A 142,942-nucleotide genomic window follows, 5' to 3' on the forward strand; every position below is an offset into this window, starting at 1 on the left:
CTCTGTAGAAGCTAATAAAATCTATCTATCTATCTATCTATCTCACTCACACTCAATTGCAACATTCATTAGTGAAGTTCTTGAACATTGAGAGTTGCTACTCACTTTTACATCTATGACGTGAAATGTAATATTTTTGGTCTCATGGGTCATATTTGACCTCTGTAGAAGATAATAAAATCTATCTATCTATCTATCTCACTCACACTCAATTGCAACATTCATTGGTGAAGTTCTTGAACATTGAGAGTTGCTACTCACTTTTACATCTATGACGTGAAATGTAATATTTTTGGTCTCATGGGTCATATTTGACCTCTGTAGAAGATAATAAAATCTATCTATCTATCTTTCTCACTCACACTCAATTGCAACATTTATTGGTGAAGTTCTTGAACATTGAGAGTTGCTACTCACTTTTACATCTATGACGTGAAATGTAATATTTTTGGTCTCATGGGTCATATATTGACCTCTTTAGAAGATAATAAAATATATCTATCTCACTCTCTCTATCTCTCACTCACTTCTCTTTTTTTCTCGTAAATAATGGCTTTCATTACGAAAGAAAAAACACCACCATGACTAACTTAAAACAAAGTATAGAACCCTTCTAAGGATCTATATACTACGACTATAAATTGGATCCCACCCTATACACCAATTCAAATGTCGAATATGATTATATGTGACCTTGTAGAGTTCTCTCTCTTCATGGTTGAGATTTCATGATTTTTCTATAGCTGTCAATTGTCTCTCTCACTCACTCGCTCTCTCTCTCTCTCTCTCTCTCTCTCTCTCTCTCTCTCTCTCTCTCTCTCTCTCTCTCTCTCTCTCTCTCACACACACACACACTAGTGAAAACACACAATTATCAATGAAATGTGTTTGGAAAACCCCACAATAGTACACCAATAATTGAGCGGTGTCCCCCTACACAAGTTGCGGAACATGCAAAATCGCCTATAGGCAAGTACTTTGGCCTCTCTCTCTCTCTCTCTCTCTCTCTCTCCACACACACACACACAAACAAACTTGATTTTTGGACTCTCTCCCTTCGAACAACATGTACTAAATTATCTACTTCTATTTGTTTGTTTATGGAATTCTTGAGTATAATCTTCCTTCATTGTCAATTGCATGGTTTAGAGAGTTGTTTGGTCTAGAAGACAATCTATTCGTCATTCTAGCATCAGCTATAAATCTCTGTAATAAATCTTTCACAAAATTTTATAGCACTGCGTGTATGATGTTGGGAATATGGATAGAGTGGCCTAATTGACATCATCACTAAGGGGCTTATATTATTGTTCATAAATGTATATTTTGTGACGGGGTTACATGATTAATATTCTTCCCTTTGGCTACCCATACATGCATCACATTTACCTCGTTTGCTTGGCTCTTTGATATAGGAAAACACCCAACCATTGTCATCCCATTTTGCTTAAAATGTAGACGTGGTGGGCATGTCTCTTCCTTCTCAACAACTCATTGGTTAAGCCTTCACAATGAGACATTTACATTTTCTATAAAAAACTAGAACAATATTTGAACGCAAATTGGTGGCTTTAGGATGGTTGTAAAAGCATAGAAAACTCACTACTACAAAACGAGGGCATACGAATGCAAAAACACATTGCTATGCTTGTTGCCTTTGTATTGTAATTGTGCAACACAATTAGCTATGTAGTTTGTGCGGTGTATAGTGGTGTGCATCACAAAGTGACATTATTGCATGTCACACAAGGACACCCTACAATGGCTTAAAAACACTGTCAATATTAAAGCCTCTCTCTCTCTCAAAACGAAATTAAGCCTTTTCATTGCTCTCAGACACCCTTTTGAACTTCAACTTCTGGTTGGGCAATAGGAAGTTAACCCCAACCGATCCGGAGCTTCCCTCACATTTTGTTAGTGAAGATGTGTGTCCTATGCCTCTTGGGTCCTTCAAACTGGGATAAACTCTACCCCCTTCATCCTTTGCTAGCTATCATTTGGCAAGGGAGCAACCATAGGCTTCACTTTTTTATCCATGATCTTATACTTCGTATGTGCTTCTACGTATTCTCCCTTCATCCCTCCACCCAGATTCTTCGATTTTGATATACATGTAAAATGGGTATCAATTTGTAGAAAAACCTAGATTCCAACACATTTGTTTTGGTTTGCTTTGGATAAGATCTTGATGCAAATCGTAGACAAATTTGTCAATTTGCAAATCACAGGCATTGGCTTCGGCTATCCTTGTTGTAGATAAAGGTTGGCTAAACGATTATGCTCTTCATATTGTCATAGTGTTTCCTTATTCGGCTATCCTTCCTGGTGCTGAACAGGTGGTCCGCCAAGCTTCCATTGCTCATGAATTGGTAGACCAGCATGGCCTCCCCTTTCTCGTAGCACCATCCTTTGAGCTCCACCATGCGTGGGTGCTGCAGCTTGAGGTGTTAATATTTTGTATATATGATAAAGCTTACCTTTATAGATAGATAGATAGATAGATAGATAGATTACCTTTACATCGATCTAGGCTATCTCAAAAACACATAACATTTTCTTGATGAGAGTAAACCATGACCTAGGGGTGGAGGTCGCATGTTATGTCGTGTGGGTTTACTTCTTCTTTTTGACGAAAAAGGCCAACCATGTTTTCTTTGAGCAAAACACCTTGTGAGTTCGTTATCTTCAAAAGCAGGTTTGTGAAATGTGTGTGCTTGAAGTGCATGTGCATAAATCTTGAAGCACATCTTATTGAAATGTGCGTACTAGAAGGAACTCATCATTGTGTTGTAAAGCATGTTCGTGGATGAGGAGAATGTTGCCTATCTGGACGTTAGAGGAGGAGAACTCTCAAGGTGGAGAAGGTTGGACGAGGAGAATGATCAAGGTTGAAACTGTTCGACAAAGAGAATGTTGGAAGTGGAGAAGTTTTGGACAAGGATAATCACATAGTGCTTGGAGAATTTTGAGCATGTCTTGAAATGCATGCTTTATAATTGTGTTTTGTTGAATTGTGTGTTCTATGACCACATGTTCTTGAGATGCATGTTCATTGAGAGATTGGTTGAGAATCATAATATACAAACATCTTTCTTTGAATGTCTTGGATTTGTGTGTTCGTCCTCACAATGGCTTGGGTTTAAATTTGATCATAATGTTGGCTATAGTTATGCATAAACGGGGCATAGAATCATAAACTAATCAATCATGATGAGACAAGGGGGAATATCACATATTATTGCAATTGAATCAATACAAAGAATATACAAACAAAAACTAAATAATGTGGACAACATCCACATATGTTTTCAAAGTGCGCTCACACATAATGTGTGGTTGAGCTTGACTTCTAAACACTTTAGAGCCTCCTAGATTATGGAAATCGACAATTCTACATGCTCACTTATAATCTATACAATTTTTTCATAACTAGCTTCAACTTCCCTTTTAACTAATAGAATTAGAATTTGATCCTAATTAGATAGATCATAATGAAAGGCTTTAGTACATGTGAAGTAGGCATCACAAACTTCTATTAACAATTCATTGGGAATCATTTGAAAATTGTGAAGCCCTTGACTAACTACCCTTGCTTACAATAATCAACATATCTTGAAGAGCTTTGAAACCAAACTTGCTATGGAAACCCTAAAGAAAGGTTTCAACTATATTGCATTCATTTGCTTTAGATTCCATTGTTTTCAAACTCACACAATACAAAAGAACCCAAATTTGGGAATCATATGTAAGGGAAAAGGATGAAAAAAGTTATAAATGTCTAGGAACAAAATAAAAGTGCACCAAAACCATGCTTGTTGCCTTCACCTAGAAAGTTGTTTAGTTGGTTGTACACTCATTGAGCATAAAATTAATGAAAAGAGCAAGGAAATGGCATCTCATTCTACAATCTCGTTCATCATCATGTTTTTATCTTTCCATAGCCCTACATTTTCTTGTTTTTTGGCTACTAAGATAAAGTTTCATTAATATTTCTCATAATTTTTTCTCTAAATTTGGTATGAGTGTTTACTCAACCAAGTCAACATAACTCCCTAAAGCTTTGCATCACATAAGAAACATTACAAAGGGTATTAAAAATGTATGCTTGGGATTGAAGAAATAGGATACAAAAGTGCATGTTGGAACATTCAATAGCTTCTTTTACGTCTCAAATTATTTGTTTCATGATAGTGTGAGATTGGAAACAATGGAATCTAAAGCATAAGTGCAAGCAATAATGACTTTCAAGCATTTGCACGATATGTAGACATGGAAAATGAAAGGGAACATTTACAAACAAAAAAGGAGTGAAAGAAATCACATGGAAGCTTAGCTAGTAATAGAGTTATTTTTACTTATATTGTCATCACCCAAGCATTATTAAGGTAAATCACTTTGCTTCACATAAGTAAAGTGATTTACCCAAGCATTATTAAGGTAAATCACATCTTAGAGACTTATATAGGAATAGGTAAATCACTTTGCTTCACATAATAGTAGTGTAAATATAAATAGGTAAATCACTCAGATTCACATAATAGTGGTGTAAATATACATGCTAAAGTGCTCATAATGCTTCTTAAGGAACTTAGCAATGAGGAGTTTGGTGCTTTATTCTTTGTCAATTTGTAAAAATTAGAGTGCAGAATTTTATTGATACAATACATGAGCATTTAATGCTAGCTTAGTTCCATGACATAAAAAGATTGCCACCCACACAATTAAGGAAAGGAATTGCATCTACATGGCATGCTACCATTAAAGAAAGAACTCTAAATAAGAGATAAGAACTTGCATAAGCATTTATGGAAAAAATAAGAAGAACTTGGATAAACAATAACAAGTTGTGGAGATTTGAAGTAACATAGACCCACTCAAGTTGTTCTTAGAGAGATCCAACAATTCCAAACTCTTCTCGTGTCTAGAACATGGGCACAAAGAAGCATGAACACCAAAATACAATAGTGAAGTATCCAAACCACAAAGCTCAACTATTTGCGAAATTGTTAACTCCAAGCAAACAAGGAGATTGCGATCCATAACTTTCTCTTACATTGGAATGGTTTCCCTAAGGATTTGGTAGACCGTGATCAATATCCTTGTTTGATAGTTCGATTGTTGACATGTTGTTATGAGAGCCGGACGAGTTGGCATAGTGGCTACTACTATAACTAGAGGTAGAGGTAGAGGTGGTAGAATTTATTTCATTATCACGAAGCCCGGGATGGTGAGGGATAAAAGCGCCAGGGTATGGAGGCCTTGTGGCCTCAAGGGGCACCACTAGCCCATGTTGTAGGGTATAGAGCACTTCTTGCATTTCTGGTCGTGCCTCGGGAGTGGGATGGCAACACTTGAGCGCGATATGTAGGACACACCTCCAAATTGTGTTGTTCACCTCACCATGACCTTCTAATCCACCGATCTCCATCTGCGGATCCAATGCCTCCATTAGCGCACCGCTCTCGTGCTTCGACCACACCCATTCGACGAGCACCCGCTTGTCCGTTATATCGGAACTTAAGTCGATGACCCGACGGCCGCATGCCACCTCTAGAGCGAGCACCCCGTAGCTATACACGTCCACTTTGTTGGTCGGCGTGCGTGTGAATATGACCTCGGGTGCGGTGTATCCGGGCGTGCCAGCGGCCGTCATGGTTTGGGTCACTTGGTTCTCGTCCTTGAGGAGGCGTAGCAGCCCGAAGTCGCCGAGCATGGCCGTGAAGTCGGACGTGAGAAGCACATTGGCGGCCTTCACGTCCCGGTGAACCGCACCCGCAGCATGCACATGGCTCAGAGCCTCTGCCACTCCCTTCAGGATCTCCACCCTCGTCCCGCTGCTCAAAACACCTGTGCCTTCCTTCCTGCTGCACAGGTGGTCTGCCAAGCTTCCATTGCTCATGAATTGGTAGACCAGCATGGCCTCCCCTTTCTCGTAGCACCATCCTTTGAGCTCCACCAGGTGTGGGTGCCGGAGCATGTTTATCATATTGATCTCCGAGAAGAACTCATCACTTTTCCTCAATGCCGCTTTGTTGAGCCGCTTCACCGCCACTTCTTCGTACACCATCGAACCTTTCTTGCCAGGCTGCTGCATGACTAATAATCTCCCCTTGTAGACGGTACTGAATCCGCCCCGCCCCACTCTGGCCTTGTCATGGAAGCCCTGCGTAGCCTTCCATAGCTGCTTGTATGTGTACCGTGGCATAGCCGCCGGGACGAGCACATCATTCGGAATGAGTGCAAGCTCCGTAATTCGATCATCATCCGTAGAACAGCAGCATCTTTTCCAATAAGCTAGTATTGCGGCGGCAACGGCTCCGACGATCGCTACGACAATAATGCTAGGAATGAGTATATTAGAAATCTTTGGAAAATTGAGCACACGGTTTTTGCTTGTGTTACTACTACTTCTAGACGCCAATGTATGTTGGGGGGTGCTAAGCGAGAAATTCCAGAAACGGACAGCACAGCCTAGGGAGGGACGGCCGCCTGTGGTTGCGGACAGGCCGACGAACAGTGGGGTATTTTGGAACACAGTGGAGAGGTCACGAGTCAAGTTGAGGAGGGGATCGAGGGGCCGAGATATGGTATCGGGTGTCATATTATTAATGTTGAGCATGCGGAGCTCGATGGATGTAGTGGCAGCATAGTAATCCACCCACACCATGAAAGAGGAGTTCTGGTAGAGATCGAGATCCGGATGCGGTGAGGACGCGCTGATATCGACTGTGGGATATGAGACGAAGCTATTGATGTCGAAGCCGGCGTGGCTGTTGTTGGTGTCAAACCCGGCCGCGAAGAAATGGTGCGATGGAGGGAAGAGGACCAAGGTCTGGTTCCGAAGAGTGTTATGAGGCGAGATAAAGAAGGCCATACCATCTCCTGCAGTGTTGGGCGAGGTAATGAATTGGAAGTGGAAGGCGGTGCTGAAGGAGGTGGTGCTGCCCCCCCATGGGAAGGCATCATCGTAGAGGAGCCAGCCCGGCTTTTGCAACGTCTGGTTCGGTTTCTGCTCGTTAGCGGGAGGGATGAGCCAGACGGTTCCATCAGGTTTCGGGTAATCGGCCATGTATCGTCTGACAAGTTTAGAGGGCAGAGTTTTGTCTGCTTGAGCATAGCTAAAACTAAAATCAGCGTCTACAGTGGTGGCATGAAAGGCAGCAGCAGCAGCATATAACAGAAGGAAGAGCATGATAGTGAGCATTGTAGCCATGGTCATTGGTCTGCAGCGGTAGCCACAGAGAGACAGGGAAATGGACAGAGACGGATAGAAAGAAAGAAAGAAAGAGATATTAATGTCTTCTACGATCCTGCTCTTAGTAGGAGTTCTTACCAATTAAGCTAAACCTTTACAAGCTCCTACTCTTAGTAAGAGTTCTTACCAATTAAGCTAAATCTATACAAGCTCCTACTCTTAGTAGGAGTTCTTACCAATTAAATAAAACTACACCAAGTCAAAGATGGTGACCATTTAGAATGCAATGTTTTCTTTCTTTGGAGAGGCTTCCAAATATTTTCAAAGCCCTTGCCAGTTGCGTCCAACCCACAAGGACAAAAAGACATTCACTTTTGAGTCAAAAGAAACTAACGCGTTCCCAATATACTAAAAAGGAGTCACTACTAAGACTTTACAAACATAGAGTAAATAATGTGGACATTCACGTATGTTTTTCGCTCACACATCATGTATCGTTGAGCTTGACATCTGAACACTTTCGAGCCTCATGGATTATGGAAATAGACAAGTCGACATGTTCACTTATAATCTAAATAATTTCTTCATAACTAACTTTCAACTTCCCTTTTTAACTAATAGAATTAGAATTTGATCCTACTTAGATAGATAATAGTGAGAGACTTTAGTACATATGAAATAGGCTTCACAAACTTCTATTAGCGATTGATTGGGAATTATTTGAAGATTGTGAAGCCCTTGACTACCCTTGCTTATGATAATCACCATATCTTGAAGAGCTTTGAAACAAAACTTGCTTTGGAAACCCTAAAGAAAGGTTTCACTTTATTGCGTTCGTTTGCTTTAGATTTCATTGTTTCCAAACTCACACTATCATCAAACAAATACTTGAAAGAAAAAGCAAAAGAACCCAAATTTGGGAATCATATGTAAGGGAAAAGAATGACAAAAATTATAAATATGTCGGAACAAAATAAAAGTGCACCAAAACCATGATTATTGCCTTAATGAAGGCAATAATCATTGTACACTCCTCTGTTCCCCGCCATTGAGCATAAAACCCTTAATGAAGAGAGTGTGAAAGTGGTATCTCACTTTACAGTGTCGTTCATCATCGCTACATTTTCTTGTTTTTTGGCTACTAAGATCAATTTTCATTAATATTGTGGTATCCCTTTGGTGCAAGCGCATGTCTTCATGTTGTGGTGTACATTTGTTCGTATGTGCCAGCTTTTTAGCACGCATGTAGCTAAGACAACCTAAATGGGTACTTTTGTATCAACTATCTATGGAGCAAAGAAGTAAGACGCAAGGTAAGCTAGCTTGGATTCTCTTTATAACATGTTCGCATTCACCAGTGGAAGGATCAGGATTATTCCGTTTGATTTCATGGCTTTTTTAACCATTTCACAAAACACATTGATTCCAGTATTACACGTTCTCAAAGATTCGATTGAAAAACTTAAAATTTACCCATTTCACTTAGGATTCCGGGCTCTTCTTGTGTTCAACACTTGGTTGCCTTGTGGCCAGAAGCACTCTTGTTATGTGTATGGAAACCATCATCTAGTAGAGAGCATTGTAATTCTTTATAAAAAGAGTTACTACTCTTGTGTCTTCTCGGTTATTATGTTGGCCAGGAAAGGAGAGATTGCCCTCTCAATTTAATCATTTATTTCGTTTGGGGATCAAAGAGGTGGGAGATATAGTTGAAGCTCCATTTCAAAGAATTTTGGAATTTCTTGAAGCACGACAATTATGGGTTTATTTGGCAACAATTACAAAATATTGCATTGATGCAAGGTCCCTTACCTCTACAAACAGGAGAACAATCATGGATTGATTGGTGTTTATGGGGTCAAATGTCGTTGTTACAAGTGACTACTAATATTTTGTATCATTGCTCTATTGAGTCCCTTGGATGGTTAGCATCTAAGGCTGAAGAAGAATGGAAAATACACAAATCTGATCATGCATGGTGGCAGATCTTACAACGTAGTTGGCATTCTAAATTGCCACTTGTAGCAAAGGTCTTCATTTGGAGCGTTTTGATTGGAGGATTGCCTTTCGGATTAGCTCTAAAGCATCGTGGACTAGCAACGACTAATTGCTTCTTTTGCACTGCTCAAATGGAAGATAGTACTCATCGATTTATACAATGTCTAATTGTTTTTCAAATTTGGAGCTACATTTCTCAAATTTGGCAAGTTTTATCACGATGTTATTTGATACCTAGACAATGGGTGTTTGCACAATTTACACAGGTTGACCCAAAATCAAAGATGGAGTTTGTTTTTCTATTTTTGAGATATTGGGGATTGCGTCATAATTGGAACATGTGCAACGTTGCGCTTTTGTATTCAATGGTAGACATGGAGTGAAAGCATATCTACGAAAGTTGAAGGGAGTACTAATGTGACAGTTTTCTTTATTGGAGGTGGAAATTCTTTCCTCAGTGGAGTGTTCGTCTTGCCTATTGGCAATTCAACATGTTCCACTACCCATGTAGCGTAGTTAGTGGGTGACCATACTCCATTGTCACACCCATTGTTCGTTGTGTTTTTCACACACATTTATTTATATAATTGTGTGTTTTCACCAAGAGAGAGAGAGAGAACAATTACACAGTTTCAGCAAGATGATGGTTGTAATGCAAATCCCTTCGAACTTATTTGAAAACTCATTTACACACTTTTATAGTTAGGAGAACTAAGCCTTAACTGCAATAGTTTGTTCACACTAGGAATACAACCTGGGTGGAGTAGGACTTTTAGTCCAACAAACACGGTATTGTATGTGAATCTAAATTAGTTATTGCCGAAATATGTACTATATAGAAAAGATGTAAGTTATATTAGATCTGAAACAGTAGGTCATGTAGTATGTTGTATGATATTGTAATTTTCAGATTAGAAACAGTGTACCGTATGGCACTGTAACTTCCATGTATTTCCTATATAAAGGGGGCATGTGTATTGTATAGAGGATGCTTAATATAGAGATATCTTCTGGTGATACATTGTCTATGTTTGTGTGTTGTATTTGAGTTTTAGATATTAAGAGTTATGTTGTCCATAGCCGATTCGACCATTATTAGTCGATCTATAGTTTATTCGATCATCTGTTCATTACCATTTCTCCGACCACTACCTTTGGTAAAGGTTATCTTGTGATAAGATATTTGACCCATGTTATTGAGAGGATAACACCCAAAACTCAGGCGACAAGGAGAACCCCACTCAATTGCCATCATGACTCTAACCAACTCCAAGGGGCCCATGTCCAATCTACCATGCACAATCAACAACTCAACCTTGACGACCGTGGTGGACACTAGAGCCTCGTTGACACTTCTTGCCTTCGATATGTAAGGACATCTAGGCTTCCCTGATCTAGAGACATGCAACAACATGTTCCATGGATTCAATGGATCCACCGGGTGTTGTCTCAAATTACTTCCTTGCAAAATTGAGACAAAGTACAACACACATACGATCAAGGCCCACATCCTTCTACCTAAGGTGTTCACACATCATGCCTCGGCCAAAATTGGTGTCATGCCAACAAATGTTTAATATCCCCAAGCATGAACCACATTCACTTCCCCACCCCCGTTGGCATAAGCATGGACCAATATGACTACCACACTACAATCGCAAGCTGTGTAGATGCCGAACCGCCTGTCCAAGATCCAAATAGAGTAAGCACACCACCCATAACGGGGGTAGATCATGTCAATATGCACTCCCAACTAAGCACCCTCTAGTCTCAGTTACAAGGCATTCCACCATTGACCATAACCGACTAGCGCTGACGAAATGGGCAAGTGGGTCAACATCCATGTCTGAACTATTGTGGAAGGCCCTCGAAGCAATCAATTAACACTATGGAGAGTGCATAAGACCCTTACGAGAGCACAAGGTTGGCATAAGGGTGACACAGGGTACCAAAACATTACCGCATCCCATCCCCAATTCCCATAGGAACGTTGAACACAACCTCCCAATGACCTCCACACCCCAACTTGACCCGCTCAGTTTCCAACCCCAACCACCTACCTCCAACCTAGAACGACGACTAAACACTCTACATTAGGGATATCTTCGGCATTGTTACTATTGGACGTGAAAAAGGCCAAAACACTAACTGGCAAGTTCCCTGCACCCTAATCGAGGCACAAGGTGGATACAAGAGCATTACTCAAATTTGGGTACCTTGGAACGGATGAATCCACCCCGCCCCAACGTCAAACCTAAAAACCCTTAACCCTTAACTAGTGTCCAATCCACCCTAAACCATCTCTCATGAGCCCTATTCATTCATGCACACATACTACTCCTTGTAAATACCCCCGACGCCCCACTCTCAGTTCCCACAATGCACCCAAGAGTGTGTACTCAATAAGTTGGGGAGGATGTTAAGCACTAGTCGTGAAGAAGAACGCATTAACAAAGGATATTGAACCTAGATGACATACAAAAAGGGGAGTAGAAGCATTAGAGCTTGGCGTTTCGATTTTGCTACTAGTCGTCCTCTGTCTCCATCAACAACAATCTCTTCTTTTGTCCCTTCATCTTCTACTTGTCTAAGAGAGTAAGCAAGATAGTGCGAGAGAGATATTAGGTACTAATCACATATATCATTAAGGTAGTTAGTAGCTCAAGTGTACTTGATGACTACCATTGCCTGGTTAGCCACCAAGAGGGTTTACATTGGTCCGGATCCAAGCAAACAACATCGACAAAAGGCTCAACTTCATCTATCTATAGAGGTGTATTCCATGAGGCGCAGGATCCTACACAGTGAACATTGTTAAAAACATAATCACATTTCTCTTTCCATATTATCCAAAGAGCCAACGACATAATAGTATGCCAAATAACCTGATTTTTAATTCTAAACCTTCGATTAGATGAAGGAAATGAGGTGAGAGAGAGGTGTCCATGGGAAAAGTGAAAGACATGAAAAGCATGCGTAGTTTCACACCTCATAGCATCTCCATGGAGGGCACCCCATAATATTGCACCCCAACAGAAAAATGTTTTCTCAACAATAAAAACATCTTACCCCAAAATTGCTAGATCATGGGACATAACTAAAACATATGTAAAACAGATTCAAAAGATGCATCACAATGCATTCAACAAGCATATTGCTCATGAATCAATAACCAACGAAAACAAATAACTTTTTTCAGCAACTACATTCTCTATAGCCATTTTCAAAACTTTACAAGTTGCAATTCATGCACAATATTCTCAGCCCAATGCTTCATGGTAGTCAGACATTTATACTTTCGTTGCAACAACAAATTTCTACCTAGCTTAAAATCAAATATTGAAAAAACTACAAATGTGTATTATTTCCACCAACATTCAGTTTTTTCCATTGATAACCAGCCAAATCCCAATCCCATTCAATAACTTCTTTTATGTCTCCAATTATTTGTTTAATGATAATGAGTTTGGAAACAATGGAATCTAAAGCAAATGAATGCAATAATGACTTTCAAGTATTAATTCAATATGGAGACATGGTAAATGAAAGAGATACACACACACGTGCGCGCGCGCACAAAGGTAAGCGAGAACATAATAATCTCTTTGAATAATCGCATGGAAGCTTAGCTAGTAATAGAGTTATTTTTACATATCTTGTCATTGCCCAAGCATTATTAAGGAATATGTATTTGACATCTTAGAGACTTATATAGGAATGGGTAAGTCACTCTCTTTCACATAATAATGGTGTAAATATACATGTTAAAGTGCTCATAATGATTCTTAAGGAACTTAACTATGAGGAGTTTCGTGTTTTATTCTTTCTCAATTGGAGAATTTTATTGATACAATGCATACGCCTTTAATGCTAGCCTAGTTCCATGACATAAAAAAGATTGCCGCCCACACAATTAAGGAAAGGAATTGCATTTACAAGGCATGCTACCATTAAGTAAATAAGAGATAAGAACTTGGATAAACAATGATGGGTTGTGGATATTTGGAGTATGAACCCACTCAATTTGTTCTCGGAGACATCCAACTATCCCAAACTCTCCTAGTGTCCTGGAACATGGGCACAAAGAAGCATTATGAACACCGACATACGATAGTGAAGTATCCGAACAACAAAGCTCAAATATTTGGATTTCGAACGAAATTGTCAGCTCTCCAAGCAGACAAGGAGATTATGGTCCATCCCCTTAAATTACAACGTTTATCCATTACTTTCTCTTGCATTAGAGCAGTTACCCTAGGGGGTTTGTAGATCGTGATACATATCCTTGTTTGATATACATCGAGTCTATCCATATATATATAGATATATGTATGTATGTATGTATGTATGTATGTATGTATGTATACGTGGTTATCTTGGTGCCATATTGTTACGAGAGAAGGACGAGCTGGCATAGTGGCTACTACTATAACTAGAGGTAGAGGTAGAGGTATTAGACTTTATTTCATTATCACGAATCCTGGGATGGTGAGGGATAAAAGCACCAGGGTATGCAGGCCTTGTGGCCTCAATGGGCACCACTAGCCCATGTTGTAGGGTATGGAGCACTTCTTGCATTTCTGGTCGTGCCTCGGGAGTGGGATGGCAACACTTGAGCGCGATATGTAGGATGCACCTCCAAATTGTGGTGTTCACCTCCCCATGACCTTCTAATCCACCAATCTCCATCTGTGGATCCAATGCCTCCATTAGCGTGCCGCTCTCTTGCTTCGACCACACCCATTCGACGAGCACCCGCTCATCCGTTATATCGGAACTTAAGTCGATGACCCGACGGCCGCATGCGACCTCTAGCGCTAGCACCCCGTAGCTATACACGTCCACTTTGTTTGTCGGCTTGCGTGTGAATATGACCTCGGGTGCGGTGTATCCAGGTGTGCCGGCGGCAGTCATGGTTTGGGTCACTTGGTTTTCGTCCTTGAGGAGGCGTAGCAACCCGAAGTCGCCGAGCATGGCCACGAAGTCGGACGTGAGCAGCACGTTGGCGGCCTTCACGTCCCGGTGGACTGCACCCGCAGCATGCACATGGCTCAGAGCCTCTGCCACTCCCTTCAGGATCTCTACCCTAGTTTCGCTACTCAAAACACCTGTGCCTTCCTTCCTGATGCACAGGTGGTCCGCCAAGCTTCCATTGCTCATGAATTGGTAGACCAGCATGGCCTCCCCTTTCTCGTAGCACCATCCTTTGAGCTCCACCAGGCGTGGGTGCTGCAGCTTGTTGATCATATTGATCTCCGAGAAGAACTCATCTATCTTCCTCAGCCCCTCTTTGTTCAGCCGCTTCACGGCCACATCTTCGTACACCATCGATTCACCTTTCTTGGTAGGCTGATTTAATAATAATCTGCCCTTGTAGACGGTGCTGAATCCACCGCGCCCCACTCTGGCCTTGTCGTGGAAGCCCTGCGTAGCATTCCATAGCTGCTTGTATGTGTACCGTGGAATAGCCGCCGGAACCAGCACATCATTAGGAATGAGTGCAAGCTCCGTAATTTGATCATCATCGCTAGAACAACAGCATCTTTTCCAATAAGCTATTATTGCCGTGGCAATGGCTACTAAAATCACTACGGCAAGAATGCTGGGAATGAATATATTACGCTTATTGTTGTTGTCAACTGCTTTAGAAGTCTGTGGAGGGTTGTTGCTTGTGTTACTACTTCCAGACTCCAATGTATGTGGAGGGGTGCTAAGAGTGAAATTCCAGGAGAAGATAGCACAGCCTAGGGAGTGTCCGCCGCCTGAGGGTGAGGACAGACCAACAAACAGTGCCCGGGAATCGTGAAACATGGTGTAGAGATCATGAGTCATGTTGAGGAGGGGATCGAGGGGCCGAGATATGGTATCGGGTGTCATATTATTAATGTTGACCATGCGGAGCTCGATGGATGTATTGGCAGCATAGTAATCCACCCACACCATGAAAGAAGAGTTCTGGTAGAGATCGAGATCCGGATGTAGTGAAGATGCGTTGAGATCGACTGTGACATCTGAGATGAGGCTATTGATGTCGAGGCCGGCATGGTTGTTGTTGGGATCATCCAGTAGAGTGTCCTGAAATGTGTCGAACTCGGCCGCGAAGAGATGGCGAGATGGATCGGTCACATTGTAGGTGTTATTGGGGGGGAGGCCCAGCATCATGCTCAAGGTCTGGTTCCGAATAGTGTTATGAGGCGAGATAAAGAAGGCCATACCATCTCCTGCTGTGTTGAGCGAGGTAATGAACTGGAACTCGAAGGCGGTGCTGAAGGAGATGGTGTTGGTCTCCCAGCGGAAGGCATCATCGTAGAGGAGCCAGCCCGGATTTTGGATCGTCTGGTTCGGTGGCTGCTCGTTGGGGGGAGGGGTGAGCCAGACGGTTCCATCAGGTTCCAAAGCGCCCGTGTATCGTCGGACAAGTTTAGGGGGCAGAGTTTTGTCCGCTTTAGCATAACTAAAACTAAAATCAGCGTCTACAGTGGTGGCATGAAAGACAGCAGCAGCATATAACAGAAGGAAGGGCAGGATAGTGAGCATTGCAGCCATGGTCATTGGGCAGCAGGACGAAAGAAGGAAAGAAATATTAACGTCTTCTAAGACCACATTAATTAGCCCAAGGGAATTTGAACCCTTAACGAATTAAAAATAGGAGAAGCTCTTACCAATTAAGATAAACGTTTCTCATTATTCATTATATCACATGTCACTTACAATAAGAATAGATGAGTAGACTAAGTCAATGATGGTGACCATTTACAATGCTTATGTTTTCTTGACCAAGTGGTGGGGGGGGGGGGGGGGGAGCTTGACCGGCACCAAATATTTTCAAAGCCCTTGCAAGTTGCGTCCAATCCACAAGAACAAAAAGACATTTACTTTCGAGTCAAAAGAAACTAACGTGTCCCCAATAAACTAAAAAAGAATCAATAGAGAGACCTTACGAACATACAGTAAATAATGTGGACATTCACATATGTTTTCTAAGTGCAGTCACACATCATGTATCGTTGAGCTTGACTTCTGAACACTTTAGAGCCTCATGGATTATGGAAATAGACAATTCCACACACTCACTTATAATCTAAATAATTTTTTCATAACTAACTTCAACTTCCCTTTTAACTAATAGAATTAGAATATGATCCTAGTCAGATAGATAATAGTGAGAAACTTTAGTACATATGAAATAGGCTTCACAAACCTCTTTCAGCAATTCATTGGGAATTATTTGAAAATTGTGAAGCCCTTCACTACCCTTGCTTACGATAATCTCATGCAAGGAATCCATTTCCTCTTGCATAATCACCATATCTTGAAGAGCTTTGAAACCATAAAGAAAGATTTCACTTTACTGCGTTTTTTTTCTTTAGATTTGACTGTTTCCAAACTCAAACTACCATCAAACAAATACTTAAAAGAAAAAGCAAAAGAACCCAAATTTCGGAAGCATATATAAGGGAAAAGGATGACAAAAGTTATAAATATGTAGGAACAAAATAAAAGTGCACCAAAACCATGATTGTTGCCTTCACCTAGGAAGCTCTTTAGTTGGTTGTACACTCCTGTTTTCCCGCCATTGAGCATAAACCCCTTAAATTTGCAAGTTGCAATTCATGCACATTATTCTCAGCCCAATGCTTCATGACAGTAGGACATTTATACTTTGATTGCAACAACAAATTTCTACCTAGCTTAACTGAATATTGGAAAAACTGCAAATGTGTACTATTCCCACCAACACTTGGTTTTTTCCATTGATAATCAGCTGGATCCCAATACCATTTAACAACTTCTTTTACGTCTCCAATTATTTGTTTGATTATAGTGAGTTTGGAAACAATGGAATCTAAAGCAAAAGAACACAATAATGACTTTCAAGTATTTGTCTAATATGTAGACACGAAAAGTGAAAGAGAACATTTATACAGACACACAAAAAAGGTGAAAGAGAACATAATAATGTCTTTGATACAATTTATGCATGAAGAATAATCACATGGAAGCTTAGCTAATAATAGAGTTACTTTTACATATCTTGTCATTACCCAAGCATTATTAAGCAATATGTATTCAACATCTTAGAGACTTATATAGGAATGGGTAAATCACTCTCTTTTACATAATAATGGTGTAAATATACATGTTGAAGTGCGCATAATGATTCTTAAGGAACTTAATAATGAGGAGTTTGGTGCTTTATTCTTTGTCAATTGGTAAAAGTTAGAGTGGAGAATTTTACTGATACAATGCATACGACTTTAATGTTAGCCTAGTTCCATGACATAAAAAGATTGCCACCAACACAATTAAGGAAAGGAATCACATTTACAATGCATGGTACCATTAAGTAAAGGATTGTAACTAAGAGATAAGAACTTGGATAAACAATGATAGGTTGTAGATATTTGGGGAGTATGGACCCACTCAAGTTGTATTTGGGGAGACCCAACAATTCCAAACTCTTTTCGTGTCCTCGAACATGGGCCGAAAGAAGCATGAACACAGAAATACAAACCACAAGCTCAACTATATGGATTTCGAGCAAAATTGTCAGCTTCGAGCAAACAAGGAGATCACGATCCATACCCTTTATAACATTTATCCATTACTTTCTCTTGCATCAGAGCAGTTGGAGCACTTACCCCACTTACCCTAAGGAGTTTGGAGACCGGGATCCGTGTCCTTGTTTGATATACAACGAGTTGATTTATATATATATATACACATGGTTAGCTTGTGGCCATATTGGTACGAGAGTTGGATGAGCTGGCATAGTGGCTACTACTATAATTAGAGGTAGAGGTAGAGGTAGTAGAATTTATTTCATTATCTCGCAGCCCGGGGTGATGAAGAACAAAAGCACCAGGGTAAGGAGGCCTTGTGGGCTCAAGGGGCACCACTAGCCCATGTTGTAGGGTATGGAGCACTTCTTGCATTTCGGGTCGTGATTCGGGATTGGGATGGCAACAATTGAGCGCAATATGTAGGATGCACTTCCAAATTGTGTTGTTCACCTCCCCACCCTCGAACCCACCGATCTCCATCCGTGGATCCAATGCCTTCATTAGCATGCCGCTCTCTTGCTTCGACCACACCCAATCGAGAAGCACCCGCTCCTCCGTTATATCGAAACTTGTCTCGATGACCCGGCGCCCACATGCCACCTCTAGGGCGAGCACGCCATAGCTATACACGTCCACTTTATTGGTTGGCGTGCGTGTGAACATGACCTCGGGTGCGGTGTATCCGGGCGTGCCGGCGGCGGTCATTGTTTGGGTCATGTGGTTGTCGTCCTTGAGGAGGCGTAGCAACCCGAAGTCGCCCAGCATGGCCGCAAAGTCGGACGTGAGCAGCACGTTGGCGGCCTTCACGTCCCGGTGCACCGCACCAGCAGCATGCAGATGGCTCAGAGCTTCTGCCACTCCCTTCAGGATCTCCACCCTCGTCTCACTTCTCAAGGAAGCTGTGTTGTCCTTCCTGGTGCTGAACAGGTGGTCCGCCAAGCTTCCATGGCTCATGAATTGGTAGACCAGCATGGCCTCCCCTTTCTCGTAGCACCATCCTTTGAGCTCCACCAGGCGTGGGTGCTTCAGCTTGTTGATCATATTGATCTCCGAGAAGAACTCATCGCTCTTCCTCAGCCCCTCTCTGTTCACCCGCTTCACCGCCACTTCTTCGTACACCATCGATTCACCTTTCTTGCCAGACTGCGGCGTTACTAATAATCTGCCCTTGTAGACGGTGCTGTATCCACCGCGCCCCACTCTGGCCTTGTCGTGGAAGCCCTGGGTAGCCTTCCATAGCTGCTTGTATGTGTACCTCGGCATAGCAGCCGGGACGAGCACATCATTCGGAATGAGCGCAAGCTCCATATTTCGATCCTCATCCGTAGAACAACAGCATCCTTTCCAATAAGCTATTATTCCGATGGCAATGGCTACTACGATCGTTACGGAAAGAATGCCAGGAATGAGTATAAGCTTAATGTCGTTGTTGCCTGATTTAGAAATCTGTGGAGGACTGGGCACATGGTTGTTGCTTGTGTTACTACTACTACTACTACTACTATTAGACTGCGATGGATCTTGGGGGGTGCTAAGCGTGAAATTCCAGAGACGGATAGCACAGCCTTGGGAGAGTGCGCCCGTGGATGCCGATATGCCGACGTACAGTGGCGGGGAATCTCGGAACACGGTGGACAGGTCACGAGTCAAGTCGAGGAGGGGATTGAGGGGCCGAGATTTTCCGGATGTCATATCAGTGTTGACCATGCGGAGCTCGATGGATGTAGTGGCAGCATAGTAATCCACCCACACCATGAAAGAAGAGTTGCTGTAGAGGTCGAGGTCCGGGCGGCCGGAAGAAGGCGTGAAATCGTAGGTGACATCCGAGAGGAGGCTATTGATGTCGAACCCCGTGTGGTTGTTGCTGGGGTCATCCAGTAGGGTATTGCGAAAGGTGTCGAACTCGACGGCGAAGAGATGGCGCGATGGATCGGTCACGTTGTAGGTGTCATTGGGGAGGAGGCCCATCATCATGCCCAAGCTGTGGTCCGGAACGTTGTTATGAGGCGAGATAAAGAAGGCCATGCCATCTCCTGCTCTGTTGAGCGAGGTAATGAATTGGAACTCGAAGGCGGTGCTGAAGGAGGTGGTGTTGGTCTCCCAAAGGAAGGCATTATCGTAGAGGAGCCAGCCCACCTGTAGGCGCATCTGGCTCGATTGCTGTTCGTTAGGGTTGGGGGTGAGCCAGACGGTTCCATCACTTTTCAAAGAGGCATTGCTCCGTAGGACAAGGTTAGAGGGCAGAGTTTTGTCTGCTTGAGCATAGCTAAACGTAAAATCAGCTTCAACAATGGTGCCATGGAAGGCAGGAGCATATAACAGAAGGAAGGGCAGGATAGTGAGCGCAGCAGCCATGGTCATTGGGCAGCAGCGCCAGCCTCGTACAGAGAGAGACAGGGAGAGGTACAGACAGAGAGAGAGAGAGAGAGAGAGAGAGAGAGACAAAAAGAGGCGGTGTCCTTCCCAAGACCAAGTCAAAGATGGTGACCATTTAGAATGCAAATTTTTCTTGACCAAAAGTGGTTGGGGAGGAAGGGCTTCACCGGCCTTCAATTATTTTGCAACTTGAGTCCATTCCACAAGGACAAAAAGACATTCGCCTCAAGAGTCAAAAGAAACTAACGCGTCCCCAATGTACTGGAAATTTCCGCACTATATGTAACCCACATCAGAATTGATCTTCCATCTGTCGGAAATGAAGTACATGCTCAAAAAATCAAGATATAACTTGAAAGTTGAGAAATATGACTTCAAATTGGATGCCAAGGTAGAGTCTAGAAGAATACAGAGGCTTTGCGGAAACCAATTGCCCTAGGACACGCACCACACTCATGTACCCTATCGTCATCGATCACAACTAGCGCAAAGGCTCTTTTGTTTTACTCTTGAGTATACAACGGAGGGAAAATGAGAATCATTCACTCTATATATCCCACTACCATCACAAATCACACATCGTATTACTTGTGGGATCTCTAAATTCACGTATTGAGTGGTTAAACTATGAATGACTTCTATAAAAGGCATCTACTTATTAAAAAACCAAAAGTGGGATAAGAACGCGATATAAAGGGGTTGTAAGTTGTAACTTTTGCAAATTGGAATCCCAACTTTTTGCAAACCTTTATGGGTATGAGAAAACCACGATGGTTGCTCAAATTGTTGGTATGTGGTAAAGTTAGTTTCATTTATTATTGAGCTACTAGATCGAGTTAAATTAGCATTTTAATATTAGTACGAGAGCACACACTAGAGAGTAAGCTTGGCTCGAATTAATTTGTTGCTAGTTTTTCATTTGAGGCAAGTCTTCAGGAAACTCCTAGAGTATTGGGTAGAGTTGCTCTTCAAGGTCAAATTGATATGTTGAAAGGGCTAAAGGAAAGCGTTATTTGTGGCAACATCGTTCCATCATAAGAAGGTATCATTTGCTCGAAACAAATGCTGAAATGGAGACTGATCAAAGTAATCTATCATTTGCTTGAAATGGAACAATTATAGCCACTCAATTGTTGATTTATCATAACGTACATGTTCAAGAGTCAAGATATACATTAGCTTGAGAAATAAGACTTCAAATTGGATGCCATGTGAAGAGTCTACAAGTACAAAGATGCTTGAGGAGCAAAATTCATACAATGAGCACCACTCATATACTCTATCCTTATCAATCAGAAGTACTGTGAAGGCTATTTTTATTTACTCTAAAGTGAAAAACAAAGAAAAAGTGCAAAATAATAGTGGGAACCCTAACAAACATGAGGGGTCAAGAATCAAAACGAGATGTTGAAATCATGTGATGTCTTTATCTTCACAATTTTATATCCCACTTACATCACAAATCTTGGTATGTGTTACTCATGGGATATCTATCTAAATTCACTTGTTGAGTGGGTAAACAACATAAAACCTTTTATATTGATAAGCGTGAATGAATAACATAAAAGGCATTCAATTATTGAAAAATCATAAATGGGATTTAGAAGGGTGAAATAAGGATAAGATATAAAAGAGTGTGTGCCACTTGGAGTCTTAACTTATTGAACATGTATGAGTATGAGTAAACCTATCGTCATGCGGTAAACTTAGTTTCCTTTCATTATCGAGATGCTCAATTGAGTCAAAATAGCCATCTTAATATTAGTTTGGCAACACAAACTAAAGAGCTACCTAGTCACTTAGGAAAAAATTGTTGATTTGGGACACTACAGAGTTGTCTTTAGCAAGTAGAGTAATAATACCTTCTCCTTTCATCTATGTTGTATATTGCATCCACATGTTTGTTGCAGATTCAAAAACTGGTTCGAAACTTTATTTGGATAGGAATAAGTAATAATGATGCTCGTGCAAAGCTAGCTTGGTCAACACTTACGACACAATTATTTGTTGGTGGTTTAGGGTTGGTAGACCCAGATAGTCAATGTAAGGATCTTTTGACAAAATTTGTTGTTAGGGCTATGTTGCCTGCGAAAGGTATATGGTCTGAGTTGCTTTTAAACCGATTGGTTGATATTAAACCGTCTACTGGTGGTTTTTGGAAACCATCTCTAAGATGGGCATTCTTGTCCAATTTTAAGACGAGACAAATACATGGCTTGAAAGATGGTTTTATGGTTGGCATTTGTAAAGCATGGGATGTTGTTAAGTTTTTTTTTTATTCGTTGATGCCCATCTTCGAATGAAGAATTGTTGCGGCAACCTTTGATTTGGAATTTTATTTTCTCTGATGAGGGGGTGTATTTCTTGGAAGTAGACCGCAGTTACAGTGGGCTATGTTGGGTAATGGTATAGTTGCCATTGTAGCCTCTTGGGGAAATTATGTTTGTCATCTTAATAATTCTCAGCTTCATGCTACAAGGTGTAGGGGTTTTAGAGCTATGTTTCATGCAATTCAGTTATCTTTAGGGGATTTTCTCTCTAATTGGTCACCTTCTTTTGTGCATGTTTGGTTTGGATACTTACTCCGGTTGGTGTTATGATAGGAGTCAAAGGAACAATGTCTCAAGGAGATTGTTATTATTTTGATGTATCTGAGGAAGGAAATATTATAATGGCAAATTGATGTGGAATCGTCAAATTGGCAAACGGCATTGCAACATCCGGTGAGAGTGATTGGTAAATCAGGTAAAAGGTGGATTTTAGATCCTCCTCCTTCTAATAGTATGTTATTTTGCCAACTATGGCTATTTAAAAAAAAGTTGTTGTTGGACGTGCATTGGGATCCATCAGATTATCTTTGGAAACATACAAATCCTTTGTCTCAAACAAAATTTATTTAGTTTTTTCAATATTCTGTGAAGTTGGGACGAAAGTTTCTTTTAAGTAAGAAATTGTATCCGCCATCCACTATGAAAGTGTGGTTGGCGAATGAGACCTCTTTAATGGATCCTTCTAAATATTGGAAGTGGTTATGGAGTATGTAGATTCCCAAGAAGATTGTACTTTTTCGCTTGTTATTGATCCATTATGCACTACTGGTTTGAGCCTAGGTACGACAACTAAATAGTAAGTCGTGTGGATTTGGTTGTGGATGTATGATGGAATCAATTAAGCATGTATTGTGGTCTTGTCCTAAAATTATGCAAGTGCTCTATGGTCTAGAATGTTCTAGCGTACTTTTTATTCGAGGACTTTCTAGAATACCCTATTCTGTTATAAATGTTGAATTCTGGTTGTTACTTATTCATACATTATGTGGTCACTGGTCAATACGAAAGTTTTACAGGCAATGTTGATGTCATTTTCAGGAAGCAAATGCAGTTTAACAGGTTATGGGATTCAATGCTCGTTTTTAGGGAAGATGGAGATCACATAATATGGACGTATATTGTTCCCATCATTTTGGGAAACAATGTCTACTAACTTTGTTTATGGATTCTATTGCTACAGATGTTGGTGTTATAGGTTACATTGCATACTCATTTGCAGTTTGGGAGGAGTAGACCATACAAATCTTGGAGATTTGGTGTACAAATATGTGTAGTTCTTGTATATAGGCATCGAATAGGATATGATGTGAGTACAATGGAGTCGGTTGGTATACTCGTTTATCCAACACAATTTTTGTATTTCTTATGATTTTATAATACCATGGCATATGTATCTCTTTAGGGGGGGGGGACTAAAGAGCTAGCTTGCCTGAAATAAATTTATTGCTAGTTTTCATGGGAGGTATAAAGAAGAATGCTATCCCTAGCAATACCTTTCCTATAGGAACAAATTCCGATTCTTCAATCGAAGGTGAAAAAAAACCGAGAAAAAGGAAACAAAGCAAGATGCTAAAAAGAAAACATTGCAGATGGATGCTTTGTGAGCGTTTCCTCGAAATCGCGTCTTCTTTAATGGGGCAGGTAAATTTTGTTCCAAAAGGAAACACGAGAAAGGTGATCGATGTCCCAGCTCGCATTTCTTGGACGAAACTTGAAAATGCGATTGATGGGCCATGGTGGGATGGATGTGGGCAAACGTGTGGCCCTCTGGCCGACCGGAATGTTCATAGTTTTGGACACCTGGGCGGGCGGGCGGACAGTCTCTCGGGGGTGGCTTCATGGTTTGGGAGGAAGGGAGTCATGGAGGAGGATGCTTGTGTGCAGAGTGTAGGTCTTGTGGGGCCCTGCCCTCCTCTTCCATTGGTGATGGTGATGTGCACCTGTGTTTGGGCAGCCCCATCCATCCATGTCTGCAGAGAAAGAACAACAGAAAGAGACAAAGAGCTTGGAATTTGGGAATATGCTGTTGCTGCTTTTCTCGTTTCTCCAGAGAGAGAGAGAGAGAGAGAGAGAGAGAGAGAGAGAGAGAGAGAAGATGGGTTCCTCTGATCGTAAATATATTTATCCATCTCTCCCCCATGATGATGATATGATCTGAGAAATGGGCGTTACTGTGGGCTCCTCTAATCTCAGCCAATAGAAGCAGAGAGCAGAGAGCAGAGTCACTAGGAGCAGAGCGGAGCAGAAGAGATCTGGGTGGCCATGAACCACCACCCTTCTCGGGCCTTTGTCAAGGATGTGAAGCGAGTTGTCGTGAAGGTGAGAGCTATGCTCCTCCCGTTTGTATAAATTCTACTGCATAAAATGTATGCCATCATCTGTCTGTACTTCTAACTCCAATCGTCGTTTTTTCTTTTTTGCGGTTGTCCATGACCTAATCTGGTGTATCCTTGTAGGTAGGGACTGCCGTTGTCACTCGCTCAGATGGAAGGCTTGCTGTTGGTAGAATTGGATCTCTTTGCGAACAGGTCTAATTCAGCTTTGGCCAGTACGAATCTACATCAAATTAAGGAAATGCCATATATTATGACGAGGAATTCAATATATTGCTATTGGTTGTGTCTAATGGCCTAGCAGGTCAAAGAATTGACAGGAAATGGTGTGGAGGTAATCTTGGTCACTTCTGGAGCTATTGGTGTTGGAAGACAAAAACTCCGCTATCAAAGGCTTATGAATAGCAGGTACACTACTGCAGACAATGTATATACATGCATATATATATATGTATGTGTATGTGTATATATATATAGATATATATAACAAAAAACTGTATATATATGTTTATGATCTCCCTTATATATTGGCAGCTTTGCAGACCTTCAGAAACCTCAAATTGAATTGGATGGAAAACCGTGTGCTGCTGTTGGGCAGAGTGGCCTAATGGCACTGTATGATAGTCTGTTGACTCAGGCAAGTAGTTTCAATACACAAGTAACTCATGGTTTGGTCAGGATTCTTTAGTTGTTTCATGTTAAGTGTCTTGAAAAACATGGGAACTAGTTGATCTGAGGCTAGGCCAGGCTAGGAAAAGCTTACAGTTGTGCCAACCAAAGACTCCTCATATTATGCGAGGGTTGATTGTAATGTTATTCACACTAATCTTGTTTTTGCTCCCTCCTAGATGTTTGCATGTATCACAGGTATTTATATTTATGATATCTGCCTAAAGAATATTGTATAAGTTTGCTTGCTTTGGCGTCTGATCTGCAAGGATGACAAGACTCTTTCATGACCCCACACTACCCATCCTATCTGGAAATTATGAGAAGATTGAGAATGTATGTATATTCTGTCATTACATTGGAACACAAAGTTTGTTAACCTTTGTTCTTGATAGTTTCTGTATAATGTTATAACTGGATTAGGGTGCCAAGAGACCAAAATTTATTCACAGACAAGGATTGTTAGATCATTTTTGATAATTGAGAAATAACATATTATAATGAAAGTTTGCTTCATTGTACTATAATACATTTCAGCTAAGATCTAGGATGGATCTCATGTATGCCTTTGTTTACATTTTTCCAGCTAGATATGCAGTCATCACAGATTCTCGTCACTGACCGCGATTTTAGCAATGCAGATTTTCGAGGTCAACTGTCAGAAACAGTGAATACTTTGTTAAGTCTGCGAGTTATCCCGGTCTTCAATGAGAATGATGCTATCAGCACTCGCAAAGCACCATATGAGGTTTCTTTGGCAGTTTCATATGAGGTTTATCTTTCTTTGATAAAACCAAACGTGGTTATCTTTTCACTAACTGTCATGGATTATTTCCTCCCAGGATTCCTCCGGAATATTTTGGGATAATGATAGTCTAGCTGGACTTCTGGCTGTGGAATTGGAAGCAGATCTCCTCGTTCTTCTAAGTGACGTCGAAGGACTTTATAATGGGCCACCAAATGAACCTGGCTCAAAACTCATTCACACGTACTTGCGGGATAAACATGTTGAAACTATAACTTTTGGAGCGAAATCGCGTGTTGGTCGAGGTGGCATGACTGCAAAAGTTGTTTCTGCTTGGACTACTGCAAGTGCTGGTGTACCTGTTATTATTACAAGGTAACCATCCCTATGGATTGCAAAAAGCATGATAAAATACAAATATGGATTTGGAACTCACCAGTATAGCGTGAGTAGATGAAGTGCTGCAGTTGAATGTTGGTGAAACATTTCAGTGCTCATAAAATAATATAGCTGCTGTGAGATATTGATTGTGAACGAATATAAACTCAAATAGGATCTCATTCTTGCTTTTAATTTCAGTGTACTACACTGTTCTATCATAAAGACATCACTGATTTAAGCTCTGAAATCATGGCATGAAAGTAGCAAACTTTGGTTTTGTGTTTCACCTGCCATTAATTTGAATTTTTTTGATAACATAATATTTTGAACCTCTTTCTTAGAAGTTAGGATTGTTCAAGTTAGTGCATCTATTCCCAGTTAATGGAAATTTTGCCCCAACATATGGCAAATTATTGCTCCTTGGCAGCAGACAACTTGTGCTTGTTACCTGGTATTTAATATAGGCTCTTGGAGAATCGTTTTGACTCCATAATAATGGATATAAAATGAGATCGTAATGGAGGACTTAATCAACCATTTATGCATCTGTGAAATGTGCCCCAAAAGTTCTTGGATATGGTTGCAGTTCCATGAGAAATTCTGATGAGTTCTTGTAATAGGTATGGCATCTAATGGGTATCCTTAGACCTTTGTAAGTTCTTATGAGGGTCTCAATTTCTTCTAACTAGTGTAAGAATAGGAAAAAGGTCATTAGAGTTGGGAGGGGCCTTGTTGTGATTGAATGGTTGCTTGACTAATCTGATGAAATATTTTACTGGAAAGAGATTTAAAATTTCAATCCTTACCATCTTAGAACATCCAACGCATTTGATTCAAATGTTCTCTTTGAAAAGTGGATTTGCCGCAGATGGTGTTTTGAAAGCTCTATCAGGGGAACACGTAGGAACATTGTTCCATAGGGATGCCCATCTATGGGATTTGAAGAAAACAGAGACTGCCCGAGAAATGGCCATTTCTGCAAGAAACGCTAGCCGGAAATTACAGGTCACGCTTCGTATATCTTAAAGGTGTTGCATAAATGATGTTCAGCTGTAAGTTTGAGTATTTATCGTTAATACTACAGAAACTTTCTTCGTTGGAACGAAGGAAATTGTTACTAGATGTGGCTGATGCATTAGAGACCAATGAAGAGATAATAAGGCATGAAAATGAGATAGATGTGCAAGCTGCCCGAGCAGCTGGATTATCAAAACCTTTGATAGAAAGACTGACAATTAAACCTGGAAAGGTAGTTTCTAGTTCATCATAATGGGGCTTGTTTGTGGATGTTCTTTCTCTAGAAGAAGCATATTTGTTCTTTATATGTTTCAATGAATTCATAATGGTAGTAGGTCACAAGTTTGGCAAGATCTGTAAGGTCTCTTGCAGATATGGAAGAACCAATTGGAAAGATACTGAAAAAAACACTGGTCAGTAGTCAGTTCTCTGCATATGGTTGAACGGTTCTTGATCGGTTAAGCATGCTTATATGATATGTTGGTTCCGGAATTTTAGGTTGCAGAGGGACTTGTGCTGGAAAAAACAACATCACCTTTGGGAGTTCTTCTAGTTATATTTGAATCACGTCCTGATGCTTTAATTCAGGTTATAAACGTTAACTTCTTTTTAAATGTCAAATTGATCTATTCTGAATGTAAGCCATGATGCAACATTCGACTCATCCATGCCAGCTGTGAAATTGAAATTGTATTTTTAGGTAAGAGTTCTACACGAAGATCAACATTCATAAATTGATCAATAAATATATTTTGCTTTTAACCAAAGGTTGTAATAAATATAGAACTCATCATGCAATGTCCTTGTCCTAAACTTTACAACAGGTTCCTTCTTTTAATCAAAATTGCTTACACTGTCTTACCTGTCTTACCTTCTTACACTGTATTGAGTTCTACTCTATCTTAATATAATGACAATAGCTCATTAATATAATTTCCTATGCCCAAAATTGACACAGGTTGATTCTTTTAGTTAAATTTACTTTCATCGTCTTATCCTGGTTTTTGCCATTTATATCGAGTTCTCCTCTATCTTATATTCACATTAATAATAAATTGTAAGTAAACTCCTCATGAACCAAAATGCAAAAGGATTTGAGTCGATCCGTCGTTTGTCATTCTTTATGGAAATCTGTCAGTTTCGTGATCAGAATCTGAAGTTTATCACTTTCATTATCAGGAACTGAATTCAATCACTTTTGTAATATAAAATTGAATATGAAACAATCATTTTATGTTCTTTGATTTCATGAAAATGAAACCCATTACGGGACTCATAAATTATGAATTGAGACATAGAAGTACTTTTTGTAAGTAAATGAAGATGACTATTGGATGTATGTCATATTGTTTGTGAATGCTAATTGAAAGATTGTTCATTTAATCACTTTCAGATTGCTGCTTTATCCATACGAAGTGGCAATGGCCTTCTGCTGAAAGGTGGAAAGGAAGCAGCTTGTTCAAATGCAATTTTGCATAAGGTAAGTACATGCAGATCTATCAATGTGTACCGGATTTGTGGTACAGAAGCATAAATTTTTTTGTTGCTGTCTATAGATTGTTACTGAAGCAATCTCAAATTCAGTTGGAAAAGATCTGATAGGTCTTATTACTTCCAGGGATGAGATTCCAGATCTCCTTAAGGTGAGGTCAGGGATGGAATTTAGTTGAGCTTATAATGATAGTTTTAAGTGACACCCTAGATTCTACTTGCAGTTGGATGATGTGATTGATTTAGTGATTCCAAGGGGGAGTAACAAACTGGTTTCACAAATCAAGGAGTCAACAAAAATTCCTGTTCTTGGTCATGCTGGTAATTATATAATTTGCCATCTTTAATCTTGTTGGAGCTTTTTACAAATTCGTCTGAGTTTAGGTTTTGCCTCCTTCACATGACTGGCATTTGAAATTTTGTTTAACTCATCTTAACTGGATGTCATGGATCCAGATGGCGTTTGCCATGTTTTTGTGGACAAAGATGCAGATATGAAGAAAGCCAAACGAATTATTGCAGATGCAAAATTGGACTACCCAGCTGCATGTAATGCAATGGTAAGTATGACTTCCGTTTACAATGTGGATACTCATTGGAAATGTTTACGTTGTACACATGTTTAAAATGTCATGAAGTTTTGGTTAAACATTCCTATGCAGGAAACACTGCTTGTCCATGAAGCTTTAGTCCAATCTGGGGCCATACAAGAGCTGGCATCCATGCTTCAGTCTAAGGGTATACTGACTTCTTTAGACAAAACTGAAATTTTTAAAGTGACCAAACAAGAAATTTATTTTACAGGCGTCGGTTTGTTTGGGGGACCAAGAGCATCAGAAATTTTAAAAATTCCAAGGGTTACTGATTTTCATCATGAATATAGTGCATCTGTTTGTTCCGTTGAAATTGTGGATGATGTATATGCTGCCATAGACCATATCCATCAGTATGGAAGGTATTGTGGGAGAGATTTTACAATAGAATATATCGTTAGCTATATTTGATAACTTTGCCATAATGCAGTGCACACACAGACTGCATCGTGACAGAAGACCTGACTACAGCAGAAGCGTTCTTATCCCAGTTAGATAGGTATACCCCTATTATAGAAAATATGATATTTTCTCTCTCGTTTTCTTCATGTCACTGAGAAGGTGTATGTGGTACAGTGCTGCAGTGTTTCATAATGCTAGTACTCGCTTTTGTGATGGGGCCCGATTTGGACTTGGAGCAGAGGTAAATTCAGTCTGGAACGTTAGTTTAAATCGGAAGGTTTTGAGTACAAGGTATGCGGCATAAAAATGTGCAGCATCATATATTTTAAGAATTCTTTTACATTGATCTGAAGGTTGGAATAAGTACAAGCCGAATTCATGCACGTGGACCTGTTGGAGTAGAAGGCCTCCTCACCACCAAGTGGTAATTTTTTACTCAATGTGCAACACATGCTCACTTAATAGCATACATAATTAATATCATGTGTACAGGCTTCTTCGAGGGGATGGACAAATTGTAGCTGAAGACAAAGGTGTTGTTTATGAGCATAGAAATCTTCTGATCAAAGGTAACATCAAAATTGAGAAAATGACAGAAGCTGCAAGCAATGCTGATGACACTAAAATGGACGGTATCAGTTCTTATAATGGCGAGAAAAAAGACCATTGTTAGGTGTGTGCTCTTCCATGATGAGTTGCCGGCAACTGGGAAAATATAGTACCAAAGACATGTATTCAGACCCAAGCCTATCTTGAAGCATAAAGCTAAACTTTATAAAGAATTTTGTAGGGGCAAACTGTTTTGCAGCATGGAATCAGTGAGTTCTTTTAAAAGAAAACCACTTTTAGACGTGTGCTTGTCTATGTTATCCTCAATTAGGAAAACATAGTGCTAAAGATGTATTAGGACCGAACTTGCTGGTGAAGCATGAAGCAAAAGTTTTATCAATAAATTTTTTGAAATGATGTTACATGTGAATCAAAAATAAAAATTTTATTCATAAAACTTTATATGTTACATAATATAAAAAAATTCAGTGAATTCCTTTGAACAGATTTCTAGACCCGAATATATGCATTCAGGTCTTCAAATAATGTGATTCTCAAAATTTTATCAGTGAATTCCTTTGAAGAGTTTTGTAGACCAGAATTGCATGCATTCAGGTCTACAAGCCATCTCGTTACCATTACATTTATATGTATGATTCTAACAGACATTGGAATGCTATGATAATATTGTCACAGTAAACGGGGGTTTGATTCTTCAGAGTATAGAATTTTGTTTCCCCCAACCCCCAACCCCAGGCAGAGAATTTGAAGTGAATCGCATGCACTCAAAGGTCTAAACACCTTCCTTATTCCTTTTGAAGTGAATTGCAATCAGTTGAGTTCCTCTCAGTGTTTCATCTATATTTCATTGATTATCATCAGCCAAGGAGAAATTCAACGGTCTTAATATGAGTTGTTAAACTTATGCTAAGTCACGTGCAGACATAAGGTCTAATCTCCTTACTTCCACTTTTTGACATTGCTTACTGTCTTGTCTCATCTCGTCCGTATTTCATTTGCTAATTTCTTTTGTAACGACCTACAATTACCCAAAATTACTATTAACATTGTTCACTGTCTCCTTGTCCGGTCTATATTTCATTTATTTATCAGCAAAGGACGTCAATTGCACACATGAAAAATTTAAGGAATTGCTAATTGAAGCCACGCATGACTTTAATTGCCAGATGAAGATGTGAACCTTAGTATTCTTTTGCATGCAAAAAAATACACGAAAACCCATGGGCAGTTTTGTAAACATAGAACATATTAATGCTGCATATGATTAATGCAATTATTGTTGAAAAGAAGAGAGCTTTCCTTTACTCACTGCTTGAGAGTATGATAGTAACTCATTCTTTTGCTAATCTTGCAATTGGTAATAGAAATACAGACTCATTCTTCCATATTGTGGATTATCGTAGTATTACCCTTTAGCATGTAAATACTTCTTAACTTTAATAACTGTATGTTAGAAATTACGATAAATTTCTTATTAAAATATACATTATATTAATATACAGGAGAAACAGACCACCACCTACCCAGGCAGCTCAAAAATAATCAGTTGAGTATCATAATATTACACTTTAGCATGTAAACTTTAATAACCGTATGTTAGAATTTTACGATAAATTTCTTATTAAAATATACATTATATTAATATACAGGAGAAACAGACCACCACCTAGCCAGGCAGCTCAAAAATAATCAGTTGAGTATCATAAGAGATCTTAATCTTCCGCACCATGTCATATCACAATCCCATTCTTCGCAAGGCTCATGATCTGTGTAACTAGCTGCACCTATTTTTTCAAGAAAAGCTCTAGCCTTCCATATATGCCCCAGGAGAACTTTGAGATACACCAAAATCATAAACAAAGGCAGCCTCCTTGTTTGCATTCTTTAAAGGTATCAAAATAGTATGCATGGCAATGATATTCAGCAAGTCAACATCAGCCTGATTAGGGTATAACATTCTCAACATTCCGGAAACCCTACGGAATATCCATCTCTATAAGCTTGCTTGATTTGAACGGGATTTGGAATAAGGAATGCCCCAGTTCTTGCATTTCCTGGAGGACAACCATTCTTATAAACCATTTAACAGTTTGATCCTACTTTGCAAAGCGAATCTAATGCTTCTGTGGCTGCATTCCTTTCAGCTTGTCGTTTATTTGTAGCTGGTTTCCCAATGAAATACTGACCCTGACACTTCACTCGAGCTTGGAACATGTTATTTTTAGGACCTTTCACTGTATATTTCGGTACCTCTTGCCCAGTCTGCTGAAACCAATTGTGAAGGACACTAACAGAATTATTGTTATTGCTGCTGTCACGTAGCTTCACTGTAACAGAAATATCTGGAAGTTTTGGAGAGCTGACAGAAACTGAGTTGACAGAGACAAAGGAACCCAAGTTTTGATCTCCATTCATTAATGTAGTTATCGCTCCAAGGAGATATTTCCCATCCTCATAAATATCTAGTTTTGGATTCTCTAACTGCACAATACAAAAAAACACCACATTACTCTCTCTCCCTCAAGTTGAGCAAACATCCCTCACTATAAGCAATGAAAAAGCGAAAAGGAACATAAGTAGATAAGATGGAAATGATGAACACTACTTTAGAAGAAGCAGCCAAAAGGAAAGTGCATGTACTACATGCCTGGGCGGTTGGTTGGGTTAAAAATGGAACCCACAAGGATATACCTAGAATCTCGGAAGAAAGATAAGGGCACCTGATGTTCCATTTGCTTTAGCATGGAGGATGGCAAGAGATGAGTCTAGAGCTGCAGTCTTGATAATCCACTTCATGGATACAAAAAAGAAAGTTTTCCTATCCAAGATAAAGACACTCAAGGATGACTATATATTTAGATGATGATCGCACTCCAACTCAAGAAGCACATCACACAAGAAACATACCAAGTGTGTTCAGCGCAAGAAAAGAAGGAAAAAGGGTTGTATATAGAGATGGTAGGGTCATTATTACAGAAAAGAGAACCACATGACGACCTATGGCCTATGAGACCTTACAAATGACTATGTCAGGTATTTTCAAAGATACCTTCGAGAAAATAGATATTGCTTTATAAGTAGATATAGATGAGATACCAAGAAGCACTGGAGGCACAGAAGAGTGGCTGTGTTGTACAAAAAGCAGCTCCATGATAGAGTGCATGTTGTGCATAAGGATGTTAATGTGAATCATACAATGGGATCTCAAGAACTACACATTGCAATTTGCTACTTTCCACCTGCCTACTCGAGGTTTATACCTCTTGGAGTATCATTATCTTAATATTTGCTACTATGGGGGATATAGTACTATTAGGAAACTTCAATGCACAAACAAAAGGATGAACACCGTTGATGCTATGTATGAGTAATGGCATAAGATGTTGGTCAAGTTTAAGATATGTGTGAGGTAATAGAATATGACAAACCCTTTTTAGCCTTGGGAACTGCACATGGATTCGGGATATATAATGGTTGGTTACGTTGGCCTAGATAAGATATTTTGACATGTTGGAACCCAAAAGGAGGTGCAAGCATAGTCGATTACCTGATGGCATCTCCATCTGTTATACCCAAAATAACAGTGTTCACTATCTCTAGTGGATCTATTAGCTTGGCAGCAGATCATATGTATCAACGCTTTGAGGTTAAGGATGGATGCATAAGGGCAAGTCAGCTGGCTAAATACCAATTTATTTGAGAGAGTTTGCGTATAGTTGTGGATTATTTAGTAATGGCATGTTAGAATTGGACATGTCCGAACACCTAGAAGTAGTTACACAAGGATTGTCAAAGGCATTGCACAAAGCATTGGTGCACCATAATATAATCCAGGCTGAGGTAGAAGCAGGCCCAATAATCATCAACCAACATGGAACAGCTTTGGGTACATCATCAGGCCCTCTTATATGGACATACGTCTATCTCATGCATTGCATAATGTGATGGGCCAGCTGTGAACTTTTTTATATCAATTAGAGATAGAGGTAGGCACATATGCATGAATACCTCCAAAAGAGAGAATTTGCCAATTGTGTCATCAGGGAAAAGAATCTTAAGATCCATGTGTTTTTCCACAAATACTTTTTCTTATGAAATAAGATGAAGATTCAATTGCATCTTCAAGCAACACTTTGGCCCACTATGCAGGGTACTCAGGATCAACATTACCTGGGTTGTCTAAGGACAGCAAAACAGCCACACAAGCTCATCAACGAAGCACAATCACATATTTTTTTAGCCCCATCATTGCTACAACTAAATCAAGGGCTGCACAAATGAGCTCCCAACCAAAACATTGCTAAGGGGTTACAATGGATCAAGCAATAGCAATTTTTCATGCATGTAGGCCCCAAGCTACTGGACAACAATCTCAACACCCTTGCCATCAATCAATAAAGGCCATTATCTCCCACCATCGCAGGTCCTTCCTCGCCTCAGAGACCTCTCCATTTTGGATTGACCTATGCTAGAGATCTTTTGAAAACAAAATTATAATATATGACTTAAGAATCTTACAAGTATAATGCCGAGATCCTTTAGTCACATCTTCAGACGGGACAAAATTTTAAGATGTGATCTCTTGTTTGGTCTTATAAGACATTCTACTGTCATGAAGTGCGTGTCACACATGGAGGAACAAAAAGATGGTTCAAAAGGATTGTTTTTACCAAGATAGGTGTAGAACCCACAAACTTTGAGACAGATTAAATCATTTTCACCAATAGTTCAAAACAATGTTTGAATAATTTTTATTTATTTATATATATCAAATTATGATTTATTATATTAAACCTCCTATCAAGAATTTTTGTGCCACATTGCTCTTTTATTCTTCCCAATGCAAAATTATTGTTTTGTTTTTCTCTCTTCCCTTCTTTCTTCTTCTTGTTTCTTTTTTTCATGCATAAACCAGCCAGAAATGGAGAGATTTGGGGGTTTGGGAGCATGCCTAGCAGGTATAACTATACAAATATTACAATATGCTGATAATATTGTGCTGATTTCTGACTCTCCAGAGGGACTACAAAGACATCTACAAATATTTTGTACGGACAAAGGTTTGTCAATACACATGGATAAAACTAAAGTGATGGTGTTTAACACCACTCAAGCATGGGTAACAAGGTCAGAACCGGAATTCTTCATGGGAGAGGAAAAGGTGGAATACACATGCTCCTACACATACCTAGGAGTAACATTTATAGGACCTAGGTTCTCCTTACGGGAGGCTGCTTGTGGCCAACTCTTCTCTATGGAGTATAAATGTGGGGATCAAGTCTTAACAAGAGAAACCATCGGAAAGATTTAGGGCAACATTTAGTGTCAATGATTGCCCGCATGATAAGGAGCAAAGCACCGGTTCCCCATGATATAATCCAGGCAGAGATGGGAGCAGCACCAAGACATTGTTCCGATCAGTGACATGTATCAAACATCTTTGGGAGCTCCCTAAACGAAGGTACCCAAGGTTGGCACTTATGTCATCAAGACAACTGGCTGAAAATGGAGACATTCATTGTTGGTATGCTGAAATGCAGCAATGGTTTGAGTCAAATGGCATGAGTATAAGTGCACTACCTCTGTTCCAATATAGCTGGGACTCTCCCCATCTAAATATGACCAAAGTGGAAAAGAATGGAGTGATCCCAACTGATATTATTAACTTGGAAAACAAGATAGCATGAATCAGCCCCAAAATATCACTTGGTACGAAGATGGCCCACTACAAGACACACTTCTTACACACATCAGAGGATGGATTCATCATCAAGCCACCTTATATTGCGCAGTTTGATAGGGTACAATGGTGCCTAGGACTTGTCTTGCTAGAACTCAAGAGACACAAGGAAAAGTTGTTGAAGGATAATAATACAACCACACCAGCTCATCCACAAAGAACAATCACAACTTTCTTTAGCCCCATCACCCCTACTAATGCTACAAGTCAATCAAGGGATACACAAATGTTCAAGCTTGCAAAAGATAAAAAATGGAAAATTTGTAGCAGTGTATCTATATCAAAGATGGTGAGGAGAAAGAAGAGGCAATATTATGAAATGCAAGAAAAGAGGAAAAAGGAAATTATTAAAGTCCAGCAAAAGTTAGCATGGAGACAACTCAACGGCAAAAAAGGAAGATATAATTGGCAGATTCGTTGATAAAGAGATGGAACAATATTTACATAAGTTGTATATGCATTATGAGATAATGCCTATGACATTGAGTATGGAAACACCATTCAATGCATGTGTGTTCATTGAAGACTTTAATAGAGTGGCAAAAAATATGTCAAATGGCAAGGCAATGGATGCAACTTTAATGGCAAGTGAGCGCTTGAAATGGACAAGATAGCAAACTCGCCATGGATGGCAATTATCATGGATCACGCTATCAAGTAAGGTTCAAACAAAATATAAGTACATACCTTTCTAGATAGGAGACCATCAAGCTCCTTTCGCATCATAAGAATGGTTTCAGAAAGATCTTTAGACATGTGAAATTCAAGCCCTCCATCTTGCATCACTAGATGACCACGCTGAGAATGAATAAGAAACGGGTTCAGTTAATGGAATGGCATATTGTAAGAATGCTTAGAATATATGTTTCCCACATGCACAAAACAAGATAAATAACTTTGTGAAGATGTTAAGATTTGTACAGACCTTATGTACAAGACTGAGCTTTCCACCAAACAGAAGCAGCATTGTATCTGAAATGGCTGTTGAATCCCTAATTATTACAGTCCCAGTCTTTACTTTCTCATTGAATACAAGCCAAGGACGAGGAATAGTTTTCATCTTGGAGAGCACAGAATTCTGCAGGAAATAGAAGTATCACATTAACCTCTTTATGTGTAGCTGAAGATCATCAAATTGAAAATTAAATAACATGGGCAGTTCTTACTTGATTCAGTAGCACCTCACCATCTTCAACTGTTTTGAAATGCATTGTTTTACTCTTTGCCTGGAGAGTCAGATGAGAACAAATTAAGGAATTGATAATGTGAAGTTAAAAACTCATGTTTAAAATATCAACATGCTTTGAGAGAAACTCATGACAAGTAAAAAGCTTACCAATACGGCTGCAACCCTAGGATACAGACCGGAGCAGATAACTCCACCTAAAAGCTCAAAACGGTTATAATCATTGTTCTCATTTGCTGTCCCATTCAAAAAACCAGACTCCCTAATGAGATCCTTGAACTGTCTACGAAGGGAATGAATTGCCTCTAAAGTTTGGGGAGAAAGAAAATTGTTCCAGCAATAGTCTACTGCAGTGCCCTCCTTCTTTGCATCCAGCCAGCCATCATAAGCGTGAACATATGCCATATGATCACTACAATCATGTACCCCAAACTCAAACCGTTTTTGGTCTGCCATCTATAACACAAAAAGTACTTAGAACAAATCACAGGAAGGAAAGAAATAATAGTGAAGTCTTTTAGTACTCAAATACTGAATCTTCATATCTATAATAATACAATTCTCCTTCTCAGGTCAACTAACATATTTTGAAAATCAGTATTCCTAGACATTATAATAGGAACAATATCCCATGCACTTGAATGATAAAAAAACAGCAGATATTAATTCCATCTGGCATAAAAAGCATTGCAACTTGATCTGACAGACCAAGATATTAAAGATTATGGAAATTAGTTGAAACTTTACAGCAACAAAAGGGATCATTTTAGCATAATAGACATTGTGAATTCAGGATGCACAGCCGTATCACAGATATTTTTTCTTCTTCTTTGCTGAAAGTAGGTGACCTATGCTTTAGTCTCTACGAGTTAGACGAGTTTCAATGAATATCAAAATGTACAGAATTCTAATGATTCATAAACAATTCGACTCAATTTACCCTTGGAAAAGAAATAGCCTGTTACAATATGATACGTACTTACAAATTATAAATCCTCAAACCTTTTATATAAGGAAAATTTTACTCCAAAGGGAAGTTTGTTCTTTATGTAAAACTTTAAGACTACTCAATAAATTAGAATTGGATTTGGTTTCGACTCATACTTAGCATTAGTATTATTTGTAATAGTGCACCGATTGGCTACATTTCTAGCCGAAATGAAAACCAGGTATGTCTTGGTTTAAAAACATGGAATCCCTTAAAAAGGGCCAGATGAAATGGTTGTGTATCAAATATATAACAAGATTTTTCAATTATATACAAAACAGTAAGATCCTCTCAAGGACATGATATATCTCCTGTCAGAGGACAAACATGGCTAGCACCACACAAGCCATCAGTACCAATCTGAGTCCAAAGCTTTCAAAGTGCAATGGCCTTCAGTACTGGCACCTTATCCATGATCATAAGTGAGCTTAACATTCAAGGGGTCAGTCCCAAGTTGAGATGCAACATAGAAAGCTATAACCGGTTGCCTATGTATTCTTGCAATCCTATCAATTCTGATTGAGCACCTTCTATGCCACATCTATCCCAGCCCACCTTTGTAAAAGAAAACTCTATAGGGAGATAAAATGATTGATCCCTTCAAGTCAGGCCCTACAAGTGATACATCTAATCTCCTAAGGTTGGACCCTTATATGAAAAGCCTATCCAAAATTCCATCCTCAGATCCTAGAAATATGTGAATATGCTCCACTTCAAATCCTCCAAGACCGTATGTTCTCTGTCAGCCTATTCATTGCCATCTCATGCAAGATTCTGGCACTAGAATTGTGACATGCTTTCCCATCATGTAACAAAACTCTTGGCTCTATCCAATTGCCAAAACAACATTATTTGAGGTCTCTTTCAAAATAGAAATTCCTGCAGTTTGATTAGATGGTATCCACACATCTCTGCCTAAAGGAGAACTGAAAACCTGACCAACCTTTGCAAGAGCAGACAATCCTTATTTTTGGTCTATTTTCATGATTGTTTCTAGACCTGCCACAGCTATATGTAATATAAACTACATGTGATCATCCATAAAAGAAAACCTCCAGAGTGCATAATGCCGAAAAGTAATAAAAAGGAACAAAGGCAAAGACAAAAAGTGTAAAATGGTCTGAACCGATTCAATCAAAGCAGTACACTGTCAGAATTTTGATGTAGGACATGTTTAAGAAAGAGACTTGTTCACCATTGAGAATTTTCAACAAATGTGGAGTATAAGTCTCTATGAGAATGAATCGTTTTGCAGTATCTGAGCACCGCCAGATCATGTTTCCTTATGCGCGATGAAAATTAGATTCTTCCTTTGTGTTGTGTTAATTTATAAACAATTTCTGAAGGCCTAATTTTCAGAAACAAGGTTACATGCGAAAAGAACCAAACCAGTTATGAATGTATTCAAGGCCTCGCTTGATACATGAGGGTATATGCAAAAAGAAGAAAACTAGTATGTGAATATCAATAGGATCATTCCAATAGCAAAGTAGACAGTTGAGAATCTTACATCCCTCTTATCGATGGGAGAGACAAACGGATCTTTGAGACTTAGACCTGCAGCAATGGTCAAAACTGGTTCTAGACAACCCAGAATGGACCCCATTACAAGCATTTTGCCAATGGTTGGTTCCATCGGAAGCATTGAGAGATGACGTCCTTCAAAAAATGGAAATATAAAACCTCAGAACAAATGCACAGAAGTTCAAAGAATAAAGAGACAAAGTAATAACTTAAGATACCCAAATGTGAGAGCTCCTCATTGTCATCCAATGCGCCAATAGTTTTAAGCAAATGAATAGAATTTCTTACCTGTAGAAGCATTAACACAAAATATTTGGACAATCCTAGGCAAAATATTTCTAGTTGAAAGAGGCAAAAAAGATACACACCGATAAAGGTTCAGGCGGTTGCATGGCCTTGGAGAGGAATTCTTCAATGCTCCCTAGATTCAAGCTTTTTATTTGCAAGCAGAGAGAATGAAGAGGAACTCTATGCAACTCTGGTAATTGATATTCAGCAAATGCATCAAACACAGCTTTGGGATAAATATGATAGGCCTCTCCGGGATGAACTCGACCAGCTCTACCCCGCCTCTACAAACAGCAGCAACAGATAAAATTGAAACCAAGCGCAGATTTTATCTACACATTAAAGGATTGTGTAAAATCTTCACGATGTCAGTCTATCATCGTTGACATGAAGAGTAGCAGATTGCGACTTGTTTACAAATTCATGCATCAATTTAAAAAGACTCTTGACACTATTTCCACAATGCACATATAAAAAAGTTGATGAGGTTTCATGCTGATTTATAATACATCATTCTAGGTTCTGAGTTCAGGAGCTTTAAACCCTAACTTACCAATTCTCAACCATCCTATCTCGAGGAGATATTCAAAGACAAGGATATTGACTACTCAAGAAATGAGCCACATCATGCCATTTAATGGCCAAAGTCTCCTATGTACACTGAGCCTGACCTATTATCAACCTATGCCTGGGATAGAAATTATTTGCATTCCATGTGGAGAATTTCAAATAAAAAGCAAGATACCGCTACTTCCCTCAAGAAATGAATCAGTGCCTGCCACTTGGTGGTGGTTGGGCCTTCGATGTTGAGCAAGCATGTGAGTGCATCCACTTTTCAATATACACCACAAGGTGATTCTGGAAAATTTACAGAAAATAATCTCTATTATACTACAGGCCACATATCACTTCTTCTGTTCCACATGCTGCATATTGAACCAAACCTCGTGGTCTCCCAACAATTGACATAGTCCTCTCAAATATGGTCTGATTTCCAAGTACTGTTATTGTAATGGAGATGCTAAAGTTGTCTATAAATTGTTCATATATGGGTCTTTATTTACTGGTCCATGCAATCAATTGACTCATGCAAGCTCCCATAATAGTAGTTGTCTCTCTTCGAACATGATAAATGTAATCCAGCATCCATGTATTAAAATTATGAATGATAATTATATTCCTAAAAGTTAAATGCTGCTTCAAATTGCCAGCAATTGTTCTGCCACAGATATTAACTTGTAAGAGCATCAAATTTTCAGAAGTAGCCACAATCTCGATTAAAAAGCAAAACCCTCTCACTAAAGAGGGTAAATGAGTCATTAGTGGCATCATCTGCTGTTCTTAATAATTTGTATCTTGTGAAGAACATAATATTAAACATAAAAGCAATTTCATATAGCAATCTCTACTATCTAGATCCCCAAAACCATGTTGTATATGTCCTAGGAAGGACTAAGAAATGGAAGCCAAATAATGGAATGTAGAAATATCTAATTCAGACAACTTTTGACAAGGACAAGCAGAACTCACTTGACGAGCTGAAGCCTTAGATATCCAGGTAGGTAAAAGACAAGGTGTGTTGTTCAAGGCATCATATGAGGTTTCTTTTGCTTTTCCACAATCGACCACAAAAACGACATCATTGATCGTGATACTTGTTTCTGCCATATTTGTTGCTAACACTATCTTACGGACATTCGGAGGAGGATGGTCAAATATCAATCTCTGCAACATAATTAAAAAGGCAAAATCAATCATCCTTAATCAATGAGATCATTCCAAAGAATAAGTGTGGCTAAAATACTTTGCATCCCTGTAGTTTTCATTAGTTCCCCCCTTGCCTCCATGTATAAGACAATGTAATAGACAGTCAACGATAAGGAGACATACCTGTTCTGCACTAGCCATACCCCCATGGCATGTTAAGACCAAAACCCTTCTTTTATCACCCAAAAAAGAATGTGACATAAGCTTCTCCTTGAGCGCGTTGATATCTTCCCACCCTGTCATGAACACAAGCACTGCACCAGGTCTCTCTTTGGTGCAGATATGGTAGAGCAGAGCTTCAACGAGGTTGAAACCTAAACTTTCAGGATCCCAGCGTGATAAAGAAAACCGTGTTTCATAACTGCAGCGGACAAAGCTTGCATCAACAAGTGCATCCTGCGCAGTTTAATGTTGACTTCATTAAAGCATAAAAAAGAAAATGTGGAAAACCTAAAAAAGACGAGGAAAATAAGAGAACCAAATCCAAACAATAGAGGGTGTGTAATAAGGGCTTCTCAGTACTTACTTCAACTAAGCTATTTAGAGAGGTTTTCCGCTTTCGATTGTTTATCTGCTTATGCATTTTCCAGGATTTTCCATGCCCGTAGTCATCAATTTGATTGAACTCAGTCAATCTATGACCAGTCAGTTCCAGAATATCCTCTAAGAAATGAGATCTAACTGGATAAGTGAAACCCTGAAATCACATTAAACAAGTAAGAAAATGTGTTTGTTGACAAATAATATTGACTTGACTTAAGAAAATCATCAAATCTGATATGGTTTAAAGAATCATTTGTAACACAACATTAAAGACTAAGGTGTCATTGCCATTTTCATTATGAATGGAAAAAAAGACCTTATTAATGTTTCCATAATCAAGTTTGTGATAATGAATGCAAAAAGCTATTATAAACAGACTGATGTGATGTGGGTGGTTAATATGCAACACAGATATGGAGCTTAATTGTATACTTTATCAATTAGTTGGGGTTAAATGTGAGCACTCTACTTCAAACATGTCATTTTGTTCTCTAGGTTTTTTTATAGATAGAAATATAATCAAGCGTCAGATCCTGCCCCTACTGCAATTTGGCTCATTAAGGTACACAAAACACATGTGGTGTTCAGCCTAATGACAGGCACTATGTGCACAAACAGTAAAATCGAGCTCATAAACATTGAAACTTCACTTAATTTCCATTCAAACAAGGTCATGATGGTCCCAACCCATGCATAATACAAGTCCTTGACGCTATTTTTATGACATATACTTTACAATTCTTGTTATGTACATTTTCATGGTTGGAAAGGTTGAAAAAGTGCATACCGGTATATGACAAGTAGGCGCAGAATCAAAGTACTTAGAAAATAACTCAGCATTTAGTGTTGCACTCATCAATATCAACCTGAGATCTGGACGTCGTGGTAGAATATCTTTAAGGACAATCAGTAAAAAATCTGCAGAAGACATTGGAGTTAATAAAGTGGATTTTTGACAAAAACATTCACAATTTTTTTGAGAATTTAATCTTTCCACTAACCTTCATTCATGCCTCTTTCATGAATCTCATCCACTATGACATGGGTAACTCCAGTTAGCATAGGATCCACCAGCAATCTTCTCAGTAGAATCCCTGTGGTACAAAAAAGTAGCCGTGTATCCCTGCCCCTAGTACCCTCTAATCTGACTTTGTAGCCAACCTGAGTTAAACCACAATGAGCCATGCACAAATCTATGCAAAATCATCACAACGATATATCCATAACTCCATCTTACCGATTCACCTAATGGCTCTCCTCTCTCCGAAGCTACTCTTTCTGAAACTGCCATAGCAGAGATCCTCCGTGGTTGTGTACAAATGATACTACAGGATCCTCCTCTACCAGCTTCAATTTCTGACTCCAAGATATACTGTGGAAGTTGTGTAGTCTTTCCACAGCCTGTCTCTCCTGAGACAACAAGCACCTAGACGTGACTAGCTGGTCAGTGCCTAGTAAATGAACTTGATGGAGAAAATATTTTAGTTCAAAGCATACCTGATTATTAGATATTGCTAAGAGTAAAGACTCCCGTTGTTTATATGCTGGAAGGTTAGCTCTTAATGCCATCATCTTCTGACCATCTGGAGAATCCTGTAAACAGCAGAGTGTTTCAAGCCATTATTACTTATGAGTTAGCTAATTTCTAGATTAGAAATGCATTAGATTTACCCGCCAAGCCTGCTGCTTCTCTTGAAGACTTTTGCTCCTTATCTGCAGGATATGTGGGGGCACAGGTAATCTCTCCAGAGAAAGATTAGCAGCCACTCCTATGGTTTCATTTAAGTGGGCTTTTTTTATCTCATTTCCATTTATCGAATTTGCATCCAAATGCTGCCCTAGAAGCCTGTCTACATCCCTGTGGATTGCAGGTGCTATCAAGACCTGGAAAGTACATTCACAGACTTGATACGCTTAATACTGACATTGAACCAAAGTTTCAACCCTAAATACTAAATGGAAGAGATTAACCTTTCTCACTGGACGTTTTTGGTCCAACTCTGCCCTGTAGTTAGCCAAAGGTACTTTACTGAATGCCACAACTTTTCCATACATTTGGCTGCAATGTCAAAGCTCCGAAATTAATTTCTGGTGTTATTTGATCATTTTGGAAATCTGCATAGAAATTATCTGTTATCCAATACCTGTGCAACCCAAATTGTTTGGCTAATTCAGACAGCCTTTTATAGTCCCTTCTATCTTTCTTTTCCATGGATAATATCTCTTCTTTGTTGGGATTCCTAAGAAATGCAATTAACCGTGTTCTCCACTCATCAACATTAGATACTGTCGATACCTGTACCAATAGCAAAAATTGACACTGTAACCAACTTTAAGAATTGTTCTTTACTTATGAGTTCCTATTTTACAATAAAATCTCCTTTGAGGTATAGGAAGTAGTGCTTGCTATTTTGGATATAAGAACGGAGTCTAGACACTCCTGCTCATACAGTATTACCTGTTGGTTGCTACACAGTTCACAAACTGTCTAGCATTGACCACTAATAATTTTCTTTGTGACAGAACCTGTCGCATATTTGCACCTCCAGCTCTATAGCATAGAGCCTCCTTGCAACTAAAACTAAGAATATATAACTTGTTATTCAACATGTTTGTCACTTGATACCTTGGAAACTTGGAAACCCCATTTCCTGTGGTGGCAACTATAATTCATGTAGTCAACAAATTTAGGATTTCCCTGTTGCCTGCTTGCTGATTTTCAGAATTCTGTTTTTTACTGATAGCAGAGTTTATAAGATTAAGATATTTCAACAATAAACTTTACAGCTATTTGATAACTCTTCAGGTTTTCATTCTTGACCATCCAGCAGTATATTAATCAGAAGCCTATGTAGGTGGCTGACTGAGTATTTGTATATTACGATCATAATAGGCAGACAGTGTCACTAGTATACCACATTAAATTGAGATGAGATTGTACAATTATGTCCACATAGCTTTAATCTTCTAAGAATCCTCATGATTTAATCATATTTCTCCATTAATATAAAGCAAAACTTACAAGGGCACTAGATGTTGGGACCAATCAATGTCTTGTTTCACAGTCTCTCAAACTCTCTGTCTCTATCAATCAATGAATATGATTCATATTTAATATTGTATATATAATGGTCTTGAAGTTTGTGGCGGCAAGGTTATGTTTGTTGAGAGCATTGTTGCTAGCACAAAATGAAAACACTGACATTTTTTGTCAAAAAACTATAAAAATATTAGGAGATTATAGTTTTGTAAGTTTAGCTTCACAGCCATCAGGTTTATACATTTGAATCTTCGAAAATTGCATGCACGATCTTATATAATGTACAAAGGCGGTGCCTTCACATTGTCCTTATTTATGGTTTGCAAATAATAGGCATGTTGTAATCTTTTCTATAGGAGTTTTGGACTGGAGAACAAACAGTATGTCTGTTCAATAAAATTTATATTTTACGATGATGATGAAAACATGTAAACAACATTATTGATCATCTAATGTGCCATACTACATTGCATTGTACCGCCACTCTTAGCGTCTACTTTTACTTCTATATACTTCTATATTGTGATTAAGATATAAGGGGGAATCTCTATATAATGAAAACCGCATTTAACATAAATGCTTGAATTCTACGTATGCACAACACAACGTTCGGTGAGTGAAAGAATGCGGCTTACTTTGTTCTTCCCACCCTCCTCTTCCGAGCTCTCGTCGTCTTCTTCCTCCTGTGCATAAGATACGGAATGACGGAACCTAGCCCCATAGCGCAAAAGAAGGCTTCTGTCCCTATAACTGAGGTCTGCTTCTTTGGATGAACTAGGATAGGCCAACGCCCGAGCAGAGCAGTGTGCCACGTATCGGCCAACCAAAGGAGGTAAATACGACACCTTCAACGGAGCAGCAATCTGTAGCCTAGGCGTCCTGGGGGAGCGAAAGCTGTCGAAGAGCCGGAGCCGGCCGTAGCTTAATTGGGATAGAGAGCCGCGCCCACAGTGGAGCGCTCTGCAAAGAAAAGAAGCAGAAGGATCGCATCAACAGACCTCTCTCTATCTCACTCACTCACATGCATATATATATATATATATATATGATCGGTCACAGACAGAGCAGAGCAAGGCTATGGCCAACTGCGATACTCACTCGGCGAGAGCTCTGCCGCAGGTGTCGGGCGTGAGGAGCACCATGGCTGCTGAGGGGGACGGCGGTGGCAGAGAGCGAGCGGCTAAGTTGGGGGCCCTCCTTCCTACTGAGCTTCCATGAGAGCTTGGAAAACACAGGGGAGGAGGAGGGGGTCGGACGTGGAAGCTCTCCGGAACACTAATATACATACATACATACATACATACATACATACATACATACATAATGAACCAAACAGGATCTCTCTCTCTCTCTCTCTCTCTCTCTCTCTCTCTCTCTCTAATTCTCTAGGTCAAAATCCCATCCTTTCCCCATATGTCTAACTACCGCCAAATATTTATGAGGGCAAGTGAGGGAATCGCGGAGAGGGACGGTGCAGGTCGCTAGATGAGGGCGCGTGTGATCTGCACCATCCAATGTGGATGAAGAAAAAGCGCGAAAAAGCACGCCATTCGAAGTTCTCTTTTTGGGGAGCCCGTCTCACTAAAGAAGGAGCCCGACTCATTAGTTTGTGATGAGTATAAAAACCCATATACCTGTCATTTTTGCTTGTTTTCAAACAGGAAGCCAGAGGTTTAGGGTTTAGGCATCTTCAGCGAGGCGCACCACCTGTTGTCCTAGTGTCTGCGAGCACCTGTTGTCCTGTTATCCAAAGGTATGTATCGCCAGACTTTGTGGAGGTTATACCTTCGAGTTTTGTGTTTGAAATCATATTTTCCTCGCAACTGGAATCCATATTATTATTGACCTCCATTGCATGCCAGAGTAAAAATCTTGATAAGATAATATGGAATCATATTTAGAAACTTGAAAGCTTAGGCCATCTGTATCTTACACTCGAGTTGGGTTGCACAAATTGGTGGTTTTTAAAGATGGCATGTGTTTTGTACAAATGGCTAGTCGGTCCAAGACCTTCATAGACTTTTATGCGGATTGGGGTGAAACAATACCCGATGAAGGGAGGTATGGCCTAAATCATTTCTCAACTATATATTGTGTATAAATAGTGATGTTTGTGTGCTAACTTGAATGATGGTTTAGGGTTTTTGTAAGAAAGGGTGCTAAGTGCCCCAGATCCAATGATATGGATGTTGAAAACATCATTACTGAAGACTCGAACATGGATACGAACCCCATACATGCAACGGGGCCAGATGTTGAAGCTATCAAACTAAATGGTGAGTTGATGTACTTTCTTGTAATCATTATTGAAGTAAGTATATGTTGGTTTTTTCTTATGCAAATGTCACACCATTGTTGTAGTGGACCCTATGTCCCTCTTCAAGTGTGGAAGAGACTCGACAGGTATCAAATGTCGCACATGTATCGTTGGAGATTCATGTAGAAAATAGGTACGATGGTTTCGCAAAAAAGTTGACATGGAGGCTCACTTACAAAAGGCACATGGCATCCGTGTAATACTGCCTCGGGGGCTAAAGATAGAAAAAGAAGAGCAATCAACCTCCATGAGGAGCACAACCACATCATTCTTCAACCAATACGAAAGACAACGATCAATAAAGCGTTTTTTGGATCCGGAGCTAAAGTACAATAGAAAAAAGTGGACCCTAGTAAATTGTCGTTCATTACATCATCTGACACAAATGAGGGTGCAGACATTGGGATTGTCTTTGTTGGTCCTGGGAAAATCACGAAAACATGGGATAACACAACAAGAAATAAGTTCACTAGGTATGTCGTTATGGTGGGGGCATGAGATCAATAATTAACTTCATGTTTTTTTGTAGTTACTAATCTGGCCTAATAAACAGGTTTCAGGTGGCTTGCTGACGACTAGATGTAGCGGTCTTTTTTACGGAGGTAGAACTATGTTCGTTGTGCAATATAGGGGAGATAACATCCGCATGAATGATGACCCTCTTCCACTTATGGATGGAGTACTCGCTACCCCCCGAGATCAACAAGCGGTTTCATATTGTGGATCCACTATGGGTACAACTAGAAGGCCAAAGTGATAGGTAGAAGACATACTCACTCGGGTCCTTGAACAAGAATATGTCTTCATTCCAATATTGCACTCATGGCATTGGGTGCTTTGGATAAAGATGCGACAGGCTCCTACAGGTCTCCATGCCAAGGTGAGGAGCCCAATTGTTTTTTGCAATCCACTAAATAATCATCTGACTGCTGGCATGAAGACATTGGGTGATTTGGTTGTACGACATATCTCTAGCACCACACACGACCATTGCATCATCAACAATGAGTGGTTCCATGTATTGCATATCCCACCCAACCTAATGGGACAGATTGTGGGTATTACGTGATGCAAACCATTCAAATGTTGGTCGAGGAGTTCATTCAAGGATTTGAGTTCGATCAATTTGTAAGTATTTATGAGAATTGAATTTGAGCATTTGTTTTTGTAAGGGCTTAGGTTGGTGGCATCTTGTGGTGTAGGGTAAGGAGCAATGGTTTGGATTCGAAGACGTGGAGCTCCTTCGGAAAATCATGGCAAAATGGTCACGAAGCACTCTAGGCTTAGGGTTATTTTAATCACTAGCATGTTGTACTTTGCAACATCAAACATATGATCTCGATGTACTATCTCATTTTGGTTGTACATGACTCAATGTGGACTCTATCTGAATCTCATTTTGTAATATCAAATCAATATTTGAATCTCATATTGGTTGTATATGACTCAATTTGATGAACATTCTGGTTGTGAGTCTTATTATTTGAATCTCATTCTAGCTGTATATGACTCAATTTGAATCTCATTCTGGTTAGTGTGTGACTCAATGTGAATCTTATTCAAAAGCAATGTACAATAATGCAATACTAGACAATGCAATATTAGTCAATAATGGAGAAGGTAGACAAAGCAATGTACAACAATGTTATAGGAGGGAGCCCGACTGATTAATGAGGAGGCCGACTCATTAATAATTAAGTGCCCGACTACGTGTAATGATGGCGTTTCAACGATCATACTAACGATTACACTAAATTGATTCATCAAATTCAGTAGCATACACTAAGAGGTAGACTCATTCACCAAGGGTTGAACTCATTCCCTTCCTTAACAGTCTATTAATCACTCGCACTCATTTCATTCACCCGCATTCTCAATCGTTCGCTAATAGCCCTAAACATTCTCGAACTAAATCATTAAATAAGAGCTTAAATAATCCACTCCATTCATGTGAATTATTTGAATTCATTCACTTCATTCATTCGCATAATCTCTCATATTCACCTCAATCACTGGCATTCTCGATCATATTGTATTTGCTATGGAGAGCACAATGCATCATTGTGTCTTCGCCATGTCAGAAGATGAATTGGAGGATACGCCATGGTCATCCAATGCATCGTTTGTATCAAAGGACGAATTGGAGTTTGGTAGAATGTTCAACTATGGACAGATTGACACTACCAATGTTGTGGGAAGACATTGGCAGTTTATCAAGTATACTGCCTTGAGAGGAAGAATAAACCGATCAATTACCAAACTTCTGCATGTCTTAATCGGGGACAATGAAACTGGCACTTGCATAGGAGGAACACTAATAGAGTGGTACAAGCAACAACAAGAAATATGTGAGAGTGGTCGGTTTGCACATTGTGCGAATTGTAGGTATCAAAGGTCTCAACTTAAAGAAGCGGAGAGAATATTGGAAAGGTATGTCGACGAGGCCCGATATTGGTTTAGAATCTTGAGCATGACGACTGCCACTCTATGGTATAATGTCTCACTCCAATGGTCATATTGTGATTGCCAAGACATTGTGAGTAAATGTAAGCATTTACTCGGTATCCGAATGATTATTGAGAGGCATATGCCACATTTATGTGGCTCATTGCCTTTTATAGATCACGCAACCCAAATGCGAATGGACCATAATACAGAAATAGAAGTGGAGGCAGAGGTAGAACGAGTCGAGGAGACAACCCCACAACATCCGAGATTGAATCATTCAAGTCCAAAATACAAACGGTCGTGAAAGCACTTCAATGTCTCGATCAAGGGTTCGGAACCTTCGACCGTGCAACTATTGTCGAAGGTATACAAACATTGGAAGATGTGGTTGGGAAGGTGTATCGCGTTGGTGCACCAAAATAAACCAATGAAGAAGATGGCAAATCAATAAGTCGCAACCAACAAATTGGTGCCAAAAGAAGTGCAACAATAGACATCTCGCAATAACTTATTGGCAGCTCCCCAAACACTTCCAAATCCCACTCCGGAAAACTACAAAGAGGTGCAAGTCGAGCTAGGAGGCGATTGTCAATATGTGACCATGAGAAGGTTCAGTGTTTGCATTGCGATGGCTTGACCTTGACTTCAAGGGACTCGAATGTTACATGTTGTAAAAATTGTGGTTGCATCTTGCAATCATCCCAACATGAGCCATAATCTTAATATGTAACGTGTATATTCATATTTCATTTTAGGGTTGTCAACATTTGATGTCTTAATATTTTATGTAAGACTTGTTATTTGAATCTTTAGGTTTTTTTGAGAAGTTTTATGATCATTTTCATGGCAAATATTTGTTGTACACTTACCATTTTTGGGAGTTTTTGATGTTTGTTTTTAAGTCGGGCTCCTTCCCTGAGTCGATTGGGCTCTTGATGATAGAGGTTGTCAAACAACGGGGCTCCTTTTGACAGAGTCGGGCTCCTGGTGACAGACATTGTCAACTTTTCATCCATCTTGGATGGTGGAGATTGAACATGCCATCAGCAGTGCAACCTGCACCGTCCCTCTCCGCGATTCCCTCACTTGCCCTCTTAAATATTTGGTAGTAGTTAGTCACGAGCATCCTATCCCAATGCCCCATGGTATCCCCACATGATACATCTAACAATCGGCAACGGTTCCCGAACCGCGAAACCGCGGCTTAACGGTTAAAAACGGTGTAGTTCAGGTTCACGGTTTTTTTAACGGTTCGGTTCAGTTTGGTTTCAATAGTTAGAATCCACGATTTAAACGGTTAAATGGTTTTTTTTTTTAATTTAAGAAAAATAAATTTTTTTGAAACAATCTTTTCATTTTCATGCCTTATTCTCACATTCTAGGAAAATCTTTAAATTTTAAATAATGAAATTTTTAAATTTTGACCTATGTTGAAAACCAAAACTGAACCATGAAACCGCGGTTTAATGGCTTAACGGTTTGAATATTTTGTAATGGTTCGGTTTAACGGTTTCGTGGTTCGGTTCAATTGCGTTCAAGTTTCAAATTTTTTTAACGGTTTGGTTTGGACCCTCTCGAACTGAACCGAGCTGTTGTCGATTGTTACTCACATCTCATATTGACCAAACATCTCCAATGCCCGCATGATCCATCGATTGGTTTGCCTGTGATTCATATCCACTCTTACGTCCCCGTCGTAACCATCAATCAATCGATTGCATGCGCAAAGCATTGATTATTAACTTGTATGGAACTCTAATTGGAGCCGAAAATAGAAGAGATGATCGATTGAACACATGATGCATGTGACATTGTGGTTAAAATATAAAAAAACAGGGCTTGGATGTAGTGGAAAATAAGATACTGCAACAATATTGTGCATAAAATTTGCGTCAGGAGGTTCAAAGATAATAAAAAGAGAAGCAATTATTCCTGAGTTTTTCGTTATTTCTCCGAACTTTGTAGGTCAACCAATGCCCTCCAATCAGAGGTTGGTTCTGGTCACACTCATTGGGGGAACAAACCATAAAGGTTCCCTTCTTTCAGTATTTAGTGAAACTTGGAAGGTCATTACTGATGTCGCGGAATGTAACGGAACCAGTAACTTAGAAACTTTGGACTAACTGGGGTGTTTCAACTTTGCATTTGAAAATGTACTGGAAAAATTGGTCATTCAAGGGACCCACTAAATTTATTCTCTTCAAATGGCTATTAGTGCATGCAACATTTCTGGTTGGCCATTCATTGAAAGGGAATGTAGCATCCAATCTTGGGCAATGTGGCTTTTGCTATGCAGCTCATGAGACTACCAAGCATGCCTTCTAGTCTTGTCCCTTGTCTTAGCAAGTACGGAATAAAGTTCTTTCTTTATTCCTAACGATCAATGTTGGTTGCTTGTTCTCATGGGGAGCGGCAATGTGGGGATTTTTACATTCCAACTTGATATTGTATAAGGTAGACAATGTTCACATTCTAGACTCCTCTTGTGCATATTATCTATCCATGACATGATGTTCACGAGGCCATGATGGTACACAATAGAAGATTGATATCATTTAGTCCATTTCAGCAACCTCGAAAGTAGGTCCGATGTGTCCATGTTTGGAAAACAGTGACTACAGTAACGTTATGGACATTATGGAAATGTAGATGTAATTGACTTTATGATGCAACATGTTAGAGCTAACTACTAATGTACGCATGAGATAAGGATATAAAAGATAGATAGATAGAAAGGAGAGAGAGAAAGAAGGGTGTCAATCCACCCGACCACCCCCGAGCGAAGGGATCGAAAACGGACTCGAGCCTCAATCAACATCTCATACCACCGTCGTGGCGTCGAGTCGTACCTGGTACTGGCACGCTCACTACAAAAGTTGACCCACCACAAGGACGGAGTCTCGACAAAGTCGATAAGGTATTCTATACATGTGGATAAAGTATGGTCATGCCCGTAACATAGCAAATCTTGGTCTCTCATATGTATTGCTCGAGATATGGGAGAAATTGGTGGCAGTAGTCCGTGGTCAGTAGGATAATATGCATGGTTCTCCAAAAAATGTTAATAAGAGAAGGAAGAAGCTTCTTCACTTGTGGAGAAAGTTGACCCTATTTGTAGTGTCAAATCAAGGGCCTCAATGGAACTATCAACTTCCATGGACCCTTGCTTGAATATCAATACACCATGGCAGTGTACCTCGTTAAGTTTCAACATCCCTTTATAAGTTCCTATATATGGCCTAACAATAACTATACATAAAACGTTGCAAGCCTCTGGGCAAATAACTTCAAGTTGTACCCTTCGGACATTTTTTCTTAATACTACTAAAGAAAATATTTCAAAAAAGAAGGAAAAAAACCAATGCCCTCCAATCAAATATTCAGAGCCTGCATTTTTTACCATGAAGTTCAAATATGGTGTTTTGATGTACTTCTTGTTTGTGTGGATAAACACCATTATATCCCTTTCATTTTGGTTAAGGGGGTAGATGGTCAAGGAGCTAATGGAAAACTCATGCATAAGTCAACCTTCGTCACTCTTCAAGCCATCGTTGTATTTATATTTACTTGTTTAATTGCACATGAACACACATCTACATTTTATCAACTTTGTACAATAATTGAACTTTGTGCATGTATAAAAACCTTTATTCTTTTCTTCCATTTGTGTCTTGGCATGCCTTTCTTTGCATCCCAATGGATCTTGATATCAATAAACTTGTGTAGTCTTAATTGTACATGGTTGTAAGGATAAATAGTATGCCCATATGATCTCTGATATATTGACTCTTAATGGCCTTAGTGAGCATCCCACTATTGTTTACCCTAACAACCTCGCACTTAATAGCAAATGCACTTGCAAGGGGGTATACTTAATAAATGGTTTTGATGAAAAGGCATTTGGTGTTCATGTTATGTATCGACTCAAGGTGGGTATTCTAAGTGCACGACTTTATGTCACTCGTCTTCATTGAGATTTTACACTAAAGTAACAACAACTAATGCAAGTTATTAACATGTGGCTAGATATCGAGAGAGATGGAGAAAGAGACACACACATGATGAGTTAGATGCTAAAGTGGGGGAAAAGTTGGATTTTATACTTCTCTTACATTTAAATGCTCTAGTCTTTCTCCTCTCGAGTAGTGGAAACACAATACCCTTTGTTAAGTTTTACACGTTCTCTCGTATCATGCCTTACGGTACGTGAATTATCATTTCACAAAGACGATGGGCGTTTAAAGGTCCCAGCTTCATTATGTGGTTTCATGGATGTTTTGTGCACAATAATGTCTATCCCAGTACATCATTGCATTTTAGGAATGCAAGGAAGCAATTTTGCTTGTTTAAGTAGTGAGAGATTTGGGCAGTCATGAATCTCAAAGAATTTACTATGATAGTATGTATATTGTTCGCATGGCACACAAATTGATGTTCAAGCAAACAATAAGCATATCATGATAACACGAGCATTGTCGTGTTATTGATTCCTTGTTTGTTGTGCATTGAGAGGGAGAAACCATTGTATGGGAGAACTTGCGCGTGGAGTATTGGGTTAATGCTGGTGAAATACAACCTTCGTTTTAGAAGGATTAGAAAAATCTTCCATAGGCTCTCATGTGCAATAACTTGGAGAGTATCGTTTTGAAATTTTATAAAGTAATACAAACATTGACAAAGGAGCTTAGTGGCTTGGTATATCTTGAACCTACAATTCTTTATGACCATCAATCTCAAGTGGAGAAGGCAAACTAGTAAATGATTAGTTGTATATGGATCTAACAAATAAATGTGAAAGATTGGGCAAGGCACAACGATAATGGAAGCTTGGCTTGTGTTTGTGGGACGAGTAGAGAAATATCATTGACAAAACCATACAACACCATTGACATAAAAAGAGAAGCTTACATACTTTTGCCACCACTCTCTAGCTTCGAGAAAAGGATGTTGAAGATATTATCGAAGATCATAGAACAAATTGCACCCTTCAAGCTCATATTCCAATCATATCACTAGTTGTAAGAGCTGATTGCTTGACATTCATAATCATATGCCACAACAATTTATTTGGAGCAACGATTTTCATACCTTCATCGAAGGTTTCAATCGAAAAAGTATGGGGTTTTCCCATGACTCATACAATTGATGGTCGTATTTGTTTTTGCAAATGGCTCAAAACAATTGAAACTTAATCACATTGTTTAGGTAAAAAACTTACATGATCGTAATAGTCATGACCATGTCTTTCTCTTCTCAGAACTTAGTTGACCATGATATGCCATTTCATTGCAAAATGAATGGATTGGATTATCCAATAATGTGTCATCAATATTCTCTGTTGTGATAAGAGTACATGATAATAATACATGCAAATGGTGGTTGATCTCAATCATAGATCATTGAGGAGAGGAGTCCTCAAAGAGACTTGGAGCACAAAGCCTACCGCTTACAATTAAACTTTAAGCATCTATCGTGTGTTCATCACTCATATTTTTATAGGCTACAAACCCTTAACAACAAGGTTCCCCATTTTGATATATACATTAAGGCCTTAAAACAATAAGATGATGACATGAACCTTTAGTCTATGATCATATACCATCGTTTGGTGTCAAATATGTTTGCTACACCCCATTTTTTCCATGTTCCCATTACGCATTGTGAAAATAGTAGATAATCATGACATTGAAATACCAATTTAGATTAGAATTTTTTATTTGAATTGCCATAGAGTTAGTTAGAATGGTACATTGGTGATGAGAAAGAACATGTTAATTGAAGTGATGCCAAGGAATTTAATTACTTTCATTGCCAGTGCCTTCTTCTATCAAACATTCGAGAATAATTAGATAAAACCCACATGCCATATGAACTTCTCAAGAATTAGGTGAGCTTGTCATGTACAATGGTAGAGCACATCGGCTTCATGCCGTGCCCACTCAACATAAAAATTTGAGTTATTTTGAAATCCCAAAGTGCATGAAAATATGACTTAGTTTTCACTGAATACATTAGAAAAGCAATAAGCTTAATAAAACTCATGTAAATTCTAGGGAATCAGGGGTTTTTTGAGCTTTGCCACAACAAACCTTGACTCTGAACTTGAATGAGAGATTAAAAAATCATGATAGCTTCTATTTTCTTCAAAACAAAACAAGTTAGAATCATGTTTTTGTCATGAGACCAAAATCTCTCATAGTTTCATGCTTACATAAGATAAAAGCACAATTGCGATACTCCAATCATATCAATGTTTACGATTGGGTTTATGAGAAGTCGGGCATGTTTAGCTAGAACCTCTCGCAAGGGGGGTCATATATGCTCGCAAACCAGCAATTTGGGTGACGGGTTACCGAGAGGGCTTGCGAATATTAATGCTTGACGAATCGAAGGGGGATCAATCAAAAATCCGAAGTGTGTCGTGTTGACCGAATGCTCAAGTGCTCGATCATTTTAAATGTTCAATCTAGAAGGTATGTAGGTAGGTCGATTGATCAAACTTCAACAATCATTTTCAATATTTCCAATGTACTTAGGTAGGTTAGGTCGATCGATCGAACATCGACAAACATTGGGTGCTCATGTGGTGAGTCGATTCTAACAAGTTTTTAAGCATCCTAACATTGATTCAAATTTATGGTGCGCAGAATTGATCGAGGTCCACACTACACTCGACCGATTGATGGATTAAGCATCGAATCAATTGGATTAAGCATCGAATCAATCGGATTAAGCATCGAATCAATCTCGCACACTCCCCTGATAATTAAGACTCCCGGGTAATTAATTAAGGCTCCCCAGGTAATTAAGACATTTGAGGAAAAGCTTAAGAAATGGGGGGGGGGAGGAAACAGTAGAGTGTATGTATGCTGATTGATGGTGATGCCGATGAATCAGAGATGGAGTAGAGAGTGATGGGATTTACGGAACGCGGATGACAGCAGGCAGGCGGGAAGCTGCTGCAGGATTTGCAGGGCAGCAGAAGCTGCTGTTTCGAAGAAGGTGAACATGGAGACGAAGACGATCAAGAAGAAGAAGAATAAGGTGGGATGGATCAGCTACGCTCTCTTCGCCATTTGCTCAGCGGTCGTACTCGCTGTTCTGCTCAGTAATCTGCTCTGGGTCTCCTCCTCCCCCTCCCCCCCCTTCCTCCTCCTCCTCCTCCTCCGCCTCTTCTTTGATCCTCCGTGGGAGAAATGCCATCCATGAGGTATGAGATCCATCCTCTCCTTTGTTTTTCTTTTCTTTTTGTGTACTTCAGAGGTTAGAGATAGATCTCACATCATCTCATCAGCTAATGATGCACGGCCGCCATCGTTGATATTGTGCAGGTATTGTCTCATGTACAATCTCATGAAGTATTGGACTGGGAAGAGATGGCCCCTGCCCCTGTGGATCGGTTAGATGGTGCAGGCGTTCAGATTGGTAGCCTCTTTTATGTTTTCGCTGGTTACCAGACCATCGATGAGGTACTCCCTCCCTGTCCCTCTGGAAATATTTCTTTCATTGAAATTTTTGAAGCTTTTCACAGTCCTCGTGAGTTACACACTCTGTTTTAAGAAATCAAAGGACCGATAGTTGGGCTAACCCTAGAATTTGTTCCCCTCATATGATGAGCTACATTCTCTCTTTCCCTGAAAAATCGAAGCTTTTGTCCTCTTCTTATCTCTAATCTACATACATCTATCCCTTCTTTTGCATCTTCATACTCTCTTGTACCCTGAATGGTCATCAACATACATTCCATAGTTTTGACAGTAATGCCGCTCAGGCTATGTTCCTTCCTTCTGTACGTTATGATATTGAATATATGACATGCCCTACATTAGAGCCCTATTAGAGAATCAAGGATATCCATCATTCGATTTTCAGTGATTTGTTCCATCTCTGTTTTGATGCTATACCAAGAGTCTCGAAGCTATGGAAAGGGTTGATAAGCACGTGCTTGATTACAGGCATTCCATTAGGTTGAACCAGTTTATCCACCCTAAGCTTAATTTTTGTTACATTTATTATAGTGCCTACTGAATAGAAATCTTGTTACCTCATTGTCTTGAATTTCTGGATTGCATTGACATTTCACACAATTCTTCTTCATATATAGTAACAATTAGTAAAAGAAGGCTTCTGCAACTCAACTGTGAATTGTCTCACTATGGAGCCTCAAACTTAATGGATTCTTTGAGCAGGGGGGCGTAAAAAGACCAAACAGTCCAGGTGAAAATGAACATATTTGTTAAGACTCTCAATGCAGTCGAGGATGTATTAGGTGACAATCCCCATATATTTGGTTGACAATTTTGTACTTACTTTTGAGATGCAGTATTGTGGCATCAAGTGTCTAGGGACCCTATTAGCTTTATCCTATTCTAAAGAGATGTCTATAGTTCATACCATAGTACGTAAAATTCATGTTCGTCTAGCATAACATTCATTTTCCTACGTTGGAAAACGAATGCGAATGTTATTCAAACATTCTTGTGTTTTTTTTTCCCTCAATTTTTAATGTTTTTTTTTTTCCATTTTTAGGCGTATTTACCTCATAATAAATAGTTAAACCAAAAGTCTGGTATTTATCATTCTTTGAGGGTGTTTTTCTTACGCGAATGATTGAAACATTCACGAATGCGAATGCACGTATGGTACATATGGTTCATACTCATTTTTTTGTAAAGTTCTAAAGTGAAGAAATTGATATCTTCACTAGTTGCAAGATGAGAACATTGATAATTGCAAGATGAGCTCATCATCAATAGAATTATGTCTTTGAACTATTTGATTTTTATGTTCATGCTTTCTAATGTTTAGTAGTTAAGTAATCCCTAGGTTTTGAACTTTCAATTGTGTTGAAATTTGATTCAATCAATATATAATATAGACCATAGTCATTTTTTGAAATTCCAATACATATACATACATACATACATACATACATATATATATATTCCAACTTATAAATCCAATCCAACTTTGAGATGATTTACCATACGCATTTAATTGAATCATTCTCGAATGCAAATGCACGTATGGTACATATGGTTCATTCTATGGTTCTATGTATAAAATGTCTGGGTGGCAGTCAAGGTAGTGTTAGTTTTAGTGCAAGTAAAATGTCAGAAACCAGAAAAAAATGAAATCAACATTTTCTTTATGTGCACAATGCTGAGTATGATGAGGTTTGCTGTGGCAGGTTCATTCTCATGTGGATATATACAATCTTTCTGATAATACGTGGGGTGGTCGGTTCAATATGCCTCATGACATGGCCCACTCACACCTAGGAATGGTCACTGATGGCCGCTACATCTACATTATTTCAGGACAATATGGACCTCAATGTAGAGGACCGACCTCAAAAAATTTTGTGCTTGATACACACACACAGTCATGGTCTGATTTGCCATCTCTTCCGTTTCCAAGGTTTGGAGTAAATTGTAATGGTGTAATCGTCATATCCATGCTATGAGTTAAGCATCTGCCTTCACTTAGCTTTATTATGCTTATTTGTAGATATGCTCCAGCTACACAGCTTTGGAGAGGTCGACTACATGTCATGGGTGGCAGTAAAGAAGATCGATGGGACCCAGGATTGGAACATTGGAGCCTTGCTGTGAGTGAAGGGAAAGCCTTAGAAACAACATGGAAGCCAGAGATCCCCATTCCACGGGGCGGTCCCCATAGGTTGGTATATTCATATATCAGTTTCATTCAGCAGTATTGTTGGATATGATTTGTGCCTATGATTAAGGTTTTGCTTATATGTAGGGCTTGTGTGGTTTTTGATGATCGCCTCTATGTGCTTGGCGGACAGGAAGGTGATTTTAAAGCAAAACCAGGTTCTCCTATTTTCAAATGTAGCAGGCAGCGTGAGGTAAGAAATTCCTTGCAGATCACTCTTTTATATTTTCTTATTCTAAGTTGTTCCCTGGAATGTCATTTCGTGCTCTGATTTGACAGGTGATTCATGGCGATGTTTATATGTTGGAGGGGAATGCCAAGTCATGGAAAGTCTTACCCTCGATGCCCAAACCAGACTCTCATATTGAGTTTGCATGGGCTGTGGTAAACCATTCTGTGATCATTCTCGGAGGCACAACTACACCAATGCCAGGGAGTAAACGGATGGTCTTAGTGGGTGATGTGTTTGAATTCAACTTTAAGACACTGGTAATTCACACCTCACTCTTATGCATTCTTTGATGTTTGAGGAACATGTAAGATTCTTATACATATGTTATGTTATTGACAGAAGTGGAGAATCATTGGCCAGATGCCGTATCGTGTCAAGACAACCCTGGTGGCACTGTATGATGGGTGGCTTTATTTCACATCTGGTCAAAGGGATAAGGGCCCCGAAGATCCTAGCCCAAAAAAGGTTATTCGAAGAACATGGAGAACTAAATTAAATTTTACTTTGATTGATTCTTGAGTTTTTCAGCATGTGGTTTATTTTATTGCTGATGTTATCACGTTGATATGCTTCTCTTTATCATTCTTTATTTGCTTGGGCTCTCTGATTCTTGAAAAATTTGCATTGAGAGACTTGCTCTCAGCGATGGAGGGGCTGGGATGGCATAGGTTGAATTATGTGGTCCTCAAGAGCTCCACTGATCTTATTATAAAAATAAGCAGTATATAATGTGATCAAAATTTAAAGAACAAAATAGTCAAAATCTTGGGCTTCTGTAAAAGATGCAACATACTGCTTTTTTCAAGATTGAGTCTATTGTTTCCACTCAATTTTGTTTATCTGGGTCAATTCCTTCAATCTGTAATGAAGTTTAAGCGCACTTATGTTTGGGTTTTGCGTATCAAATAGTAAAATCTCGGGCTTCTGTAAACGGTGCAACATGCTGTATTTTTCAAGGTTGAGTCTATTGTTTCTACTCAATTTTGTTCATCTCGTAAACTTGTTCAATCTCTAATTGGTTTAAGTGCACTTACGTTTGGGTTTTGCTTATACATATACCACACACCCAGTCAGCTTGGCAATAACAACGCCCATGAATGCACTTGTATTTATATTAGCTGTTCTTGTTCTTGCTCCCATTGATGGGCCCTCCGTATGAATTTAAATGTTTAAAATAGAAGAGCATTTGCAACCGAGCCTGGGCCAATTGAAAATAGAAAGTGGATCTTTGACTTCAAAATTGGAGTGGTGTCAAATATTAATGACTGTTACAAAATGAGAGGCTGAATTATGCACCAGTCGTATCAATGTTGTAACATGCAATTGAACAAGCGAACATTACCAAATTACCCAATAAACTAACATAAAAACCTTTCACAGATTTATGAGTTCTATTGAATTAAAGATTCAGTTCCGTTCATGTAACATTTTGAAGATTTATCTTAAAAAATGTGTTAAATTAAGGATGCCCACTTCCTAGGTGTCTTACACGGTTCATTGCATAATCTCATTCATAGCTTTTGAAGATTTATACTTAAATTTGTTGAATTAAGGACATGAATTTCACTTACTAAAGTTTTCCCCACTTCATTGCATAATCTCATTCACATAATAACCTTTTGAAGATGTATACTCAAATTTGTCAAATTTAAAGATCTGAATCACTTTCTCGGAAGTTCCCCACTTCATTGCATATGTCATATACTCATGTCCAGATTTGGATACTCAAATTTGCTGTAATCAGATGACAGTTATATTATCCCACATGCAATTCTTGTATTACCTTTCAGGCATTACAGGGCTACACTACCAGTAGCAAGATTGCTATACTTGCATATTTGACGGTTCTGGTATGATGATCATAAATTTATGATGATTCTCTAGAAATTCTCTATAAAATAGAATTACATATTTCAGCTGTGGCATTCTTACAATGTGGAAATCACTAAGTTTTATTAGGCATAACAGGGGATAGGTCTAACTGTTTAGCAAGATTCTTTCCCTGCATCATCTTACTAGCTGGCCCCAAGATGAAGAGTTGAGGCAGCCACGTGACAATCTCATAAGCAAATATTCTGTAGAAGAGGAAGGTTAGGTACCACCCAGGAACGATCACATATCGCCTCCTCTGTACAGCCCCCTCCACAATTGCCATGGCTGCTATTTCCGGGGAGATCATAGGCCACCATTTTGGAATATGCCCCTAATATCCCATACATCATGTACAATAGGTGCTGCTTATTATTCACAAACATTAGGAAAAGAATATTGACAAGAAATTATATTACCGGAGGCTCTCTCTCGGTCATCTCTGTATGGACAAAGCCAGGGAAAGCTATAGTTATGCTGATGTTCTTCTTTCCCCAATAGTTTTCAACTCGGAGTGTATCATAGAAGCTAGTAATTGCACCTTTTGCTGCCTATAGTCAATGAGAAATTGATGAATCAAAGGATTGAGGAGGCAGGGTTTGATTGTTAAGAATATACTGCACATAGAGACAGATCTATATTGCTCATGTGGCTTATGAACCACCAGACAAAACAAAATTTATGAGAACCCTATAAAACCAAATTTCTGATGGAGTGAATTTGTATAACTGTGGGGAGAACTGCTGCTGGTACAGAAAAGATCACTCAAAACACTACGAACTTGAGAGCAATTAGTTTTATTTATCATTTTCTACTTACACTGTAGAGTGTAATGTAAGGATAAGGCATGTATGCAGCCACCGAGGATGTAACAACAATCTGTCCTCGAGTCTGATGGAGGTGTTCGAGTGCATACAATGTTGTATATATGTTGCCCCAAAAGTCCACATCCTAAATCCAGACAAAGAATAGTAATTAAGCTACAATATACACATGATTTTGTTGATACATACTAACATATTACACATGCAATATTGTAGAAGATTTAAGGCTTTTACCATCACATGGGCACAGTCCGCCATATTTTTGGAGTCCTCGAACAATCCACTGTTCGTTGTGCCAGCATTGTTGACAAGAATGTCCACTATTTAATACAATATATATATATATATATATTGTATTGTTAATGAAGAATGTCTATTTAAGTATTGCATGCGGATTAATTATGAATTGTAAGGCTATGTATGAATGCATGAACATAAGACTTCAGTCTCTGCTATCAAACACTCATTTATATGCATGAACATAGGGCATGTACGTATGCATGCATGTGCATAGACATATGCGAATGTGTTGTATGTGTAAGATAACATATATGCATATGCCAATGATATAAACACATTATTATGATGTATGTATGATGACATACATGTATTAAATGACAATGATATATACACCCGACATTCAAAATTTCAAGTATTTCAATCAAATTTCTATGACCCCATTGAAAAAAAAATGGAATTTGGTAAGTACGGCGGCCGAAAGTCTCGATTGTGAAATTGACCATCTGCTTGCAATTCTCCTCACTTGTGACATCTGATGGGAAAATGGCCACTCCCTTGGCTCCATAATCTTGGCACTCTTTCAACACCTGCCGCAGACGCTGCTCACGCCGTGCCACCAACACCAGCTTGGCTCCACGCCTCGCATACTCGATCGCAATTTGCTAGAATAATAATTGAATTATTGTTTACATACCAAATACCTCATTGATTCCATTAAATCCTCATATGTGTGAGTGGTAATAATGTGAAATATCAGGTAGGTTCAATTCTCTATTATTACGAGCCTGGGGTTGAAGGATGAAAAAATGATGCATAGATAAGTAATCAAATCATCTTGATCCTCTATTTCTAGCCCCTCTATTCCTACCCCCCAGTTAAAGAATGACAAATGATGCACAGATAAGTAATCAAATCATCTTGATCCTCAATTTCCTAAAGAATGACAAATGATGCATAGATAAGTAATCAAATCATCTTGATCCTCAATTTCTAGCTGGGGTTTCGAGGATGTCAAAATGATGCATACATACGTAATCAAATTATCTCGATCCTCCATTTCTAGCCGATGATGCATAGATAAGTAATCGAATCATCTTTATGCTCTATTTCTAGCCGGGGTTTCGAGGATGCCAAAATGATGCATGCAATATAGATAAGAAAGAAATTGAGACAGCTCAATGAACTCCATTAACAGAGTTACGGATTTCCGAGGATGTCAAATCGATGCAATTACATAAAAATGAATGTACGAATTTTGTAAAGATTTTTACCTGGCCTATCCCTGATGTGGCACCGGTGACAAGGACAACTTTGTTAGGGACGATAACAGGGCCCGAGGGTTGCACGAAGAGAAGGCGCAAGCGCCGCAACACGCCATCTACGGTGAATACGGCGCAGGGGAGGAAGAGGAGGGCAGCAGCAGAGAAGAGGTATCCCAGCAACATCATAATGCCTTACGCTACCTGATGATGATGATGGCCGCATTGGCTGCCTGGTGAGTGTGAGGAAGAGCAACAGAGGAGTATGGCTGTACATAGATAGGTGGGCATCATGCAGGAGAAACTGAGAGAGGTCACCATTATCTCTTTGCATGATAGGTACTACCATGACACGTACCCCTCACCCCCCCCACCCCCCAAAACCCCAAAGCAGACTCTAGCCTCCATTCTACACACATATATTCCAATTTCTAATGGCAGGTAGCCATGTCTATTGATTACACAATCTTTTTCAAAGAAACTCGGAGACACATGCGCGAAGCGAAGCTGGGCGATGACTCCACCACATAACTTAGAAATATATCGAGGCGAGAGAAGTATATGTGAGAGCCTGTAGAAAGATCCATACATAGAGTCAGTCGGTCATCTTTTCGAATGTTAGGAAATACCAACCTCAATCTGTGCTTCCTAATGATAGCTCCCAATAACTTAGAAATTTATATCGAGGCGAGAGAAGTATACGTGAGAGCATATAGACAGATCGATACATAGAGTCGCTCGGTTATCTTTGCGACTGTTAGGAAATACCAACCTCAATCTTGGACTCTGTCTAGATTCCAGCTTTATTATTATTATTATTACTCTTCGAGCATGTTGTCTCTATAAATGTTAGAGATATAGGAAGATGCAAAGTAGCTAGAGATACTCGGGTGCAAAACTTCAAAGGATACATCCATTGACCCCTCTTATAAAATCGGGGAGGAACAATCAAGGTGGTGATGCCCCATGAATAAGATACAATATCTCTACCCAAAGCACCAAGCTAAGAAACTTAACAGATCAATCATTTTCACTCTTGGTATATGTATTGACAATGTGGCCTCTGGATTTGAATTGGTGGCGCCAAAGAAACCATGGAGTCACTCAATGACAAAAAGATTTGCATGAGGGTGGCATTGAGTAATGGATGTTGCTTAGCAATTCAAGATTCGATTCTATTCAATGCAAAAAGCGTTTCTCTAGTGGACCAAGCATTTGGTGGTACTTTTAATAAATAGACAAATTTCAAGTTGGACATTTGCTTGCTATTTGATGCTTGATTGTTTTCCTTAAACACACTTGTTAAACCATTTGGGTTATTAAGTCACAAATGTGGGTACTATTAACTTCCCACATTTATGGTTTTGGTATGATTGGAATATACAGAAAGGACTCCTATTAGTTTTCTCCATGGAATATAATAACTTGTTTCAGTATCAAACAATAAATTGATATAGTTTCTGGAGATTTACCTTCATATAATCTAGGCTTATGACACCTCAGAGGGTTCACGTTATTGTCACGGTCATTACTATAGAAGAAAGGTTTGAGTGAGGGTTTGCAATTTTTTTCCATTTAACCTATGAACTATGTATACTGTTATGAAAATTAAGGAACATCTCCAAATGCTTTTTATAAGTGACATTAAAGATTCAATACAATTACAATATCTATAGATTCCATTAACACTTCCATTTGCGACAATCTCTCTAATAAACACTCCAAAGTCGAAAGTGATCGGAAGTCATGTGCCTTGGCCTTCTTCATTGTGTGTGTGTGTATGGTATGGTCAATCTCCTCATGTGTCACATCTCAGTCTTTGGAGCAGTCGCGTATACCTACATACAATCAAAGAACAGGTCAAAGCTAGAGAATCATTGCATCAAAGGGCGGTTTATTGGATATGGAGACCCTGATTCCCCATCAAGAAGTGTGCAATCCCTAATATATTATCGTTACTCAATACCATTCTGTATGATTTAAAGCTGAAACAGGAGATAAATATACAGATCAATTTACATCCCCCAACATTGAAGATACAAAGCAGACTAGCATCATACATCAGAACCAGATATAACAAACAGTGCATTGTCAATACCATTCCATATGATTTTAGGCTGAAACAGGAGATAAATATACAGATCAATTTACATTCCCCAACATTGGTAGTGACAAAGCAGCCTAGCATCATACATCATAAGCATATATCACAAACAGTACATTGGTTTATGTCAATAACAAAGAGAGTTAATTATCTCAAGGCTATTTTTAACAATGGTAATTAGTCTACCCCCAATCTATTTTTGGAAGAGACCAAACAGCTTTATCTAATGGAGGTCTCAATGAAGGCGGCAAATTAAAGAAAGTGGGTGCTGGGGCCTCATAGCTGGTACCTGACAACAATACACATTTCATAATTAGGCAATACAATATGCATCAAAACACTAATATCATCAAAAATACATTTCATAATTTGTTAAAATGGAAGTCCAACAACATAAATGAAAGCTGTTCCTCTGGAAATAACCCTTGGTGGTAATCCCTCCCAATGTAGAACAAAACAGCAAAAATAAATATATAGATGTGTATATATAATACAAACACATGTGCTGTCTGTCATGTAAATGCAAATACAAATCTATTGCATGTTTTGGAACATCGAAGCATCCCCATAAACTTCAAATGATTGATGCTTTGCTTGGCATCTTGTTCTTTATTCCAGCACACAAATTTCTTAGAATTGACCACATCATACTAGCATGTCTTCATTAAAAGAAAAAATCACATATTTATTCAATGAACTGAGAGGTTGCATATTCCTAAAACAGTTGGAATTTTTTTTATGTTAATCTATTTACAAATTTAAGACATTCAATTTCAATCCCACGTCGAAGAAATTATATTTCCCTCCTGAAAAATGCATTGCATACCAGTAGGCGGTTGGTTTTTTGAAGCTGCAAAATGCTGATATCTGCACCGGTTGCCGAAACTGCAGAAGCCCTGCAAAGTCCCTTTTCTAGTTCAAATCTTTGTAGGAGAACCAAATTCATGAATGTTAATCTTCCACAACATTTGATTTGTAGATTGAATCATATTGCATAAAAACCCTCGGGCTACAAAAATCTATCAATAGGTCGTGGCTAGCTAGAGAAATGGAAGTCCATTGAAAATTCAAGCATTTCACTTGCCCTTAAAGCTAGGATTTCATTAACTGCATCTGGTGGGGATTAGACACAAAACATACTTACCGTTCTCATGAATTGTGAACACATCCTTGGCCCTGAAGCCTGGAACGGCTGTGGATCTATGATGCAGAAGAAGCCATAAATCTGTTATCTTTTGTATGATAGAGAAAAAGATGGAAAAATGGAAAAAGAAAAACCAGCAAAAAGGATATTTTATCAGCTTGGCATACACAGTATGGAGCTTCTCAACAATGTAAAAGCTCCATTTTTTTGTTGTTGTTATTGTCTTGTCCGAGAGAGTGGAAAAAAAGCAAGAGCAGGAAATCCGAATATAAAAGAAGGAAAGAAGGAAGGGGCAATACCATGGATGAAAGAATCGAACCATGCTTTCTTGGCACGCTGGTGCATGGATCCCTGCAGGTGCCGGCGGCGGGCGACTGGGGTGTCCTGGAACTGCTTGTCGCAGTAATCGCAGTAGTACTTAGGGAGCGGCATGGCAAAAACAGACAAAACCACATACAGACACGATTGTATGTATATGATCTAATCAGCCCTTTCAGATGCTGCAGTCTCCCCCTACTCCTTCCTTTTTCTTCTTCTTCCTCTGTTCCCCTGTTCCCCTGCTCCTTCTACAGAATTCATGTTAAAGAAGACTTAGTACGTAAATATACTCGAATGCACTGGCACACATTCGAATGCAAAAAACGAATAAACAAGAATGCGTATGTTACCAAACCATTCTTATGTTTTTTTTTTAATTACACTTTTTACCTTTTCTTACCTTAAAAAAAATAAAATTACCATATAATAAACAATGAATACAAAAGTATGGTATTTACCTTACTTCGAGGGTGTTTACCATACTCGAATGATTGAAACATTCTCGATTGCCCATATGGTACGTATTGTTCATACTATGCGTGACTACGCCATACGTCTCTCTCTCCCTAGACCAAAGCATTGGGGGGGGGGGGGAGGTGAGTATCGGGGTCGGGGACACGATGATGGGCACCCTCAAACTTGGTAACATGAAGCTAAGTGAAGCATATACATAACATTGATGGCTACATTATAAAATTTGGATGGTCCTGCACTAGAAGCAATATTGGGCGTGCAAGAGTGGTTTTGTATTTATCATGAGGACCTGCAAAATTGCATATGAGTATGTTAAGTGGCATGTTGTTACATTCCTCATAGAGAGAATCCAACTGCTATAGTTTGTATGAGCTAAATCATGACGATCCTTTCTTTGAAGTATGTGTTGACATTCTTACATAGAAGAAGATTGGAAAAGCGCTGCTTATGTCATATTTTAATGCTAGAGTTCTCAAAATGTGGAAGTCGATGATAATGCAATGGTGTCACATTTGGTGCATGACTCAAAAGATTGTACTATGATGATTATGGTAGACTTCTTATACACATGCTTAAATGCACAAACTTGCATATTCTCAATTGTACCCATGCGTTTTTTATGACAAATGTTTTGACATGTCTTCTAGCTTCTAGGGGAGGAAGTGTAGTTGATTATGTATTGGTGAAAGAATGCGATGCATCCATAGTGAATGTATTGGCCCATTGTCACTTGACTCATACAACAAGCTTATACTTACACGTTACATTAAAAAACTCGCTCTTTGACTAATGCTTTAAGAGTATAAAAATAAAAAAGGTACATTGTGAGACCTTGCTATGAAAAAGCTAATCTATATGCAAATGAGGTTGAGGGTTTTGTCATGAACTCTTCCTTAGTAAAGATGTGAAAACAAATTGGGAGCAATTGAAGGGTAGGGTATGAATATTTTAGTGCACGTGCGTTGGACGTTAGATACTTTCCCATGCAATACTTGGTTTGATGAAGAATGCAAGGCTCATTTAAAAATGTTCAAGCTCACTTCTTCTTTGAATAGGGCAACCTCACTTGATACATGTTAAAACATATCTATTTGTTCTCCATTCGCACCATTACTTCAATATACCATAATTCACATTCTCTTTTATGTGAGTAGGGTTATTTGAGCATAGGTGAGGAGAATCATTAAGTATGCATTTTTTCCATAAACAATTGTGAGAGACTCAAAGTACCATACTTTAATACAATGTCTTGCAGTCATCCACACTCGAGTTTACTTTTGATACATTGACAATCTTGTTAATTCTTATGTACACAATCCTCTCACAATCACAATCTCTCGATTGTAACATTTGTGAAAATAAAATCTTGGACATTATAAGTTACTATTCATTTTCACACATAATGTAAAAATGATTCGCTTTTGGACCCATAGGCCATATTTAACCTTTAAGGACAAAAATAAAATCTAACTATCTACTTATTTACCTCTCCAACACACACCTCAAAATTAAATCTACATTTCTACCGAATGTGCCAATTTACAAGAAGCAATTGTTGAAATATATGATAGATGTACTATACAAAACAACTTTAATGTAAACGACTTTCATTATATAGTGGTGTAAAACCTTCAAGGAAGGTGACAAAAGCAAAAATATTAACTACAAGATTTAAATGTGCTGAGATGATGCATGCATCAATTGTAGGGTTTGAACCTGTTTGTTCAAACCGGCAATTTGATGGCATTTAGTCAACCAAACCAAGAATTTACATACCAATATGTTATTGCTTTACAAAATGATGTATTGCAACCTTTTATATGTACATAATATTGGCGATATACATAATATCATGAGATATCACTAACTTGCACAAGCTAATGCAAGATCAACAAATGGCATTGCTTGCATGAATGCCATATGACGATCATGCATGGGTCCAAGGATGCTATATAATGTGGTGATTTCATCATTGTGGAACCATTCTGGTTCAAAGCTAGTCTTCAACATATTCTTGTTCTTCTCGCTAATATAATTATGTTCTCCTCTTCTTTTCTTCTTTTCTTGTATGATTCTATCTTGTTTTGGGTTATAGCCTTGATATATTCTCTTGTAACCCTCTGTGTCAACTAATCGTGCTCGTAAATTAGCAAATCATAGACATTGTTTGTTTTTACTAAGTGAGACACCTATTTCCTACAAATGTCCAATCAACTTTCAAGTCTAGGCTCAAGGAAATCTACATTTTGGCATTATAAAGTTGCCCCCCGGAAATGTACAACAATGGAGAAGTTAAAATTTGGGTTCCCACGCAATAACATTTTGATACATTGGCAACATTGATGCTTCTCAAGGGGGTTGAATTATGGGGTGGTAGGACCCTCACTTGACATCAAGATATCCAAGGGTGTTTTCTTATGAAGTCTCTCAAGTCAATCTACAAATGCCTTACATACTCTACTCCTTGAGCCTAGATCACTTCCCATTGAGAACATTGAGTTCAAAAGACACCCCCATATCAACATCTAGGATTATATGAGAAGCAAGTAAAAATATTCAAAGACACACAAAATAGAACTTTTGGATTCCAAAATAAATACAGATATGATGAAATAATTTTGCAAATGAGATGCATCACACTTGATTCATGGGGCATCAATATACTCTAAGAAGGTGGTTTTTCCCCAACACATATGAATCACAACATGAGAATCATGTGGAGGCTCACATTGCATACATTATATTGCATGTGTTGCACTGAATTACGAAACCATCTTCTTCTTTGAATAGGGAATCTCACTCATCGATATATGCTAAAGCCAATTTCGTGATCAATGATCCACACCATAGCCTAAATACAACTTTGGTCACATTCGATTTGTCGTGAGATGGATCATTCGGCATAGGTGAGGAGACTCATTAACTATGTATATTTTGCTCTAAAGAAGTGTCAAAGTACCATACATCAATATAATATGTTGCATTCATCTACATTCATGTTTGCTTCCATACATTGCTAATTTGGTCAAGTCCATAAACACATTCCTCTCACAATATGAACACTTGACGGTGATATTTATTAGTGAAATTCTTAGACATCGAGAGTCCTTACTCAATTCCATGCATACTATGTAGAAATTATTCACTTTTGGACCCATAGGCCAGGTTTGACCTTAAAATCTATGTACCTAATATCAATCTATCTCAAACACAAGTATAAATTAAATGGCATATCTATCAAAGGCTCCAATTGACCATACACGAACATTAGAATATATTATAGGTGTACTACTCCGAACAATTATAGAATGGAACTTATGTAAGTCCATCGTTTCTTTTTCGTATTTTGACGTCATCTTCAACATCAAGCAATGCTAAACAAAGCTTATCCATGGAAAAGGATTTACTATTCTTCTTTCCCACTTTTGGTACCTTAAGCTAAGGCAATCCTCGAGTATACAATTGGTCCTTATTTCAAACGATTCCTCAGTTTCGTTGTCGACGATGAGAATGAGGATTGCATCGATGATGGAGAGGTGGCAACATCGAAGAATATGGTTTGATAGACATGCTACTTTTTCACATACATGGGTTCCAAAAGATTAACTAGAGAATGAGGATTGCATCGATGATGGAGAGGTGGCAATATCGAAGAATATGGTTTGATAGACATGCTACTTTTTCACATACATGGGTTCCAAAAGATTAACTACAAGGCAAGGAGTTTCTGAATATTGCAATCCTAAAGTATACAATTGGTCCTTATTTCCAACGATTCCTCAATTGCGTTGTCAACAAAGAGAATGAGGATTGCATCGATGATGGAGAGGTGACAATATTGAAGAATATGGTTTGGTAGGCATGCTTTTTCGTCACATACATGGGTTCCAAAAGATTAACTACAAGTCATGTGTTGGTGGTGGTGGTATTAACCAAAACCTTCATTGTATAGTGTGGGGTAAAACCTTTAAGAAAGGTGACAACAGGAGATGTATCCAAAAGATAGCGACGAATTTAATATTACAGTCGTTTGTGCCAAAAACGAAGCAAAGCAGAAAAACGTCGGCTGCAGGGTTCGAACCTGCGCGGGCGAACCCAACAGATTTCAAGTCTGTCGCCTTAACCACTCGGCCAAACCGACGAATTTGATACTCGTCTTCGCTAAACTAAATTTATACGCATTTATGTTTGGATTTATCACTGTGACTACGTTAGTACGTTCAGCTCTGTTTTTCTGGCAGCAGATGGTGGTGGTGATGATGATAATGCGAGTAACAGAGAATGCTTAGGCCTGTTTCTGGCTTGATGTTACAGCCATGTTTGTTGAATTTGACAGCTATTTTACAAAACTGCAAGCAAGAGACAAACCTCCCAAAAACACTAAATTTGCATGCGTACATGAAGAGAAATAATGGGAATAACAGAGAATGCTTAGGCCTGTTTCTGGCTTGATGTTACAGCCATATTTGTTGACTTTGACAGCTATTTTACAAAAGGGCAATCAAGAGACAAACCTCCCAAAAACACTAAATTTGCATGTGTACATGAAAAGAAATGGTTTAAACACACATATTGCATTACTTTCTGATTACGCCAACCCTACTGCTGCTGATACCACTATCACCATGGATCGTATCAAAGGTTTGATTAGATCTGGTGAGCGTCAGAAAGCTCTCAACATGTACAAGAATTGTAGGGAACAGCGGAATTCGCCCTGTTCTCTCAATCCACACATTTTTGGAAGTTTGTTGAAATGTTGTGCAAAGATGGGGGATTTGGAAACAGGTATTTGGTTACATTCTGATATTGTCGAACGAGGGATCCTAGAACATGATGTCTTTCTTGGTAGTGCTGTGGTTGACATGTATGCAAAATGTGGTTCGATCATGAAATCACAAGAAGTGTTTGATATGCTTACACTTCGTGATGTTGTCTGCTGGACAGCTCTCATTCGAGGTTATATAGAAGAAAATCTTATGGTGCAAGCTCTGTGTTGTTTTGAAGCAATGTGTTATGAAGGAATTTCTCCTGATGACATCACTTTTGCTTGTGCTCTTAGAGCTTGTGGAAGCATTGGATCAGCCAGAAAAGGACGCGAAATGCATGCCCAATTGATGAAACAAGGATTGGAAAAAGATATGTTTGTCGGGAACACTTTAATTGATGTATATGCCAAATGTGGTGCCTTTTCAGATGCCCAATATGTGTTTCGAGGAATTCCAACTCATGATGTGGTCTCATGGAATGCAATTATTGCCGGATATGCTGAAAATGGGTGTGGTGAGGAAGCTCTATATTGTTTTAGCAAAATGCAACGTCATGGTATATCACCACAAGCATTTACTTATGTGAGTTGTATTAAAGCTTGCACTAGTATAGGCATAGTAAGCATTGCTGAAGAAATACATTCGGAAGTTCGGCGAAAAGGCTTAGAAGAAAACCTCTTTGTTGGGTGTGCTCTGGTTGACATGTATGCCAAATTAGGCTTTCTTGAAAGAGCACAAGATGTGTTCGATATGCTTCCAGAGCGGAATGTGGTCTCTTGGACGGCTCTAATTGCAGCATATGTGGAGCATGGGCAGTTTGATACATCAATGAAGTGTTTCGAAACAATGCAATATGAGGGCATCACTGCAGTTTCGGCTACTTTCCTCAACACATTGAAAGCATGTGGTGCAATGGGGGTAATAGGCAATGGTTGGAAATCACATGCTGATATTACTAAGCTGGGTTTAGAGAAAAACCTTATTGTTGGTAGCTCATTAGTTGATATGTATACTAAGCATGCCTCTCTTCAAGAAGCACAAGAAGTCTTTGACAATCTTCCAATGCAAGATGTAGTTTCATGGACCACCCTCATCGCAGGATATGCCCAACTTGGCAAAAGCGAACATGTTTTCCATATGTTCAATAGAATGGTGAGAGACGGTTTAAAGCCAAATATCGTGACATTCGATAACATTCTTTCTGCATGCAATCATGCAGGTCTTGTGGAGAAGGGACAAATGTATTTTGAATGCATGAGCAAAGATTATGGTATCATACCATCTAATGACCACCTGATATGTGTGGCAGATCTTTTCAGTCGATCAGGTGACATTGGGAATGTGGTTGTGACGATAAGAAAGATGCCATTTCACCCTAGCACACCAGTGTTGCATACTCTGATGGTATCCTGTCAAAAATGGGGTAACGTGAATTTTGCAAGGCAAACGTTTGATCATTTATTGGCTTTAGATGATAAAGATGCATCAGCTTATGTGTCTCTATCTAACATATATGCAGACACCTGCATTCATGAAGGATATAAATGAGAGAAATCCAAATGTAAAGAGAAGTAGATCTTGATACCATAAGAATTTGTTACATAAAACATTTATTATTTTATCATAGCTTTACTTCAGACATTGTGAAAGTTTTATAGTTCACAGCACCCTAAAAAATATAACCTATTTTGTTTTGGTTACTATCAATCAGCCTTTGGTATTCTTTCACTGAATACTGAGGCACTTGAGCAGTTTCAGATGTATGTTGCATTCAATTGGTATACATTCATTGGATGATGAGGCAATTGAGCACTTTCAGGAATATGTTGCAGTTGGTTCACTGATAGATATAACTCATGCATTGGTTGATAAGATCATTGAGTACTTAGAACCTGAAAAAACATGACCATATTTCGTCAGAAGTCTAGGTGATACCGATTGATAATCTCTTTCAAATAGGAGGCAACAGATGGTCAGCCACTGCCAATTTTTTGCTGGAAATACAAATGGGGAAAATATGAATGGAGCAAAGGAATTCATGTGTAAACTATAAGGCACACATTGGTTGATAAGATCATTGAGTAATTTGAACCTGAAAAAACACAACCATATTTCATCAGAAGTCCAGATGCAACCGATTGATAATCTCTTTCAAATAGGGGGCAACAGATGGTCAGTTACTGCCAATTCTTTGCTGGAAATGCAAATAGGGGGGGACTATGAATGGAGCAAAGGCATTCAGATGTAAGCCATAAGTCAAGGTGTCGCTTCCACTCCAACAAAGAAAAATAGCATGCATGCTATTGATGTAGTACACATACTACATGTCTATCAACCAGAATGATGATTTTTCCGTACAACAATGAAAGAAAATCACACTTCTGTTGTAATATATAGTATAATACAATATAATATATTATGTGTCCATGGGTGCTGCTCGACAGTCTGTCATAACATAATATACTATAGATAGATAGCATGCATTTGAATGACCAAGTTTACATGCACATTATACCATGGTGTGAGTGTGTCCACAGGTGCTGCTCTACGTTTCACTGTGGCATATATATATATATATATATATATATATAGAGAGAGAGAGAGAGAGAGAGAGAGAGGGAGATCATATATTATATGCATGCATTGAAATGCACATAATAAGATGTTAGCAGATGAAGAGCTACCCATAGGTGCTGCTCTACATTTTGTGGTATATATATATATATTGAGAGAGAGAGAGAGAGAGAGAGATCATATATTATATGCATGCATTGAAATGCACATAATAAGATGTTAGCAGATGAAGAGCTACCCATGGGTGCTGCTCTACGTTTTAAGGTAACATATAAAGATGGATATAGATTGCCATGAAAACTTGGTCATTCAAATATGTATGCATTTGAATTACAAAGTTTATGAACACAATCGCATAGTAGCAGATAAAGTCACAAAGTTTCCTTCTCTCAGCTGTGTTTTATCACTTAAAAGTCCAGGGCCCAAAATAACCAATACAACATGTAGCAGACCACCATGATAAACCATTAACAATAATCCATTTGCATATAGTTAGTTGAAATTTGAGATCTCTTGAAGTGCTTGTGCATCTCATGAACTATATACAAGCTCTTTCTAAGAAAGATTAACTAAATTTCATGTTTGTGCATTAGTATATGGGACTAAAGCCCATGACAATTCCATAGTAGCTCATACAGACATGCCAAAATGCCACTCAGATAGAAACAAAGGGTTCAGGTAAGCAACAAAGTATACTTCTTCGTAAAAACGAAGAGGTAAACCATTTGACAAAAAGTACCCACCAGAAAACTCTTTACTAAATGGTCAAAAAGGAACTTTTAAAGAAGGCGCGTCGTGGGAATCTTGCATACAGGGGGGGGGGGGGGGGGGGGCATGCTCATGCTTCTTATGAAGAGGTATATCAACTTTTTATGATTTACAACTCATCTGGAGCAAATGAGCATGTTTGATCTTCAGCTGGCAAAGTTTGGGAAAAGATTGTATCACAGGAAAAAATGGAAAAAGAAGAGGATGGGGGACCAGATTCAGTTATTCCTGTTATTTGAACCATGAAATCAGGTGAAGCAAAGAAGCTCTCCGGCTTCTTGTTAGATGTGCTACCGTCACAAGATAACATAAAACCATCCAATTTGTTAGTAGAACACCCTCGGCTTCCTCGACTGATCTCTGAAAAATGGTCACCCCAAATATCATAGAGAAAAACATCATTCATAGTATCTCTATGGTTAATCCTTACATCCAACGCATTTTCACTATTGCTGGTCTTTTCGAGAGCTCCTAAAAGTTGCTTCTCATTTACATTCTTTGCCAGTCTGCTTCCTGGCGCTCGGGCATCTGGTGCAACAAGTGAGGTTGAAACAAGAGAAGAACTTAACAAGGTAGGATCTTCAAGAACAGGAAATTTCCCATCAAGCAATTGGGGTCTCCACTGGGTGCTTCGCCCCCCCTGTGGAAATGTGGCCGATGGTAGTAAAACAGGCTTCTTTACTGAGGGATTATTACTCTTTACCACTTCGAGTGGATTAGGCATCTTTTCTATCTGATCAACCTCTGGCTTTGATGCAGCTCTCCGAGCAACAGTAGCCCAATTCTCACTGGTATTAAAAATGCCCATTTTATCATTTCTATTTCCCTTGTCTACCATCCGAGAACCAGTTACTTTAGTATCTGTTGCTTGTGGCACCTTTAAGGGATGCTTTGCATTAGCCTTGGAGGTTAAACAATGTAAATGGTAAATTCTATCTTTATTGAAGGGCGCATAAACATGATGTGCATGTACATCGAGCTGTGAGAGTGGCTCGTTATTACGCAACCGAGCAAAAGAATTCCTGAATTCTTGACCCCTGCTATTATGAAATGTTGTTGCTTTACCCGTATTTGAGGATGGATTGCACTGAGAGAAGGGACCATTACCACGGTATGGAACAGGAGTTGCGGGTGAAGCAGGGGAGGAAGGAGATGAGCTGCCACTTATACTATCCCTCTCCGATTCCCTCTTCAAATCAATGATATTGCTTCGATGTTTCCTTCTTTTTCGTCTTTCTTTCTTCTCTTTAACTCGAATATCACATGGGTCACAAGCATCGGATGTTTTGATCGATAGTGACTTCTCTACGATATCATCTGGTCTTAAAGGAGGATCCAAATTAAAAGCATTATCCTCTTCCAAATTTCCCACACATGCAGCGGCACTCAAATTAGATGATGCATCACTAGCAATTGAGCTGAATATGCCTTCAATCCTTTCCACAGGCGTAGAGAAGGACTTCATGACATTGTCAATCAGAATATCACAGTGACTAGAATCTACAGATTTAGATTTCAATTCACAATTTTCTGCTATTTGGACCCTCACATTTAACATTGTATCCTGAGAATCAAGAAATCTCCTGAAGACGTTGCCAAGGCTTGCAACAATCCTCGCCAGTATAACAGAAAAACACTGTTTATAAGGTTGATTCTTTAGGGTAGAAAGCCCATTGCTCTGATCATCCAGAATTTTCTCTTTGTTAATAATATTCTCATCAGCTTTTAAAGCATCACTCTTTGAATAAACAGACTGAAGAAAAACAGTATAACTACATGAAAACCACAACCTAAAATCCATGGCAAGTTGTCTATCTTGTTTCATTGTTTTTGTCAGCATTGCCAATACCAGAAGAGCAGTTACTAGAGAAACTTTCCCAAGCAGTTTCCTCAACCTGTAGAATGACGATGGCTTGCAACCAACGTCTTGACGAATTCCTTCACAATGCAAGCACCCTGTTGATCCTCTGAAAGGATATGAAATGACAAGGCTATAAATCTCTAAGCCATATTTACCACAGTTTATAAATCCCATTTGTTTTACTGAGCCAAGACATATGTTCCCCTGGAGCCTGAAGTGCTCAAAATTCTCATCAGCAAGGTTTACTACTTGTGGACATGTTAAGAATGCATGGACCTGTAAATGCTGCTCAGGATTAGTTTCACATTCATTTTCTCCTTCTATTAGCATTTGCGAACCAGAAAGGATGAAGTCTATCATTGGAGATAGTTCACTCTTTTCAGCACCAGATTCTCCAAAAGAAACATTGACGCTCAAAATACAGGGACTGTCCTTACGAAGATTCAATGTCATAATATCATTTACCAATATCTTTTCCTGTATTACAAATGACACCAAAATCAGCATCCAAGTACAGGCAATGATCATGAAAACGTGAATTAACCATCCTATGGTCAAAATACTATATAGCATGCTAAATATTGTAGCATGAAATCAAACATCATCTCATGCTTAGCAAAATGTTCTTGTAAAGTTAGCACAGTGAAAACTACAGTATGAACCAAATAAAAGGAAACCACTTATATTTTTTTGACATGATACACGTGCAGCTTAGAGAATCCATGAGCATCATCAAACATTTTAATTGGAAAACAGATATAGTAAACCAGGAGAATACCAATTGCAAAAAAATAAAAGTTAATGATTGCATTTCAAGGAGTAGAAATGTGAGAAGGTAGGATATGACATAAGAATAAGGTTTCAGAAAAGAAAGGCTTCATAAACACAACAACAATCTATTCGAGGAATAGACAGAAGTATTATTTGGTTATACTTCATAATCCTTTACCTAAATAGCTTTACCTATAGTCTCTTATTCCTCTTTTCATCCCCCCTCCCTTTCTTTATCTCCAGCAGGATGGGACTACCATGAAATCTTTATCATGGAAAGCTACAGTGAATTTTCGTCATTTTCCTTGCATTACGTGAAATTTTCAAAGAAGAGAAGTTTAACCACCTAAAACTAGTTATTGGAGTACGCAGCAAATATCCTTATAAAACCATTTACCAAGATCCTAAATTATTATCCACATAAATTTAAGAAGCTTCATAGAACCCCCTGCACATAACCTAGCTAAGAGGGTCTTTTGATTGTAGATTTAGAACTGCATATTGAGACAAGACAATGAATGGGCTAAGCAAATGCAAAATCAAGTTAATAATTTAAAAATGATGTCCTCTTTATCACATAGATGTTCATTGTTAAAGAAATGGATACAATTTATCGTAAATGCCACTGTTCTTGGCTTGCAAATTGCCTGAAATATACATAAGAAATACCTGAGAATGCTTCTTGCCTAATTGTTTCAGCATTAAAACTTGCTTACATGGGGAGTATATGCAGCATTTTAAAGAGGAAAGAACTAATTGCCCAGCCTACCAACCAGGAAATCGAGAAAATGGATTGAAGTTTTGGAGAAACAGGCACAGCACATTCAATAGAGAACATTTCAACTCCAGAAGACAGAAATTTAACAAGCATATTCAGGTTTCCCAGAAACTGCGTGCCCATACTATCTTGTACCATCCATGTTATATCAGCACCCATGTAAATGGCCGTTTGCATACACTTTTAAAGAAAACCCATATTGGCAAATCAAAACCTACTATAAACAAAATCATTTGTGATCTTCCCATGGGTGTACCATTACTACGCAAGAGAACTCATAATATGGTCCTAAATTTTCGAATGAAGATACAATACCAACAGTAAAACGCACAACTTACTATAAAAAGCAGAAGATTATCTTTGTAACAATATAGGATCAAAGCAAAAAAGATAAAGTACCAGACTCTATCCATTTAACATGCCAACAACAAGACAGTTTACTCACTGTCCATTGAGATGATCCTAGTTGGAAACACTTCTGGAACAGGAGACTGCTGCATAAATATTCTCCAAAAGCTTTAAACTGTTTCGGGGCTTCCGAGCCCACCCTTCTGCACAAGTTCACTTTGAAATGCTTTTCCACTTCACTGAAGCTTGAATCCACACTTGGGTTGACAGAACTCGGAGGAACTGGCGTCCTTCCACACACTTTGGAGGAGGAGGAAGAAGATATAATATGCTTAGATTCTATCCAACCAAATGTTTCCTTTGTCAAAGTTGGCCCATTTAAGGGATTATTACATTGTGTTACTTCCATCTTCAGCTCTTGCTTAGAAATTTCAGTCCAAGGTTGCACCTTGTAGATGAAAAGCATGCCTTCTGCATCCCCTGCAGATACGCAAGACATATTACGGGTAGCCCATATAATATTTTACCTGCTTCTATAAAGGCCATGATTAGAAATAGTCCATATAGGTATTCATATGCGTTCAGTCGTTCCTTTGAGGTTAGTCAACATTTGCAGACTGTGTGAGCTAAGATAAGTTTAATATTTGACAAACTGGGACTAACAGTAGCAAAAACCAATTCCGTACCTGTAGTCACATTCCATTTGGTCGATGAACAAGCTTGAAAACATAAGCATTCTGATGCTTCTTCACTAGAATCAAGTCCATGTGCACAAACTCTTCCTTTTTCCACACAATTCCAGCTTGTTTGTATAGAAAGGGGAAGGAATTCAGAAGCATGGCAAGAGCACACATCACTGGAACCATTGAGTAGCACTCTGTTAGATTGGTCTTCCTCCTCCTGGTGGTTCTGGTTCTTGAGCTGCAAACTGGGTTCCGTACAAAAACCCAGTATTCCCATGCCGTCTTCTTCATATGGAAGAAAGGCCACTTGTGCGAATATGCTATTGTGTCCGGAAGCACGGGCATGGGGCATGCAGAGGGTAAGCAGGAGAAGCCATGGGAGGAGGAGCTGGAAGAACAGCTGCCATCCACAAGGGGCTTGTGGGCAATACCAACAAGCTGTTGTTGTCCTAGTAGACGTAGTACAAAGGAAGAGAGAAGAAAACGAAAACATAAACAAGAATATACAGAAGAGTTGCCCAATTTCCTTCAATATGTGCATAAAAAAGAAAGGAGGTAAACAGATGAACAGAGCTTCGACCTAGCTTTTTCACAGAGAGAGAGAGAGAGAGAGAGAGAAAGGAAACAGGAAGTATTGTGATGAAAAAGGGAAGGTATACCATATTGGGCGCTGGTCTCGTCTATTTCTGCGATGAGAAGGTGGGGGGCAATCGTTCCGTGTCGGCGAAGCAAGCATCGCCATAGCCATCGCTAAGGCTGTGAAGAGGAGAGGGGAAGAGGGAGGTGAAGAAGGTGAAGGAGAAGGAGAAGAAGAAGGGGGAAGGGGAGAGAGCATTACTGCAGAGGCCATAGCCAGGGAGCAGAGTAGAAAGAGACAGAGAGATGAAATGGGCGCCTTTCTATCTCGCTATTGGGGGAGAGAGAGAGAGAGAGAGAGAGAGAGAGAGAGAGAGAGAGGCCTAAACCCCTCTTTCTCTCTCTGCTCCATCTTAGCTTTGAATGCTGCTTTCTTCTCCCTTTCTCTTCTCCAACTTGAAAGCCAAAATTAGTTGAGAGAGAGAGAGAGTGTGTGTGTGTGTGTGTGTGTGTGTGTGTGTGTGTGTCTCTCTCTCTCTCTCTCTCTCTCTCTCTCATCGACGCCCACTCATTTTTAACCCTACCTATTTCAAGGTTCATATATGTATGTATGTATGTATGTATGTGTGTATGCCCAAGGAGACTAACTGCCCAACTATGCCGCCCGAACCCATGGGGATGATGGGCTCTGCCCTGGCGCATGCCCGTGCTCGAGACGGAAAAAGAGATAACTTGCTTGTCTCCACGAAACCAATACCCCCATCCGGTTCAGGTTGCGCCCCCAATCAATGTCTACGACTTCATTGCTCATATGACATTGCGATGAAATCGATTTTCCGGACATGCAGCAAATATATATATATATATATAAGAAAAATAGACGCATGCATAACTATACATGCCCTCTTTGTCCCGTCAATAGCGGAGTAACATCGAGGATGGTAAGAGATCAACCAGATACATCTATTGGAGAAATCTTGTGGGTTAAGGACATGTGTCACCTCAACTGTGGATTTTGACAAATATGAGACAGAAAGGGCAACGCCCCCCCCCCCCCAAATCAATTGTCGTGACAACAAAAGTGAACAGATTATACATTAGGATAGCTGCCCCATTGCATATGAGTGGTCATGGGGGCATATGCTCCACATGCATCGACTCAATGGAATTAGTAATACCCTAAGAGCCAATGTGTATAGTTTTATAAGGGTCGATGTATGATCGCTCGAGGCTAATGCCAAGACAAGCTAATATTAGAGGATTTAATAAAACAAAACAAAATCTCAGTCTATGTATGGGTATCTATTTGGCATTGCACTCTCTTCTCGCTAGCAAAAGGATAATTTATATGCGCCAACGTTGAATTTTAAGCAATTTGGAGACAATAAAATATATATATGTAGAACAATCGACCCCCATTGGGAGCAATAGTAATGGGACAAAAGCACATTGGATTTCAGCTAGTAGGATGTATTTATATGGAAATTTGTGAGGCTCTAGTTTAATATAGCCACATGATTAACACAAAGAGGCGAGAGATTAAACTGTTCACCAAGCCAAATATCATTGAGCTTTGGGCCATCAATTGGCTTGAGACTCTTTCATGTCCCATTTTACGAGAAAGAAGTGTGATGATGCCCTTGCTACAAGTGTAGTGTACAAAAGCATAGGTAGCTCTTCATAAAACTCCATGCCCATTGTCAATATCCAAACAATGGCTTTCGTGCGATTGATCACAAACTAATGGGCCTATCTCTAGCCATAATGACTTATTTAATCAACAATTACAAGCTAGGGCATAGATTTAATCCCCGTGGATTCTTGCAATAATCAAAATATTGGTGTATTTTGATGATTCCATATTTTATTTTAACCATGAGGAGACAAAACAATTTTACCTACATGGCAAAATCCCATAAATTATGAGAAATGTCAAGGCTTTACTCACATGTAGCAAAATGATGTCACAATAGATAAACTAGAGGAGAAAAGCATCTCAATCTAATTGTTTTATTGGTTGCCTCTTGTCTCTTCCGGGCCCGACCTTTTGAGTGAACCATATTAGTGTCCATTCTTTACCCATCGAAATTTCAACTCCTCTTCTTATAAATCCTTTTGGTCTATTGCGCTCTCTATTATTATTAAAATGTTGTCCTTAGTAGCCTTTTTAGATAACAAGGTAGGTTGCATAGATTACCCATCTTCATAGCACCCTCATATATGATTGTTGGAATGCTTATATGTGTAGAATCATGTCATAACTTTGGTGTGTCTACTCAAAGTAATTACTTAAACTATCCTCAATGTGCATTGGGGTTTATATCATGATAACTAGGCATACGGGGTTTGGAAGAAAACCATGTCCCATGGCTCATATACATATATATATTATAAGATGTTTGCACACAAATTTGAGCCTTTATTATTTAGACCTATTACTCCCTCTTTTATTCTTTCAAATTTTTATATGATAAGATTACATCATGGTTCACAAATAATACGAGACATAAGTTATTGAAAAGAAAATAAAGAAGATAATCCAATTATGTCTTGGTATCCAATATTGTTACATGTCAAACCCCCAAATATTGCTGAATTTCTCGAATGGATCGTACTAAGTATGACATTCCATCTCCTAGATGTGAAAAGATACAATCATTGCACCATCACCACATAGATCAGGTTGTTGACATTGAACGAAAGTGTGAGTCTACATGAAAAAATCATATGAGTTGAATCATCAAGACCAAGAAATGATGTATTCTATTATGGTTTCGATGACTCAAATTTTCAAAAGGTGAAGGTTTAGTAGTATTGGGATGGGTCAGACATTGTAGTAAGAAATTGCAAGTGTCAAAGATATAAAGGAAGCTTATGCCCAATATAACAACAATTGTCTCAATTTTGACCATTGGATGCTACTACTACGAAGTACATGAAAAATGGAGTCACGTCTTTGAGCTAGTTGAACAAGGGTATAATGGTCTAACACAAAACGAACACTAGAAAGGATTTCCTAGGGAAATTGTAGGGGACATGAAACGATCATTTTGGAGTCTATCAATGATCGATGTGAAATAAGTAACATTGTGATAACAATCGTTTTAGTGCATGGCTCAATGTAGCACCACTATCTCGATACAAAACCTTCTCTTACACTTTGCTCGCACCCTACCCTCTCCTTTTTAACTCTTATAATACATACTCATTCTACAACTTTAAACTTTCTAGCAATGTGTAAAAAAATACATGGGTTGTAAACTTACAATATAAGCAAGTCTTGGCTTTAGTATAAAGTGGAGAGCTAGAATGAAAACATCAAAGAAATTTTAATGCCATTCATTCAAGCTAGAATGTATACGATGAAAAAGCTCTTAGGTAGATGCAATCTTTTGGTACATCTCAGCATCATTGTGCTAAAACACACACATAATAACCTTGTTTGAGCCTATGAGATGATTGTAATTGTTATATAGTTTTTGTTGCCTCATTTTACAATGATGGTTTATGTTAGTTCAAGAGGTCACATTTGCAATATGATGACCGGTATAACATAATATCGTCACGTCTTGTGGTATTAACATCAATCAATATAGTTCCATACATACTACTCATGTACATGTGTCTATATATTTATAATATTTCTATTGGCATATACATTCAATTAACCTCTGTCTAAGGATTGCTCTATTGTCTTGGAGATTTGTCAAAGAAGAATTGGATATGTCTAATGTTCATCATGCATGTTGTTTTTATGTTACTTAAAGCTCTTGTAAAATCAACAAATATGATTATAAAATGTCGTAGATGGTTCTAAAATCAAATGGATGCTACATTCATAATACATATGTGTATGACTATAAAACGGGGGAAAAAAAGTGCAATATTGAATCATATATCTAACTATCATTTTATGTAGTGACGAGCTTGCGACATAACACATGAAATAAATACAATAAATAATTCACTACCGTTACAATGTTTTATTATCATTATCCTTACATAAGATTTCTTAAGTCTATAAAGTGGTGATAAAACATAGCATAATGTTGGTGTTACATAAACATACTAACAAATATGTATATTCTACAACCAAACAATCATATCATACATGTGTGTTGTCATGTTAGAATAACTTGATGGACATAACATACAAAGGTTTGACCTTTAGATCATGGTTCATACAATATTTTATAACAAGAACAAATGCATATAATCCTCGGTATAGACTATAAAATATATGTGACAATCCATGACTTGCATTGCATGTGAAACCATCTCGTGCATGCTTGTTTTTGAAGTTGGGGTTAAAGGGATTTATGCATCATAAAGGTGCCAATGCTTGGAAAACCTCATGATATGTTCACTACCTCCTTATTAAGTATGGTTGGAAGCCTCACAACTTGATGTTGACGACGACTAATCATTAGAAGGTTGGTTGTGCTTGGATGCCCCCTTTTGTGCTCTACAATATTGATGAATGTTCATTGACAACTCAAACTTTAATGCATGGGTGACACGGAGGTAACATACAATGATGAATTTGGTTGAAAGGCCACAATATGCTCACTTATTCCTCAAGGAATCTTCTAAAAAACTCCACACTTTGATTCCATAGTATATATTAATATCCAATCTCAAACTATAAAAGTATTCTATGAACATGTTACAATTTACAAAGTTTGATGAAGTTTAGGTTACATTACGAAAATATTAAATAAATTATGTTGTGCTAATTTGAAAATAAATCCTCATAAACACTTATTTATTTTTTGTTTTTAGCGCATTGATGTATTCAATGTTCATTAATGAGACTGTCTTTCCACCGTCATGGTCTCCTACAATAATAGTTGCAATACATACATGTTATTGGGTAGTTCCATAACATACCGAGGTGAAGGTAAGGTTTGATTTGATTTGATTTGGATTCGCCTAGATGAAAGAGTTTGCTAATGAAGTTGAATGCAATTGTCATTGTAGGAAGAGGCATACAATGAAGGATCAGAAATTTAACTCTAAGAAACGTAGACCTATTAAACTATGAAAGTATGGCAACATTTTGATTCATGAAATTCCTCAACTCTATCAACTTCACATATTAGCCGATGATTGCAAAATACTAGTCAATGATTACAAATTTTCAAACTCTCCTAAGGCTAATTGGAAGGATGGGCACAATCATGGGATGCCCAATCACATGAGTCAAATACCTCAATCTCATGGAGAGTTCGTACCACATCTCTCTTGACGAATCCTATTGTGGACATGATTTTGGCAAATTGTGTTGATTTAAACATAACTATGATCATGCTAATTAATATCATGTAATAACATTCAATGATTCATTGGCCATAATCTGCTCATACATATGTTCATGTGCGATGCAATGATATATATAAAATCACACACATTTTATTATGTTTGCCTTTGGATACCAAGGACCCCTATATTTTATTCTTAGTCAATTTGTTGGTTTTGTTCAATGAGGATTGAAACTTGTCTCTTCGTTTCAAAATTCAAACAACTTTTTTTATTTTTCTTGAACATTACATAGTCTAAAAAGTTGGACAATGACAACTCTCTAATTTTGTGCATGATGTAAGAGAATGAGACATTCATAAATAAATAAATCAATCAATGTGTAAGTAGAACTATAAAAAATTGAGGTTTACCTTGCAATGTCGTTTGCAAGATTTATTTACTGTCATTAAAAACAAGTTTTGAACATACACCACAAATTAAATGTTGTAATGAACAAGCCATTGCATTCTAAATCTTAATGTTGTCTCTCCTCTTGGAGAAACACCTTCGATTACTCCTCTGAGTAATTGGGTCAAGGAATCGTGATCGCATAGGAGATTAAGGTAGAGTCGAGTAGGGCCGAACCGTTTCACGATAACTGGCTACAACCAATTTGCACTTCACGTCTTATAGGTTAAATAACATAATCAAGAATAGGATTTAGATGAGACAGACATAGAAATGACCCAATAGTACATGTATTGCTTACGGAATAGAAAATATTACAAGGGGGTTAATACAAATTGATTATAAATCGACAACTTTATCTCTCTCTCTCTCTCTCTCTCTCCCCTTAGTACAAATCTTCTAGTCTAAAATCAATCACTCTGGCTCGTAATAAGATATTTTCGGTCTCCCTTCTGTTTCTTAACGATTTATATAGCCTACACACTTCAACTATTTCCTCTTGATTCTTGACCTTTATTCACGGCTGCTTGCCTTTCGGTTTACCTTCCTCGGATGCCAGTGCTCGCCTTGGTTCTCCTTTTTATACTCGACCTACTCTTCCCTTTCCACACTTTACTTTTAAGATTCTTTTCACACCTCATGCCTTTTGTCCCACGGATAACACTTAATACAAGACAATGGACTTTACGTGTCATCCAATGGACTATAGGGGCTCCAACAAATTATTTATTATGAGTTGATGACATTACCTTATTAAAATTCAAAGGTATAAACTCGTTCTCTTTAACAATAATGGATTCAAGTTCTTAGGCAATTGATTTGGACTTCATGACATATATAAAAAAACCTCTTCACAATTCTAGTTTCATATATATGACCAACACTTCAAACAAATCTTTAGTTTTGGTTCCTGCATGCAGATGATTCTCCTTACACAAGGTAACATGTTTGTAGGGCTCATAATAGTTTGATTAATGATGAAGGAATAGTTAATAAGGATGTCATATTCTTGTGATGAGGGATAAATGTACACTCGATAGTTACAAGCATGGGTCATCCTTGGGCTAAATGTTATGCTCATCTAAAGAACTCACTATATTGGTTTAAGAGTAGGCAACCATTTTCAATTCAAATAGCAAAAACTACAATGTTGCCCTCTAGACAAGGGTTCTAAGGTAATGTTCTATGTGAACAACAAAAAACTATATCATCGCCGTTAAAAGGTAATGCAAATAAAAAAGGAGCCCAATATAAATAATATTTCATGTAAAACATTCAAGTTGATATATAGATAATAGCTTGAAATCATCCGTACATAATAAATACTTTACTACAAGGACAATTTTTTCAAGTTTTTTTTTTCTTGGCAATATGCAGGCGAATTTAGGCTTCAACTAAACAAGACACATTAATCATAGCAATGAAGTTCCTCCCCCCCGCCCCCCCAAAACAAAAGAAAAAGAAAACACTACTTCACATTAGTTAGCAAATAGAATACAACAGAGTTTACCCGAATCCACGGTGGGATCAACATATACAACTTGGAGGAACAACTCCAAAACTATCAAACAAAAACAACAAAAACTCACCCGACCCTTAACTCCAATAAAACTGAAATAAACCCAAATTTACCCCGACTCTACATCTCCCAACTAACTCTTTTCTAGCAACATTATCCGGGTAACATGATTATACTAACCCACTTTTGCTTCAGCTATACATACATAATTACAACCCCATGTACAATATTCGGAGCCATCGGTAGAAACAAACACCTAGGTGTTGGGGACAAGGTCGTCAATGCGGAAGTGCAAGCAACATTCGTGATGAAGAAGAACCTGTGTATGAGAATGAAGACAAGATAGAGATAGATAGATAGATAGATAGATAGATAGATAGAGAGAGAGAGAGAGAGAGAGAGAGAGAGAGAGAGAGAGAGAGAGAGAGAGAGAGAGAGAGAGAGAGAGATAGGCACAAACAAATGTTATATTCCAATAGCAACAGTTACAAAGAATGACAACCAACAACAACCTTAACTAAAGGTTACAAAGTCACTTTATATAGCGACTATCTTAGGGAAACTGCCCTTTATGCTATTTACAAAAATAGCCCAAACTTGGGTTGTCCGAAGGGACAATATGAATACGGCCATTATACACTCGTATTCGACACTCCCCCGTAATGGGTGTATACATGGGTTATCTAAAAAATTACAGGTATATGCAAGGTTTATTGGACAGATCGGTTTTGTTAGAGTCGGTAAGATCCGAAGACAAAAGACCGAACCGGTCGGGTCGGAAGAGCTGAAGCCGATCCTCAAAGAACCGATGTCGGTGGTCCGAAACCATCCCGTGCTATGTGTCTGACTTTAACCAGACTGATTTTTCGTTACGCCCATCTGGTGCCGAAGGAACCGGAAACGATCCGCCGAAAGACACTTGGTCATTCCATTTGTGACATTATCGGTTGTGGATATCTTCTCTAGACCGATTTTCCCTGAAATGACGCAGTCCCGAACAACGTGATATCAAACGTCGATATGCTTGGAGGTGTTGTGGTGAACTGGATTTTTTGACAAAGCAACAACACCCTGACTGTCGTTGTAGACAACTGGAGCCGAGTCGAAGTTGACTTGTTGAAACGTGTGCGCCAACCGACCAAGCCATAAAGCTTCTTTTGCCGTGTCGGATGCAACTACATATTCCGCTTCGGTCGTTGAGGTGGCTGTGCACACCTAAAGTTTCGACTTCCACGAGATTGCTCCATTGCCGAATTTGAAACAATATCCGGTTGTTGATTTCCGACCGTCCACGCAGTCGGCGAAGTCCAAGTTGGTGTAACCGACTACGCTTGAGGTTGAGTTTGGGCCAAAAAGAATGTCGTGGTCTTTTGTGCCAACTAGATATTTGAACACATGGTTGACTGCGTTCCAGTGCGATCAGCCTGGGTTATGCATGAATTTGTTGACGACTCCTATGACGTGAGAAATATCAGGCCGTGTCGCGACCATCACGTACATAAGGGAGCCGACTGCCGGTGCATACGGTAACGACTTCATATCTTCCCCCTCCGGACCGGATGTCGGGCAGTCTCGCTGAGACAACCGAAGGTTAATGGGGAGTAGGGTCGAAGCTGACTTGGTCGAGTGCATGTTGAAGCGTTCCAAGACACGTATGATGTAGTCAGTTTGAGACAAGAAAAGTTGTCGTTTATCGCGATGCCGACTAATCTTCATACCAAGTATGTGTCTTGTCGGACCGAGTTCCTTCATGGCAAACTTCAACTGCAGTTTCCGAACGAGTTCGGTGAGCTCTCCGGCATGTCAGCCGGAGAGTAGCATGTCGTCCACGTAAATGATGAGGAAGACGAGAGACCCTTCTTGAGCTGTTTTGGTGAAGAGACAGTGGTCCTCATTGCTCTTGGAGAAGCCGACCAACTAGATGAAGTCGTTGAACTTTTTGTACCACTATTGGGGTGATTGTTTCAGGCCGTATAAACTCTTCCTGAGTCGGCAGACTAGATGTTCTTGGCCGGATGCCACAAAGCCTTTCGGTTGCTCCATATAGATTTCCTCTTGTAGGTCATCGTGGAGGAATGCCGTTTTTACATCTAGCTGAATCAACTCCAAGTTGTCGGCAGCCACGACGCCGAGCATGAAACGAAGGGTTGTCATTTTCACCACTGGTGAAAAGATTTCGTCGAAGTCGACGCCATGTTCTTGTTGAAATCCCTTCGCAACTAGTCTGGCCTTGTACTTTGGGTTGGTCGAGTTAGACGTCTCTTTTAGTCGATAGACCCACTTGCACGGAAGAGCACGCCGATTCTCCGGTAATTCGACCAAGTCCCAAGTCTTGTTTGCGCGAATGGAGTGCATTTCTGACTCCATTGCCAAATGCCAGGTGGCTGAGTCGGCAGATGCCGATGCTTCTTCGTAAGACGTCGGTTCGTCAACATCAGTAAAGAAAATTCCGGGAGAATACCTTTCCGGAGGTTGCGACAGTCTCTCGGATCTTCGAGGTATGACTGGACTAGTCGCACCGAGTATAGATGTCGAATGGTCGGAAGCTGAGTCACTCAACTATGCTGAATCGGTGGATTCAGTGCAGGAGGTGTCGGTTACCCGTGAAACCAATCTCGTGTTGTGGGTTGGGCCTTCATGAAGGGTTGGCACTTCAGAGAATATTACCCTTTGGACTTCAATAGGCCTTTCGACCGTTTTATGCATAGCCGACTCGTTGAACACGACGTCTAAACTTCGGACGATTTGTTTGTGCTTGGGGTCCCAGAGTCGGTATCCGATCTCGTCGTCAGGTCCATATCCAAGGAAAACACATTTCCTTGATCTTGGTTCGAGTTTCCGGCGGTCATCTTTCAGTATGAGGGCATACGCCTCGCAACCAAAGATCCTCAGCTTGTCATAATTCGGCTTACTGCCGGTCCATGTTTCCTGAGGTATTTTAAGTCCTAGAGGTCTACTTGGCGACATATTTATGATGTGTACTGCCGTAAGTAGAGCCTCCGCCCAGAAGCCATCCAACAGTCCAGAATGTTGGAGCATGGATACTATGCGTTCTTGAATCGTCTGATGCATGCGTTCAACAATTCAGTTTTGCTCCAGACTATAGGGTGCCATATATTCACGTCGAATGCCGTGTTCCCGGGACATTTCAGTTTCCGACCGATCTAATTTTCGACCATTGCAAGCCATTCGGAGAAGATTGAGAACACCCGATCTTTGGTTCTGATGGGGTAAGCCCACACCTTTCGAGTCGAGTCGGCAATAAAACTGACGAAGTACGAAGCACCGCCGAGAGACTGATGTGGCATCGGGCCACAAACTTCCAAGTGGATTTAATTGAGGGGACTCGATTCTCTTGGTGTTGATGTCAGGTGTGATGTGGCTACCTGTTTGCCGTACTGGCAATGCTCGCAGAATTGGTGATCCGAGAAGGAGAGTTTGGGGATGTAACCGGCTCTGGATAGGTGCGTTATGCCGGCCTTGCTGAGGTGTCCAAGTCGTCCGTGCCATAACGATGACATGGGGATATCAACCAAAAATAGGTCACCCTCTTTGAGTGTGACATATAACGGGTACAAGGAATGAACCTTTGGTCCTCGAGCAAGCAGGAGGTTCCCTTTGTGGAGTGTCCACCCTCCTGATGAGAATCCAACACAGATGCCGACTTCGTCAAGCTGTCCGATTGAGATCAAGGGACTTGAGAGCTCAGGAACATGTCAAACGTTGTGTAGTACGAGTGTAGAGCCACTTGGAAGGTTGAGCTCTACGGTGCCGATTCCGATTATAGCACAGTGTTGCGAGTTTCTGACTCGAACTGAGTTGGAGTGCCGGTCCGAGTATTGCCCAAACTGAGATCAGTGAGGTGTCACATGATACGATGTGCCCGAGTCCAGGAGCCATGTGCTCAATTCCTTAGTCGTAAGCAGAACTTCTGATTCGACTGGGTTCTCTATGGACAATATGTTCAGGTCTGTCGTCAAAATTTCGGCTGAAGAGCCGACGTAGTTAAGCTCCTCATGCCGGCTACTCTTCTGATCCACTCTCTGAGCTTTGTCAGTTTTTGCTTTGAGTGCCCAATATTCGGCTTTGATGTGTCCCAGTTTCTTACAGTAGTTGCAGATTTGGTTGTCCCAGGACTTGCTCCGGCTTCGCTGATTGTTCGACGGTCGGGAAGAGCTTCTTCCCTGGTTGTTCGATCGGTCGGTCGAACCTTGTACTACGAGCTTCATCTGCTGAGTCTTTGGCGAAAGACTTTCTCCGAGCTGCTTCAGTCAGTATTGCGCTCATGACTTCAGAGTACTTAACAGCAACTGCTGAAGCATTGCACACGGTTGTAACGAACGTTTCCCATGAAGAGGGGAGACTGCTCATGAGTATCATTGCTCTGAGTTCATCCTCGATTGCCGTCCCCTGAGACGAGATTTGGGAGCTTATGCTTTCATGCTCGTTGAGGTGTGCCTGAACCGAATCAGATTCTTTCATCCGCAAGTTGTAGAGGCGCCGGATCAGATACATCTTCGTTGCAGCGACCTTCTTTTCATAAGTTTCTGACAATGTTTTCCATAGTTCAAAAGCTGTCGAGCACGATTGCACTGTGAAGTACACTGACTCTGATAAGTGCATTCGAATCGTGGCACGGACGATTCTGTCCAGCTTTAGCCATTCGTTTGCCTTGTATGCTTCTCGAGGATTTTCATTCTCAATCGGGTCTATCTGACCCTTGACTATGAGATAGTCCTGCATTTGTTCCTTCCAAAAGTTGAAGTTCGAACCGTCGAACCTCCTTAGACTCATCTCCGATGAGCTGGATGTTGATGCCATCTGCTTTGGTTTCGGTTGGTAAGACCCGGTTCGGAGTTGACTACGAACCTTAGTGGGGTGCAGCCGGTCGGCTCACCCGATATCATTCTAGTCAGTTTTGAACCCGAGTCGGTTTGGTTTCGGATACTTGTTGCTAAACTTGCTTGGAGTGACTCCTATAACTTGAGGGACAAACCGGTTGGTCTTCCCGAATGTTGCCAAATCGGAGTGAGCCTGATTAGCTTCCAATTGTATGCCGAATATTGATTACAAGAAACCGATGGCCGATTCTGCTTCGGGTGACTGCAACGATGAGAGGGACGGATCCAACTGATCCTCTCGAATGTCGATAAGCCAAATGAAGCACGAATTTGGTTGTTGCCAGGAGACCAATCTGTAGCGGGTGGTTATAGCAAGCGAGTGAATAACGTCCAGTGACCTATTCGGATGCCGTTTAACCGAATGAAGCACGATTGGGTCGGGTGTTGCACAGGGAGCTCGCCTCAAGTGGTTACAATCACAAGAACAGAGTACAACCGGTTAGCTTACTCCAATTAGTGATTTAACACAATGAGATGCAAAACTTCTTGTTTGTTTTCTCTCTTATCTGTTCTTCAAGAAGTTACAAAAACAGAATGTTGCCAGGAGACCAATCTGTAGCGGGTGGTTATAGCAAGCGAGTGAATAACGTCCGGTGACCTATTCGGATGTCGTTTAACCGAATGAAGCATGATTGGGTCGGGTGTTGCACAGGGAGCTCGCCTCAAGTGGTTACAATCACAAGAATAGAGTAAAACCGGTTAGCTTACTCCAATTAGTGATTTAACACAATGAGATGCAAAACTTCTTGTTTGTCTTCTCTCTTATCTGTTCTTCAAGAAGTTACAAAAACAGAATGTTGTGGTGTACGATGACGGCCGACAACGGGTTGAAGAACCTCCAACGCTCTGATACCAAATGTTGGGGACAAGGCCGTCAATGTGGAAGTGCAAGCAACATTCGTGATGAAGAAGAACCTGTATATGAGAATGAAGACAAGATAGACAGAGAGAGAGAGAGAGAGAGATAGGCACAAACAAATGTTATATTCCAATAGCAACAATTACAAAGAATGACAACCAACAACAACCTTAACTAAAGGTTACAAAGTCACTTTATATAGTGACTATCTTAGGGCAACTGCCCTTTATGCTATTTACAAAAATAGCCCAAACTTGGGCTGTCCGAAGGGACAGTGTGAATACGGCCATTATACACTCGTATTTGACACTAGGTGCATGGTAATTCCACTTAGGCCTCGACGAAGATTTGAACATCATGGGAGAACCACTCCACTTCAACAAGAACTTTGACCTTGCCCTTTCTGCTTCTTCCAATTCCCCCTGAATTGAATCATACTGACTGTGCAACCAAGCCACAAGCTCAAACCAGATATTTAACATCACCTCCCCGCATGAGAGCTTTTGTTGCTGAAAAACAGACTTACAATGCTTGATCCAGATGTGCCAGACTGTTAAACACGCCACCATAAGCCAAATCTTCTCAAAAAATTCAGAATTTGTGCCCGGTCTCACCCCATCATATTGGAACACGCTACCACTCTGCACTATAAATCCATGCCCTTGTGGGTTTAACTGGTCACCCCAAATTTCCCCTTTTAGAGATAGTCCTTGTATGGAGCCCCACACAATGTTCCCTTTCACACCACAGGCTGCCACGATTCGAAGGCTTCTACTCCAAATGCTAATTGCCTCTGTACAATTCCAAAAACAGTGAGAGATTGATTCCAAAGCATGTCCACATAACTTATAGCCAACCTCCCCACCATGGGAACTCAACCACTCGCCTACAAGTACCTTCTTGTGGCTAAGAAGCCACAACCAAGCCTTAATTTTTTCTGGTGTATCCAATGCTCATAATCTCCTCCAAAATGACTTTTGATCATCGTTTGAAATACCTTTATACTTCAAACTATTCCAAATCATTACAACACCCATTGTTTTGGAGCCAATGATTTGTTTTCCTAGCTTCATATTGTACACAAAAAACTTTTTCAAGTTGTTTGTTCCTGGTGTCTGCCACCATACCTCCAATGGATCCCACCCCAAATCATATAAGGGATTGTTATCGAAAAGCCATATTTTACAATCATGATCAAGTGTCTTAGGGTCTGGGTTCAATTACCACCTCCTACCCTCCAACATTGTCACCCGCATTGCCAACCACATGCCATCATTTGTCAAAGAACTTAGGTTACCCCACAAACGTTCCTTGTTAGTTGAGCACCTACCACAGATAATTTGTGCATCATCCTCACCTACAAACTAGCCTCTCCCGCTTTCAACGTACCTAATCCATCAACAACCTCATCTATCAGTTGGGTCACCTTCTCTAGTCTTCCAGCAAACCTACAACTAACAACCTAACCCTCCCGCCTCTTCATGCTGAAGACCTCCCAATCGTGTACTGACCTAATCTTGTACCCTAGCATCCTCCTCAAGGCAAGTACTTTTGATGTCCAAGCATCATACCATTTTCACTTCTAATCCTAGGTTTCCAAAACAACGGTTGTCGTAGCCATTCAACAATGTTTTCGGTTGCATTAAGACCAAGCCTTCTCTTAAACTTGACCATGCCTTCATTATGGCGCGAACCACCTTATCCTCCACACTAACCGGTTCTTTCAACTTTAGAGCTGGATTGAACAACCACCATGTATTTGCCTCCCAAGGACCACCATTCCTGGGACACCAAAGGTCAACTCTGTTCCTAAGGAGCACCTTCCACTATTCTGATACGGGTTACAGACTTCGCACCAGAAGCTTACCAAATAGAGCCTTACTTTGGTGAACCGGATCCACCAGTCCAAGTCCAAGTCCTCCCTGATTCTTCGCCTTAATTAAACAACCCCGCGCCACTTTAGTTGACGTCATCTCATTGTCTCTACCCGACTACAAGAACCCTCTCACCATTGCCTTAATATTGTTTATGCAGGCTTTGTCTAACATCCAACATGCCATTGAATGTCACATGGTGGCGAGCAAAATATAGTTCACCACAACCACCCTACCAACAAGGGAAAACTTTACTGATGCCCATAACCGAAGTTGTTTTCTAATTTTGTCTTTCACCTGCTCAAGCTGCTGATTTTTAGGTGTCTCAACTCCTAGGTCAAAAAGCCCAAATGCTTAACAGTCATGGCATTGGGGACCCATTGAAAATCAACGTTAGGACACCATAACGGTCGTGGGTTTGAACTTACCCAGAATCCTTTACTTTTGTTCTAGTTAATTTTCCCCCCTGACGCTTTGCAAAACAACTCAATCCATCCTTCAACCTTTTGTAAATTAGCATCACTGACTTGCAAGTAAAGCATAGTGTCATCTGCATACTCAGAGTCTGGCAAATCCTTGCTCCCATGTGGAACATCTAAACCCCTTATTCTTACATCCGATTTGTTCAAAAAGAAAGAGAATGCCTCTGTAATAAAAAAGAAGAAGCTAGGGGGCTAGTTGGCACCCTTGTCTAACAGATCTACGTAATGGAATCGACGAGCCACGATGCTCTGTCACTAACACCCTACTCGAACTTCTTTTGTAAAGGGACAACCCAACCGATCTCCATTTTAAAGGTAATGCCAACCTTTCCACGACTTTATCTAAAAAAGGCCATTGAACTCTGTCATATGCCTTCTCAAAGTCTAGCAGGAGACATGCAATGTGCTGATTGGTTTTCTATGCCAAGGCAATCGCCTCCCAAAATGTCAATACATTATCAATTATGCATATGTTTTCCATGAACGTAAGTGTTTGCGGAAGCGTAAAACAGAGAACAACACAGAGAGAGAGAACAACAGAGAGAGAGAGAGAGAGAGAGAGAGAGAGAGAGAGAGAGAGAGAGAGAGAGAGAGAGAGAGAGAGAGAGAGAGAGAGCAGAACGCAATTTCAAAATTATATCAAAACTCTGTATACACACTGTGCTAAGTAGCACTATTTATACAAGTCCTCTTGGGACTGACAGAAGTACCATGTACTTCAATGCTCACACGAGCATTTGACACTTACTACGAGACTATAGCTACCTAGTAGTCTATCCTATACTAGGCTTCCGATTGGACTTCCGGTTACGGATTGCACCCGGCCTCCACTGCTTGCCGGTTCGGTTGCTCACCGTCATACCGATCCGTTTCGCCCGATCCGTCTCGCTTACCGGCTCCGGCTTATTCAGCCGATCCGGCTCCGGTTGAGCTTGCCGCTCAACACTCCCCCTCAAGCTCAACCTGAGGTGGGGTCGTAGTGTCAACCTCTGTGGCAGTCGGTTCTTCCAACCGACTTCTCCTGGCGTCACTCCACCTTGCTCACGCTCCTCGTCCGGTCCGGTCCCATTTGCCACGATCCCTGTGGTTCTGCACGCCTCGACCCTCTCGGTCGGCATGTCTGCTCAATAGGCCCATCTCAGCACTCACGTTGCTGTGACTCCGGCGCTTGCCGATCCGTCGGTTCTCCCACGATGGCATTGACTTCTGTTGTGTCCGTGTCCCCTTGGCCTTCAGTCGATCCGACTCATCCGGATCCATCTGTTGATTCGAGTCAGCCGTCTCTGACTCTTTCCAGCTCTTGTCCGAATCGGTACACTCCGATTCGACTTCCGGCTTCAGGCCTCTCACCACATTGGACCACTTCCGAGTCTTGGCCTTCTCCATGCTTCCCTCGGCTTCTTCAGCCGATGAACCGAAATCGAATTCTTCATTTGACTTTGTATCATGGTCAGTACCGTTGTGATGACCTCCGCACAACATGCACTTCTCTTCCTGAGTGCACAACTCTTCTTCACAACCGCTTGCTCCGACCTGTTCGGATGTGTCGACTTCCTTCGTCGACTCAGCTTCCTTCATCTTCTCGTCTCCTCTTCTTCCGGCTCTCCTCTTACCGACGGGTTCAACAGTTCTTTTTTGGCCTTTGCCAGTTTCGATAGAGACTTTGCCCTTGCTTCTCCCCCTCAAGTGCGGCACGTCGAGATGCTGAATACCAAGCATGTCGGTAAAGTGCTGCAACTTGTCCGATCCTAGCGGCTTGGTGAAGATGTCGGCAACTTGCCGATCCGTATGAACATACTGTAGGTCAACTTCACCGCTCAGGACCCGCTCACGCATGAAGTGGTAGTGCACCTCGATGTGCTTTGTGCGAGCATGGAACACAGGGTTCCTGGCGAGTTGCAGGCTGCTCATGTTATCGCAGTAAATCGGGATCGGGGTCGGTACCTCGATCCGCAAGTCTCGCAACAGTCGCCGAAGCCAGATGGCTTCACAAGTGGCAACGGTAGTGGCCCGGTACTCAGCCTCAGTGCTTGACAAAGCCATTGTAGGCTGCTTCTTGCTGCTCCACGCAACGACCGCGCTACCTATGGAGAACATGTATCCGGAAGTGGAACGACGATCAGACGCATCGCCGGCCCAGTCAGCATCTGTGTAACCGACAAGCTCTTCGGGTATACCTCGCTGGTATAGCAGTCCCCGGTCCTTAGTGCCGCTGACATACCGTAATATTTGTTGCGCGCACTGAAGGTGCTCCACGGTCGGCTTCTGCATGAACTGGCTTACCATGCCGACCGGATAGCTGATGTTGGGTCGGGTGATGGTTAAGTAGATCAGGCTTCCGACAACCTGTCGGAACCGTTTCTCATTGCAGGCCGGTCCGGAGTTGGGACAGAGCTTCTGGTTCCGGTCCAGGGGTGTGGAGACAGGTCGGCAATTCGTCATGCCGAACTTATACAGCATATTCAACACGTAATGTCGTTGTGAGAGCAATATGCTGTCGGGAGTCCGGATCACTTCGATCCCAAGAAAATAATGAAGGTCCCCCAGGTCCTTCATTTCGAATGCATCCGACAACAGGGACTTGATGCGGTTGATTTTGGGAAGACCCGGTCCGGTGATGACTAAATCATCCACATACAAGAGTATACATATCGGACCGTCAGAGCCTTGCCAGATGAACAACGAAGAGTCCGACTTAGAGATAGCAAACCCCAGCTTACGCAACCGGTGCATGATCTTCGTGTTCCAAGCTCGGGGGGCTTGCTTCAAGCCGTAAAGCGACTTCTTCAGTTGGCATACCGCCGACTTGTTCATCTCCGAGTGAAATCCGGGGGGCTGAGTCATAAAGACTTCCTCTTCAAGCTCTCCTTGAAGGAAGGCATTCTTCACATCCATCTAGTGAAGATGCCACCCCCTTGTCGCAGCAACCGCCAGTACCACACGAACCGTCGTCATCTTCGCCACAGGAGCGAAGGTCTCGTCGTAGTCGATTCCGTGGGTCTGCGCGTATCCCTTCGCCACTAACCGGGCTTTGTACCGGTTAACAGAACCGTCAACGTTGTACTTGACCTTGTACACCCACTTGCATCCGATCGGTTTACAGTGACGGGGAGGATCAACTAGGTCCCAAGTTTCGTTGGCATCGAGTGCCCGCATTTCTTCGTCCATAGCGGCACGCCAATTTGCGTCCTTTGCCGCTTCTGCGTAGCTCTCTGGCTCACGCACTTCTGTCACCTTAGTCATGTACGCATAATGATGCGCCATGTATTCATTGTACCCGTACCGCACGACGAGATCCTTCTGACGGGTTGATCGGCGCAACGCACCGTCACCTGATTTGAGGCCCTTCTTGGCCAGTTCGGTCTTCGTTGCCGAAGATCTGCCTTTCTCCTTTTCGGAGTCGGATACGCACCGATCCGACTCATCGTTGCCGGTTTCGAATTCCGGCATCTTCCTCTTCCCCTTCTCTTTGCGCGTGAACCGTTTCCTCGGTTCCTTGCGCGGGGAGAGCACGACAGAGTCTCCACCACTTGCCGTCTCTTCATCCGACCGGTCCAACCGACTCAGTCGCTCGTTCGGTCCACTCAACCGTAACGAATCCGGACTCTCATCTTGAGTCCCAACTTCATCATCCTCTGCCAGGGCTGATTCAGGCTCACTGGCCTGATCTTCTGGCATTGGACCGGGATCGGAAGTCGGAGTCGGTACGGAGTACCAGGATGCCGATTCATCGAACTCGACATCCCGGCTAACTCGGACTTCCTTCGTCCGGGGGTTATAGCACTTATACCCCTTTTACTCTTGAGCATAGTTGACTAGGATGCATTTTTCCGATTTTGCATCCAGCTTTCTCCGCTTTTGATCCAGCACATACACATACGCTATGCTGCCGAATATCCGAAGGTGTCTTAAGTTCGGCTTGCGCCCGAAATACAGCTCATGAGCTGACACCTTGTCACCGATGCGGTTTTGTATGTAGACGACCGTCTGGACCGCCTCCGCCCAGTAGAACCGGGGCATGCTCTTTTCCTCCAACATTGCCCTTGCCGCTTCGACGAGTGTCCGGTTCTTCCTTTCGGCCACACCGTTTTGCTCCGGTGTGTATCTGCAGCTGAACTCTCGCCGAATTCCCTTCTGCTGCAGATAACTAGTGAATTGGCCGGAAAAATATTCCTTTCCACCATCCGACCGAAGGCATTTGATCTTCCTCTCTGATTCCCGTTCCACCATCTTCTGGAGGCTCCGGAAACAGTCGAAGACTTCGCTCTTCCGCTCAATGAGGTAGATCCAAGTATGCTGAGTATAGTCGTCGATGAAGGAGACGAAGTATCGGCTCCCGCCAAGGCTTACACTTTGTGCCGGTCCCCACACATCCGAATGGATGAGATCGAGCTTGTTACGGCTCCGGTTCCGTTCGGTGGGGAATGGAAGGCGGTGTTGCTTCCCAAGTTGGCAGGCTTCACAAATTTCGGCTCTCCGGCCGCTGAACTTTGGCAAACCGAAAACGACTTGTTTCGTTTGCAGATCTTGAAGCTTCCAGTAGTTGACGTGGCCTATCCGCTTGTGCCACAGGTCGATGTTCGACTCGACCTTCTGTCGTTTCGCGAACAGAGCGGTGCCAAAGTCATTGGTGTCGAGGATAAACATCCTCCCGTCTCTGCGCCCTTGCGCAATGACTTCGCCCTCATCCTCAATGAAGCACCCGAGGTGCGTAAACCACACCTGCATCCCCTGGTCGACAATATGATTGACGGACACTAGGTTCTTCGTGATCGTCGGAACGTGTAATACGTTCATCAGCTTCCCTTTCTGTCCGACGTGGCTTAGAGGGACTTCTCTGACGTGCACGATTGGGTGAGGAGTGTCGTCTCCGGTTTCGACTACTCTTGGTTGATCCGGTTTCTCCAGAAAGGAGAACCACTCTTTGTGGCTCCTCATGTGGTTCGACGCGCCGGAATCAACATACCACACTTCCTCTGTTTTGGAAGTGGTCTTCTTCATAGAGTTTGCCTTGTGATTCATCACCAAGGCTGGCCCCTTACCGGCCTTTCCGGTTCCAGATCCTTCTGATCCGTTTGCGTAGTGCGAGTTTTGCCGGCCATCCTTACCGGTCTTGCCGGATCCGGATTTGTCCGAATCGGCACGCTTTCTCCAACACTCGCTTTCCCTGTGGCCTTTTTTGCCACAATACCAGCATTCTGTAGCAGATTTGTCTTGCCGGCCTCCGGCACCGCCTTGACTCCCCCTGTTTGTGGAAGTCCCGGAACTGCTGTCGACACGTTCATAGTGCCTCCGTTCCTGCTCTTGCCGGCCGCCTCCATTGCGTGCTGACCCACCTCTTCCACCACGCCCACAGAACCGATCCGTTCCCGTGTACAACATTCGGCTGTCCAGGGATGCACTGGTAGATGCACCGACGTGGTTCTCCTCTACAAGGAGCATCGATTGTAAGTCGAAGAATGAGGGGGTATTCTCCCTTGTACACACCGCAGTCCGGAACGCTCTGAACTTGGATGCCAGGCCTCTGAGACATACCTGCACCATCTCGTCTTCCTCTACGGTAACATTGATAGAGGTTAGCAAGTCGCAGATCTCCTTTATCCGGCCCGTGTAGTCTGCCACAGACATGTTCTTCTGTCGAACATTACTCAACTCCTGCCTGAGTTGCATCTTCCGGGCAGTGGTGCTTGCGGCGAAAACCTTTTTCAGGTTCCCCCAAGCATCCTTCGGTGTCTTGGCATCACGGATGTGGCTAAGCAGTTGATCGCCGACACTAGACGCGAAGCAGTACATCACCCTGCTTGCCGCCTGTTCCCATACCGGGAAGTCCTTGTGTGCCGAGTCTGGCGCCACATCATTCGCTGTTGTGAAGATTTTCGGCAATAGTGTGAAAATCCCATAAAACGTACGAAATCGAGTATGAATCACGTAATACAATAATTGTGAAGATAACATTTTTAATATCTAAGTACAAAATGATGGAGGTTTCGAATGCACTTTATTACACGAGAAATGGACAACTAAATGTCAAGATATGAGGGTATAAAGTTTGTGAAAAGAAAAGAGAAAATTATGAGATATCCCACATAGGCACGACAAATACGGCTCTCATCATATATAAGGTGGAGCAAAAGATATTATCTTTGTGTTTATGTGTGGAGCATAGAGAGTTCAAGGTAACTTGAACTAAGAGTGGAGGTGGCTAGCTACTCGTAAAGGGTTTTGGCCAAACAAAACCGGACCGGCGATGGAGCCGGTGATTCGACGGCGGCATCCGGCATCGGTATCCGGCGAGGCACCGGTAACCGACGGCATCCGGCGGCGGCACCGGTATCCAGCGTCGGCATCCGGCGAGGCACCGGTATCCGACGACTAGATAAATAAATATATAAATATATATACATATTTACATATACAAGGAGGGCAAGTATAGATTCGAACCTTGCACCTCCAAGTTAGGAGTCAATTGGCTTACCATTAAGCCATGCTATTTAGTTAAAATTATATTTCTATCATTGTACTTTTACATGTAAATTCTCATACATGAGAGCTAAAATGAGTGACCACATGTAATACTTAAGCGCCAAATGGCAAACATGCAATTTATGCATGTCTTGTACCCTCACATGCATCATATGCATGAGAGCATCTATAAAAGAGGGAAGGGGGAGGAGAAAAAACACGGTTTTTTTTATGAAAATTAAGAGGAAGAAATTCGTTATCAAATTGATCGTGTAATCTCAACTTCTCTCTTTCCCAATCTATCTTAAGTACTTTCTCGCCAAAGCTTGTATCGACTCTAAATCCTTCTGGTCCAGAACCCCGGTGGTTCCGCCTCACGATCCGCGCGTAGTGACGGATCTTCACGACATAATTAAGTGGTGAACCCGACGTGAAAGAGGCGGTAGGAAGGATCAAGTCGAGATTAATACTTGGAGATGGCGTCCTCAAGCAACCAAGCAGGAGAGCTCGAAAGGATGATGCTAATCGTCGAGCAAATGATGAGATCTCGGGACAACGACGCGAGCGTGGAGAAGGCTGTCGATCGTGTCGTAGAGCTCGAGGGCCAATTCGATGGAAGGAACGTTACGAAGTTCCTTGATGCATATAGAAGGGAGATGAATTAGAGGGACGTGTCCGAGGCACGTCAAATCGCAAGCTTCAAGAGAGTTGTCGCCAACAACATCCAAAGACGCGTCATCGAGCTTCAAGAAGGTAAGACAACATGGTCCGAGTTCGAGAAAACGATACTAGCGGAGTTCGTGATTGAAGACTCAACGAGGATGACTCGACATGCCCTGATGAAGTGGATAGAGAAGAAGAATAAGAAGATGAGCGTCTCGAGGGTGTACGACGAATTCGACTAGATGTTTAGTCGTCTCTCCAATACGGACCAAGTGTTGCTTGAAGAGGACAAGACTTTGTACTTCTTGAAGGCCGTGGACATAAAGGATAGACGGGAGTTGGGGACTCTTCTCGAAGATGATACCCAAGCAAATGGGCTCGTAGCGGACTGGATCGCGGTGAAGCGGGCATGCAATAGGCTCGACAAGCGTCGCCAATGGGTTGATGACACCGACTTGACGGGACCGACTACCACGGAGAAAGCAAGACCGCCGAAAGTAGCTGAGCCGCCAAGACAAAGTAACGTGGAAGAAAAGAAGATTGATGACAACATCATTGAAGAGCTAGCGAAGAAGTTCGAGAAGGTCACTCTAGCCAACATGAATCGTCGGGGCCCTAAAGGAAAAGAACCCTTTAGATGCGTGTGGTGCGATAGCATGGACCACATGAGAAGGGATTGTACGAGCCTTCGAGAGGCGATTCGACAAAATATTGTATACATAGAGGACAACATGATCTGCTCAAGCGAGACTAGAAGACCTCTACGGGTGAATTTCGGAAGAGGAGGAATGAAGAAATCTATGGAGGATGCCGATGCGACTCATGTGGATGCGATGCACTATGCTGCGTCGGCTGGAATAAGAGTCGGGAAAGACAAGACTGAAGCTGCTAGAGCGGGAGCAAAGTTTTGGACTTCCGTTCTCGAATATGAGAAGAAGGGAAAAATCACATCGAACGAGGTAGAGCTTGCGGACCGAAGCGTGCAAAGCATAACCGGGTGGTCGGATCCGGTGGACGACAACACCATACTCGCAGAGGTGATGTGCGACAACCACGAGGTGTTCGTCGAAGAAAAGAGAAAGAGAATAGAAGAGCAAGGCCCATCTAAAAGACATGAAACAAGGAACGTGAAAAAGAAGGACGATGCGGAGACGAGTCGACCTTTACAATCGGAGGAACGAGAATCAAGCCAAAAAGGGGAGCCGAGCATACGAGTTGAAGAAACAGTGCGGCCCGTGAAGGTTGGTGTCGAAGACCCCGCTCGGAGGACAAGGACTATAGCTACCTATAAGCTAAGGTCGGACATAGAGCAGACGACGGACCTAAAGAAGATTCTCGAAGAACGAGTTCTTGATAGCCACGTAACTTTGTCCTTGAGGGAATTGCTTGGCATTACGAAGAAGGAGTTCCATGACACGATCGTGGACCTTGTAAAGAGAAAGAGACAACAATCGGACGAGGAAGAAGAGAAGCCGCAAAAAGCAAAAACGAATGCCATAACGATGGCAAGAGACGAAATCGATGAAGATATGGTGGACAACCACTACACTCGACCTCATTGGGCACGAGCGACAACGGAGACGCCGGTGAAGATCGGGGAGAAGAAAGAGACCGTCGTAGCCTTGATCGACCACGGCTCGGAGATCAACCTCATGTCAACCGACTTCTACAAAAAGGGAAGATGGCAAATCAATACAAACCACGGATGGAAGATTCGCGCGGCAACAAAGTCTACGGAGGACTTGTACGGAGCTTGTCCCATTGTCAAAGTCACGATCGGGGATGTGGAGATGGATCAACATTTCTTCGTACAAGAATCGGCGTCGCATCCTGTCATCCTAGGGCAACCTTATATCACATCATCTCGGATGGAGACCAAAGTGTTCGATAATGGAGCAGCCTTCGCATGAATAAAGAATCTTGACAACCAAAGATCGGTCCAATTCCTAACAGTGCGAGCCAATCATGAAAGGAATCGAGATAGTCTCGGAGGCGAATCCTCGGATTTTTAGAGCGGACTATTGAAGCATGGGGCACAAATAGTCCGAGCAATCACAAGACCCCACAAGAAAGAAGAGCGCGTGGATTGCAAGGAGAAGCAACATGTGTCACACCTAGTGGCGCATGTAAACTAGTACTACCCGACAAGAAGCACAAGCACCGGATACAAGAATTCGAGAAGATGCTGAAAGAAGAGAACATAATAGAAGAAGGGGAGTTCGTGACTCATATTATGGAAGAAGCCTCATTTAACGACACCATCGGCGAAATCGAGGACGTCGTGGACTTGAGCTATCTTCACAACCAATGCGTGATTTCGGTTAACTTTGTCAACATGTACGCTATCATCGATGAATACCGTCGTGGCATCTCGATGAAGGAAGCTGACATCAACACGAAATATAAAACGGTGGATAAGAAGATCAAGCCAGTTGCGGTTCCGCTACCGGAAGATAGTTGGCAAAAGATGAAGGAAGTCGCTAACGATCCAAGCTTAAGAGATCCGAAGAAGATAGGTCATGACTTCACCAAAGAGACGAAGGGGAAGCTACGAGTTGGAAAGGAGGATTTCCTTCTCCTTGAAGAGGAGCGATTGTTTCGCGATATGCTTGAGAGACATGGGAAGGCTTTCGCATTCTTCCCACGAGAAATTGGATGCGCCGACCCAAAGGTTATAGAGCCAATGGTGATCTTCACGGTGCCTCATGTGCCTTGGAATTTGAAACTGATACCGGTTCCGAGAGCACACCTTCCGAAGCTGATCGAGCTCTTAAAGGAGAAGGTGAGTATGGGAATTCTAGAACCGTCGAATGCTCCTTATTCCAATAGGTGGTTCATGGTGCCGAAGAAGAATGGATCATTGCGATTCATCCAAGATCTTCAACCCGTCAACAAGGTGACAATTCGAAATGCCGGAATCGGTCCGAGCATGGACGAATTTGCCGAAGCGTTTGCGGGCCGGTCCATCTACTCCATTGGCGATCACTACTCCGGATATGACCAATTCCAATTGGTGATCGACAGTCGGGACATTACAACCATGAGGACTCCGATCGGGCTTGTGCGGATGTGTACCTTACCCCAAGGCGCAACGAACTCGGTGGCTCATATGGTGAATGCCATGAATAAAGTCTTGAAGGATTGCATTCCGGACATCACGATGCCATTCTTGGATGATATTCCGATAAAAGGATGTTCGGATGAGGAGAAAGATGAATCGAAAGATAAGGAAGGTTGTAGAAAGTTCGTTGCGGATCATATGAAAGATTGCGAGAAGGTGCTTCAAAGGCTCGAAGATACGAATTTGACATTTTCGGGAGAAAAATCCGCATTCGGGCAACCAGAGATCTTGGTGGTAGGTCACTTGTGTGGAGCATACGGCCGGAAGCCCTCTCCATCCAAAGTGAACGCAATCCAAGACATGAAAGAAGAATGCGAAAACCAAACGGAGGTTCGAAGGTTCCTTGGAGCGTGCGCGTTTTATCATATATGGATTCCTCACTACGCTCATGTCGCCGAACCGTTATATGGACTACTAAAGAAAAGAATAAAGTTCGAATGGCGAGATGAGCACACAGAGGCGATGCGAAGGTTAAAGAAACTGCTTCTTGAAGCTCCGACACTAAGGAAGGCCGACTATGCCGAAGGGAAACCAATTTACGTGACCGTAGATACGAGCCCAACCGGAATCGGGTGGGTCAGCAATCAAGAAGGTGAAGATAATGCGCGATATGCCGTCCGGTTCGGAGCAAAGGTTCTCAGCGAACGACAACAAAGATATGCCCAAGTCAAGCGGGAACTTTGGGGTATTGTGTCGGCAGTGAAGACGGACAAAGATTACCTGATCGGGTCAGAAGTGATAATAGAGACAGATTGTCTCCCAATTCTCGGAATGGTCTCGGGATGTGCGACCCCAGATCTTGCTATGCTAAGGTGGATCGCCTACATCAAGTCTTTAAACCCAGAGATCCGTCACATCGCAGGGAAGAAGAACGCCATGGCTGACATGCTGTTGAGGGCAAGATTTTCAAATGGAAGTAACATGGTTTCGGAAGATGAAGATGTCGCCCTCAACTTCTTGAAGATGGCTCGATTGTCGGCAGAAGACCAGGACACGCAAACCCTCCACGCCTTCAACGAGAACGAGTACGAAGGAGAATGGTTACTCATCGGTAGATTCCTAAGAACATTGACGACAGATGCTTCGTTGACAAAGGAGGAGGCCCTACGAATCCGAAAGAAAGCTTATCGATACTTCTTGAAGGGAGGATTCCTTTGGCGACACCCAAAAAGAAGGACAGGAATACCACGTCGAGTGGTGGTAAATAAAGAAGAGCAAGAGACGCTGATGACCGAATTCCACGAGAGTGCTTGGGCAGGTCATAGAGGAACATGGGCAACGTTCGAAAAATTGAAGGAGAAGTACTGGTGGCCAAGCATGTACAAAGATGTACTCCATTTCGTGTCGACATGTGAAACTTGCCAAATATATTCAAATATACGTCATCGTGATGAGTTAAAGCTGACATACCCACTCACCATTCACTTCAAATGGATGGTGGATCTGGTCTCGATGCCAATGGGAGTGGGACAAATGAAGTACTTAGCGCTCGCAAGGGAAGACTTGACAAATCAAGTGGAAGGACGAGCCTTGACAAATAAGACGACTTCAGCCGTTTGTAAATTTTTACTTGAAGATGTTGTTTGCCGATATGGATGTGTAGGGAAGATAGTGGCCGACCGAGGGGAGTTGGACGCGCACGAAGCGACGGAGCTCTTCGAAAGACTAGGCGTGAAGCTCTCCCTCACGACTGCCTACAATCCGGAAGCAAATGGGAAGATCGAGCGAGGGCATGGACCTATCGTTAAAGCCATCGTACGGGCATGCAACGGTCGAGTCGGGAATTGGCCACGACTATTACCCTATGCCTTGTGGGCCGATAGAACGACACATAGCTCGGTGACAGGGTATATGCCGACGGAGCTTATGTATGGACAAAAGCCGATTATGCCCATCGAAAGGACGATCGCCTCATGGGTAGCGATACCGTGGGAGAACGAGATGAGCCGAGAAGAGTTATTAGCGGCGCGGATAAGGCAACTTGAAAGAAGACCTGAAGATTTAGAAAAAGCGCGAAAGATGATGAAGGCAGCCCGAGTAAAGAACAAAGTTCGGTTCGACAACACGCATCGACTTCGTCCCAAGAAGATTGAAGAAGGGGAAGTTCGCAAGAAGATGGTTCGGGCCGTATGTAGTGACAAGTGCCAACGATAATGCCACATACCACCTTGCGGAACTAGACGGATCAAGGTTGGCCGTACCCATTGCGGGAAAAAGAGTAAAGCTTTTCAAGAAAAGACAAGACAAGGATCCTGACCTCGATTACCTCGACGATGAACATAATAGGCCGGATGAAAATGAAGACATGGAGGAATCTAATTGATCATCGTAGCCGAAATCTCACTTCTTCTCTTCTTGGCACGTACCGGAGGACGTGCGGTTTGGTGGGGGTGGATGTCGTGAAGATTTTCGGCAATAGTGTGAAAATCCCATAAAACGTACGAAATCGAGTATGAATCACGTAATACAATAATTGTGAAGATAACATTTTTAATATCTAAGTACAAAATGATGGAGGTTTCGAATGCACTTTATTACACGAGAAATGGACAACTAAATGTCAAGATATGAGGGTATAAAGTTTGTGAAAAGAAAAGAGAAAATTATGAGATATCCCACATAGGCACGACAAATACGGCTCTCATCATATATAAGGTGGAGCAAAAGATATTATCTTTGTGTTTATGTGTGGAGCATAGAGAGTTCAAGGTAACTTGAACTAAGAGTGGAGGTGGCTAGCTACTCGTAAAGGGTTTTGGCCAAACAAAACCGGACCGGCGATGGAGCCGGTGATTCGACGGCGGCATCCGGCATCGGTATCCGGCGAGGCACCGGTAACCGACGGCATCCGGCGGCGGCACCGGTATCCGGCGTCGGCATCCGGCGAGGCACCGGTATCCGACGACTAGATAAATAAATATATAAATATATATACATATTTACATATACAAGGAGGGCAAGTATAGATTCGAACCTTGCACCTCCAAGTTAGGAGTCAATTGGCTTACCATTAAGCCATGCTATTTAGTTAAAATTATATTTCTATCATTGTACTTTTACATGTAAATTCTCATACATGAGAGCTAAAATGAGTGACCACATGTAATACTTAAGCGCCAAATGGCAAACATGCAATTTATGCATGTCTTGTACCCTCACATGCATCATATGCATGAGAGCATCTATAAAAGAGGGAAGGGGGAGGAGAAAAAACACGGTTTTTTTTATGAAAATTAAGAGGAAGAAATTCGTTATCAAATTGATCGTGTAATCTCAACTTCTCTCTTTCCCAATCTATCTTAAGTACTTTCTCGCCAAAGCTTGTATCGACTATAAATCCTTCTGGTCCGCCTCACGATCCGCGTGTAGTGACGGATCTTCACGACATCGCTCCTTCGACATAACTCCAGTACCCGTGTCCAAGCAGGTACTGGTGCATCTTGTAAGACCAGGATGCGTAGTTGCTCTTGTCGAGCTTCTCCACCGGGAGCGACGTAGCCATGCCTCTATCCATGTCTTCTACTGTGTCTGTTCTCGACCTGTTAGGGTTTTCTTCTCAAGTGTAAATGTCTGCAGCAGAGGTTCTCAACCCTCGCGCTCTGATACCATGTGAACGTAAGTGTTTGCGGAAGCGTAAAACAGAGAACAACACAGAGAGAGAGAGGAGAGAGAGAGAGAGCAGAACGCAATTTCAAAATTATATCAAAACTCTGTATACACACTGTGCTAAGTAGCACTATTTATACAAGTCCTCTTGGGATTGACAGAAGTACCATGTACTTCAATGCTCACACGAGCATTTGACACTTACTACGAGACTATAGCTACCTAGTAGTCTATCCTATACTAGGCTTCCGATTGGACTTTCGGTTACGGATTGCACCCGGCCTCCACTACTTGCCGGTTCGGTTGCTCACCGTCATACCGATCCGTTTCGCCCGATCCGTCTCGCTTACCGGCTCCGGCTTATTCAGTCGATCCGGCTCCGGTTGAGCTTGCCGCTCAACAAACATGGATTAGTTCCTATAGGTAGGGTTTTACCCTCTTGGCCAATATATTGGCAAATATCTTATATATTGTGTTGAGCAACGTGATCGGTCTCCATTACCTTGCATAAGTTATTACACCTTGTACCTTAGGAATTAGAAATATCACCCTCTCTTGAAATTGCCAGGTAAGCACCCAACATCCCATGCCTCTTTTAGCCCATCAACCAAATCAGCCTTGATCACGTCCCAGAATTTTTCGAAAAAATGTCTTGATAGTCTATTGGAGCCTGGACAGGACGTTCTACAAATACTTGCCAAAGCATTAGCCACCTCCTCTTCCAAGAGAGGCCTCACAATATTAGCTTGTGCCGCATCTGAAATTCTATGCTGCATTCCCTCTAGCACATATTCTATCAGAGCAGGTTGGTCGGGGATACTGTAGCTATCTGAAAGCAACTCATGATAGTGTGAGGTGACCGCCTCCAAGATCTTCGAAACGTCCTCCGACATAGAGCCATCTTCCTTAACCAGCTTCGGATTGTAGTTACAGTTTGTTCTAGGCTTTTTATGCATGAAAAATTGTTTATTCACCTTATCCCCATTTTTGCTCCACCATGCCGCCGAACTCCTAAATAGCATCGTACTTCTGGACGTAATAAAATGCTGCAACGTTTCTCTGGCAGCCTCAAGGTCTGCCATGGACCATTGGCACTGGGGATCTTTCTGTAATAGCCTTTGGGCAGCCACCATTGATCTCCTTAAAACACATTTCTTCCTCCTTAGACCTCACAATTCTACTTTTTGTCGCCCTGTGGAGATAAGTTGAAGTTTCGATAATCTTCCTCGAAGTTTATCAATTGCGCCACACCCAACCGAATTGCTTTCCCATATGCTCCTTATGTTCCTATTCACCTCCACATCCTCAAAAAGTTTTTTGTTGATCCTAACATTACAGTCCCTTGCTGGCCTCCTTTGTGTTTCTAGCGTTATCTTCACCGACATATGATCAAAGTAGGCTGAACTTGTAATGATTTCAACATTGGTTCCAAATTTTTCTAGTTCCAAACAGTTGATGCATATCTTGTTTATGTGAGACATGCAAAAGTCATTCATACTGCAACTTGCTCTCGAAAAGCTTAGCGAACTTCACGGCTTTTTTATTACATGCTAGGCATCTTTCACCCCCATTCGACCCATTAGCAAATCCCATGCAACTAGCTCAACCCCTTGTACCACCATTTGCATAGCTCCCCCGTTGATGTATATCCTGTCTATGCGAGACATGCAAAAGCCATTCATACTGCAACTTGCTCTCGAAAAGCTTAGCGAACATCGTGGCTTTTTTATTACATGCCAGACATCTTTCACCCTCATTCGACCCATTAGCAAATCCCATGCAACTAGCTCAGCCCCTTGTACCACCATTTGCATAGATATTCTTACTCATGGTCATCAAGTTCTCCATCTCTCTATCTCATCAAGTTCTCCATCTCTTTATCTTCCAATTGTTCATTCGTGACAACTAGTGTCCAAGCATTTACATTAGCCTTCTCCTTCTTTGCCCCATTGAAGGTGTTCTGATCTTTCACCCTTATATTCTTTTGCCTAACAACCTGCCCTTTGTCCTTTCCCACCCTCACATTACCGTTGATCTTCCTAGGGCATTCCTTAGCAATGTGGCCCTTCTTTTTACAATAAAAACATTGGCCAGGTAAGCCCTCGTATTCCACCGCTAGATTTATTAGTCCCACTTCCACATCATGAACCCTGATTATAGGGGGGAGTTTGGACGAACATTGCACAATCACTCTAATCTTAGGGTAGTCCTTGATTCTATCTACCATCGTTGCCTTTGAGGGACAAATTATGCCAATCTTATCCCCAATCTTTGGTATCAAGGGGTATAACTGTCGAGGAAGATTTGGGAATATCATAGAAATCACCCAAGGGTTACCAAGTTTCTTGTCTTCCTCCATATCATTGAAGTTAGCATGTCACTCCAACAAAAGAGCTCTTCCATATTTGAGCTCTACAAAATTCATATCCACAATCCGCGATACATCACCCCCCTCGACCACTTCAACATGGAAGAAATTTCGACCCATATTGTGCACATTTAGTATTTGCAAAACCCTATCCAGAAGAGCTACTTGTAGCATGTCACGAACCATACCTCTATTAGGTCTACCACCAAGTAGCTTACAAATGAATGAGCATTTCCTTAATCTTTCAATCTCCGCATTCAAAATTTTACTTTCATCATTGGACAAAAAAACCTCTGGTAACTCAGATCTCTCTTTCCAGTCCCTATCCTTATCATGACCCCCTCTCGGGCATGCATTATGCGCCTAACCACATTCTTGCAAAATATTTTCTACTTGCAACATGTCCTTTGTGGAGTCCAACTTCACAACACCATCCAACCCCTGTGACGATCCACCTACCTGCCCCCCCGGCCTCCCCTCACTCATCACTTGCCATAATGCATGGCTGGAATTATCCCACCCAGTTGTTTGCTTCCCAACCTCTTTATTCCAAACCTCTGACACTCCCCACACTCTTGAATCCTCCAAGCATTCAACGGTGAAGACCGTTGCAATCTTGCTGCTGAGAGGAGCCCTATCATCCTCTTCCATCCAGCCCACCTTGTCTGATAGAATGATTGATTCCTTACATATCCCCCTATCTCCACCAATAATGTGTTGCCCTATTTCTTTCAGCATCTCATCTACTTTCCTACGCCCCCCATTTGCCACCTGATTCTTCTCCCTATCCCTATTCCTACCTTGCAATGTGTACCTCGATTCCATCGACCTCATGGTGCGCACCCTTGCCGCTGTTACCTTAATTGTAATCGTTGATGCTTTAACTCCCATTGTTGGATCCTTTGCCCACATGTTCCTGTATTCCATCGACCTCATGGTGCGCACCCTTGCCGATGTTACCTTAATTGCAATCGTTGATGCTTTAACTCCCACTGTTGGATCCTTTGCCCACCTGATTCTTCTCCCTATCCCTATTCCTACTTTGCAATGTGTACCTCGATTCCATCGACCTCATGGTGCGCACCCTTGCCGCTGTTACCTTAATTGCAATCGTTGATGCTTTAACTCCCATTGTTGGATCCTTTGCCCACATGTTCCTGTATCCCTATGTACCCTACTCCTACCCTACACCCTAATGGACGAGACATACCTGGTGCTTGAGGAGGAGGGGAGCTTCGTCTTGATTGTCTGCGTTCGGAGCAATCTCTGCAACCCTAAACCCTGTGCCGTCATCTCTACTTAGGAAAGCTATTAGTAAATATGTTTATGTTCATAGCAATGAAGTTTGGGTGCATCATGTAAAGGAAGTGTATGGGAGGGGTACAATATTCCATCTAAGTTTCTTTGTACAAAAGGAGATCTTAAGGCTCATTTAATCTTTAAAACCAGTCGCTCCAAGAGAGTAACAAACTCATTAGAGAATCATTACATAAATAAGCCAAAAAGAAAAGAAACTACAATCCATACTAGAGTCGCCATTTGGCAAACATTAAAAATTGTACAACATTCATGTCAACATTTTTCCAAAATGAGATAAAGATTTACAACGGGGTTAATTTCACAATACTTTAATGATAATATATGCAAAGTCCATTTATCAAACAATCCACATATGTTTATAAAATATATTAATGAGATTGTAAACTTGGTGATACATAGTTCACACTAATACAACAAGGCTTGGTGAATTTAGATATTCAAATGAACCATCACATTGAATTCTTGTTGCGATGTCAACATGAGTACGAAAAGATCCACGAGTTTCATATAATTGGTATTTTTAAGACATTATCTAAATTAATTTAACTTTTTCTTTGATAGCTCAATACTAGAGCAATAGGACCTTAGTCGATTGATTATAGGTTCTCGTCATATCTAGGGAGATTTTTCTTCAGAGGAATCAAGAGTTTTAGATGATGGAGATTATGATGTCTTCTCTGTCAAGAGAACTAAATTCATGTTAGTGTAAGAAACTTATAGGGATAATTGTGTTTGGAAGCTTCATGCTCAATATTTCATCACAGGGTCTCTTTGAAACCCAAGGGCTTTATGCGTCATACATGGTTGATTGTACCCTAGAAATATTCCATGTGCTTTCTACTTCCTCATGGAATCTTGTTAGAATCTCATATTCAAGTCAAAGGAGCTATCTTGGGGAAATGTTTTAGAAAATAAACTGAAGTATTTTTAGGCTTGACGGTTTTGTGTCAATATGGCAACTTGCTCTCAAAATGGTGATCATGTTTTGGCAAGTGACCACTTGGTTGGTCATTATAAAAAAATTATATCTCTTTCTCTTTTTGAAATGCAAGCATCTTATATATAATAGGAGCAACCTAACCCTCCATTAAATACAAATTCTCTTATTGTCAAGTGCCTTAGAGCATGTCCAGGTGGTGCATTACAAAGGCCTTGTACTAGTTATAAAAATGTGGTGATTGTTTGTTTAACTGTGGGTTTTCATGACCCATATTGTGCCCTTGACACGTTGGATATTGTAAAGAATCGTGAGTGACGTAGGTGATGTTGTGTAGCGGAAGTAGAATGTGTGTGTGTGTGTGTGTACGTAACAATCGGCAACGGTTTGAGGGGGTCAAAACTAAACCGTTAAATCTTTTTGAAACCCAAACCGGATCGAACCACGAAACCGTTAAACCGAACCATTAAAAGTTTTTCAAAATGTTAAGCCATTAAACCGGTAAAACCGTGGTTTTGTGGTTCGGTTTTGGTTTTCAGCTTAGGTCAAAATTTTAAATTTAAAAATTTAAAAATTAAAACATTTCATTATTTAAATTTTCAAAATTTTAAAGATTTTCCTAAAATGTGAGAATAAGGCATGAAAATGAAAAGATTGTTTAAAAAATTGTTAATTTTTATAAAAAGTTTTAATTAAAAAAAACAAAACAAACCGTTAAACTGTTTAAACCGTGGTTTCTAACTATTGAAACCGAACTGAAATGTTAAAATAACCCGAACCAAACCGTTTAAACTGTTAAGCTGCAATTTTGCGGTTCGGTTCGGTTCAAACCGAACCGTTGCAGATTGTTATGTGTACGTATGACAACCATAGAGAGAGAGAGAGAGAGAGGATTCTGATGTAACTTTGTCCTCAGAACTCCGTTTTTTATGATTTGTGGCTCGTTGCGAAGCTCGTTCAAAGGGCTTTCCAAGGATTATTTGGATGTTATGTTTCGTTATCGTTACAAGAAGCTACAAGCAAAAGTGTCATCTTCTTAGGTTAGTTCTCTCAATCTCTATTAGGATGGCTGACACAACAACAGGAAGTGAGTTGACGATTGTTGATGGATGTGGTAGTGATGATGGTTATGAAAATTACAAGAGGCAAAAGTGTATTGATTCTACAAAACATAAGAAAACATCATATGTTGCTATTCTTGGTGGGAAAGATGTTATTGGAGATGATTATGATATTGACAGTCGTCGTGATTTTGTTAAGTCTTTGCTTTCCGATTTTATGGAAAAAAATGAGAAAGATGCTAAAGATTGTGTGGAGGAGGATGTTGTCGAGGTGGTGATGGAAACCAACTCTATGTTAGCAACTTTTGATAGGTTCTATGATCGTGGTGTTATTTTATATTTCACTAGCAAACTTCCTTTGGTATCATGGATTAAGCAGTGGTTGAATTCATTCATAATGCCTAATTGTGTTGAGGATGTGTATGTGGGTCCAAGAGGTTTCTATGATGTAGTTTTTTGATCGTCAGAACACTGTACGACTTTGATGGCAAAGGTACCAATCTTTTTTGATAGAAGATTAGTGCATGTGATGAAATGGGTTCCAGTGGTGGATTATAAAGATTTATTAAAACAACAATGTCCAATTTGGGTGACCGTTGATTGTAGTAACTCATTCTTTTGGGATTTACTACTAGGATTGATGTCCCAAATTGGTAAAGTTTTGGTTGCTCCTCATGTTAATTAGTTGAACAAATGTAGATTTTGTATGTTATGGGATACAAGTTGTAAACTTCCAGGATGGTTGAGTATCGATACATCTCGATTTGGTCGATTTCGTTTTAAGCTTCAATGGGAAACTTCTGCAGGACATTGTTTTAAATGTGGTAAATTGGGGCATTTTATGGTTGAATGCCAATATCATGGTGAACTATCCCCAGAAAATAATGTCAAAGGGAAAAATAAGGAAGATGTTGAGAAGGATATTGTCTCAATGGTTGATATGGTCAGGGATGAGGGAACATCTCATGGGTTAGAGCGAGATCCTAAAGTTCATGGTCATGTTAGAGGTGTTGGGGAGGTGAATGGAGTATGTAATAATGATGGCCCAAATGTTGAAGATGGAGAGTGGCATGAATTGAAGCATAAGATAAATGGGAAGGGTGTTGCCATACAAAGGGAATCAAAAAATACTTATGGTACGACATTACCAAAAGATAATTTGAGATTGAAGGAGGGGTTTAAGAAAAACCCTTTGCAAAAACAAGTGCGAAATCAGAGATTGTCCAACAAATTACAATTCGATTCTTCAGGAAGGGTGGTACGACCTCAATTAAATCAAGGACTTCGTTCTTGTGGAGCTAGACAACAAAACCCTAATATTGGAGGAGGGGATGTAGTACACACAAATCCTTATGCAGCTCTTGAACAAGTAGTTAGTACATTCATGAATACACTTGCTCATAAAGAGCAAGTTCTTACCAAAGGTGTTAAATGAAAGTGGTATCATGGAATGTGAGAGGGGCATCTTCTCCTCATAAGAAATATATATTATGGAAAACTTTATTTGATAAAGATTGGGATGTTTTATGTGCAGTTGAACATAAGTGTCATGATTTAGCAGGATCTGTGTTACATTTGCGTGGATATTCCGCATATTATGCAGGATAATTATCACATCATTACTCAGGGGTTGTCATGATTATTCGTGATTATTTTTGTCCACATATAGTCTATAATGATCCATATGGGCGTTTTTTGGTGATGGAAGTCAAGTATTTTGAGGATTTGATATGGTTGGTAGGAATCTATGCACCCAATAATGCTAATCAACGCATTGAGTTATGGTCTTCAATGTATCCACGGTTATTAGTGGGATGTGTTGGTTTGTTAATGGGTGATTTTAATATGTGTGTTGATGCTTCAGAATCTACTTCACGATTCTCATTGATGGATTCTCCTGAGCAAGCAGTTTGGGACAAATTGGCATTAGAGGTTTTGAATTTGGATGTATGGAAATGGTTGCATCAAGATGAGGTTGGGTTTACATTTCAGTCTATGCAATACAAGGAAACATGGAGTAGGTTAGATAGAATGTATGTTATACATGATGAGTCCTTTTTGCCAAAGATGCTTAATATGTCAATTATGCAAGAGGTTGTGACATCAGATCATTTTCCCATATGTTTTGAGTTTAATAAACATGGGGTAGATATGTACAAAACATTGTTTGACCAAGTTCCTTTGAGGTTTAATTCTTCTTTATTATTACATTCTTTATTTGATGCCTATATGCAACAAAGTTTTGGCATGTTTTCAGAACAAGTTATTTCAAAAGGATGGCATGCATGGGATACAACAGTACAAAACATCAATGATATTCATCGTATGTATGGTATGACTAATGCTAAAAGACGTAAGAAATTGATTGATAAGTTTTCATATATTCTTACGCGGTGCAATATACTATTGATGAATAATCCACATGATGAAGGGCTTTTGGATGTTCAAGTTCAAGTACATGATATTGTGAAGAATTTATCTTGTCAAAGTTATCAACAGAAAAGACTACGTCAATTAAAGGAGGGATTTATAAATAATCAATCACAATCTCATATGTTTTTTTAAGGATTAAGACCACTATATGCTCGTTCAAATGTGGTATAAATTAAGATAGGGGATGACATTGTTGTAGACCCAATCAAGGTTATTGAATTATGTATTACTTATTTTAAGAATTTGATTGGGCCAGAGTTGATTATTAATGAGGATGTCTTGAAAGCACGACAAGAGTTTTATAATGTAATTGGGAGTGCCGTGAATACAAATATTTGTCAAGAATTAGATGTTGATTTTGAAGAAGCTGAGGTGGAAAAGGTATTGTTACACCTTTCAAATGGTAAAAGCCCTGGCTGAGATGGTGTTACAAATGAAGTTTTTAAGAAGTATGCTAGCATGCTTAAGAGTCCATTCACACAAATGTTTCAATAATGTTGGGATTCTGGTTTCATGCCTGAGAGCTGGAAGGTGGGCTTAATCAAATTGATACCAAAGGTACCATCTACGGAGTCATTTCATCAATGGAGGCCTATTTCATTGATGGGAGGATTGTACAAAGTGTTTGCAAAGATATTATCCAACAGACTTAACAATTTCTTACCTCAACTTATTCATCCATCTCAATATGGTTTTATTACAGGTAGAAATATATTGCATAATGTTTTGAATGTTTAAATGGCGATTGATTACGCTTGACATACACATCACGAAATGGTTATGGTGAAATTAGATTTGGAAAAAGCATATGATCATGTTAATTGGTCTTTCCTCTCAAGTGTGATGTATAATATGGGGTTTGGTCTCGTATGTGTTGACTTATCTTTTTTCTAGGGAAAAATGCAACCTCCCGTGTGATGCTTAGTGGCGGAGTCACTCCGAAAGTGTTTCTTACTAGATCCGTGCGGCAAGGATGTCCACTAAGCCCATTGTTATTTGCTATTGTTACACTGTTCCTTTGTTAGTAATGTTGTCAAATCTTGCGGCCAGTGGTGATATTGTGGGTTTGCATCTTCCTTCTGGTGGACAATTGGTGGCACAAGCATTGGTAGATGATTCTTTTATGTTTTTACAAGCCTCAAAAGAAAATCTTAAAAGGAGTATGCAAGTTTGGGATCAATTTGCTTTGGCTTCAGGGTTGTATATAAATTGGAGGAAGTCTTGCCTTATTTCTTGTACAGAGAGTGATTTGGAATGTTTGGGATGGCGAGGGTCAGTGATTACACGAGGTTCAATTTATCGACATTTGGGTTATCCATTGGGCAATGATGTTACAAATGTTCAATTGATTGGATTGGATTGGTAGTAAATTGAGGGACAAATTTATGTATTGGAAGTCTCAATTATGGTCCTTTCATGTACGACTCAAAGTGGTGCAATGTATCTTGATACCCATGTTATTATATTTTTTGCCTTTACTTCCTTGGACTAAGAAGGCATTACAAAGCATGTTACAACCTATTCGGTTCATGTTGTGGTGCAAGGGAGAAATGATGGGAGTTACATGGATTTCATGGGACCATTTGGCTACTCCTAAAAGGTTAGGTGGTGTAGCAATATTGGATTTGGAAAGGCATTTGATGGCTCGTAGATTTACATTATTATGAGATATATGTCAACAAGATCAACCATGGATATCTATGATGCAATATTTTATTGAGCATGAAGGATTGGTGCATGGGAAAATAAAGATTCAAGCATCATGGTGGTCACTACTGAATGGATGTATTCCTCTAAAGATTCGACATTCTGTATGTGGACAACATTTGGTAAGATCGTGGCAAGATGCATTATCTCTTTTTGAATGGGGACCATCAAGTGATCGAGAATATTGTAATTCATTACAAAACGAATTGCTTGTTTCTTCTCGAGTGTTGTTTTGGCATGGGAAAGAGAAGTTGAGATCTCAATTCAATCGTTTATTTCGATTGGGGATTGTACATTTGGAAGATGTGGTTGACAATGAATCTCAAAGGTTGTCGGATTTTGAAGATGCCAAGAGATGGTTATGTATTCCCCCAAACTATGGATTTATTTGGGAGAAATTACATGATATACCATTGTTGCAAGGATCTTTGCCATTGAAAACCAAATTTGCACCTTGGGTAGATTGGCGGTTACAAGATGGTACACGCTTGTTACAGGTCACTACAAATATATTGTATCATCATGCGATGGCATCATTATCTTGGCTATCTCCTAAAGCAATGAAGGTGTGGAATGTATATAAGTCAGCTGCAAGGTGGTGGAAAATATTACAACGTGGTTGGCATTCCCATCTAACGTTGTCGTGAAGAATTTCGGCCAGAGGCGGAAACCGGGAAACATTGGCTACCTCGGCAGGGTGCAGCGTGTGTACGCACCCATGTACATTTAGTGTGAATATCGAGGGCGCCTTTATGGCGCCCAAGAGTAGTCAAGTCGGGACAGATGATCCCATGTAAGTTGGGATTTGTCCCACATTGTAACGCATCCCTTTCCTTGTTCTATAAAAGGAAGGGAACGCCCTTTGTGAAAGGGTTGCCCATTTTGCATTAGAGGGTATACCGTTAGGTTTAGAGTTAGTTTCTTCTTCTTCTCCCCCTTCGTATTCGTTTAGGGTTTGCTTCAGCTCATCTCCTGCGCAAGACCCCGCTCGGCGCGACTAGCCCGTGAGCTCCCCGACCGGGGGCTTGGCAGCTGACGACTACTGTAACCTACCTTGGTCCGGCTTGAAGCCGGGAATGTATTCTTCTTTTATATACATATATGTGTTTGCGTCTGTCTGTGTATATTCGCGTCTTCGTTGGTGTCAGGTGCTTCCCCTTTCCTGCACTTCCTGTACTTAAGGGTGTGAGTCGGGTTGGCCTGTGTGTGTGTGTGTGTGAGTGAGTGTGCGCGAGTCGGTGTTAAGCGCTCTCTCTCTCTCTCTCTCCCCCTTCGGTTGCTTCCGGTGTGCTTCTGGGATGCCCCGGAAACGGTGAAGCACAACTTCCTACGCTCCATCACTCCCTAGTCCAAGACCCCCGTGGTCCTGCCTTTCTCCACGCACGCGCGTAACAACACGACATCTCTGGTGAACGTGAAAGGCGGCAAGGGAGGATGGAGTTGGAAGACAACGACCTTGCGGAGATGGTGGCCGAAGTGGTGTTGGAGTCGGCACGAGTGGTGATGAGGCGAGAAGCAGCGCAACAGGCGGTTGAGCGAGTGGTCGAAAGAGTCGGCCGTTTCAACGAGGACAAAGTCCCATCTTACTTGGAAGCCTACAACGCGGAAATGGAGGAGCGTGGCGTAGACGAGGCGTTGAGGCTGAAGTTCTTCTGTCGGGTCGTGGCTATCCGGATGCATGCGGAAATAAAGGAGCTCCGTGAGGCTCATAGTTCGTGGGAGGCCTTCGAAGAGGCGCTCCTGAAGGCATACGGAGGACGGCGGAAGATCCGGGGACGACACGACTTTGACCGGTGGGTTGCATCGATAAAGACCCACCGGGGCGCGACCAAGGCGTTCCGAGAGTTCGAGCGACGGCTTGCTCGGCTCCCGGAGCGGGAACAAGGTTTGGTGGGGGCGGACAAGGTCCTATTGTTCGTTAGGTCGATCGACCGAACGGAACGGGAGGCCATCAGGATTGAGCTCGAAGACGATGATGGAGCGAATGGGCTTACGGAGGACTGGTCAAAGGTCGGGAGGGTGTGCCAACGGCTAGACAACGAGCGAGCCGAGAAGGCTAAGAGGAAGGTACGCGACGGCGTGCCATCACAGCGGGAAGAGGCCGAACGACAAAGGGAGTTGGCAAGGATCGGCGTTGGGGCCAGGATTGCGGAGGCGTACGTAGCTCTCGAGGCGATGCTCGAGGAAGAGGAAAGATCAAGGCCGCGAGCCAAGACTGAGGAGACGGACCTGCCCCACGCGACGGCGGAAGATCGGTACCACGGTACCACGGGAGAGGGTGCGGAACGAAACGCCCTCTCGACTTGCGGAGATAGAACGGCCAAGGACGAGGCCAAGATACAGATCGCGGAACCGGAACGTTGGGACCAGCGGTTTCGGGCGTGTCAACCCGAGATCCCGGTCATGGGTGAAGCAAGCCCAGACGGGGCTTGCGCGATCCGTAAGAAGACGACCGCCGACCACGGAGAGCCGATGGCTACGGACAAGGGCGTAAATCGGACGGGCGATTCTTTGTGTCTTCCCATACTAGCTCCCGAGACGATGGCAGTCGGGCCCGAGTGCCCACGTGAGTCCCAAGCGGAGGAAGGCGGCGGCGATAGGCCAAGGATCACCGGCGAGATGATACGGGGAAAGAGCGAACGAAAGCCCGCGGACCCGATTTCGGAGAACTCGGCATTCGGGCCCGTATGCCCATGCAAGACCGAGGAGATGGATGGCGGTACCGAGGAGTCCTGGCACGATGCCAGCGAAGTCGGATGGCAAACGGCCTGCGTGGAGGCCGAGGACGGACGCGACACGAGGAGATCGGCATTCTGATACGGGTGGAGCATAATTCGGTCGTGGATCGTTCGATCGGGGCCGGATTCGGCATGAAAGTGCCGAAACGGAAGAGGGTGCGGGACGAGCCGCCCTGTTTTACATGGGGAGAAAGACGGACCGGGCGAAGGTCGAGATTTGGAAAGAGAATGAAAGTTGGTCCTATGGGATTCCTTATACCGATCCGGCTGTAGGCCCGAGTGCCGGCGTGAGTCCGAGAGAGAGATCGGTGGCGACAGGAGAACGGGACTCGGCAATCTGGGAAAAGACGAACGAACCCGAGCGAGAATCGGGCGGAACGGACTCCCGGATGACCATTCCGGGAGGGAGGAAGAGAGAAGGCCTACTAAGAGGTCAAGGACATGGTACGTCGGTACCATGGGATAGGGTGCGGAGTAAACCGCCCTCTCGGCATGCGGAAAAGGACGACCCGGGACAGGGTCAAGAAGGCGACGAACGCCCAAGGAGGATCCTTCACACCGGTTCTAGAGACTTCGGCAGTCGGCAACGCGGTCGACGTAAGACCAAGATACTGACGGTGGCGGCGAGGCGACGAAGGCAAGGGCTACGGATGGGCGGTCTACGAAGGATCCTTCACACCGGTTCTAGAGACTTCGGCAGTCGGCAACGCGGTCGATGTAAGACCAAGATACTAACGGTGGCGGCAAGGTGACGAAGGCAATGGGCGTAAGGAAGTCCGGTCCTACGGGATCCCCACACTTAACCGGAGACTCCAGCTATTTGGCCAACGTGGCAACGTAAGACCGAGGGAGAAGGAAGGTGGCGGCGGGAAACGGGACCCGGCTACACGGAAGACACGAGGAGAGTCCGGGAGTGACTCAAAACAAAGGCACCCGAATTACGACAAGCATAGAAATGGAGTCCGGTCCTATGGGACCCTCACACCGATCCGGAGACTCCGGCAATTCGGCCAGCGTGGCAACATGAGACAGAGAGAGAAGGTTGGTGGCGCCAAGGAACGGGACCCGACGACACGAGGTTTCGGAAGGAGCCGGTAGGGGCAAACACGGGGAGGTGTGTCAGGCCGGAAGGGCACACCTGGAACAAAACAAGAGTCTCGCAAATGGCCATTGCGGTGTTGTGAAGAATTTCGGCCAGAGGCGGAAATCGGGAACATTGGCTACATCGGCGGGGTGCAGCGTGTGTACGCACCCATGTACATTTAGTGTGAATATCGAGGGCGCCTTTATGGCGCCCAAGAGTAGTCAAGTCGGGACAGACGATCCCATGTAAGTCGGGATTTGTCCCACATTGTAATGCATCCCTTTCCTTGATCTATAAAAGGAAGGGAACGCCCTTTGTGTAAGGGTTGCCCATTTTTGCATTAGAGGGTATACCGGTAGGTTTAGGGTAAGGTTTCTTCTGCTTCTTCTTCTTCCCCTTCGTGTTTGTTTAGGGTTGGCTTCAGCTCATCTCCTGCGCAAGACCGCCCTAGGCGCGACGAGCCCGTGAGCTCCCCGACGGCGGCTTGGCAGTAGACGACTACTGTAACCTACCTCAGTCCGGCTCGAAGCCGGGAGTGTATTCTTCTTATATATATATATACATATACGTTTGCGTCTGTCTGTGTATATTGGTGTCTTGTTGGTGTCAGGTGCTCCCCTCCTTCTCTGCGTTTCATGTACAAGAGGGTGTGTGTGTGTGTGTGTGTGCGCGCGCGTGAGTCAGTGTCAAGCACGCTCTCTCACTCCCTCTCTCCCTTCGGCTGCTTCCTGTGCGTTTCAGGGGTGCCCAGAAACGGTGAAGTGCGACTTCCTACGCTCCGTCGCTCCCTAGTCCAAGACCCCCGTGGTCCCGCCTTTCTCCACGCACGCGCGTAACAACGCGACATATTTGGTGAACCCGACCTGAAAGGCGGCAAGGGAGGATGGAGTCAGAAGACGACAACCTTGCGGAGATGGTGGCCGAAATGGTGTTGGAGTCGGCACGAGTGGTGATGAGGCGAGAAGCAGCGCAACAAGCGGTTGGGCGAGTGGTCGAAAGAGTCGGCCGTTTCAATGGGGACAAAGTCCCATCTTACTTGGAAGCCTACAACGCGGAAATGGAAGAGCGTGGCGTAGACGAGGCGTTGAGGCTGGAGTTCTTCTGTCGGGTCGTAGCTGTCCGGATGCATGTGGAAGTAATGGAGGATGCATGTGGAAGTAATGGAGCTCCGTGAGGCTCATGGTTCGTGGGAGGCCTTCGAAGAGGCGCTCCTGAAGGCATATGGAGGACGGCGGAAGAACCGGGGACGGCACCACTTCGACCAGTGGGTAGCCTCGGCAAAGACCCACCAGGGTGTGACGAAGGCGTTCTGGGAGTTCGAGCGACGACTTGGTCGGCTCCCAGAGTGGGAACAAGGTCAAAGTCCTTTTGTTCGTCAGGTCAATCGACCGAGCGGAACGGGAAGCCATCGGGATTGAGCTCGAAGACGATGATGGAGCGAATGGGCTTATGGAGGACTGGTCGAAGGTCGGAAGGGTGTGCCAAAGGCTAGACAACGAGCGAGTCGAGAAGGCTAAGAGGAAGGTACGCGACGGCGTGCCATCACAACGGGAAGAGGCCGAACGGCAAAGAGAGTCGGCAAGGGTCGGCGTTGGGGCTAGGATTGCGGAGGCGTACGCAGCGCTCAAAGCGATGCTCGAGGAAGAGGGGAAAATCAAAGCCGAAGAAGGGCTTATTATGGAGTCGGGCCGGAGGTGATCGGAGGATGAGGAGGCCGAAAGAGAATGGTACGTCGGTACCACGGGAAAGGGCGCGGGACGAGCCACCCTCTCGACTTGCGGAGATAGAACGGCCAAGGACGAGGCCGAGATACCGATCGCGGAACCGGAACGTTGGGACCAATGGTTTCGGGCGTGTCAGCCCGAGATCCCGGTCATTGGAGAAGCAAGACTAGACGGGGCTTGCGCGATCAGTAAGAAGACGACCGCCGACCACAAAGAGTCGGTGGCTACGAACAAGGGCGTAAAACGATTGCTCCAGAGACGATGGCAGTCGAGCCCGAATACCCGCGTAAGTCCCAAGCGAAGGAAGGCGGCCGTGGAGGGCCAAGAATCACCGGCGAGACGATACGGGGAAGGAGCGGACGAAAGCCCACGGACCCGATTCCGGAGAACTCGGCATTCGGGCCCGTATGCCCATGTCAGACCGAGGAGATGGATGGCGGTACCGAGGAGTCCTGGCACGATGCCAGCGAAGTCGGATGGGAAACGGCCTGCGAGGAGGCCGAGGGCGGACGCGGCACGAGGAGATCGGCATTCCGATACGGGTGGAGCATAATCTGGTCGTGGATCGTTCGATCAGGGCCGGAGTCGGCATGAAAGTGCCGATATGGAAGGGGGTGCGGGACGAGCCGCCCTCTTTTACATGGGGAGAAAGACGGACCGGGCGAAGGTCGAGATTTGGAAAGAGAATGAAAGTCGGTCCTATGGGATTCCTTACGCCAATCGGGCTGCATGCCCGAGTGCTGGCGTAAGTCCTATACGAGAGACGATGGCGACAGGAGAACAGGACTCGGCAATCCGGAGAAGGACTAACGGGTGCCGATACGGAAGGGGGTGCGGGACGAGCCGCCCTCTTTTACATGGGGAGAAAGACGGACCGGGCGAAGGTCGAGATTTGGAAAGAGAATGAAAGTCGGTCCTATGGGATTCCTTACGCCAATCGGGCTGCAGGCCCGAGTGCTGGCGTAAGTCCTGTACGAGAGACGATGGCGACAGGAGAACAGGACTCGGCAATCCGGAGAAGGACTAACGGGTGCCGATACGGAAGGGGGTGCGGGACGAGCCGCCCTCTTTTACATGGGGAGAAAGACGGACCGGGCGAAGGTCGAGATTTGGAAAGAGAATGAAAGTCGGTCCTATGGGATTCCTTACGCCAATCGGGCTGCAGGCCCGAGTGCTGGCGTAAGTCCTGTACGAGAGACGATGGCGACAGGAGAACAGGACTCGGCAATCCGGAGAAGGACTAACGGACCCGGACTAGAACCGGGCGGAGCGGACTCCCGGATGAACATTCCGGGAGGGAGGAAGAGAGCAGGTCTACGAAGAGGCCGAGGACACGGTACGTCGGTACCACGGGAGAGGGTGCGGAGTAAACCTTCACACCGGTTCTAGAGACGAATGCCGACAGAGGATCCTTCACACCGGTTCTAGAGACTTCGGCAGTGGGCAACGCGGTCGACGTAAGACCAAGATACTGACGGTGGCGGCGGGTGACGAAGGCAGGGGCTACGGAAGGGCGGCCTACGGAGGATCCTTCACACCGGTTCTGGAGACTTCGGCAGTCGGCAACGCGGTCGACGTAAGACCAAGATACTGACGGTGGCGGCGGGGTGACAAAGGCAATGGGCGTAAGGAGGTCCGGTCCTACGGGATCCCCACACTTAACCAGAGACTCCGGCAGTTCGGCCAACGTGGCAACGTGAGACCGAGAGAGAAGGTTGGTGGCGGCGGGAAACGGGATCCGACTACGTGGAAGACACGAGGAGAGTCCGGGAGGGACTCAAACAAAGACACCCGACTTACGACAAGCATAGAAACGGAGTCTGGTCCTATAGGACCCTCACACCGATCCGGAGGCTCCGGCAGTTCGGCCAACGTGGCAACGTGAGACCGAGGGAGAAGGACGGTGGCGGCAGGGAACGGGACCCGACGGCACGAGGTTCGGAAGGAGCCGGAAAGGCACACCTTGGGCAGAATAAGAGTCTCGCAAGTGGCCATCGCGGGCCGGATCGAAGCGTGACTACGGGACGGTGTTTGGCGCGGGCGGGGCCGAACGAAGGAATCGGAAGATGGCACAAAGGAGGTGCTGAGAACGAAGTGACAAGTGCCTAGTGGACTGCATAGGATCGGAACCAGGATGGCAAGAGAGGCCGGAGGAGGATCCTCCACACTCGCTTCGTAGATCTAGGTAGCTCCGTCGAAGTAACGAAGACTGACACGACAAGCCGGGGTGACAAGCTCGTGGGGGCGAGGGGATGACGGCAAGCGGAAGACTCAGGACCTGTTGCAGCAGCACGAAGACGGGAAGGGCCAAGCGGGCTACTACGGGGTGTTCCTCGAATGCAAAGGACACCGGTATGCGGGTGAACAGCGATGCACGATCTGGCCGGAAAGGGGCCGACGAGGAGTGCAACACGGGCAGTGCCAAACAATAGACGAGGGTATGTGGTACGCGGAGGTGCCGGAGCGGGAAGGTGAGCGCGGAGAAGGCCGGAAAGGGATCCTCCACACCATTCCGGAGACCATGGCGGATCGAGCCGACGCGGCAACGTAAGACCATGGAGAAGGAAGGTGGCGGCGGAAGGACGAAGGCGACTCGAAACACCATCGGGACATCACGATTCGACAACGGAGGCCAAGCGGGCTGCCACGGGCATTCCTCAAGCGGAGGACATCGGGCATACGACGGAAGCGGGGCGTTCATACGGCTGAACAAGGGCGAACGGAAGTACGCGTACTACGGAGATCGCGGCAGAGGACCCATCGACGGGTCGAACGAGCCTACGGGGAGGCGAGCGCGAAGGAAGACTCGAAGCCGACAGGTCAAACCGGCAGTGAGCCGAGATGCGGATCACGAAAGACCGGTTTCTCACTGGCCGAAATCTCTCACCCTTCAACTGGACTTGGCACATACCGGTGGATGTGCGGTTAGGTGGGGGCGGATGTCGTGAAGAATTTCGGCCAGAGGCGGAAATCGGGAACATTGGCTACATCGGCGGGGTGCAGCGTGTGTATCGAGGGCACCTTTATGGCGCCCAAGAGTAGTCAAGTCGGGACAGACGATCCCATGTAAGTCGGGATTAGTCCCACATTGTAACACATCCCTTTCCTTGATCCATAAAAGGAAGGGAACGCCCTTTGTGTAAGGGTTGCCCATTTTTGCATTAGAGGGTATACCGGTAGGTTTAGGGTAAGGTTTCTTCTGCTTCTTCTTCTTCCCCTTCGTGTTCGTTTAGGGTTGGCTTCAGCTCATCTCCTGCGCAAGACCCCGCTTGGCGCGACGAGCCCGTGAGCTCCCCGACGGCGGCTTGGCAGCAGACGACTACTGTAACCTACCTCAGTCCGGCTCGAAGCCGGGAGTGTATTCTTCTTATATATATATATATATACATATACGTTTGCGTCTGTCTGTGTATATTGGCGTGTTGTTGGTGTCGGGTGCTCCCCTCCTTCCCTGCGTTTCTTGTACAAGAGGGTGTGTGTGTGTGTATGTGTGCGCGCGCGCGTGAGTCGGTGTCCAGCACGCTCTCTCACTCCCTCTCTCCCTTCGGCTGCTTCCTGTGCGTTTCAGGGGTGCCCAGAAACGGTGAAGTGCGACTTCCTACGCTCCGTCGCTCCCTAGTCCAAGACCCCCGTGGTCCCGCCTTTCTCCGCGCACGCGCGTAACAATGCGACAGCGGGCCAGATCGAAGCGTGACTACGGGACGGTGTTCGGCGCGGGCGGGGCCGAACGAAGGAAGGGAAAGACGGCACAAGAGAGGTGTCGGGGACGAGGTGACAAGAGCCTAGTGGACTGCACAGGGCCGGAGTCAGGGGATGGCAAGAGAAGCCGGAGGAGGATCCTCCACACTCGCTTCATAGATCTCGGTAGCTCCGTCGATGTAGCGAAGATTGACACGGCAAGCCCGGGGTGACAAGCTGGTGGGGGCGAGGGGACGACGGCAAGTGGAAGACTCAGGAGCTATCGCGGCAGCACGAAGACGGGAAGGGCCAAGCGGGCTACTACGGAAACCGGTATGCGGGTGAGCGGAGATGCACGATCTGGCCAAAACGGGGGCCGACAAGGCGTGCAATGAACCGAAGTGCGACACAGGCAGTGCCAAACGACGGACGAGGGTATGTGGCACACGGAGGTGCCGGAGCGGAAAGGCGAGCGCGGAGATAGGTTGCACGGTTCGGAGGTATCGCGGGGAAGACTAGAAAGGGATCCTCCACACCGTTCCGGAGACCATGGCGGTTCGAGCCAACGCGGCGATGTAAGACCATGGAGAAGGAAGGTGGCGGCGAAAGGATGAAGGCAACGCGAAACAACATGGGACGACCATCAGGACATCACGGTTGGACGATGGAGGCCAAGCGGGCCACTACGGGCATGCCTCAAGCGGAGGACATCGGCCATACGGCGCGAAGTGGGGCGTTCATACGGCCGAACAAGGGCCAACGGAAGTACGCGTACTACGGAGATCGCGGCAGAGGACCCATCGACGGGTCGAACGAGCCTATAGGGAGGCGAGTGCGAAGGAAGACTCGATGCCGACGGATCAAACCAGGTTTCTCACCGAGCCGAGATGCGGATCACAGGAGACCGGTTTCTCACCGGCCGAAATCTCTCACCCTTCAACCAGGTTTGGCACGTACCGGTGGACGTGCAGATAGGTGGGGGCGGATGTCGTGAAGAATTTCGGCCAGAGGCGGAAACCGGGAAACATTGGCTACCTCGGCGGGGTGCAGCGTGTGTACGCACCCATGTACATTTAGTGTGAATATCGAGGGCGCCTTTATGGCGCCCAAGAGTAGTCAAGTCGGGACAGACGATCCCATGTAAGTCGGGATTTGTCCCACATTGTAACGCATCCCTTTCCTTGTTCTATAAAAGGAAGGGAACGCCCTTTGTGAAAGGGTTGCCCATTTTGCATTAGAGGGTATACCGTTAGGTTTAGAGTTAGTTTCTTCTTCTTCTCCCCCTTCGTGTTCGTTTAGGGTTTGCTTCAGCTCATCTCCTACGCAAGACCCCGCTCGGCGCGACGAGCCCGTGAGCTCCCCGACCGGCGGCTTGGCAGCTGACGACTACTGTAACCTACCTTGGTCCGACTTGAAGCCGGGAATGTATTCTTCTTTTATATACATATATGCGTTTGCATCTATCTGTGTATATTCGCGTCTTCGTTGGCGTCGGGTGCTTCCCCTTTCCTGCACTTCCTGTACTTAAGGGTGTGAGTCGGGTTGGCCTGTGTGTGTGTGTGTGTGTGTGTGTGTGTGTGAGTGAGTGTGAGCGAGTCGGTGTTAAGCGCTCTCTCTCTCTCTCTCTCTCTCTCTCTCTCTCTCCCTCTTTCTCTCTCTCTCTCCCTTCGGTTGCTTCCGGTGTGCTTCTGGGATGCCCCGGAAACGGTGAAGCACGACTTCCTACGCTCCATCACTCCCTAGTCCAAGACCCCCGTGGTCCCGCCTTTCTCCACGCACGCGCGTTGTCGAGATATTACGCAAGTGCGTGTGGGAACGAGGCGGGACCGCGGGGGTCTCGAACCAAAGAGCAAGCGAGGGAGGAGAAAGAGAGAGAACCTGCTACGCAGGACCGGGGATACACAGGGACACGGCCCTTCAGCACGGAGAACGCGAACAGACACCGACACAGACAGATGCGAATGACTAAATATGTATATTAACAAAAATGGCTAACACGACTACAACCCTCGATGGGGCACAGGTTGGTTACAACCGAACAAGCCGGCGAACAGATGCCGATGCTTGTTCGCTTCGACGCACAAAGGGGTAGCAGGTCGGAGGTGCTGCCGGAAGCACTCGGGCGTTCCTCGAAACAGCGCGAGCCTCCTCGGAACCCTGCACAGAAAAGCTATGGAGCTCAAGAAGGAAGGAAACAGAGAGAGAAGCGTCCAGAAACGGTCCGACAGCACTTCGTCCTCTCTGCGCGAGATCCCTGCAACAGCTCTTTCCTGCTCCTTATATAGGCCGACGAGCAGGCCGTCATGTCAGCTTTATTCCCTGTCCCTTTCGAACAGGGATCCGCTCCGTTCTTCACGCATCCGCGTAGTTACGCCGCCGACTCGTACAGTTCCTTAGCTCGCGCGCGCGACCGAAAAGACTGTTCACGCGGTCTTTGTCTCCACTTGTGTTAGGGCCCGTTCCTGCCGATTATCCTCCTAATTCGCTTCTATGTACAACTTGGAGCGTGCGCGCGTGAAGAACCGGTTCCCACGCCTTGGTGCGCCGATTCCGCTTATGGACGGTTTTCTTCACGACATCCGCCCCCACCTAACCGCGCATCCTCCGGTATGCGCCAAGAGAGTTGGGACGGAGAAAACCGGCCTGTCTTCATTCCTCGCCCGTCGGTTCTTCCTCGTTTTCGGATCGTTCGTCACTGCTGACTAGGAGAGCCGGGTCTGGCTCGTCGTCGTGTCGCTTCTTGAACGCTTTGATCCGCTTCCCTGCAACCGGTATCGCCATTCTCGTGCCGTCGAGTTCCGCCAGGTGATATGTCCCGTTGTCATTGGCGCTCCGTACCACGTAAGGCCCGAACCACCTTCGTGCGAACTTCCGTGTAGCTCGGTGCTGGTTGTCGAGGCTGCTGTCGTAGACAAGCACCCAGTCACCTTCTTCGATTTTCTTCGGTCGGAGCCGGTGCGTTCGGTCGAACCTGGCTTTGTTCTTCGTCCTCGCCACTCGGAGCTTCTCCGCAGCCAGTTCCACGTCCTCCGGTCTCCGCTCGAGCTGTCGTATACGCGCGGCCAACAACTCCTCCCGGCTCATCTCGTCCCTCCAATCGACCGTTGCCCATGAGGAGATCGTCTGTTCCATCGGCATGATCGGCTTCTGGCCGAACATAAGCTCCGTCGGCATGTACCCGGTTGCCGAACTGTGCGTGGTCCGGTCTGCCCACAAAGCATAAGGTAGCAGCCGCGGCCAGTTACCGACTCGGCCTCCACATGCCCGAACCAACGCCTTGACGATCGGTCCGTGTCCGCGCTCCACCTTTCCATTCGCCTCTGGATTGTACGCAGTGGTGAGCGAGAGCTTGATTCCCAGCCGGTCGAACAGCTCCGCGGCTTCTTCGGCGTCCAACTCCCCTCGGTCAGCCACGATCTTCCCGACGCACCCGTACCGGCATATCACGTCCTCGATTAGGAACCGACATACGGCCGTGGTCGTTTTGTTCGGAAGGGCCCGGCCTTCCACCTGGTTCGTCAGATCCTCCCGCGCTAGGACCAGGTACCGCATCTGTCCTACTCCCATTGGCATCGTTACCAGATCTACCATCCATTTGAAATGGATGGCCGGAGGGTACGTAGGGTGAAGCTCGTCTCGATGTCGGACTACGGAGTGCATCTGACAGCTCTCGCAAGTTGCCACGAACCGATGCACGTCCTGGTACTGCCCCGGCCACCAATACTTCCCCTTCAGTTTCTCAAACGTAGCCCATGTTCCACGGTGTCCAGCCCAAGGGCTGTCGTGGTAGGCCGCTAGCAGCTCCTCCTGATCTTCCTTCATTGCCACCACCCGGAGCGGGACGCCGTTCCTCTTCTTCGGGTGCTTCCACAAGTACCCATCCCGGAGAAAGAACCGGTACGCTTTCTTCCGGATCCGGTTGGCCTCGTCCTTCGTCCATGACGCATCGGGCGTCATTGTCTTCAAAAACCCACCGATCTGCAGCCACTCCCCGTCGTACTTGCTCGCGTCGAAGTCGCTAAGCGCCGGAGTGCTTGTTCCGTCGGTTGTTACAAACGCAGTCTCGAAGAAGTCCACGCGGACCTCTTCGTCCTCCGAAACCATGCCGCCCTCGTCATCGAATCTCGCCCTTGAAAGCATGTCGGCTATGGCGTTGTCTTTCCCGGAAATGTGTCGTATTTCCGGGTCCAGGGACTTGATGTACGCTATCCACCTGAGCATTGCTAGGTCCGGCGTCGCGCATCCGGAAACCATGCCGAGAATCGGCATGCAATCCGTCTCTATGATTACCTCTGTCCCGATCAGATAGTCCTTGTCGGCCTTCACCGCCGAAACGACACCCCAGAGTTCGCGTTTAACCTGGGCGTATCCTCGCTGCCGCTCACTGAGGACCTTCGCGCCGAATCGGATCGGAAACCGATTGCCGTCCTCGTCTTCTTGGTTGACGACCCACCCGATTCCGGTCGGACTCGTGTCAACCGTTATGTACACTGGGGTGCCCTTCCTGTAGACGGCCTTTCGGAGCGCCGGTGCTGCCGAAAGAGCCTCCTTCAGCTTCCGGACCGACTCCGTGTGCTTGTCTAGCCATTCGAATCTTCGCCCTTTCTTTAATAATCCGTATAGCGGCTCCGCAACGTGGGCGTAATGCGGGATCCATATGTGGTAGAATGCGCATGCCCCCAGGAATCTCCGTACTTCCGTGACCGAGCTGCAGTCGGGCTTCATCGCGGAGATGGCTTCTACCTTTGCCGGAGACGGTTTCCGGCCATATGGCCCACATAAGTGTCCGACCACCATGATTTCCGACTGCCCGAAGGCTGATTTCTCCCCCGAGAAGGTGAGCCTCGCATCCTCTAGCCTTTGCAGCACCTTCTCGCAGTCGTCGATGTGCGTCATCACGAATCGCCGGCATGCGTCCGGCCCGATCGTCTCGTCCTTCTCTTCTACCGGGCATCCCTTGATCGGGATGTCGTCTAGAAACGGCATGGTGATGTCCGGGATGCAGTCCCTCAGCACCTTGTTCATTGCATTCACCATGTGGGCCACCGAGTTGGTCCCTCCTTGCGGCAGCGTACACATCCGCACTAGGCCGAGGGGAGTTCGCATCGTCGTAATGTCTCTGCTCTCCACGGCTAGCTGGAACTGGTCGTACCCTGAGTATAGATCACCGACCGAGTAAATCGACCTTCCGGCGAAGGCCTCCGCGAACTCGTCTATGGTCGGTCCGATCCCTGCGTTCCGAATGGTCACTCTATTGACCGGCTGCAGGTCCTGAATGAAGCGCAACGATCCGTTTTTCTTTGGTACGGTAAACCATCGGTTTGAATACGGGGCGCTCGACGGCTCGAGAATGCCCATATCAACTTTCTGCTTCAACAGCTCCATCAACTTCGGGATGTGAGCTCTCGGAACCGGAATTGGCTTGAGATTCCACGGTACATGCGGTACCGTGAATATCACCATCGGCTCTACGATCGTCGGGTCTACGCACCCGATTTCCTCCGGTGAGAATGCGAAGGCTTTCCTGTGCCTTCCGAGCATTCTCCGAAACCGGTCTTCCTCCGCCGGTAGTAGGAACCCGCCCCCACCGATTTTGAGCTCCCGGAGCGACTCGTTGGTGAAGGTGTGTCCTATGCAGGCCGGATCTCGTAAGCTGGGGTCCGATGCAACCCCTTTGATTCGCGACTCGCTGCCCTCCGGTAAGGGCGCTGCAACTGGCCTCACCTTCCGGTCCACAGTCTTGTACTTGGTGCTAACTCGGGCCGTCCGTTCCGACTCGAGCCCTCGACCGAAGTCCGCGATGACTTCGTACATTTCTTCGGAACATACCAGTATCGTCCGGTCTTCGTTAAGGTCTTCTTCGACTACCTTCCCCAGCATTCCCAAGGTGTCGTCGAAGGAGACTGCCTCCACGGCTCCGTTGATTTCTTCGTCAGGGCCGAGAACTCCGCACGCTCGAAGTCTCCCCTCCGTCTTTGTTTTCTCTCGGCCGGCGATGCCGACCATCGTACATGCTCCGCTGTCGGAGAAGCAAAATTTCCTACCTATTGTACACGGTTTTATCGTACAGATGTGGGGTTTTCCCGGAGCATCCGGACTGTCGCAGCCCCACGCCTTGGCAGTCCTCTCAAAAAATCCTCTCGGTTTTCGGAACCGAGGGAGTCGCGGTTACGTTCGTGGTTCGGCCGTACCGTCAGAAACTGGACCGAATGGCGCCCGTCTTGGCTTTTGACCCTCGCGTAGGCCGAACCATTGTCCAGCACCTTGGTCTCCATTCGCGCCGCCGTGATGTACGGCTCTCCCAGTATGACCGGATGCGAAGACGTCTCCTGCACGAAGAAGTGCTGGTCAATCTCGACGTCGCCGATCTTGACTCGCACATTCGGACAGGCCCCGTGCAGTTCCTCGGTGGCGCGCGTTGTTGCCCTTATTTTCCACCCGTGCTTGGTGTTGATCGGCCATTTGCCCTTCTTATAGAAGTCCATGGACATCAAATTGATCTCCGATCCGTGGTCCACCAAAGCTATCACCGGTTCCTGGACATCGCCGATCTTCACCGGGGTTTCCGTGGTCGCTCGGGCCCAGTGTGGTCTCGAATAGTGGCTTTCCGCCCACTCGTCTCCCAGCGTCATGTCGTCTAGGTGCGTCGTCCGCACTTCCACCGGTCTTTCCGGTTCTGTCTCCGTTGACAGCCTCTTCCGTTTCACCAAGTCCACGATGGAGTCGTGGAACTCCTTCTTGGCGATTCCCAGCACCTCTCGTAACGACAGCTCCACCTTGCTGTCGAGGATCCGTTCCTCCAGGACCTTTCGTAAGTCCGTGGTCCTTTCTATCTCCTTCCCCAGACGGTACCCGCCCTTCTGGGGTTTATCTTGCGTACCGGCCCCGCCGGCTTCGTCCCGTCGTGGCCCGGACCGGGTCTCGTATCGTTGTGAGGGCCCGGTCGTCCCGGGTTTCCCCACCCGCTTCTCTTCTACCAGAGCCTCGTAGTTCTGGCAAGCGGCTTCCACGAAGCCCGTCTTTTCCTCGACCGGGTCGCTCCACCCGGTCATCTCCCGTACCCGTTTCTCCGCACGGTCCGATTCCTCCCTTTTAAGCCTCGCACCGGCAAGGCCTTCCAGCATCGTCGGCCAGAATCCGGCTTTGCTTTCCCTTCGGGCCTCGCCGCCCCCAACTCGAATGCCGGCCGACGCCGAGTAGTGGACGGTTTCCGCGTGTCGGGCCGCCGCCTCTTCCATCAACCTTTTCATACCACCTCGCCCGTCGTTTCGGCTCAGGGCCCTTCGGGTGTCGCTGGCATGCACCCGTCCTTCCCACAGGTACACCACCCTGTTCCTCAGCGCCTCCGCGAAGTCGCCGCAGTCCTTCCGAATGTGGCCGACTTCATCGCACCACATGCACCTGTTTCCTGCCGCCGGCCGTCGGTCACGAGCCGGTTCGCCACCTTCCCTTCGGGCTTGCGCGATTTGGAGGTCCTTTATCGCCCTCGTCAATTCCTCCAGCGCCGCTCCTCCGGTTGAGCCTCTGACTACGCCGGTCGAAGTCGAACCGGTTTCCAACCACTCTCGGGTCTCTTCCTTTCGCACTTGTGGCGCTGGTTCGAGCTTCCTTGCTGCGACCGAGCCCGACCCGGTTGCCCCGTTATCCGCCCATTCTCGCCGTTTGTCGAAACGGCCACAGACTTTCTTGACAGCCGCCCAGTCGGTAGTGAGCCCGTCTTCGGTTTCCAGCAAGAGGCCCACTTGCTCCCGATCCCGCTCGTCGACCAACTTGACAAACAGCAAGACCTGGCTCGTGTCCAGGATGGTTCGGTCGAGCGCCGAAAGGCGCACAAAGTTTTCCTCGAACTCCCGGAGGAGTGCCGACGCGTTTCTTCCCTTCCCCGGGGACTCCACCCATTCCATGAACCTTCGCTTCGAAAGCCGGAGCGCGTCGTCCAGCCCGTATTTCTCTAGGAGCCGACCTTCGAACTCCTCCCAGGTACGGCTCTCCGCCCGCACCTCGAGCACCTCCGCATGGATGCTCGGCATCGCCACTCGGGGAAATCCGGCAAGACGCCTTTCTTCCGGAATGTCCCGCATCAGCATCTCTGCACCGTAGGACGCCAAATACTTCGTGGCATCCTTCCCATCGAACCGGCCGATCGTGCCGACGACCGCCTCAATAGCTCTGTCGAGGGCACCAGTGCCCTCGCGCGCGTTTACAATCCGATCCACGGCCGAAGCCATGGCCTCTGCAAGATCCGACCCCCTCATCTTCTGCTCTTCTGCCGCCTCCTTCACGTCGGGTTCACCAAAGATGTCGAGATATTACGCAAGTGCGTGTGGGAACGAGGCGGGACCGCGGGGGTCTCGAACCAAAGAGCAAGCGAGGGAGGAGAAAGAGAGAGAACCTGCTACGCAGGACCAGGGATACACAGGGACACGGCCCTTCAGCACGGAGAACGCGAACAGACACCGACACAGACAGATGCGAATGACTAAATATATATATTAACAAAAATGGCTAACACGACTACAACCCTCGATGGGGCACAGGTTGGTTACAACCGAACAAGCCGGCAAACAGATGCCGATGCTTGTTCGCTTCGACGCACAAAGGGGTAGCAGGTCGGAGGTGCTGCCGGAAGCACTCGGGCGTTCCTCGAAACAGCGCGAGCCTCCTCGGAACCCTGCACAGAAAAGCTATGGAGCTCAAGAAGGAAGGAAACAGAGAGAGAAGCGTCCAGAAACGGTCCGACAGCACTTCGTCCTCTTTGCGCGAGATCCCTGCAACAGCTCTTTCCTGCTCCTTATATAGGCCGACGAGCAGGCCGTCATGTCAGCTTTATTCCCTGTCCCTTTCGAACAGGGATCCGCTCCGTTCTTCACGCATCCGCGTAGTTACGCCGCCGACTCGTACAGTTCCTTAGCTCGCGCGCGCGACCGAAAAGACTGTTCGCGCGGTCTTTGTCTCCACTTGTGTTAGGGCCCGTTCCTGCCGATTATCCTCCTAATTCGCTTCTATGTACAACTTGGAGCGTGCGCGCGTGAAGAACCGGTTCCCACGCCTTGGTGCGCCGATTCCGCTTATGGACGGTTTTCTTCACGACAGCGTAACAACGCGACAACGTTTTGTGCAAAGGTATTCATATGGATAGTCATGATTGGTGGGCTCCCATTAGGTTCGGCCTTAAAGAGACAAGGACTAGGGTCTGGCACTTGTTTCTTTTGCACTGTTCCATTGGAGGATAGTACCCATAGGTTCATTAAATGTCCTATAGCGTGTACCATTTGGAAGTACTTATCGAACATTTGGCAAGTTTTAACCCGTTGTTGTTTGAGACCTCAACAATGGGTTTTTTCTCATTATGTTCAAAATGGATCAAATGATGAGATGGAGATATTGTTCCAATTTTTACGTTATTGGGGTCTACAACACAATTGGAATATGCATAATGCTTTCATATTTGATAATAGACACGGGGTGAAAGCCTATATAAAGAAGCTTAAAGGTATTCTCATGTGGAATTTTTGGATGTTAGAGCATGTGGGGATCATTTCCTCAAATGCATATTCAGGTTTTTTAGTAGCATTATAGAACGTCCCTCTCCCTACATAGGCATATGATAGGTAGAGGAGACTAAGAAGTGTTGTAACTAAGTGGATTTTACATACAATTAATATAATTGTGTGCTTTTACCGAGAGAGAGAGAGAGAGAGAGAGAGAGAGAGCTTTGAACAAGAAGCTATATTAGTGAAAAATAGAATTTTACATCCAACAGTAACTAACTTACAAAGGTTTGGTTTAAATACGAAAGTCTAGTCTAGGGCAACAACCCTTTCAACTATTTACAAAACTAGCCTAGTATGTTCATTGGCTAGTGGGAAAGCACTTCATTGGGAAAGTTAAGTTTGATTCTCAACACGCCCTTCGAACACAACTTCCGATCGTTGGAGGGTTTTTCTTGTTGTTCGACTTCATTTTGGCTTTTTGAGTTCTTCGGCTCTGTGGCCAGATGGTCGGTCTGATCGGCTTCGACTATTCGATTGGTTCGAGCTCCTTGTTCGACTCGATTGTCATCATCATCCTTCGACTCCTCTAGTCGGTTTCGATTGACTGACTAGCTACTATTTGGCTTCAATTGCTATTATACTCCCCCTTAAGCTTGGTGATGCAAATATCGTGAGACTTGTTGACTCCTAAGGCTTTTGTGAAGATGTCAGCAACCGGAAGGTTTGTGCTGATGTGTTGTAGGTCGACATCTCCAGCCTGGACACACTCTCGGATAAAGTGGTAATGCACTTCGATATGCTTCATGCACGCGTGAAACATCGAGTTTCGAGCCAATAATTATTGCTCATGTTGTTGCAGTATAGGCGAATCCGATCCTTGATGGGAACGCCCAGATCCTTCAATATGCGTTTGAGCCAAACATGTTCGCATGTGACAACTACCATGGCCCTGGATTTGGCCACTATGCTCGATAGTGCGACTATCGACTGCTTTTTGCTGCTCCAGGAGATCGCTCCGCTTTCGAAGGAGAAGACGAATCCTGACGTTGATCGTCTATCGACCTTATATCTGGCCTCATCTCCATTTGTGTACCAGTTGAGCCGAATAATCGTATCCGACTTATATCTGATGCCGAAATCCATTGTCCCACGGACGTACCGAAGTACTCTCTTAGCGCAATCGAGATGAACATTTCGAGGGTTCTGCATAAATTGACTAAGTAGACCGATCAAATATCGTCAATTGATCAATCGTCACCTTCATCATAAAAGCCTATTGATATGCCATATACTCATCGTAGCCGAAATGGCTAACCGAGTTTCTCTCTCGGGTGAAGCGACGGAACTTCTCGTTTGCAGAGACTAAGGTTTTTTTCGCTCCATTCGTCCGGATGATTGGGATGGCTAAGCCTTCAAACTCACTATCAAGGGAGTGAGTTGACTCGTTGTCGATCGGATCTTTGTATTCTGACATTTTGGCCTTCCCTTTGTCTAGCCTCGGACTCGACTGAGATGTGCTTTGGTCATTCGGGGGCTCTCGTGGTCCACTCAACCTTTTCGTAATCGGACTTTCTTCGAACAAGCGTTTGAGTGGATCTTCGTCTTCTATCTTTTGTTTGGCTTATTCCGGGTCGATTGGAGCTAGAATCGGAGACGATTCTGGTTCGTACCAGGATGCCGACTCGTCGAAAACGACATCTCGACTTACTCGAAATTTTCGGGTGGAAGGATTGTAGCATTTAGATCCCTTTTGTTTGAGTGAGTAACCTACGAGGATACATTTCTCTGATTTCGGATCAAGCTTTTGTCACTTCTCATCGGGAATATGCACATAGGCGATTGAGCCGAATATCCTAACGTGGGATAAGTTCAGCCTTTTTCCGAAGAACTTCTTGTGAGGGTTACATCGTGTACCCTAGAGGTTATACATTTGTTCATGAGATAGACGATTGTGTTAGCCGCTTCTGCCCAGTATGCTTTCGGGAGGTTCTTGGCTAACCCTTTCGGCCTCGGCCGAATCCTCTTCCATCATTTGACTAGGAGTAAAGCATCTGACCATCGGGTGCATGGCTCCTTTGTCGGGCATGATTTTCTTTGACCAACAATATTGATTGAAGGTCGAAAAAGGAGGGAGGATTCTCCCTCGCTAGGATAGCCGATCTGATCGTCCCGAATCATGGTGCTAAGCCGCCGAGGCATATTTGCACCATTTCATCATCGTCGATGATGACATTGATCGGCTCGAGGGCATCACACAACTCCTCGATCTTACAGGTATAGCCGGTGATTGACATATCCCTTTGTTGTATATTGTTTAACTCTTGTCAGAGTTGGAGCTTTCATGCAGCCGTGTTGGCTGCGAAAATCTTCTTAAGATTGCCATAAGCTTCTTTTGATGTTTTTGCGTCTCGAATATAGCCGAGCAAGTGATCATGAATGCATGATGCAAGGCAATAAAACACACGGCTTGCGACCTGCTCCTAGGTTGGGTAGTAGGCGTGTGTTGGGTTGGATTGCGTTTCGTGAGCTCCCTCAATATAGCTCCAATAACCTTGTCCTAGAAGGTATTGATGCATCTTGTATTCCCAAGATGCGAAGTTTGTCCTATCGAGCTTCTCCGTAGGAAGAGCGGTTCTTCTCTGTTGTTGAACTGGTTCTGTTGATTGTCAGTGTGTAGCACAACACAGTCGATTAAGCTTGATCAGAAAACTACACGCTTTGGTACCATGTAAAGAATCGTGAGTGACGTAGGTGATGTTGTGCAACGGAAGTAGACTATGTGTGTGTATGTAAGACAAGCAGAGAGAGAGAGCTTTGAACAAGAAGCTATATTAGTGAAAATTAGAATTACATCCAATACTAACTAAGTGACAAAGGGTTGGTTTAAATACCAACTAGTCTAGGCCAACTGTCCTTTCAACTATTTACAAAACTAGCCTAGCACGTCCATTGGCTAGTGTGAAAGCACTTCGTTGGGAAAGTTGAGTTCGATTCTCAACAGATATCATATGCTTTCAATTACAACATATCCTATTGATCTATCCTTCTTTAGGGTGCATCACATGGGGTATCATCCCCCTTTATATTTGTGGTCGTTGTGGTTGGTGTTTGAAGTTCAATTATCAACAACAATATTCCATGACCAATACTTGAGGGCATGCTTCAAAGAACGAACTACACACTTGCAATACTAGGAAATTAGGTTCGGTAGGGATATACAATCCACTTATAAACAAATTCATGAGCTTGCCATCCAACATTATATCTCCATGTTATCAACAATATTCCAAGACCAATACTTGAGGGCATGCTTCCAAGAACGAACTACACACTTGCAATACTAGGAAATTATGTTTGGTAGGGATATACAATACAGCTATAAACAACTTCACAACAATTGTGAAGGACTTTGATGGGTATTGTACATGAT

The 142,942-nt window shown here is 42.7% G+C and overlaps 10 protein-coding genes and 1 non-coding gene across 14 annotated transcripts; 3 read left to right on the forward strand and 8 right to left on the reverse strand.

Moving 5' to 3' along the window:
* Positions 1-5,068: 5,068 nt before the first annotated feature.
* Positions 5,069-20,184, reverse strand: LOC147856406 (putative L-type lectin-domain containing receptor kinase S.7). Its single transcript, XM_087329117.1, has 2 exons — positions 17,990-20,184; positions 5,069-5,183 (listed from the first exon to the last, which is right to left on the reverse strand). The coding sequence occupies exons 1-2, from the start codon at positions 20,116-20,118 to the stop codon at positions 5,069-5,071; spliced, it is 2,244 nt and encodes a 747-aa protein (XP_087185243.1). The 5' UTR covers positions 20,119-20,184.
* LOC147856407 (L-type lectin-domain containing receptor kinase S.4-like) lies at positions 13,565-15,756 on the reverse strand. Its single transcript, XM_087329570.1, has one exon. It carries the CDS (start codon positions 15,743-15,745, stop codon positions 13,565-13,567), a length of 2,181 nt encoding a protein of 726 aa, XP_087185696.1. The 5' UTR covers positions 15,746-15,756.
* Positions 20,185-24,578: 4,394 nt separating the features above from the next.
* Positions 24,579-30,910, forward strand: LOC147856408 (delta-1-pyrroline-5-carboxylate synthase 1-like). Its single transcript, XM_087329179.1, has 20 exons — positions 24,579-24,782; positions 24,920-24,991; positions 25,101-25,204; positions 25,331-25,437; positions 26,056-26,213; positions 26,308-26,585; positions 27,446-27,596; positions 27,676-27,840; positions 27,944-28,021; positions 28,107-28,196; positions 29,002-29,088; positions 29,165-29,251; positions 29,324-29,420; positions 29,556-29,659; positions 29,762-29,837; positions 29,904-30,054; positions 30,123-30,191; positions 30,269-30,335; positions 30,448-30,518; positions 30,587-30,910. Exons 1-20 carry the CDS (start codon positions 24,726-24,728, stop codon positions 30,765-30,767), a joined length of 2,250 nt encoding a protein of 749 aa, XP_087185305.1. The 5' UTR covers positions 24,579-24,725; the 3' UTR covers positions 30,768-30,910.
* A 1,356-nt stretch (positions 30,911-32,266) lies between these two features.
* On the reverse strand, positions 32,267-46,971 carry LOC147856409 (DExH-box ATP-dependent RNA helicase DExH3-like). 2 transcript variants are annotated; one of them, XM_087329006.1, is made up of 20 exons: positions 46,839-46,971; positions 46,376-46,700; positions 44,845-44,996; positions 44,672-44,759; positions 44,372-44,584; positions 44,198-44,293; positions 43,938-44,126; positions 43,702-43,861; positions 43,488-43,618; positions 42,684-42,854; positions 42,281-42,553; positions 41,921-42,115; positions 40,471-40,674; positions 40,321-40,390; positions 40,089-40,237; positions 37,741-38,046; positions 37,571-37,630; positions 37,330-37,482; positions 37,092-37,202; positions 32,267-33,145 (listed from the first exon to the last, which is right to left on the reverse strand). In XM_087329006.1, exons 1-20 carry the CDS (start codon positions 46,880-46,882, stop codon positions 32,747-32,749), a joined length of 3,489 nt encoding a protein of 1,162 aa, XP_087185132.1. In that variant the 5' UTR covers positions 46,883-46,971; the 3' UTR covers positions 32,267-32,746. The 2 variants fall into 2 exon arrangements, with proteins under 2 accessions (XP_087185132.1, XP_087185131.1); XM_087329005.1 differs by having other exon boundaries at positions 44,845-45,020.
* Positions 46,972-57,599: 10,628 nt separating this feature from the next.
* On the forward strand, positions 57,600-61,045 carry LOC147856410 (Galactose oxidase/kelch repeat superfamily protein). The gene is made up of 7 exons (XM_087329808.1): positions 57,600-57,715; positions 57,837-57,974; positions 59,696-59,925; positions 60,016-60,186; positions 60,271-60,376; positions 60,463-60,672; positions 60,755-61,045. The coding sequence occupies exons 2-7, from the start codon at positions 57,882-57,884 to the stop codon at positions 60,932-60,934; spliced, it is 990 nt and encodes a 329-aa protein (XP_087185934.1). The 5' UTR covers positions 57,600-57,715; positions 57,837-57,881; the 3' UTR covers positions 60,935-61,045.
* Positions 61,046-62,137: 1,092 nt separating this feature from the next.
* On the reverse strand, positions 62,138-64,967 carry LOC147856411 (11-beta-hydroxysteroid dehydrogenase-like). The gene is made up of 6 exons (XM_087329025.1): positions 64,620-64,967; positions 63,818-64,010; positions 63,343-63,428; positions 63,104-63,235; positions 62,704-62,835; positions 62,138-62,618 (listed from the first exon to the last, which is right to left on the reverse strand). The coding sequence occupies exons 1-6, from the start codon at positions 64,794-64,796 to the stop codon at positions 62,361-62,363; spliced, it is 978 nt and encodes a 325-aa protein (XP_087185151.1). The 5' UTR covers positions 64,797-64,967; the 3' UTR covers positions 62,138-62,360.
* A 1,729-nt stretch (positions 64,968-66,696) lies between these two features.
* Positions 66,697-68,387, reverse strand: LOC147856412 (C2H2 and C2HC zinc fingers superfamily protein). Its single transcript, XM_087329068.1, has 4 exons — positions 68,155-68,387; positions 67,856-67,911; positions 67,538-67,607; positions 66,697-67,000 (listed from the first exon to the last, which is right to left on the reverse strand). The coding sequence occupies exons 1-4, from the start codon at positions 68,285-68,287 to the stop codon at positions 66,894-66,896; spliced, it is 366 nt and encodes a 121-aa protein (XP_087185194.1). The 5' UTR covers positions 68,288-68,387; the 3' UTR covers positions 66,697-66,893.
* A 4,320-nt stretch (positions 68,388-72,707) lies between these two features.
* On the reverse strand, positions 72,708-72,788 carry TRNAS-UGA (transfer RNA serine (anticodon UGA)). The gene has a single exon. It is a non-coding gene; the product is annotated as a tRNA-Ser (tRNA).
* An 86-nt stretch (positions 72,789-72,874) lies between these two features.
* Positions 72,875-75,783, forward strand: LOC147856414 (pentatricopeptide repeat-containing protein At3g02330, mitochondrial-like). Of its 2 annotated transcripts, none has more exons than XM_087328995.1 (2): positions 72,875-75,294; positions 75,496-75,783. In XM_087328995.1, the coding sequence occupies exon 1, from the start codon at positions 73,075-73,077 to the stop codon at positions 74,959-74,961; it is 1,887 nt and encodes a 628-aa protein (XP_087185121.1). In that variant the 5' UTR covers positions 72,875-73,074; the 3' UTR covers positions 74,962-75,294; positions 75,496-75,783. The 2 variants fall into 2 exon arrangements, with proteins under 2 accessions (XP_087185121.1, XP_087185122.1); XM_087328996.1 differs by having other exon boundaries at positions 72,875-75,453; positions 75,656-75,765.
* A 769-nt stretch (positions 75,784-76,552) lies between these two features.
* LOC147856415 (uncharacterized) lies at positions 76,553-82,140 on the reverse strand. Of its 2 annotated transcripts, none has more exons than XM_087329282.1 (4): positions 81,856-82,140; positions 81,200-81,645; positions 80,611-80,993; positions 76,553-79,093 (listed from the first exon to the last, which is right to left on the reverse strand). In XM_087329282.1, the coding sequence occupies exons 1-4, from the start codon at positions 82,044-82,046 to the stop codon at positions 76,865-76,867; spliced, it is 3,249 nt and encodes a 1,082-aa protein (XP_087185408.1). In that variant the 5' UTR covers positions 82,047-82,140; the 3' UTR covers positions 76,553-76,864. The 2 variants fall into 2 exon arrangements, with proteins under 2 accessions (XP_087185408.1, XP_087185410.1); XM_087329284.1 differs by having other exon boundaries at positions 81,200-81,636; positions 81,850-82,140.
* A 29,373-nt stretch (positions 82,141-111,513) lies between these two features.
* On the reverse strand, positions 111,514-112,101 carry LOC147856416 (uncharacterized). The gene has a single exon (XM_087329118.1). It carries the CDS (start codon positions 112,099-112,101, stop codon positions 111,514-111,516), a length of 588 nt encoding a protein of 195 aa, XP_087185244.1.
* Between the last annotated feature and the right edge of the window lie 30,841 nt (positions 112,102-142,942).

The sequence above is a fragment of the Azolla caroliniana genome, unplaced genomic scaffold (genome assembly GCF_043228905.1).
Source record: "Azolla caroliniana isolate FFs.n. ecotype wild unplaced genomic scaffold, voAzoCaro1.0.p SCAF_13, whole genome shotgun sequence".
Taxonomy (NCBI): domain Eukaryota; kingdom Viridiplantae; phylum Streptophyta; class Polypodiopsida; order Salviniales; family Salviniaceae; genus Azolla; species Azolla caroliniana.

Bases quoted from the DNA above. Each gene is read 5' to 3' on its own strand.
- LOC147856407 (XM_087329570.1), bottom strand. From the start codon at position 15,745: ATGACCATGGCTGCAATGCTCACTATCCTGCCCTTCCTTCTGTTATAT.
- LOC147856406 (XM_087329117.1), bottom strand. From the start codon at position 20,118: ATGACCATGGCTGCTGCGCTCACTATCCTGCCCTTCCTTCTGTTATAT. The intron at 5,184-17,989 runs CTCTAATTATAG...TACCACCTCTAC, and splicing joins TCTACTACCTCTACCTCTAC to CTCTACCTCTAGTTATAGTA.
- LOC147856408 (XM_087329179.1), top strand. From the start codon at position 24,726: ATGAACCACCACCCTTCTCGGGCCTTTGTCAAGGATGTGAAGCGAGTT. The intron at 26,586-27,445 runs GTAACCATCCCT...CTCTTTGAAAAG, and splicing joins GTACCTGTTATTATTACAAG to TGGATTTGCCGCAGATGGTG. The intron at 30,055-30,122 runs GTATTGTGGGAG...GCCATAATGCAG, and splicing joins CATATCCATCAGTATGGAAG to TGCACACACAGACTGCATCG.
- LOC147856409 (XM_087329005.1), bottom strand. From the start codon at position 46,882: ATGGTGCTCCTCACGCCCGACACCTGCGGCAGAGCTCTCGCCGA. The intron at 42,116-42,280 runs GTATGTCTCCTT...ATTATGTTGCAG, and splicing joins GTATGGCTAGTGCAGAACAG to AGATTGATATTTGACCATCC. The intron at 38,047-40,088 runs GTAAGATTCTCA...TTTGTGTTATAG, and splicing joins CTCCCATCGATAAGAGGGAT to ATGGCAGACCAAAAACGGTT.
- LOC147856410 (XM_087329808.1), top strand. From the start codon at position 57,882: ATGGCCCCTGCCCCTGTGGATCGGTTAGATGGTGCAGGCGTTCAGATT. The intron at 57,975-59,695 runs GTACTCCCTCCC...TTGCTGTGGCAG, and splicing joins GTTACCAGACCATCGATGAG to GTTCATTCTCATGTGGATAT. The intron at 60,187-60,270 runs GTTGGTATATTC...GCTTATATGTAG, and splicing joins CCACGGGGCGGTCCCCATAG to GGCTTGTGTGGTTTTTGATG.
- LOC147856411 (XM_087329025.1), bottom strand. From the start codon at position 64,796: ATGATGTTGCTGGGATACCTCTTCTCTGCTGCTGCCCTCCTCTTCCTC. The intron at 64,011-64,619 runs GTAAAAATCTTT...TTATTATTCTAG, and splicing joins CCACATCAGGGATAGGCCAG to CAAATTGCGATCGAGTATGC. The intron at 63,236-63,342 runs GTAAAAGCCTTA...GTCTGGATTTAG, and splicing joins CGGACTGTGCCCATGTGATG to GATGTGGACTTTTGGGGCAA.
- LOC147856412 (XM_087329068.1), bottom strand. From the start codon at position 68,287: ATGCCGCTCCCTAAGTACTACTGCGATTACTGCGACAAGCAGTTCCAG. The intron at 67,912-68,154 runs GTATTGCCCCTT...TCTGCATCATAG, and splicing joins GTTCGATTCTTTCATCCATG to ATCCACAGCCGTTCCAGGCT. The intron at 67,001-67,537 runs GTATGCAATGCA...TATTGTTGTCAG, and splicing joins AAAAAACCAACCGCCTACTG to GTACCAGCTATGAGGCCCCA.
- LOC147856414 (XM_087328995.1), top strand. From the start codon at position 73,075: ATGCTTAGGCCTGTTTCTGGCTTGATGTTACAGCCATATTTGTTGACT.
- LOC147856415 (XM_087329282.1), bottom strand. From the start codon at position 82,046: ATGGCCTCTGCAGTAATGCTCTCTCCCCTTCCCCCTTCTTCTTCTCCT. The intron at 81,646-81,855 runs GTATACCTTCCC...TACGTCTACTAG, and splicing joins CGAGACCAGCGCCCAATATG to GACAACAACAGCTTGTTGGT. The intron at 79,094-80,610 runs GTGAGTAAACTG...TTTGTAATACAG, and splicing joins TAGGATCATCTCAATGGACA to GAAAAGATATTGGTAAATGA.
- LOC147856416 (XM_087329118.1), bottom strand. From the start codon at position 112,101: ATGGTGGCTGCCCAAAGGCTATTACAGAAAGATCCCCAGTGCCAATGG.